The sequence below is a fragment of the Varanus komodoensis genome, unplaced genomic scaffold, assembly GCF_004798865.1.
Source record: "Varanus komodoensis strain SLA01 unplaced genomic scaffold, ASM479886v1 scaffold4, whole genome shotgun sequence".
Taxonomy (NCBI): domain Eukaryota; kingdom Metazoa; phylum Chordata; class Lepidosauria; order Squamata; family Varanidae; genus Varanus; species Varanus komodoensis.
Genome location: NW_025335941.1, coordinates 1,934,844 through 2,079,022, shown reverse-complemented (window position 1 = coordinate 2,079,022; position 144,179 = coordinate 1,934,844). Strand labels below are relative to the sequence as shown.

At 42.2% G+C, this 144,179-nt stretch overlaps 1 protein-coding gene across 2 annotated transcripts; it reads right to left on the bottom strand.

Moving 5' to 3' along the window:
• Window positions 1-71,482: 71,482 nt before the first annotated feature.
• Window positions 71,483-123,869, bottom strand: PTCHD1 (patched domain containing 1). Of its 2 annotated transcripts, XM_044442364.1 has the most exons (4): window positions 123,406-123,869; window positions 94,509-94,535; window positions 93,875-94,343; window positions 71,483-73,661 (listed from the first exon to the last, which is right to left on the bottom strand). In XM_044442364.1, the coding sequence occupies exons 1-4, from the start codon at window positions 123,832-123,834 to the stop codon at window positions 72,007-72,009; spliced, it is 2,580 nt and encodes an 859-aa protein (XP_044298299.1). In that variant the 5' UTR covers window positions 123,835-123,869; the 3' UTR covers window positions 71,483-72,006. The 2 variants fall into 2 exon arrangements, with proteins under 2 accessions (XP_044298299.1, XP_044298298.1); XM_044442363.1 differs by having other exon boundaries at window positions 93,875-94,535.
• Window positions 123,870-144,179: the final 20,310 nt, after the last annotated feature.

Below are 144,179 nucleotides of genomic sequence, written 5' to 3'. Positions count from 1 at the left end.
ATCAAAAATATAAAATCTCAAGATGTTTCCCTAACAATTACATGACACCTAAAATTAAATAATCATACAAATATTAATATACTAAGATTAAACAACTCACTCTAGCAAAAAAATGCAAAAACATTAACCAAATAGCAACAAAAATACTGTATCTTATCTGAGACTCATGTTGCCCAGAAACAACCACAAAACTCATGGATTCTGGCTACCTTCAGCAGGGGTAGACTTTGTAGCTGGAGTGAACCAAGCCAGATGGACACCAGCCAGCCAGACGCATAGAAACTCTGGATTGCATGGATTATGCAATGAAAACTTCAATTCAGTGCACAGCTGCTCTGAAAAAAAGCCAAGTTCTTCATTAAGTCTCATTACAAAAGGATCAGAAATAAAATGCCAATATTGTAATATCTTACAGTGTGTCCATACTTGGAATTCTGTTTATAGTTCCTGTCACCACAGTGCAAAACAAATATTGTGGAACTTGAAAGGATGGCCAGTGAAGACAGGAGCAAGTTCCCTATGAATAAAGGTTATAAGCTCTGGGGCTCTTGGGCTTAGAAAAATAGAAAGCAAGGGGAGACATAGAAACATAGAAACAGAGCGAGTCAGAAGGGGCCTCTGGGGCCATCTAGTCTGACCTCTGGCACTAGCTGGCTCCGCTCACGACATGCCCACCATGTGCATGTCCAGCCTATCTTTAACATGTCAGAAGTGTAGAAAATTATGTATGGTGTGAAGAAAGTGCATAAGGAGAACTTCCACTTTCAAAACCTGGGATCTTTCAATAAAATTGAATGGTGGGAGATGATAATGGTACCAGTTCTGGACACCAAGATTTAAGAAAGATGGAGAAAATCAGGAAAGGGTTCAGAGGAGGGCAACAAAAATGATCCAGGGTTTGGAAATACTGAGAGAATTGGAACCGAGAGAATTGGGCATGTTCAGCCTTGAGAGAAGACTGAGGGGGGGACACAATATCCCTCTATGAGCACCTCAAAGGCTGTTGCAAAGGGGAAGGTCAAGATCTCTTATTGCTGATAATAGAGTGCAGGACACAGAATAATCAAGTAAAGCTGAGACAAGCCAGATTCAGGCAAGATATCAGGAAAAGCTTCCTTACTGTCAGAGCAATACAACAGGGGAACCAACTGCCTAGAGAGGTGGTGGGCTCTCCCACAATTAGAGGCATTAAAAAAGAAACTGGAAAGCCATCTGAGTGGGATAGTGTAAATTGGTGTCCTGCAACATTAGGGGGTTGGACCTGTTGGCCTTCATGGTCCCTTCTAATTTTATTATTCTATGAGTCTATGGAACACATTCTAAAGAGCATCAGATGATTTGAGTGTGTAAGGCAATAAATGGGTTTGATTAAAGTTGCTATAGATTACCTTCAGTATCAGAGACAATATGCCCAAGTGCTACTTGCTGGGCAACATGGATAGGAGGCACTATAATTTATGTTCTATTAATGGGATTTCTGTAGGTACCTGTAGGTTTTTGACCACTGTGAGAATAGAATTCTGGACTATCCTCTGATAGACTTTTCTGAGACCTTGCAGCATTCACAGCTAGATAGTCAAAAGTATGAGACTGAAAAACATACTAGAAGGATATACATGAGCCATTAAGGACTAATTCAGACTCATTAAAGATATAAAAGGTAAAGGTAAAGGTTTCCCCTTGACATTAAGTCCAGTCATGCCTGACTCTAGGGGGCGGTGCTCATCTCCGTTTCCTAGCTGAGGGAGCCAGCGTTGGTCTGCAGACAGTCTCCGTGGTCATGTGGCCGGCATGACTAAACAACTAAGTGCACAGAACGCTGTTACCTGCCCACCAGTGGTACCTTTTTATCTACTTGCATTTGCATGCTTTTGAACTGCAAGGTTGGCAGGAGCTGGGACGGAGCAATGGGAACTCACCTTTCGATCTACCAGCCCAGCAGCACAGTGGTTTAAACCACTGTGCCACCTGCAGTCCCCATTAAAGATATAGAACATACTTTAAAACCAGAATCCTATGCTTATTATTTACTCAGTCATAAATCGTATTGATTTCAGAAGGACGTATTGCTCCATAAAGTATGATATAGTCAAAGCCTCTTTGAGTGGACTGGTTGCACAATCACCCTGGTTTAAAAACCCCCTAGTCACTTGTTTAAGCCATGATGCATGCTAAGCACCAATTGCCTATTTATCTAGTTGGGCACAACTTGCTTTTTTTTCCTGAACTTGGGTGGCATGAAATGTTTGAAGAGAAACAACTTGCAATTGCCCAACAGCCTAGACAAGATGGCACCTTAAATCTGAGCTGCTGATCCAGTTGAGGGAAATTTAATAAAATAACAGTACTTAAAAATATATCAAACCTGTATGAAGCTTAGCTCTCAAAGGATAATGTAATAAGGCATTCTATAATTGGAAGTAGAGAACCTAAAATAATAATTTGGTACTCGCTGTTGTGAGCACATCTCTCTTCATTTGCCTTTCCAGTAGATCTAAACAGAAGGCTTTTAAAGTACAATGCTTTATTTGAACTAGACAGGCCTTTTGTTATACAGAGTGTTCCATAAGAAGGTTTATGGCTCCAATCGTCCCTCCAGAATCCAGTCCTCTTTGTCCTGCTCTGTGCCCACAGATACTAAGTTCTTGTGTTACCTTCCAAAAGATTAGTCAATTCAGTCTGAAGGTCAAGGCTGTTTGGTTTGGGTGTCCAGAGTTTAAATAAGGCAGGGGTGCCCAAAGGAATGTCCAGGAAGCAAGCCAAAAGTCTAGGTATCCGATTAGTCTTAAATGAAGCCAAAGACACAGATAACAATTCTTGTTGTCTGCCATGAAGAGCGGGTGCTAGCTGATCTAATTTATAGCCAGCTGTAAATCAGTGCAGCTGGCTAATTCAGGTCAGCATGTTGTTTTATGGGAGGCTCCATGCTCAGCCTGCCACTTGAACTTTTACAGGATCCATGAACTCCTCCTTTTTATGGGGTGAATTCCTTCTGACTCCAGCTCCTGCCCTTGAGGAATTCCAGAGACTGTCCAAGAGGGCCTTGGCTGCTCCTCTGCTGGAAGGTAGTCAGCTCCAGCCTCAGCCCTTGCATCTTAATGTGGCTGGGGCCACTCTTCTGGCTGTCTTGATCCATAAAATCCTCCTCCAGGTAGGACATGACACTCCTCTGTTTGTTGGACTTCTTATCATGTTCAGCCCTTGCCAAGAGGAAGTCCACAGATGCTTGCAAAGCTCTCGTTGTACAACCAGCAACATTCTACTGCAGCACATGTGGCACAACCAAAGCCATGAGTCATGTGTGTGGAAGAAGGACGCCACTTGCATCGTGTTCACAGGGGTTTGATTCCTGGTGAGCATGAATGCTCAGCATACTTGATGCCAAGTCAGAGTCACAGCCATGAAACAGTGGGCCAGAGCCTGGGGAGCCAGGCCATGGGAATCTGATGGATTTCCACCCCTAGCAGTGATTCCTCACACTTCCCCAAGAAAGTTGTTCTCAAGTAGCATAAACTGAAGTCACATTCCTTCCAACACCACCCCCCTCCAAGAATCTCAGAAACTGGTGATCAGGTCCTAGAAATGGGAATAAAGCAAAATGAATCCTTTAACGAAACTGTGATATCTAATACCGATCACCACTTCTGCATGTAAAACCATGAAAACCCAAGTAGACCCCCCCCCACCCGGTGTCTAAATCTGGGTCTTAATGAGTCAGAAGAACAGCATGATCTTATAACTTTCTTACTAAATTGGCTTTCAAGTATCTTCACAATGCTAAAAATTGGACAAGGGAAATATTAAAAGGGCCCACAGGGCAAATGTGCTGGAAGAGGAAGTGGGAAGCCAGCCCAGAGACATCATAATTCAATTATTAAACACACAGTAAAAAGATATGCTCTGCAACACAACTTGGAAATTATTAATATACAGGATATTTTTTCAAAGTTTGAATCCAGAAACTCCACAAAGGAAGAATGTGCTGAAGTATTGTATAGAACAATTCACAGAGCCTGGTGTACCGTGCACATGAGGTCTTCATTTATTATTTTGGTCATACACAATGATATAATCCATGCAATTAGCAACCACAGAAAAGGTCAAAGCAGTGGACATTCTTCAACCTAGACCCAGAACAAGAAGACTCCCTGCTCAGAGAAGATAAAATTTAAGAACTTTAAATTTGGGGTGGTTCCTACAGATGGATAAAGAAAGCTACAAAGAAAAACAAAAACAAAATTGCCTTTAAAAGAAGGTTGCAAAATGAACTTTCTGATAGGTTTTACCACATTTCTAGAGAAAATAGAAAACACAACAATCCAGAGATAGTGCCCAATGGACTAGGAAAGCTTAAACATATTTAAAAAGTATTTTGGTATATTTAAGGTGTGCTCCTATGGCCTCTTGACATTTTTGGGGGTGGTGCAGAGAAGAATTGGATTATTTGGACCCAGCTCTGAGATCCTGTGATCCTGAAAATGGGACTATGAAGGCTGAATCCTACGACCCTCAGCCAGCCTGGAAAAAAACCACACTGGCTTCCTTCCCAAGAAAATGGCTGTGCTAGGAAGAAGGGGAGGCTTGCGCCAAGGACATGCTGATTTTTGTTGTAGTCCCAACCTCCTTCCCTCCTGCTCCCCAGTACATTATCTAGATGGCCAATGACTGTCTATATAAAAATCAGGGTGCAAGGTACACAGAGACTATTGCTGTTGTGCTTTGACATTTGACTTCAGAGGTTTATGTGCACTGAGGCCAGGGTGACCGGAGTGCCCCCGGAGCAGTCTTCTATAAGATTCTAGCTGAGCAAGTCTTGTGAAAGAGAACATCTTCTAATAATCATTTGAAGACCCAACAGTAGTCTTTGGAAGAAGAAGAAAATTCACACAGAGAAGTTGGAAAGCAAACCAAACAAACCATTACATAATATTAGCTACTTAGATATCTTTTTTGATGCCCAGCTTTTGTGGTGACAATACCTGAATTCAACTAAGCTGAAATAGTCTCAGTCTGTTCAATCTCTCTTGCAGTTCTCTGGAGTTTGGTTGCACCTGCAGGTGAAGTGTTTTCTGTAAAGGTAGTTTCCTAATCAACATATAGGCACATAAAGGACTCTGTTCAAATTATGGTTCAGAATCCTTTTATAAGATCTCTTCTAATTGGCCAGTAAAGCACACCTGTGACATTCTTAACAATAGAAGTAGAACTAATTTCTATAGACATGCAATCCATGTCATTCTTTCTCTGTTCTGGCTGAGCTTGGTTTGTATGAGAGATTCTGTTTTCCTAAAAAGTGTTTTCAAGAACAACCTCAGAGCCCATTTTGAGAGTGATGGTCAAACTCAGATCCATCGTATACAGTTATAGGTCTTTGTCCATCTTTTTCCTCCAAAGGAATAAAGCAGATTTTTAAAAGAAAACCTGTCTCTACTCCAAGTGGCTGGGTTTATGTACTGTTTCACAAATGCCCTTTTCCTCCTGGCAGTCTATTAAATAAAGCATCATCCCGATTGGAGAATTAGTTTGCAAATTTTAGTGTGGCCCTATTAAGAAACTGGTTTACCATTTGTGTCTCCAGTGCCTTTCTGGAAGAGAGATATAACGACAGCCCAATCTACCAAATATTTGTACCTGTAGATCTGAAGTGGCTGAGGATGTTTTTCATTATTTGCTAAAGTGTCCTTTATATAAGCTTGCAATTTCTTACTAGCATTCTTCAGTCTTTGTCAAATAGATGCCCTGGCTCAGCTATGTATGTCGCTTGCAGGTAACCATGTATTCACTACGAATCAACCACCAAAATTACCTTGGCAACAAAGAAAAAAAGATAGTTAGTATCAAAAAAGTAGGAAAGGGGAATATGCTATATTGTGGTGTTAGCTATTTATGTATGTACAATTACATTTTCCTGTTTTAGTGTTGTTTTTATATTGAGGTGGCTTATGCTGTGTTTAAATCCATTGTATTGTTGTTACTGTATTGTGGTAACCTATGGTTTTAAGCAATAAAGTTGGAAGAGAGATTCTAAAAACATCACTACTGGCTAAAATCAGTGATGAATCAAAGGCAATCATGAACAGGCACCTGTTGTGGCCCACACCCCGGGGGGGGGGGTTCCTTTACAAAATACCACTGGAGTCTGGCCTCTTTACCATTGCAAGATTTATAGCACTCATGGTTGATTGTGTGAGTTTGCAGAAGGGTAAAAGAGTTCTGGCAAAATAGTTTTGTTTAATGTAATCCAATCATTGGACAATAGGATAGTTACTGAAGTGATGCTTCTCCTTGTATCCTGACTAGCTTGAAGAAAATAATAAACATGGATGACAGACATGGAAACAGAGAAAAGGAGGCAAGGTGGGAAGCAGGCTTTAAAACCTAGCATAACACTCCTAGTTCTACAGTGAGGGTGTACCACTGAGCTTAAGGACATCATGGAAGCTGTAGGCCTTTTTTCCTGTCTAAACAGGCATAGGATGGTGCTCTAAATTGCAGAAATTTGAATTTTTACTCCTAGTAGGTGGAATGACTTTACAAGGGCTGAGACATCCTCAGTTATAGAATTTATCGGCTGTCTGTTTTGCTGTTCCATTTATTGGATTGTTAAGCTGACATTTAAAAGGCATTTTCAAACTGTGGAAGGCCTTGAAATACTAAGTCTGTTGCTCACAGCACTCAAATGAACTTCCTTAATTGAACTGGTTCACTTTCCTTGATCCTCCAGGAATAACTTTTGTTCAGAGTTTATTAACACAAGCAGAATTGAGTAAGGATATGGCACATTCAGTCCAGGAGAGATTAATAGAAAACTTGCCCTTTCTATGTTAAACATTTAAGGCTACAGTCTTATGTCCACTTACCTGGAACTTGCCTGTGCGTAAAAAGGCATGGAAATTGCGTTGTTAGCTTCATTGTTATTGTTTTGCTGTCCACAAACTGGATTGTACAGACTGCTATATATGCACTTACATGAATCTACTAGCAAACAGATCTAGCTTCTCATGGGTGGGAATTTCCCTACATCTGATGTAGTGGCGCCTTCAAGCAATTGTGCAGCTGCCAGATTCCCTTTAGTATGCGTACCAAGTTTCAGGTATCTGGTTTTCAGGGTATTGGTGGTAACAGACAGACACATCCTCTTTTATTATAGATGGTGCAGTGACTGATTACAGTTCATGTCAACCCATCTCAAAGTATACTACAGAGCTGGAAGAAGTACATAAAAAGCGAGCATATTAATGTAGGGGACAAATTACCTTTCTTCCAAGAACAGGTTTAAGCATCTGGGGCTGAAAGGCCATCTTATCCAATGTAAGCTTGCCTATTTCTTCATATCTTTGGAAGAAACTCTTCTTTCAAGACAGTCACTTTCAGAAGCATGTATTGTGCTGGCAGTGTGAGAGAGGACTTTTTGGTGGCTTCTCCATGGCTGTGGAACTCTCAGCTGTCCTTCCAGTGACAGGCAAAACCCGCTTTATTTATATGAAACTTTGGTGTACAGGCAGGTCTGTTGAGCTGGATAGTGTTTTTAGCTCCGTTACTGTTGAATATTCAGTTGTGTTTGATTTGCTTGCAATATTGTATGTGTGCAGTATTGTATGCAGTAATGTATTTGCTTGCAGTTTTTCTCAGTGATTGTAAACCATTTTGAGAGCCATTTCTTTGGTAGAAAGGTGGGATACCAGTCAAATGAATACATGTATAATTTTTTGGATTAGGTTACCCATGACAAAGGGGAAACGTAATTTAGTTATTTTATGTATTTAAAGTTTTTATAAACCATTTTTTAGTGAACAATCTCAGAATGGTGTACATCAGGGGTCTCAAACCAATTGCGGCCCGTGGGACGATATTTTGTGGCCCCCACTTGATATCAAAGTTTAGTGATAGTGCGGCCCACGTGTTTTTCTCACACGCACCTGCGTGAGTTGTTACCCTGGGCGCAATGTGCCCTCTAAGCTGCGCGCCGGGACGAGCGGGGCACGGCGGAGGGGCCCTGCGGCCTTCAAAGCTGGCGGCACCTGGCCCGGCCTCTGGGAGCGACGCGGGATGAGCGGCCCACCACTGGGTGTTTTATATTTTTTGTCACCTGTGGGCTACCATAGCTCAGGATCGTGACAGCAACGCAAATTAACAATGTTAGTCACTTGAAACGTGATTCGGGAGTGTCACCGAGTGAAGGGAAAATATATCCTGTCACCCAGTGCAAATACGTTTTTTTGTCACCCAGCCCCAGTCATGTCTTTCTCAAAACCTGTCGTGAAGAGAAAGGTTGGCGATGAGCACAGACAATTTCAGGAGAAGTGGGAGAGGGAATATTTTTTTGTTGAGCACGGGGCATCCCAACGTGTCTTATATGCACAGAGAAAGTTGCGGTGCACAAGGAGTACAACATCAGATGTCATTACTCAGCTAGACATGCTGAGGAGTATGCAAAATACCAGAGAGATGAGAGAGAGGACCGTGTTGCCAAACTTAAAACATGTCTACTGGGGCAACAAGATTTTTTCAAGAAAGCAAGCAAAGAGAGTGATGCGGCTGTCGAAGCCAGCTACGTAGTGAGTGAGATGATTGCTAAGGCAGGAAAGCCATTTAAAGATGGCGAGTTCATCAAAATGTGCATGTTACAGGCTGCAAGTATAGTCTGTCCAGAAAAAAAGGGTCAGTTTAGCAACATCAGCCTCTCAGCCAACACAGTGGCAGAGCACATTTCTGACCTGTCAGGTAACATTTACAATCAACTGCATGAGAAAGCTAAACATTTTCATGCATACTCAGTCACTCTTGATGAGAGCACAGACGTCACTGACACTGCGCAGCTCTCAATATATGTATCAAAATTGACGACAATTTTGAAGTGATGGAGGAGTTACTCACAGTGATTCCAATGCATGGCCAGACCACCGCTCAGGAGATATTCTGCCAGCTGTGTGATGCCATTGCAGATGCTGGCTTACTATGGAAGAGTTTTGCTGGAATAATAACCAATGGAGCGCCATCAATGACAGGGAGGAGAAATGGAGTCGTGGCACTTGTTCAAAGAAAATTGGAAGAAGATGCTGTGGAAGAGGCCATTGCTCTGCACTGCATTATCCATCAGCAGGCCCTTTGCAGCAAATGCCTGAAGTTTGACAATGTGATGTCTGACGTTGTGAAATGCATCAACCATATCAGATCCAGGAGCTTAAAGCACTGGCAGTTGCATGCCTTTTTAGAGGAAACAGAGTCAGCATATAAGGATGTGCTCTACTACACTGAGGTACGTTGGCTTAGCAGGGGAAACGTCTTGAAGAGGTTTTTTGAGTTGAGAGCAGAGGTGAAAACCTTCATGGAGAAAGATGGGATGGCTGTTTCTGTACTAAGTGATCCCAAATGGCTCATGGACTTAGCTTCTCTTGTTGACATCACACAGGAGCTGAATGTACTGAACAAGAAATTCCAAGGCCAGGGGCAGCTTGTCAGTGCTGCCTATGACAATGTCAGAGCATTCTCCACAAAACTTGTGTTATGGAAAGCCCAGGTTTCTCAGACAAACCTCTGCCATTTCCCAGCATGCAAGGAACTCATGGATTCTTGCACATCATTCAGCGGTGAGAAGTATGCTGATGCCATTGTATAGCTACAGGAAGAATTTGATCACGCAGATTTCAAGACACACAGAGCCACTTTTCAAATTTTTGCTGACCCCTTCTCCTTTGATGTGGAAGATGCCCCCCCCCACCCGTGCTTCAAATGGAGCTAATTGACCTGCAGTGCAATTCTGAACTCAAAGCCAAGTTCAGGGAGGTGTGTGGAAAAGCAGACAAGCTTGGACAATTTTTGAGAGAATTGCCCCTTACCTTTCCTGAGCTTTCCAGGATGTTCAAGCGGACCATGTGCCTTTTTGGGAGCACACCTATCTGTGTGAAAAGCTCTTCGAGCATCTTCAAGCCATACTGAGGGTCTCAGTTGCTTCCTCCCTCAAGCCAAATGTGGCTCAGCTGTGTAAGAAGAAGCGCTGTCAGGTCTCTGGCAGCAAGGAGTAGGAGGAAGTAAGAGAAGCCTATGTTCTGAAGAACCGTTCATGTTCTGAATCATTATTAGTAAAGATTGAGAAGATTGGATCAGTTGTTCTTTTTTTGGAATACTTGAAATCCCTTTTTTGTGGAATACTTGATGTGGCCCAGCCTCACCCAGACTCTACTTCCAACGGCCCCCAGGTAAGTTGAGTTTGAGACCCCTGGTGTACATTAATTAAAACATCAAAAATATAAAACCAAAGCATATGCATAATAGTAATTTTAAAAAATATAATAACCACATAAATCAAAATAAGGAATAATAACAACAACAACACAAAAATGATTTTTCCACAATGACCAATTATCATATAAAAACCGGTATTAAAAACAACATACTGTTCAACAGTGTAGACATATAACACTATGAATGATGTGGAAAAGCTGGACAGAGATGCTATTTTCCACCTTAGTTGAAGTATGAGCACTGAGGTCCACTGATAATGACACTGATTTATTTATTTATTTATTTTATTTATTAAAACATTTTTATGCCGCCCCATTCGCCGAAGCCTCGGGGTGGCTCACAACAATAAATAAAAGTAATTATAATATAAATGAAAGCTCCGGGTCAAGGAGCACTCCCAGGCTGCGGACCTTGTCCCTAAGAGGGAGTGCAACCCCATTCAGGACTAGGTTCAATTCACCCTCTCCGAAGCCCGATCCGCCAACCAACAGGACCTCCGTCTTGTCTGGATTGAGCTTCAGATTATTGGCCCTCATCCAGCCCATTACCTTGGCCAGGCACCGGTTCAGCACAGCCACTGCCTCACCTGGATTGGAGGAAAATGAGAGGTAGAGCTGGGTATCATCAGCGTACTGATGATTCCGCAGCCCACACCTCCTGATGACCTCTCCCAGTGGTTTCATGTAGATGTTGAACAGCAAAGGGGACAAAATGGACCCCTGCGGTACTCCATGGCATAGCTGCCATGGTGCAGAGCCATAGTCCCCCAGCACCACCTTCTGGAAGCAGCCATTGAGCAGTGCGTGAGCAGTGCTGAACCAGATACCCGGGCGGGCACACTTGGGAAAGGGCCACATCCCCCCCTTCTCCCGCCCAGGTTTCTGTAATGCAAGCCAGGTCGGCCCCCTCATCCAGAATCAAGTCATGGATGAGGGAAGATTTGTTATTGACCGACCTGGCGTCAAGCAGCAGCACTGTCAAGCCCGAGGGGCGGCTGACAGGACTCCCTGGTACCCTCTGGTTGGGGGCAAAACCAGAAGTAGGGACAGGTGTCAGCCATCTGTCCCTCCTTCTTCTACGCAGACACGTTAAGTCCCCACCGCTGTAACATCCATTGCCCAAGACCACGCCAATGGCGGCGCCCGCGCACTCCCCAGGAAACACAAGCGGCGGCATGGCCAGGGACGACTGATTGGTAGTACATTCTCAAGACGTCATAGCCACTGGCTGTATACATGTTTCCTCAGAGATGAGCTGTACTGAGCTTGGTGGGAGCGAGTCAGAAGGGGTATTCCGGGCCATCTAGTCTGACCCCCGGTTCCAGCTGGTTTTGCTCATGACATGCCCACCCTACTTGTTGGAGAGTAAGGAGCAGCGCAAAGATTGCATGTCCATGTTCTGCATATGAGTTTCAGTTCACTTCTGGAAAAAGAATATTGGATTAGACCAGGGATCTAAAACCTTTTCAGATCAGTAGGGCACAACTGGAATGTTGTGAGTGTGTCATGAATGCTCCAACAAAGCGGCTGCCAAAATGGTGGCTGTGGTGGTCACAGCCATTCAAAACACACGTTTCCCAGAAGCAAACTGGCGAAACTTTCCCAAACCTAAGAACAAAGCAGAGTTCTAGAACACAAACCACTCTTTTCAGCCCACATCAAGTAGGGTGGGGCAGCCTTTGTGGGGGGGGGGGGGGGAGCATGTTTTTATTAAAGTTAATTAAAAATGTCAGTAAAATAAAAATCAGGGGTCAGGGGGCCTGGGGGGCACCAAGAGAACTTTCTGAGGTTGCATTGGTGCCCATGGGCTTCCAGTTGGAAATTCCAGGGCTAGATGGTCTTTCCCTGGATCTGGAAGGGCTTTTAAAAAGATTTGTTGCAGAGTGAAAGCGAGTGTAAGGTGTGGCATTCCATTAATACAGCCGAGTACCCCATATATAGCTGTTTCATGTAAGGCCTTTTACAAACAGATGGAGAAGAAGATATTTGGTAGATGGATGTGGGGAAATAGTGACATTAAGGAAAATCTCACCACTTCTCAAGGGGACCATCACCCTTGTTGCAGTACCACAGCCCCAGAACACTACAGTTAACTTTAAAAATATGTCTGTGACTGCCAGTGCTCATAGTGCAAAGGGTGCCTGATGCTTTTATATTTATGCTATTACAGCAGTGTGTTACTCAAATTTCACAGGAAAATTAATTCACAACTCCCTTTCCTACACAAAACTGATGTAGTCTTCTATTAATTCCAACCAATACTTTTTACCCAAATGATCCACCCTTGTGCTGCTATTAAATTACCAGTAGATGTTTTGGCTTTGAAAAATGATAGAAAGTGTTTGCTGTGCTATCATGTCTGCACTTGTATCTCTGCATTATAAAAGCTGATAATTTGATCTGGTTACATGTGCCATTTATAAGCAGATTTGAGCAGCGTTCTCAAATGCAGAATGGTATTAATTCATCTGGAAAGATGTGTTTGGGGAAGTGAAGTCCTGAGCAGTAATATTTCCTGATTAAATCTGTTTTTAAAAAGCACAGGCAGACTTGACTTTCTAATGGGAAAGCTTTTCAGTGGAATGAATGTATTAAACTTTGCTTATGCAAGCTTTGCTGTTAGTTGTAGAATTGAACCGTGATGGAAATGTCTTTGATTAGTTCTACACATTCCAGCTGAAATACGGAAGTAAATGGATGCAGTGCCCCATAACAAAATGACGGCATGTTCACATCATAGAATTGTCCACTAAGCCAGAAACTAGATCCACAGTGAATTTTAGGTCGCAATACTTTCAGAACCGCTCTTTATTTAACACAGTTGCATCTAACTCTTCCTTCAAGAAACTCAGTACTATATACCGTACATGGGGTGAGATACAGTGGACAATACGATGCTGATGGACTAATGTCTGTCTACTAACAAGTTCATGTTGCTACATAGATCCCAAATCCGTCAGTAGCAAACAGTTCCAAAGATGCAGCGCTCACCTAACTTTGGTTACCTTTCGAAGAGGACCACAGGAAACCCAGTGGCATGCAAAATATGCTTATTTGCATATATACGGTTTGATGGAGCATGGGTGGAAGTTCAGCTTAAATACTAACACACTTAGTGTACACACACACACAGACACACACACACAGAGAGAGAGAGAGAGAGAGAATGAGAGAGAGAGAGAGAGAGAGAGAGAGAGAGAGAGAGAGAGGTGTTAGCTTTTCAGTCCCTGAAATACCATGCTTAATCTGTCTCTGTCAGAGACAGAGAAACTGTAGTCTTGTCCTCTTGTTTTCTGTCTAGTCCCCTGGTGCATTCTCCCAGCAAAGGAGCTATGAGAGAAGGAAATGTGTCCTCATTCAGAGATTCCCTAGCCTTTGGAAAGGCCAGCTGTTGACAGCCATCATCAGCCTAAAATTTCTTTAATAAATGAGATACTTGCCAGAGCCACTGAGGTAATGGGTCCCAGAGGGATCCCATAGTAGAAATGGCATGGGGCTGAAGTAGAGTTCTCCCATACCACCCTCTATTATTTCAGTTATTCCTAAATATAAAATTAGATATGACCTCAAAACAATGCACCTTGAAACTCGGACATCTCACTTAGTGTGCATATTAAGAGGCCCCTACAGGTGTGCACATCAGGGTTATTTTGTTTTTTAAACACATTAAGTAATCTAACTTAATTTAAATGTGTACATATGGGTTGATGCTTAAAGTTGCATCTTCAGCCTGGGGGAAGATTATCCCAACCAGTTTATAGCTTTGCAGTCAATACAGTTTGAAGCCAGGGGAGAATAATAAGCTGTGGAACAGAATTAAATTGCTGTCAGGCACCTTCCGCTCTGAGAAATAGGGTGGAGAGGCTCCTCCATCTAGAGGGCTCAAGGGAGCATCATAGCAGAGTGTGTACCTTGGGGTACCAGCAGGCATGGCTATCTGTGACAGCTTGCAAGCTTGCTCAAAAGCTACAACTTGTGCAAAGCGGGTTCATGTGCTAGTCCTTAATAGCTTAAGACAGAAGCATGCAATCCAGTTCATCTTTATTCATCTGACATTGACTGTGGAAGGTATGTATTTCCATTTATAAATTGCCCTGCCCCTAAGGTTGAGATATTCGACAGGTGTCCAGATTGGAAGGTTACAGCCATCCCACATGTGATTGACAGCTATTTTTTTCAAGTATGAACTTGTGAGACGGAACAGATGTCCTTCCAGAAAGAGTATGTGGAAAGCTTCCTGACTTCTAAGCATATTGAACAAACAAACAATCAAACAAACATTTCTGTTTTAATCCTGTCACACTGAGATACACAAATCACTTTTAACACACAAACCACCAATTAAGCAATTAAAAAAAAGAAATTCTTAACATAAACAAGTACCTAAGAAAGAATATGAAACAAAGCAAACTAAAATAGACAAAGCAAGCTAACAATCAGTCTTGATCCATAATTTGTTAAGCATTTGCTGCTTTTAAAAGAAACAACTTCTGTCTAGTCAAAGCTCATGCTGGATAATAATGGAAATAAGCTTTAAGAGTCACTTTGAAAGGTACATGTAGTAATTTCCCTTTTTTCTGAGCCAGTTATAATATCAAACGTGAAAACCATACCATATGCTTAGAACTATAACATTTTGCAGAAAGCTGTTAATCTGATGTACCTTTTTGCCATTTCATCACAGAACTGAAATTTAAACTCTACATAAAGAGCTTTTCTTTCCCTCTTTTCTGCTACATAAACTGTAGTAGAATAGTGGAATAATACAGTTACACAAGTAGGAAAAAAATGTTTCACATTCAGAAAAAAAAACTCAATTTCCTCCCCCTCTGGAAAAATTTCTTTAAAAATAGAAATGAAACCCAAGGGTCATATCATCATCTGAAGAATCTGTAAACAACCATGCGTAAGAAGTGACGGGTGCACAATAAATTCATGCATAGAAAAGTTCTTGTAAAAAATCTACTTATTTGATTTGCTGTTTAAATAAGATCCATGAAATAAAACGTTACTAATAAACACAGGTGTCAGAAGGAGAAATACTGATGCACTTGGTAAACTCAGAAGAACTTCCCAGCACACAGAAGGAAAGGTTCTTCTTTTTGTAGATGACATCACTGACTGTACTTCCATGCACACCACAAGGGAGCTGTTTAAACCACGTGAGCTTTTTTTTTTTTTAGTTTGCTGTTCAGCTTTTAAGATGCTTTATTACACGAAGAATTACAATTAATTTGCCACATTATGCAGTATCTGCTCAAAAAGTAAAGACGATGATCAGAATCCTTGGACAATAGAGAATGAGTCACAACTGGGAGGGCGGAAGGGGAGAGGAATCTTTAATGCACCTAGCACAAGAGGAAAGTCAGCAGAGTGGAGGATTTATTGAACTATATAACATCAGCTCGAGTTACTATTATCAAAGTAGCACAGATGGCCAGACAAAGGAGAATATACTGAAATAAATAAAAAAGAAACACTCGGTGATGTTAGAACAGATGTTACCAGGCTCCTTAAATATTTCTAGAATAAATCTGTTGAATGGCCTGCTGTCATCATCAACAGCAATGGCATGGAGGTGCCCAGATCTGCATTATTCAAAGAATGGGGAGGTTATACTTAAGGCCTGGAGTACTTACTCCTAGTGGGCTATGCAGGGAGAATTTCTAAGTGCCTGCTCTTGCTGCTGGTGCCAGCCTGCCTGGGTACGAATATCTTGTACTTGATATTTTTGCCTTCTGTCATATTCAGAATGGGACAAAAAATGGCAAGGGGAATGAAAAGTGCTTCTGGGGCAGTATATTAAAGATCTGATGCTAACACACGAAACGCCTGATGGTGTCCAATTGACCTCTTTGGTCAATAACTTCTATCAGTGAAAGGGGAAGGAGAGGTTTTCCTTCCCAGCAGGTGTTCCAAATCTGCTCTGGAGCATTGGGAGACCTCTGGAGGGTGCGAGGGAAAAGTCCTGTTGTGCAAGTCGGCATCCACTCACATGATGCTGGAGTCTGCCCCTTGATACAGGCTTCCAGGACAGAGCTTTAAGGCACCCATAGTTTGTGACCATGGAAACTTTCCTTCCTGTGGAATGAGAAGTGCCCTGAGTGAATGCGTGGCTTCCTTTGAGACCATGGTGTGGAGGGAATGGGGATTGCCCCACCCCTTTTTTGCCATCCCAATCCTGATGCTGTAGATTATTATATGAATAAAATTAATTACCTGCTTAGAAACACATAAATTTCCATACTATTTAAATTTGGCTCTCAATAGAGGGCAGTATATATAACATCCCCCCTTCTACAAATGGAAATACAAGTGACATCTATTAGCTGCTTGGAGCTTTTCTTTATGCTTCTCCAGAATAACAGTGCACATGGACTGTACCCACACTGTACAGTAGCCCCCAAAGAGGCTCCCGGAGTTCCTGGTCTGAGGTTGCCGGGGCAGGAGGTGCAGCGGAGGTTGTCTTTGCCTCCTCATCTTGGGATTGTTTTCACCTCTGCAGTGAGGGTTCTTCAAAGGAGAAGGGAAGAGGCTGTGGGGAGAGGGGGGTCTGAATAATAGGCTAAATTGGATCCTGGCCTTTCAGACCCTCTGCCTTCCAGACCCACTGAAACTCCTCTTTTCCCTCTAGGACTGATTGGAGAGGGAGCTGATATGGCTCTCTCTGTGCTTGCTGCAAAAGTGTGGAGCCCATCTCTGACTCTCCCTCAAAAGGTCAGAATAGGGATGTGTGAGGAAGCCATTTTGGGAGTGGGAATCCATCTGGCTCCCTAGGCTTGGCTCCTGGACTCCTGTTCACTTTCTTGCTGGCCTGAGTCTGAGCTCCTGGAGAATGCACCCAGGATTCTTGTCAGGAATCAAGCCCCACAGCCATGCAAGCAACATACTGCTTCTGCACCATACGCAGCCACCTTTTCCTGTGCTGCTGCAGCTAACACAGAAGTTAGTTCATAGGAATGGAGCCCCACACAACCGTTGTGAAGCAGGGCTCCTCTTCCATGTGATGTGCAGCAGCCCTTGTTTGCCCTGCACTTGACACAGTAGAAGGTTGCCAGTTGTGCATGGACCTTCTTGGACTTCCTTTCAGCTCAGCTTACTTTCTAAGACCAGCCTGAGCACAGGAAGAAGTCTTTGAATGCTAGAGGGATGGATTCCACTGTGTTTCATCCCAACCCTAGGCCAGAGTGCTGTGCCCAACCTTGGGAGGGTAATCTGAGCCATCCTGTGCCCCCTGGCTTGCTTCCTTGGAGAACACAGGATTGCTCTCCCCTCTTTTTTCCATAGTCTTCGGACAGATGGACAAAGTTTGCTCCACATACCCTCCACAGCGTTCCAGTTCCCCTTGCAGCAGCCATGTTGCATTCTCAGTCACTTTGGCAACTTCCCTTCAAGCAGAGTATGCAGCTGCTAAGGGAAAAAAGTATTTCACTGCATGGCTAGACCATGCCATGTAGGGTTTGGGATCACACCGTAAATAATATCTCAGTGGTTAAAAATGACTCAATTCACATGATGCAAGTATCTCGCGATGGCATTTAGAGCCAGCTAAAAGAAAAACACATTCCAATTGTCATTAATTAAGACAGAAAAAATATATGCAGAAATCTTTGCATTTTTGTCACCGTAAGCAAACTTTAAGGGTTATGTTGTATTAAGGCATGAATGCTGGTTATTTATTGTTTTGTATTGCATGAAGGCACTTAGGACAAATATTTAAAGTGTGCAGAAACTGTAAATTTGCTTAATAGTGTGTCATAATTGATACAAGCATGTAACAGAATAGAAAGGCGTGCTTAAGTGCGGTGCCTACAGAAATAGCCATAAAGGAACCATGATGGAGGGAAGAAGATATGGCACCAGGTGCTTAGGTGTTCAGTCTTCTTTGTACAAACAGAATGTAAATGAGGAAGAAACTGATAGATAACAAAAGAAGACACAGATTTGCATAAAATTGCATATGCTAATAGAAGCAAGATGCGTTCCCTGAATAGACATGGAACACATTCAGTGGCTCTGGTTAGTCTGTCGTCCAGATGTTGTTCCTGTTACGGTCATATTTCTTTAACTCAGCCTTGGATGGGAATAATTCTTCAAATAGAGGGCACCTTCGCATAGAGGACTGTCCTCTGGCAGCTTGTAAATGTAGGACAGTCTTCCGTAATGGAGAGGACATGGCTACCCAAAGCAGAATTAGAACAGATTGCCCAGTTCACTGCTGCAATTAAAGAGATGACCATGCAGAAACAATATACAATGATGTAACAATATATATTCAGCAGAAGTACCAAAAGGGTAATTTAGGAAAGACTCAAAGTTGAAAGCGAAGACTGAAAGCTGAGACAACATTTTGGTAGACAGGAAGCCACCTGTAAAAGTGGAATCAATCAAAGAAGAGATGCTTAAGATAGCTGAACAAATAGGCAACCCTCTGCAAAAGGACAGGCTATGAGAGCAGTTTGGCCTATCAGAGTCAACATGGAGACACAGCAGGGCATGGTGAGTCAGAGATGATAAGACTGTTTGCAGCATCAAACAGGCTTGGCTTTCTAGATCACCTTTAAGTTTTAGTTAAGCAAATATCTACAGAGCTATATCTATAAACCACTCTGTGATCAATCCCAGCGGAAAAGGATATAACTCTTCCACAGCTCCTCATTCCTCCTAGGAAGCACAACACAAGCCAACTTCCTTGAAAGGCTTTTTCATATCGCTAAGGATGTCACGTAGAGGCTGTGCTGATGCCGTTTGTTCTGAGCTCAGACTGAGAAGTTACTTGGTACAAATAAGGAATTTCCATCTAGTTGAGCTATGGCACATCCTGAGATCCTATTTTCAGCAGAAAAAGGCCACTTGTTCCCCAAAATAAACTGCTGCCAAAAGCTGTACAGGAGATCAGGGCAACCTGTGGGTGGTCTCCTGGGTGTGGGTCATCTGCAGAGAGGCATGCTGGAAGGAGCAGCAGCTGAGTCCCTGCTTCATGCAGCTCATCGTTGTCCATGTGAAGGCTTTGCATGGTCTGCCCGCAGGTCCCTTGTCTTTGCATGTTGTCTGTCATTCCAACGGCAACAACATGTGCTGTGCAAACAGGCTCAGTCAATACCAGAACTCCAGTTCGGTTGTATCACTTCTATAATCTCCCATCTGAGTGTGGAGGTAACAGCAGGATTCCCCAACACATTTCTCCTGGCTCCAAAGTGGGAGCCCTGCTGTTTTCTACCATCTCAGATTGGAGCTAACCAAGGTTCCTCCAGGGAACAGGGCTTAATCCAAGGAGGGATCCAAGAAGTATCTTGGATCAGATGGGGAAAATCCTTGAGTGGGATTAGACCAGAAGTTTGAAGAATTGGTCCTATGCTGCATAGGAAGAGTCACTCCAAGATTTATCCGAATTATTAGCTCTGTTCAGGTATCCAGTAGAATGAGACAAACACACAACAGGAGAGACTGCTACAGCCCCAGTCCTGTCCATCCTCAAATTTGTCACCTCCTGCTTGTGGAGGGCAACCATCTGGAGAGAGGAGCTCTCGGTTGCTGTGCAGGTTTCCCATGTAACCCAGAATGTTGTAAGATCACGTGCAGAGAGCCCTGAGAGATGCAAGAGGTTCTTCACTTTTAGATAGTCCCTCCATGAGTACAAGTGTGAAGACGGACGGGATGGAGCTCTCCCTCTCTTCCTATATCAAAACAGGTCCCGCTGTTCCATCCTTTCTACACTGCAGAGTGATCATGTCCAGATCATGATTCTGGGTTATTTAAATGACACTCGGGTAATAGAAGACATTGCATTTGGGATCAGTGAGGAAAGGGAGAAAAATCACAAATAGCACAATGACCAGCAAATACACTGGAACCTGATTAGGAAGTTCCCTTCACACCAGGAAAAGGAAAGCTTTGATAAATGAGAGCAGGGGTCTAAAAGCTAAAATGAAACAAAAACAAAAATGTTGGCCTTCTAATCCAGCCTCTGTATGTTTCAAACAGGTACGTTTTGAGATAGTCTATGAGGAAAAAGAAGAAAATTAACAGCATAGTTCCATATTACACAAGTGTTAGAAATGAACTCACTATTTTGACATTTCTTGTCAATTTCATTTTCCACAGTTTGTTACAATGAAGACTGTAATATCCCATGTTAAGTACAAAATTCTTCTACTTAAAAAAAACCCCCAATTCTTTAATTCACTTTCTCCCCAGTTCCTTAAAACCTGTTGACACAATTAGATACAAAGTGCAAACTACTGATAGTTTTCAATTTAACTTAATTGTGTTTAAGTTGGTGATCCTATGCACCCTTGTAAAATTACTGAATACATTGGGCTTTACTTTTGAATAAACATGCAAAGAATTGGCCTAGCCTGCAAAGTTATTCTGTATACTTATTCATGCTGGATGTATGCAAATTTTTCAGTAGGCATCCATTTGAAGCACAAAGAGTCTCTGAGCAATACACAAGATGGTGCTCTGTACTCTCTTCAAAAAGTTTTTATTTTGTCCACACATAAAGCTCATTGGCTGGCATTAGTAAAATACCATAGCGTAAAGGTGACAAGCAAAACCATAACACTAACAACAACACAAAACAAGATTATAATTAATAGGAAAAGCCTGTGGGATTCTCTGAGAAAGAGAGATTAATCTCACTGATTGAGATTGAATGGTTTTACGTGAACTAGTGTCTGTTTAATTAGCTGTTGGGTTCATTTATATAACAGATGTGGGGCAACAAGAGTTTTAACTGGCCATACAGTAGTGCTGGAACTATTTTCACCTCTGTTTCCTCCATCCTCCACAGTCTGGCAAAATGGAAAAGCAGTGTGTGCCCATGAGACTATTATTAGTCCCAAGCCCAAACCTGATAAGTGATAATACATCAAAACTTATATAAAGATTACAGTTCCAAAGAATTAAATAGTTTAAGGATGATTTTTGAAACAAGGCCTCACAGAGAGATGACCAGGGCTGCGGACACGATCGCTCCCAAGCGTCCTCTCCCACCGGGCAGAGTCCGCTCTTCCCCTTGGTATACACCTGAATTGCGGGCGATGAAACGGGTTGGGAGACAACTAGAGCGTAGGTGGAGGAAATCACAGGATGAATCTGATCGAACACACTTGAGAGCCCACTATCGGGCCTATGCTGTGGCGGTGAAGGCGGCGAAAAAGAAGTTTTTTTCCGCTTCCATTGCCTCCTCACAATGCCGTCCGGTGGAGCTTTTTCGAGTGGTACAAGGCCTGGTTCGCCCGGGTCCTAAGGAAGATCCGATGCCACCCTCAAAGGCCCGCTGTGACGACTTTGCCAGGCATTTCAGGGAGAAAATCGCTCAGATTCGTCACGAGCTGGACTCCACTAATGAATCAGAGGTCTCTGGGGAGATGCCAATGCTACCGTCTGGTCCAGAATTATTGGAGGAATTTCAATTATTGCGGCCCGATGATGTGGACAAGGTGCTTGGACGAGTAAGTTCCACCACTTGCCTATTGGATCCTTGCCCGTCTTGGTTAATAAATAACTCCAAGCACGGGATTGGGACCTGGATCTTGGAAGTGGTTAACGCTTCTCTGAGGGAGGGTCAAGTGCCTGCCCCTTTAAAGGAGGCGGTAATACGACCGGTCCTGAAGAAAGCGTCACTGGATCCAGAGATGGCCACTAACTATAGAGCAGTGGCCAACATCCCGTTTCTGGGCAAGGTGTTGGAGCGAGTGGTGGCGGGACAACTCCAAGCATTCTTGGATGAAACTGATTATCTGGATCCTTTTCAGTCCGGCTTCAGACCTGGGTACAGTACTGAATCTGCCTTGGTCACCCTGTACGATGACCTGTGCAGGGAGAAGGACGGGGGAGTGCGTCCCTGTTGGTTTTCCTGGACCTCTCAGCGGCTTTCGATACCATCGACCATGGTATCTTTCTGGATAGGCTAGTGGGATTGGGGGTTGGAGGCACTGCTTTGCAGTGGTTCCGCTCCTATCTCAACGGTCGATTCCAGAAGGTGGTGCTGGGGGACTATGTCTCTGCGCCATGGCAGCTATGCCATGGAGTACCACAGGGCTCCATTCTATCCCCTCTGCTATTTAACATCTATATGAAACTGCTGGGAGAGGTCATCAGGAGGTGTGGGCTGCGGAATCATCAATACGCTGATGATACCAGCTCTACCTCTCGTTTTCCACTAATCCAGGTGAGGCAGTGGCTGTGCTGAACCGGTGCTTGGCCGAGGTAATGGGCTGGATGAGGGCCAACAAACTGAAACTCAGTCCAGACAAGACGGAGGTCCTGTTGGTTGGCGTATCGGGCTTCGGAGAGGGTGGATTTGACCTGGTCCTGAATGGTGCAACCCTCCCTCTTAGGGACAAGGTCCGCAGCTTAGGAGTACTCCTCGACCCGGAGCTTTCTTTGGAAGCTCAGGTGACAGCGGTGGCGAGGAGCGCCTTCCTTCAGCTTCGGCTGATTAATCAGCTGCGCCCTTACATGGAGTACGACTGCCTGGCGACGGTGACACACGCGCTAGTGACTTCCGGCCTAGACTTCTGTAATGCGCTTTACGTAAGGCTTCCCCTGAAGACGGTCCGAACACTTCAATTGGTGCAAAATAGAGCTGCCAGGTTGCTGACGGGGACGGGGCGTTATGCTCACATGACTCCAGTCCTCCGTCAGCTTCACTGGCTTCCCATTGAAGCCCGGGCCCAATTCAAGGTGTTGATTATGACCTATAAAGTCCTAAACGGCTTGGGTCCTGGCTACCTGAACGAGCGCTTACGTCCGTATATGCCCGACCGCCCCTTGAGATCTGCGGGAGAGTCCCTTCTCCGGGAACCCTCCATGAAAGAAATTAGGAGAGTAAGTACTCAGAGGAGGGCTTTCTCTGCGGTGGCACCCAACCTATGGAATTCACTCTCCAAAGAGGTCCGCCTGGCTCCGTCGTTACTGGTTTTTCGGCGCCAGGTAAAGACCTTTTTATTTAAACATCATTTTAATGGTTAAAATATATGATCTGGCCAAGGCAACTTCTTCTTCCTTCTCTTTTCTCCTCCTATATTCTTTATTTACTTATTTTATACTGTTAATTTTAATTTTATATTATTGTATCTCAGTGTATTTTTTGTATTTTTGTATTTAGTGGTAATTTATTACGTTCTATTTTATTTCAATGTCTCTTATTGTGTTGTAAGCCGCCCCGAGGCTTCGGCAAGGGGCGGCATAGAAATGTTAATAATAATAATAATAATAATAATAATAATAATAATAATAATAATTTCTAAGCAATGATGCAAAGCTCTTTGTTGGCATGGGTATGCACAAAAAGTGCTTTGTGTTACACTGAGACGGTTATTTAAATCTGATTTTCCCATTTTGCAGTGTTTATATTTTTATCACCATATTTGAATTCTTAGTTGCTGCTTTTCTATGGCCTTATAAGACACAATCATTGCTTGGGGGTTCCTGGGCCATATTTGTGAGCTTGTTAAGACCAATAACGACCCTAGCATCCAGCAGAACGAACTGCTGACCCCTAACCTGGGCCATGTTTTGATAAAGGTTAGTGTAATTTCCTCTTAGCCTGGTGCTCTGAGTAGCATGTGGCAGCTGGCTCTCACTGCCAGTTTAGGTGCTTGGCATTGTGTCATTCCAGGGTAGCAAAGCTGTTGCCTGTGGAATGACAGGCAACAGCTGTCACCTGCCTCCCACCACTGCCAGGTAAGCCCAGCAGAGTCAAACAAGAGAGGTGGGAACCCACCAAGGACACTTTGCTCAAAGCTGGAGCCAGTCCTGTGTCTCTGGACCGATTAGTCTCTGGACAAGAGCCACCTGCCTGCATAGGTGCCTCTCCTTAGAATAGCCAGAGTTCCATTTCAGGAAGTTTCCTTTGTTTCTGGAAGTCCTGTTACTCCCCTGTTGACATTTTGACTCTCCTTGCTCTCATTCGGATGAGGTCACAAAACTGTTCTGCTCAGAAAGAAAAGGTCACACACTGTGCTTGCCAGGCTGCCTTATCACTCTGATCTCTCCCATGCTTGTATTGTTATGCAGGTGGTTTATCTTGGCGATCTAGAAGGGAAAAAAGGTGGCAGACTTTCAAGGTGACAGAGGCCAGAAAATACCTGATACAATTTGTTTTCTTTTTATGGTACATCCTAGTAACTGAGGTTGATAAAATAGCATGGGGCAGGGAGGGGGGAAACAGGGAAAACCAGTAGTCCGGCAGATCACATTGCCTTCCCTAGGCTTGCGCCTAAAAATATTTCCGGAGAAGTCTGCAGCAAATCTCTGTCTGCGAACATGCATCATACTGAATTCATTTACGTTTCTCTGCATTCAATAACCTTTTCTATGATCGCAAATAGGTAACGTGTGATGAGGCCATCTATTTCATAGATGGAACTGAAAACAACAGCTGTCCTCTTCTGTCCATCTTCCCACCCCCAAGGCTTGGCACTTAACAACATTTGAAAACCGGGCTTCTTCCTTCAGTATCCAAATAACAATTACTTTCTCTTTGAAACAAAGCCTGCTAGAAAAATGCAACTGGAATGGCATCATCCCTGAGAGACAAGCCTGAATTGAAATTCTGCTAGCATAGGAACTTCTACGGAGGTTGCTATAGTGCTGCGATTTGTCGCGTTGTGGTCAAAAGTCTGTTAAAAAAATTCTGCATGCAATTCTCTTTGCTCAGAAGCATTTTTTGCTTGACTAGCATTATATCTTAGTGCAAGCTTCGAAGTAATGGCTTAAAATAGGTAAAGATATTTTCCTAAATTCTGAGAGAATATCTTGTTTTTTTGGGTTTTTTTTTTTTTTGGCAAGATCAGAGTGAGGCTCGGGTATCCAGCGGATACCTGCCTTTAAAGGAAGGCAGAAACCCACTTTTTGCTACTTCTCCCTACCTACTGCAGCTCTCTATGCCATATTTCCAAAGACCTGGAGGGGCAGTTTTTTGGAGATCCAAGAAAGTTAGGTGCCCCTGCTTGAATACATGAAAATGCGTTTTGCTAGCAAAAACACCACCATTGGATACAATCTTCCTCCATGGCATATTTCTTTCTTGAATTCTTGTTATTTTCAAGAAGGGGTGGCTAATTTGTTGGTGAAAAAAATCTAACATCATGGCTACAACTTGCCATGGTGGCCAGGGATGATTGGAGTTGTGGGCCAAAATGTCTGAAGAGCCACAAGTTTCCCACCCCATGCTTAAAGCTCTCCTCCCTAAAGATTAACCAAACAGCTTCTTGAGTTGGTCAGTCATGGTTTGTGCCATTTTATTGTTTGTACAATACTCTCACAAATTGCTATTTCTGTGTCATCAAGTCTCCATAGCTCTGTAGCAAGGTAGGAAGAACTTCACAATTTTGACACTTGTGCAAGGTGGGAAGTGTAGTTTTCTTATGATGTTCAGTAATGTAATCACTGCATTTTTGCTGGTTACTGTGATATTTGGTCTTTCTAACAGAAGCTCTGCTTATAGATGTTAGGTGTACTAATAATATGCTTTATTTGTGCATACATTATATAGCAGGATTCTTTGACCTGCAAGGTGCATCACTGAGGCATCAGGTGCTCCAAACAGGTGTGGGATTGGCTAAATAATGACCCTCATGTTACAGATGTAATAATAGCACAAATTGTAATGACTTTCTAAATAATCTGGTGAAAAGGTTTTCACTAAAACCCATTGGAAAACATACTAAAGATCTGTTGGTTTGGACACTGAACAAATGGAAACTTTGACTTCCAAGCAGTACACTACAATTTTCTTGAGATATTGTTTTGCACAGGAAAATTCTATCTTATTTATGGAAATGACATTATTGATGCATAAGGGATGTCATTACTAACAGAGGATTACATCATTCTGCACCCATATCTTGTGAAAAGCACAAACCAGTTTTGCTTGATCAGAATTCTTTTTCTTTCCATCATCTTAACACATTCTTTTGTAGAGAAATGGATCATGGAATTGATGTAGCCAGCTGCCAGTTTGGCAATTGCAAACGCTGTGCAATCCACGGTGCAGTTCTTAAGAAGATAGCCAGGTTGGGTGGAACAGCTGCTCTAGGAAGGAATGCACCCTTCTTCCTCCTTTTCTGTTGTCACCTCCCTCTTTTCCTTGGACTGCCTCAATTTTTCTGCAGACAAAACTTGATACCTCACCTGCTCTGGGGACCACAGAAGCATTTTTACTGATATTTCAGTGGAATCCTTCATCCTTTCCAGGAAGTAAAAGACTAGGTTACATCCATGGTAAAGAATTCAAATACAAACACCGGCTTCCCCTTTTCCCACTTTTCCCTATTCCCCATTGCTCTCCCTCTGCTCAGCTGGTCATAGACTTCAATTCTACTGGCAAGTGAACCCCATTGAAAGCGGCACATTTTTCCTGCAGCAGTTTGTAGCATTAACAGCATCATCAGTCTCTAGCAGCAGAAAAGCTCTACCAGGAAGAATGGAACAAATGGAACTCTATCATTCAATACAAATTTGGTTGGTATTTCCCTTATTCTGTATTCTACCCCTGTACAGAAGGGAAATGGAAAAGGTCACAGATTTTTTAACGTTCAAAATTAAGTAAGAAGATGTATAAGTAAGGCTTTATTTTTTGATGGCACAGGATGAGAATAATTTTTTAAATCTGTGATATTTCTGTGTGTCTGTACCTGTGGGGGTGTTATTGCATTTCTCTTCACAAGACTGTGATACAGGCTGGATAGAGTTAGAGGCGAAGGATGTTCAGCGTCTCTGAAATATGACATCACTCAAATGACAAACTTGAGTGTCAAATATAAAAACCAAATAACTGGAGTCTTTCCTTTTGGACTGAGGATTTCTGGGTACAAGTTCCTGTTTTGCTTTGGGCTTTCTGCACAGCTTAGGAGAGAACTGCTTCCTTCCTCAGCTGCAGATCTTCATCTCTCCTGCTTGTCCTCCTTACAGGGTTGATCTCAGGAAGAATGAAAGGAAGGCCATAAAGCGCCTTGTGCGCTAGAGATGATGCTTTTTTTAATGATAATGCAAAAAAGAAAGGAGAAGAAAACAGATCCAGGGAAAGTACACCTCTGAGACAGGCAGTCCTCAGGCTGTGGGAGGTCAGTAGTCAATAGCAGCACCTTAAATTGGCCGTGAACAACTGCTGCGATACCAATTCCGTTTCTGTGTCCCTGACCAAGGAGGAGGCAAATGGAGCACTCTGTACTGCCTGACATTTCTGAACAGTCTTCAGATGCAAGCACACATAAAGTCCCCTACAGTCGTCAAGACTTGAGAGTACTCAGGCAAGAAAGTGAGTGGTGAAACTCTCCAATTTTCAGTGCAGCTAACATATTAGATCACTAGAAACATGAGGGCCAGTGTCTTGGGGAAAAAGATTGACACAAAACATGCAAATGGGCTCGCTGATGTAAGAAGAAGCTGGGATTTGTATGAGTATCCCACAGGGCTGAATGGGGAAAGAGGGAAAAGGACTCATGGATCCCTTTGTCATTAGTCTCCCACAGATTCAGTACAGTATATTTCATAATGGTGACGGAAATTGATATGCCACCATTATTGATAAGTAACCATTATTCCTCTTCTACATTATTTGTAGAAGAATAATGATGCATCATATGAACTGAACTGAACTGGGCGTATAGCCGAGGGAAGGGGGAGTTTTTAACTGTTTTTTATAATTTTATTGTATTTTAAGCTGTTTTATGGAGTCGTCCCTGGCCATGTCGCCGCTTGTGCTTCCTGGGGAGTGTGCAGGCGCCGCCATTGGGGTGGTTTTGGGCAATGGACGTAACAGCGGTGGGGGCTTAACGTGTCTGCATAGAAGAAGGAGGGACAGATGGCTGACACCTGACCCTACTTCTGGTTTTGCCCTCAGCCAGAGGGTGCCAGGTAGTCTTGCCAGCTGCCCCTCGGGCCTGACAGTGCTGTTGCTCAATGCCAGGTTGGTCAATAACAAATCTTCCCTCATCCATGACTTGATTGTGGGTGAGGGGGCCGACCTGGCCTGCATAACGGAGACCTGGGCGGGAGGGGGGGGGATGTGGCCCTCTCCCAACTGTGCCCGCCCGGGTATCTGGTTCAGCACTGTTCCCGCCCGGAGGGGAGGGGAGGGGGGGTCGCTTTGGTTTACCGAGCTTCCATCTCTCTCATGGGCCTTCCTGTCCCTTCGAGACCAGGGCTGGAGTGCCTCTACTTGATGTTGGGCGACCGAGACAGATTGGGGATTCTGTTGGTGTACCGTGCACCCTTCTGCCTAACAGTCTCCCTGCCTGAGCTGAAGGAGACCATCTCGGACCTGGTGTTGAGTACCCCCAGGATGTTGGTCCTGGGGGACTTCAATCTCCATGCCGAGACTGGTCTGACCGGGGCAGCTCAGGACTTCATGGCCTCCATGGCGGCCATAGGGCTGTCTCAACATGTCACCGGCCCGACCCATGAACGTGGACACACCCTGGACCTGGTTTTCTCGACGGGGCAGGAAGAGGGGGATCCGAGGGTGAGGAATTTACGTTTAACTCTCCTGTCATGATCAGATCACTTCCTGGTGAGGTTTGTGCTTGAGAGTGACCTCTCCCTCTGTAAGGGTGCGGACCCGATTGTGTGGGTCTGCCCCTGGAGCCGGATGGATCCGGAAGGGTTCCTGAAGGCCCTGGGGGAGTTTCTGGCTGACAAGACGGGTGCTCCTGTCGAGGCTCTGGTCGAACTGTGGAACGGGGAGATGACCAGGGCTGTGGACACGATCGCTCCTAAGCGTCCTCTCCCACTGAGCAGAGTCCGCTCTTCCCCTTGGTATACACCTGAATTGCAGGCGATGAAGCAGGCTGGGAGATGGCTAGAGCGTAGGTGGTGGAAATCATGGGATGAATCTGACCGAACACACTTGAGAGCCCACTATCGGGCCTATGCTGTGGTGGTGAGGGCAGCGAAAAAGAGATTTTTTTCCACTTCCATTGCCTCCTCACAATGCCGTCCAGCGGAGCTTTTTCGAGTGGTGCAAGGCCTGGTTCGTCCACGTCCTAAGGAAGACCTGGTTCCACGCTCAAAGGCCCGCTGTGACGACTTTGCCAGGCATTTCAGGGAGAAAATCGCTCAGATTCGTCATGAGCTGGATACCACTAGTGATTCAGAGGTTTTTGGGGAGACATCAATGCTGCCATCTGGTCCAGAATTATTGGATGAATTTCAGTTACTGCGGCCCGATGATGTGGACAAGGTGCTTGGACGAGTACGTCCCACCACTTGCCTATTGGACCCTTGCCCATCTTGGTTAATAAATAATTCCAAGCACGGGATTGGGATCTGGATCTTGGAAGTGGTTAACGCTTCTCTGAGGGAGGGTCGGGTGCCTGCCCCTTTAAAGGAGGCGGTAGTCCGACCGGTCCTGAAGAAGGCGTCACTGGATCCAGAGATGGCCACTAACTATAGAGCAGTGGCCAACATCCCGTTTCTGGGCAAGGTGTTGGAGCGGGTGGTGGCAGGACAACTCCAAGCACTCTTGGATGAAACTGATTATCTGGACCCATTTCAGTCCGGCTTCAGACCCGGGTACGATACTGAATCTGCCTTGGTCACCCTGTACAATGACCTGTGCAGGGAGAAGGACAGGGGGAGTGCGTCCCTGTTGGTTCTCCTGGACCTCTCAGCGGCTTTCGATACCATCGACCATGGTATCCTTCTGGATAGGCTTGCGGGATTGGGGTTCGGAGGCACTGCTTTGCAGTGGTTCCGCTCCTATCTCAATGGCTGGTTCCAGAAGGTGGTGCTGGGGGACTATGGCTCTGCACCATGGCAGCTATGCCATGGAGTACCGCAGGGGTCCATTTTGTCCCCTTTGCTGTTCAACATCTACATGAAACCGCTGGGAGAGGTCATCAGGAGGTGTGGGCTGCGGAATCATCAGTACGCTGATGATACGCAGCTCTACCTCCTGTTTTTCACCAATCCAGGTGAGGCAGTGGCTGTACTGAACCGGTGCCTGGCTGAGGTAATGGGCTGGATGAGGGCCAATAAACTGAAGCTCAATCCAGACAAGACAGAGATCCTGTTGGTTGGCGGATCGGGCTTCGGAGAGGGTGAATTGAACCTAGTCCTGAATGGGGTTGCACTCCCTCTTAGGGACAAGGTCCGCAGCCTAGGAGTGCTCCTTGACCCGGAGGTTTCACTGGAAGCTCAGGTGACAGCAGTGGCGAGGAGCGCTTTCCTCCAGCTTCGGCTGATTCATCAGCTGCGCCCCTACCTGGAGTACGACTGCCTGCTGACAGTGACACATGCGCTGGTGACTTCCCGTCTTGACTTCTGTAATGCGCTCTATGTGGGGCTACCCTTGAAGATGGTCCGGATACTTCAATTGGTTCAAAATAGAGCTGCCAGGCTGCTGACGGGGACTGGGCGTTATGTTCACATGACTCCAGTTCTCCGTCAGCTTCACTGGCTTCCCATTGAAGTCCGGGCCCAATTCAAGGTGTTGGTGATGACCTATAAAGCCCTAAATGGCTTGGGTCCTGGTTACCTGAAGGAGCGCTTACATCCATATATGCCCGGCCACCCCTTGAGATCTGCGGGAGAGGCCTTTCTCCAGGAACCCTCCGTGAAAGAAATTAGGAGGGTGGGTACTCGGAGGAGGGCTTTCTCTGCGGTGGTGCCTAAGTTATGGAATGTGCTCCCCAGAGAGGTCCGCCTGGTGCCGTCATTATTTGTTTTTCAGCACCAGGCGAAGACCTTTTTATTTAAGCGGCATTTTAATTGTTAATATTATTGGATTTTATCTGGCCAGGGCGGCTTATCTTGTATTGGTATTTTTGCATTTTTAACTTAATGTTTGTATTTTTTAATTTAATGTTATAATTATTTTTTTTTAACTTAACGTTGTAAGCCGCCCCGAGGCTTCGGTGAATGGGGCGGCATAAAAATGTTTTAATAAATAAATAGATAAATTAATATATTATTATTAGGCATTCAATGATACTTATATGAACTATTATAGGAAGTCTGAAAGAATGAATCACAGGGGAAAGAGATGTAATGTCTGAGTGAAGCCTCATTTAGTCATACTTTCAGTACAGTCACTGAACTCAATGGGAGAGGTACCTCATGACTGCCTTAAGAGCAGACCCATTGAAATTAATAGGACTTAATCTGATCTAATTCTGTGATTTAATTATATATGAAAATGCAGGAAGTGGCTTCATCTGTAATATGTGAAATTGCTCTGCATTCGGGACTGTCTGTGTTCTTCTTGTTGTAAACTTTGCTGCCTATACATTTTCCACACTGGAGGGAAATCTTCCCGTTTTGATCTCTTTCCCACTTGTTTCTCCCTTGTGTGCAGGAAACTGATTATCTCATTCTGAGGATAATTGACAGTGATTATTCTTAATCTAGCATCCGCTGCAGACCAATTCCAGCTTCCTTTAATACTATGCCTGGCCTTCTTTGTCACAGTTGCTTCCCAGGGAAGTAATCCACATCCCTGTTCAGAAGGCTACCATCAATATAAACAAAAGTCAATGCTCATCATGCTTTGTAGAAAAGCTGAGCAGCAGTAACTTGAACAGTAGACTGAGAAGAGAGACTGTCATTTGCTCCTGGGGTGCTATGACATTCTCCATGTGCAGAAGACAGGACTCTGAGGTTATATTTATCGTTGAGAAAGTGGGCTGGGAAGGAAACAACAGCTGACTCAGCCTGTTTTTTCTCTCTGCATCCACATCTGCTCTGTTGCCACTCAGTATTGACAGCCAAGGCTGAGGGCCAATCCCATTTACTGGAAGGTGTGCTGAGTGATATAAAGAAATGAGAGGTTTACTGGACCACTATACTATGACTTCCTCACCCTACCCTAGGTTGTTCCAGGGCCTGCCTTTCATTGACAGAAGGGCTCTGCTCACAGAAGGTGCTCCTGCTTGACTGTCTGGAATCTCCTTGTTCCATCCACCAGTTCACCTCATCTAGCAAGGTCTTCTGACGCTTTGCACAGCATGTTCAGAGGGAAGGAGGAACTGTAGTAGGGAGATGATATCAAGGAAATTGGCTTCCATCAGCTCAGCTTAATGCGCCTGGAGATAGCCCTTCTGTTTGCAAGGTGGCCATCTTCTCACTTCTTGTTCTTCTCATGGCATGGCCAGACATTCTCCTGATGGTGCTCCTGGCCAGTGTAGCTTGTACATGTGAGACTTGGGACTTTGCATGTCCTTGTATGAACATACAGTGTCATACTGAGTATGAGCTTTAGTCTGTCTGGCTCAGTACTGTGTCTACTCCGACTAGCAGAAGTATGTCAAGATGTTAGGCCAAAATTTTTCTGTACTATTTAAAATTCTTTAAATTTGGGGAACAGTGATTGATGCATGTGCTTCACATGAGAGTAATGGCCTCCATATTGTTTATTTAGCTTACTGATACCTCATATTTCTTCAGTGCATCATGCATAGATCTTTCCACCCCCAGCTCTACGCCTGGAGAAATCATTACTTCCCTAAAGTCATGTGTATATCCCCTCATAGCTATAGCTTCATGGCTGTGCAGGGATATGAATGAGGTTCTCCTTGGGCTTAGTTTAGCACTTTATTCCTTATTCCACAAAGGCCTTATGTCCTTCAGCTATCTATAAATTAAAACTAGTTATCAAGATTGCCATTTATCAATGCTGGATTTGTTACCTTCCTGGAAAAAGTAAACATGCCCCATGGAGCTTACTCACAGAAGCTGTTTTTTCAAATACACAATATGTCCTGCCTGCCTTATATGTGTACAGCTGATTGTCCAAGAACATATCCTTCCTGAGCTATATTACTCTCTTTCCCTTCTTCATCTTATTAGTTCCCAAGATATATTGAGGGGGCAGTTTCAAAGCTAGTCAAACAGCAGGCTTCACAACTTGGGATGTGGGTCTCTTAAGGAACATATTCTTCCATATGCCATTCATCATCTGAAGACCAGATCAGGATTCTTTGGCCTTCTGAGACCAGATGGGTAGCAGCAAACAGAAGAACCTTTTTGATGCTGGCAATTCAACTTACGGAATGTCCTGTTTGAGCATCACCAAGTCCCAACCCAATGGATTTAGATATAGGTTTTGTTAAAACAGAATTGTCAGAAAGAAGTTCAGCTCAAAACAAACAAACAAAACCTTCTTTCCCCATTATTAATATTGTAAAGTGGTTTCCCTTTCTTTGTGTCTTCACTTTTTCTTTAGGTTTATGAATTGCTTTGATTGTATGAGTTTAAAAAAGTTGATATTGGTATTGATATTGGTTTGCATAATTTTCATCAATTTGGTATTATTATTATTATTATGTTGTTGTTGTTGTTAGTCGCAAAGTTGTGTCCGACCCATCATGACCCCATGGACAACATTCCTCCAGGCCTTCCTGTCCCCCACCGTCCCCCGGAGTCCACTTGCGTTCACGCCGACTGCCCCAGTGAACCCATCTAGCCACCTCATTCTCTGCTGTCCTCTTCTTCTTCTGCCATATGCATATATTATGGTTGAAAACCATATGGTCACTTTATATGTCCTTTTGGAAAAAATAGTGGAATATAAGTTTTAAAATACTGAAAATAAATTTCCCTATTATATCCTCATATTTAGGCTGAGTCCAATATAGAGCCCCTGCTCCCTGGGCCTGATTAATCACGTCATTAAACAAAATCTAGGAGTGTCTGAAATTTGGTTCCTATGAACCTCTCTGTACCTCCCTCCCTCTTTCTATTTGTGTGTGTATAATCACCCATCCGTGTTAAGGTATGCATCTTCTGAATCTCCAAGGAGGAAGATGCAAGGCTAACTATTCAATGCAAGGCTAACTAAAAGTGTGTCCCCTAGAAGACAGCAGAAGCATCTGATCCTGAAGCTAAGATGCTTACAATCTAGTCAGTAGCAGAATGGGAAAATGCCTGTGAACCCTTGTCTGCAGCCCCTTAATTCCATCATAGAAAAGGTAGGGCTATAACTGACTAATTAATAAATATTGACTAAAGCACAGCTGATTGGGAAATTCTCACATTTCTAGTTTGTACTTTTATCTATGAATAGAAATGCAATGCAAGGAAACAAACTTTGCAGGCCAAGACCAGTTCCGAGAAGCTCATAGGTGTTGGGAGCGCTGCATAAGTGTTCCTGAGACCCTGATCAATCCCTAAAGGGCTTTACTTTTACAGAAATGTGCATGTAGTTTTGAAATATTTCCATTGCTTCTTCTGTATAGTTTCCAAAATTCAAACAATATCACCTATTAAGCAGGTGCTACACATCTAGACAGGAAAGTGTCATTTGGGATTTCAGTGACCCATGACTGTTTAGAAAATGAGATGAGTTTTAATCCCTGTGTAAATCATAATCTGCAACACTCAAAATAGAGCGACTGAGATAATTTCAGAGAGGAGAACAGGAAAGATCTGCAGCTCGTACAGCTTGTGTCCAAGCATTTTAAGCTGTTTCAAACAATTCAGTGAAATGCAGTCTGGAAATAATCTCTCTCTCTCACACACACAGTTTACTCGGTGTACGCGTGGGCGTCTGGAGTGGAGGCGTCTTGGGCTTGCTAATGAAACTAAGGACATGAATAATATTTGACTGCTGCTGCGTGATGCTTCTGAGAGCAGTGTTCTTTGTAGTTACTTGAGAGCGAGCAGCCAATGTGTGCAGGCAATCCGAGCACAATCCTCAACTTCATTATTCCAGAGCTCTTAATCTTAATCTCTTGCACGATTCGAAAAGAAAATATGGAATCTACATTGTTAAAAATAACCCTTAGAGAGTGATTACCTTGATTTAAGTGGAAATTGGGATTTAAAAATAACACGATCATTTTGGCAGGATCGGTTTTACTGGGTGCGATTTACCTAAGAATGAAGAATGTTGTTAATGCCATTCCTTTGCTAGCCCATAAACCTTTCAGATGAAACCTTATTTACAACTGCAGCTGCCATTTGGAGAGGGACTTTCTATTGCATCTATTTCTTAGATGAGGGAGGAAAGAAGCAAACAATTACATCTTAGGACTTAGTATATTTTATTCTTGCAGTAAGTGGAAAATGGCACATACCAAAAAAGATTACAAAGAATGGAAAAGAGAGTGAAGAGAGCTTAGGTTTAATAAAGAACAAATTGCATTAACCAGAGGAATTAATTTGACTGCAAGATAAAAGACAAATACACAAGCTGGTCTAATTAATTAAAAAGATCTCATTTCCTATAGCCAAGACATATTAAACATGGCCAGAAATGTAATAAGGAAGCAAGAAGTCAAGATGATGATGTTTGCTAGTTATAAGGAGTAATTTTTACACTTAGTTTTGTGAAGAGTCTCTGTCTCTACCCAAACTCAACCTAAGGAGTGAGGAAAAAAATTAAATATGCAGTGGCACATTGTGTGATTGTTCTCCTATCCTCCTCTTCATATGCCTGCTTCAAATTAAGGGTTTGGTGTCATGGAAACGGCTTCTTTACTTGGAGAGCTACTGCAGCACCACCAGAAGCAAACAGAGCGTGCACAAAAGAGGATGGGGTGGGGAAAGTATGGATGTTGCCTGGCCTGCCTGCCTAATATTATCCAGCAGCTTTCAAATACTTTGATAAAAGGCCAGGGGGTTGGAAATACTTGTTGCCTTTCCTTTGCAGTGCATCATAAATCATCTGAACACTGCCACTTGTCACCTACACAGACATCAGCATTTTGTAATTAAATTGCACATTCCTACATTTTAATTATCAGGGCTTTACTTATTGGTGAGTAACTTCAAAAGTTTATGAAATATGACTTCACACACAAATACTACTTAGCCATTCAAAATAGATGAGTTCTGATTAGCATATGAAACACGTATTTCAGCAGCGCTGTCTATGTTTTGGCATGTGTAGAAAATATTGTTTTAGTGATGTGTAGCTCTTGTTAAAGAAGGGGAAAAAAAGAGCTGGCAGGCATAAACCGTATTACATTTCAAGGGTTGGAAGAAGGGAACTCTTGTTGTTTTATCATTGAACTGAAATGAGAACTTGGGAACTAAGTTCACCTAGAACAACTTCCTAGGTATTGTGCCAGCTTGTATTTTTTTAATGTATGATTTAATTGTGTGGTAATTGAAGGTAACCAGGAGTAGAAGACTGTTCGCAAGGTAAAACCTAACTGTGCACGATATTTGTTAAAGCGGACTGAGCATGCCAATAGCTGATGGAGTAGTTTAATATCACATGAAGGCGATGCCAATGTGCATGTTAATGCCAATGCCATGTTCTCTGATTGCTGTTGATCTGTTCTTCCTGAGAATGAAGAGTTCCTAAGGACTTAACACCTCGTCCAGCCACCATTGCTGCCACTGGATGGAGCTCATAGCCCTGTTCTGAGATCATGTTGCTTCTGGAGGGATGCAGGGAAGAGGAAAGGGTAGTGGGAAGTGAGGATCCTAACAAAAATGGTGGTATCAGGAATGCTGAAAGGTGAGAAATACAAAGGCTGGGAAGGGGTCTCTTTGTGAGCCGAGGTTCCTCTAACCTTTTTCCATACGAAGTGTTCTTTATCGATCAAAAAGCACAAAACACCCAGAATAAATCTCTGAGGATGCACAAGTGGTTTGCTGAACCCAGTCTATTATTCACCTCCAGCAACTCTCCTTTCGAGCATTCCTGGGCCCCATCCCTTCAGGAGGAACCTTCTGAAACAGAGCATGCCCCTTGCTGCATGTCAGTCTTCTAATTGGGCCTCCTCTGCCAACGAAGCCTCATGGGGTCAAAAGCCATGCCTCCCTTGTCTGCATCTGAGAAACATCCCTGTTCTAAGTCTCCCCCTGCCAACTCTACATCTCAGTTATTCCCAGAGGCTGCCTGCTCACCTGGGGAGTCTGGCTGAAATAAGCATCTCTGCCAAGCTCAAGGAACCAAGTTTCAATTTGGATGCCAGGAAGTACTTCCTAACAGTTAAGACCCCAAGGGTATGAAATGGGCTTCCACAGGAGGTGGTTGAAGCCCCATCAGCGAGGGTATCAAGTATAGGCTAGACATGCACATGGTAGGCATGTCATGAGTGGAGCCAGCTGGAGTCAGGGGTCAGACTAGAAGGCCCGGGAGGGCCCTTCTGACTTGCTCAGTTTCTATGTTTCTCTCATCTGAGTGTCTTGGCCCACATTCCCAGCTCTTCCCCTCACCGTTCTTTTTATTGTGATTCTTCTGAAGTCCAGCCAGCAACCCTTGAGGAGTGCCCAAAGCAGCCATCTTTCTCCTTCCCAACACTCTTTATCTAACCTCAGTGGCAAATCATCACACCATGTATAATTTGAGCAGGATGGCCCTCTCACCTTGAGTATTACATGTAAGCTGGGAAAGCTGCTCCCTGTCCAAGCACCACAATAGACACTCATTACCAAGAGCCTTACAGAGGTCCTTTTCCAGCTCTCCCTTCACCCCTGGGTAGCACACCTTCAAACCAAGGCAAGTCAGGTACACTTCTAAATATAGCTTTGTGTGAAAGTTAATTCAGTGCAACATGCCAGGTTTGGTTCTTTATCTACCCCAAGAACCAGATCTTCTGCACTGCATTCCTTATATTAGCATCCCTTCTGTTTCAGAATCCCTCACCTGGGGCAGATTCCCTTGAGTACCTCTGTCCAGGGATCTTCCCACCAGCTTGGGAGTACAAAAGCAAGAGCCTCCAAAGGCCTTTGTACCTGCTAAATGAAGACTAGTACATATCTTCCAGTTCCCTCAGCTCCAGAGCTCTTCAGCTTCCCCTCTCTCCTGCCTCTTAACCCTGTTATTACATTTGATTCTCTGCAGGTGCAATTACCTGGGGATCTGGGCTGAGGAGGACTCATCCCATCTGATTATCCACAGAAGTTCAATTTTCTCCATTTCTCCCAGGTCTCTTGTGGCTCCTTCCACTCATGTATGTAGTATGGTAATTCCTGTCACAAACCCATTAGCAAGTTACTATTTATTAATAGCCGAAATCCTTCGCCCTTCATCCAGTACCTAGTTTTAGGTCAATATATGACTCTTAACTTTCTCCTGCAAGACTATTGGTATGGGTTTGGATTCTTACTTTTTGTTTCTATAACTAGGTCAGTTTTTAAAATTTAAGGATCATAAGGGAGGTTCTCTATGGTAGGGCCCAGTTGCAGAGCATTTGAACATAGTAGGGAGCTGAACCTAGCTCAGGGTTGAGGACTTTTGAGGATGATTCACAGATATACATATCTAGAAAAGGGTGTTCTCTTTTAGGATCACGCCTTCAAATAAATAGCAGAGATCAAAACCTTCAACAGGGATAACAATTAAGTGCTCACAAATAATCAAATTATTATTAATTTGAGAGGGGAATAGAATTCATGTGTAGTTTATAACCTTAAACAATCCTGAATAAAAATAGTGGTGCACTTTCATCTGTCTTCAGCTGTAACAATGTAGTCAAATAGCAAATTACAAAGTTCTACAAGGTTAATTTTTTTCTCTGCCCTTCTTTATAGAAGTCCAATCACTTTTACATTATATCTTCTCAGGCCATGCTTTCTTCCTCCCTAATTTGGCAGAGAAGTGATTAATGTGATATGGATGAATTAATGGGGCAAGAAACTTTTTCAGGTAAAGGCTTAGCAACCTTATGAAAGGCTATCTAGAGACGGGGCAAATGAATTAATTTCAGACATGCCTCATTCTAGTTGCAGCAGTTTGTTTTGGTCATTCTACGGATTCTATATTTCAGAGGCAGTTAAAGATAAGCATAGTAGATGCTACTCTTACTTAAGCTCCATGCATTTCAGGGGGCCTATTTTAACTAGGACTAACATCAGATGCAAGCCTTTGAGTGTACCCCTTCCCTGAAAGTGAGTGCCATGTCTGCATACAAAGCGATCTCCACAAGGCTCAACGGTGCTTCTGCTTTCCAATCTGCCATTACAGCTCCCAGTGGCCTAGGGCCTGGCTGCCCGAGGGGCCAGCTGCTTATCTTGGAATGAACCTGATATCAGCAGAAGATGCCCCTTTGCATCTCATTTGTGGAAGCATTTGTGTCAGGCACATGGGCAAGGATCACTTCTACAGTGCTCCCAAACCCTGGAATGCACTCTCTGTGGAGCTGTAACTGGTCTGCACTCTCTCTATGCTCAGGAAAGAAGGCGAGCTACATCTTATTAACTTGGCATTTTAAATTTATGCCATGTTTCTGGGTTTGATCCAGCAGGACTCTTATGTTGTTTATGCGTTCTCCTTGTGTTCTACCACCTGAGAAAGGGTTAAGAAATACTTTCCAGTAGAAAGTATTCGTTCTGAAATAGAATCACTGTGATGGAAAACTTTCATTTGCCCCTTGTGAAAGCACAATAAATGCGATGGCTGTGACTTTTCTAGCTCAGAAAATAGAAAAATGCTTTTTATTACAACCTCCAGTTGAAGAACCAGGACAGTGTGAATTGAAGGCTAGAAGCAATGGTGTTCTGCAGTAACTGTGGCCTGGCGGGGAGCCTGGGAATCTGCTTCCTCATGCCTAGATAGTCTTTATGAATGGCTTATAAATGCCAGGTAGGCTGCCAGTCCTCCTCTTCCTCCCACTGCCACTTATTTCACTGTGGACGCAAAGAGAAGCTGCATGGCTCCATGGAAGGGCAGAGTGTGGTGCCAGGCAAGCTTAGTTCTTTAGTGTAAACACCACTTGATGAACATCTGAACAGCTTTACTAAAGCTTCAATCCTTAGTAAATATGCTTTCTTAGAACTGTGCTTCTTTGAACACAGTGGGTCTTACAGTGAACATGTATTTTTACTCAGGTGTATAATGTACATTGTATAGGAGAGGCTGGCAGCTTGCAGTCCTGCAGACTTTTGACCCTGCAATTACTGCCAGTTGTAGCCAGCTAGCTGGTGCTGACCCATAGGATCACTTATAGTTGGACACGACTGAGCAGCTGAAGCACAACAGCTGCTGGTGATGTGAATTCTGGAGCTCCAGATGTGTTGACTTACAAGTTGTCCACCCCATCATCCAGAATTGCACTATAAGTGATTTGATGCCTGAAAGAGAATATATACTATGCAACAGAAGTCCAAGGTGATGCCAAGATGGAGTGACTGTGAGCACTAAAACTAAAACCATATGTATTTTGTCATGTTCCAGGCCTTCCAGGTTCCTGCCTGAGGGCAAGAACAGATATTGTATTAGTCTGCTTATCTGCTACATTGTTTTCATTTTTATTCTGGAATAGGTACAGTGGAGCCATATTGAGAACCTAGCATGGAAGGTGGGCAGATAGGGGCTTTTTTAATTATGAAGATCCAAATGGTGTCCCCTGCTGCTGCTGTTAGGTATAGATTCAAAGTAAACTCTGTTCTAGCCCATAGATTTAGTTTTATACAAGCAACAATGGCAGACTTTCCTTCTTGGGGGCCCTCTCTGGCCCCCAGGGTCCTGTGGTATGGTTAGGCAAAATATATACTTACTTACAAGGACTCCAGAACTGCAATTGCTCCCACCCCACCTACTGAATGCCACCGTTCAATTCTTTCAAAACTCTAAATATCTGAAGTAGCCAATTGAAGCAAGATGGTCCTGCTTCCCCCTCACATGCCCTGCTGCCCTGCCACATATTAATGTTTGCTATTATTTGGAACTCTGCACCACCCAGAGTGGCTAACAAACCTCAAGAATTATTAAAACTGGTATGACTAACCATCCAAGCAGGAATGGGTTGCTCCAAGTATCCATGTCTCTTGTCATCACATCGCTGTGTAGCTCTGCCCAACGGCATGCTTGCCTGAATGCCTGCAGCAGGGATATACAACTGTACACATGCAACCTTCCACATGACATGGAGCTCCCATGGTGGAGAATTCTGAAGGGTGTGTGGAAGATCCAAACCATGTGTTCCTGCAAAGACCCAGGCTTGGGACCTGTACTATAAGTTCTTTATGCCTTCAGCCTTTAGGAGCATGATTCATAGCAGTCCTTTCTGGCTACCAGACCAGCAAAAATAGGTCACTAGCTGTAACCTCATTACGCAGGTGTTGGCTAAACTTTGGCTTTTTCCAAATCCAGAATTTGAGGCTTTAGGAATATTTTGGTGAGTTACAGGTGGCAGGGTTAAAAAGGTGTAGAAAATACTAACCGGGAGGAAGAGGCACTGATTTGCCTCTTGTTTTTTATGCCTCGGAAGTTTTGCTTAAATGCAGAAGAAAAATGCTAAATGAATTGAATTAAATGTCTGGATAGTTATAAAGTATAGTTCCAAGTAAGGTACCAAGAACGACCATTGAAGCTGATGAAGTAGGCACAATACCCCCAACAGGACCATAGCACTATACGCTGTAGGTGTATTAATTCTGTGCCCTCCTGTGCTTTTGTTAAACTCTGGAATGAGCACACAAATCTTGACATTCAAGGACATCCTTTTAATTTGTAGTTCTCTCTGAGAGATTTGTGTTCATGAGGAGATGAATAGATTTTACTTATTTATATGCACAGTTTTACTCTTGCATTATTTTTACTCTGGGTATTGTTCTTTCTTTAATCATTCAGGGCTGGACAGAGATAAAGGACAGCAATAATGGATACAACTGAAATTGTCAGACCTGCGTGTACTACAAGCACTATGACTACTTCCCAAAATAAAATGGCTGCCCAAGGGAAAGTGTTCGTCCAAGGTCAAATGTAAATGATGGTAAGTAGGGTCAGGGAACGAACGGCCCTTCTAATGCTGTTGGACTGCAACCCTCCATCATCCTTCACCATTGTCTATCTTATCTAGAGTGGATGGCAGTTGTAATCCACCTGGAGGACCACATGTTTCAAACTGATATATGGCTGCCTTTTCTTCTGGATCTTTTGGAGTTCGACTCCCATTAGCCCCACCCAGCCAGCATGGCTTGGGAGCAAGAATCCTGGGAGCTGTAACACAATGCACTCAGAGGCCACATGGATAGGCAAGGCTGATATAAAGAAAAGTCCGAAAGCACAGTGTGTTAGTGCAGCAGCGATACAGGAATTCCTAATTATACTTTTTATCTAGGAGTAGCTGTCCATTGTAAACAGCAACTGGGCACCGAACATTGGATCAGATTTAGTCCTACTTTAGAGAAGGCCATCTAAAAATGCTGAGATTTAAGAGAGCAAATAAAGTTCAAAGGGCTACTTTAATTATGACTTTAATTGTGACTACCACCGGTAAGATTATTTGGAGAAATGCTGACATACATTTTCCTCATCTACATGGGGAATGTCATTCGCCAAGTTCCCATCTGCTACTCTGCAGTGCAACATCGGTCATTATCAAGAAAAAATGAATGCAGTGAACGATTATGCTTGTGCATGCCCATCCTCCTTTTCAGTATTTTATATACCACAGTCACATACTTTTCACAGCTGTAAACAGGAACCTGTGTGTGTGAGGTCCTCTTCCAAACGTCTGATCCCATTTCCCATCACACACTGGTAAATGTTCTCGGCCTGATATATACCATATCCATTTTCTCTGCAACAACCAGTCCTAAACGTGTTTCTGAAAGAAAGTGATGGTAGTAAACAAGCTGTAACAGATCACTTTCATGTTTTTCCTAATAATAAATGGATAAGTGCATCAGACATCAATCATTTCAACATATTCACTCAGTTGCGAATCCTATATTGAAAAATCCAAAAGGGTGAAGCATATTGTCTGATTCATGCTGTGTAACATGCTGCAAGCTATTTCAGTCTAAAAAGTCTCTCTATAGTTGATTACGGGAAGCTGGAGTGTATATGGAAGCTGTATTCATATTTGCTTATTCAGTAAATGACTGCCAAAACACACAGAAAAAATCCTGATGTTGCTCAACTACTTTAGAACTTAAATTGTTTTGTGATTTTTTTCTGTAAGAACAAGTTCTCTAATCTTTCACTTCTATCCAATAACTGATGGTTCCAAATTGGATCTCTATTTTGCCACTATTTCTGGCCTGTCCACAGTAAAAATAAAGGCTAGCCATTATTTATGTTTTAATTTTGCATTCATCCCAAGGTATAATGGTATTAATCTGGTAGCTGCAGATAGTTCTATGATTTGCTGAATCACTTCACTAACATAATTATTTGTTCTTCTAACTCACCACATGTTTATAAATTCCCTTAGATTCATCACACCACCAACAATGAGAGATCAAAGTATGACTGACAAAATTTCCTGTGAAAAGTTTTAAACACCTGTACAATGGTTGCACTTCTTAGAGTGCAGGTGGGAAAATTGTAGCTCTTCAAATGCTGCTAGGAAACAACTTTCATTGCGGTCCACTGGCCATGCTGGTTGGGCTACAAGTTCCTTTCTTTAGTCTTAGCTGTAACTGGAACATGTGCAAAAGTATTTTAAGGTTTTATGGGCAGTTCTTGAGCAGCAGGGAAAGGGTAGTTGTGCTTACTAGTGAATGATCAATTCAACGTGCTGGTTGTTTACCCTAAACAGCTTGGGACCTCGCTACTTGAAGGTCTGTTTCTTTGCATATGGGTTTGTCTGTCCTTCAAAATCAATTTTTGCACCCCTCTTGAATGTACTGTTGCTTTCAGAGATACAGTTGGTCGCAATATAAAGAGGACTTTTTCAGTGGTAGAAGCTCTGGCCTCAAGAGGCTTGGTCAGCTGTCTCTTTAGCTATGTTCCACTGCCAATTTGAAGACATCTTTTTATATTTTGTAAGTTGCTTTGAGCAACTCTGTTCTGGCAGACAAAGAAAGGTATGAATCCCTAAAATAATTGCTATTATCACAAAAATATTTTAAAATAACATCTCCAAAACCCTTTAAAGTGGCAAAATAGGGACAAACAAAAGCATTGATTTACCAGGGATAGGTACCAGAAGTGACCCAAATAATGTAGTCAAAAAGTTAAAGGTGAGCTTTAGATGCCATGAAGATATAGTTCCACAGAGATGTACCAATGGCCTCTCCTTTGTTGTTGTCCATTTAATTCATAAACCATCCAGTGCAGGAGCCAGTTCAGATTGAATACAGAAAAATAAACCTCCATGTGTTTGCGAGAAGACTCCACCATACACAGGAACCCAAGAACCCTAAGGATCTTTGATGTTGTCAGGATATCCAGATTAAAACATGGCCCTCAAAAAGTGTCTAAAAGTGCAGTCCTAGATGGAAAGAAGACCTGCGCTAACACAGGCAAGCTTGGACTTCGAGACTCCCCTCTGGGGAAAAACAAAAAGGAGATAAGCTCACCCAGTAAAAATACATATATTCCTTATATACAGTACTTTGTAGCAGTTGTCAGCCCCCTTTTGATGTTTCCACATTTTTCTGTGTTACAGCTTGAAACTGAAATAGATTTAACTGGCATTGATATATACAAGGTATTCAACACAGTGAAGGTACAAGTTATTGTGGAACAATGTTAAGGAAACAAAAACAAACTTATACTTTTGCAAGGCACTGCAATCGATGGAAGCCCTTCTGCGAAGAAAGAATGATAGATGGAGAAGCCACTCCCTGCCTTCCACAATATTATTGATCACAGAAGGTCAAATGACCTACTTTCTTTCTCTTGACGGCAAAGCCCACTTGTGCTAGATGGATCACCTTATTTCCTCAAGCATGTAGTCAAGGCTACAAATATGAATTTTCAACCACATTTATTAAAAATGTATGCCGGCAACTATTCAATAGCAGGTCTGCATCTGGTTCCCAAGCTAAGGTTATGTAGGCTACATGCATTGCGGGGAAAGAATGTCTCAGGTTCAGTTTATTTCTGTATCCAGCTACCTACTACTGGGACTAATTCCACACCAAATGTTTTATACCATTCAGTTGGATACCCACTGCAGCTTGGAGTCTTGCCTATCTCTATTGATTTTATCTTCTGCTCTATTTCAGAGGCTGTAAGAAGTAAAACCATCAAGATTTTTTGCTGCTTCTCTAATCTAAGTAGTTGGATAGCTACCAAAAAGGAATCTATATCCTCAGAGTATAATTCTGAATACTTTTAAAAAGAATAATGCATCAACCTGGATCGTATCCTTTTGCACAGCATTTGCAGCATTGAGGATTCCTGGAAACGTAGTTCTATATTTGACTTTTCAGCTGAAAGCAACTTTAAATTTAGGGGAAATGCACTTTTTGAAAAATGTTCAGTAGAGATAACAGCATGTGTAATATGTTTGTGGCTAGAAACTGGCCTAGGAATCTGGCATGCTGGCTTGGAATCTAATGTTTTCCTGTCTGTGCTCAACTGGGTATGGAATTAGATGTAAGCAACAAATGTGGCTACTGATATGTGGATTATCACCAACTATAAATTCACAGTAGGAAAAGTAAGAACCTTCCATTCAATCCCCAACTACCAAAATCTATTGAGAATCCACAGTCAATTCTTAAACTAACCACATCACTTCAGAAATGATGTTGCTACAACCCCCTCCCCATCCCAAACAAAATCAACTGCAAAAGTTTGAGAATGTCAGCTTTTCTTCAAGCGATTAAAAGTAAAGGGATTGAATATTTCTAACCCACTCTGCAAATAAACAGATCATATTTCTCTATGAAAGAAAAATAATAGCCTAAGATCTTGGGAGAGACAAACATAAGAGCATTAATTTTCAACCTTTACCAATTGCATGGCAACATTTTTGGTTGTGAATAAATATTATTTGTGATCTGATGCGGATTTTGCTTTGATTTATTTATATATTTTAGTATGATATTTCTGGAAGAAGTTGATGTAGAACTTCTGTTCTTCTTGGTCACTTGCAGCATGTTTTCTCATATTTTATCTTGTCCAAGCAGGTCTTTTTTTTTAACTGACACAGAGATTGCAGATTACGTTTTGCGTGTAGGCCTGTACTCATCATTCACACTTTTTATCACCTCACGATTAGCGTTCTGCAATATGCTCTGCATAGAGCTATCCTTTAAATCAACCCAGGAATAATATGGAAATGGCCAGTTGCCTAGCAGAAAGTGTGACTTTTTGACTACCCATGAAATGCCCATGAAACCAATCTGATAGCAATGAAAGATTAGTAGCACAATAAGATTTCTCATAAAAAGCAATTTCAGCAAAATATTCCTAATGTAAACAAATGCAGTGAGAAAAGGAAATTTGGAAGGGTGAAACCCGACTTTGGCATGATGTTAATCATCTAGTTTATCTGTCATAACTTGGCATATTAAATCTTCATTGATCTGCAGGATTCTTGCATCAAAGTATAGCAGATAGCATGTATGAGAAGGGAGACTAACTTTTATTATTTCATCAGTATGCAGAATCACTATTTGATGGGGAACTGAAATACCAAAAGTCTAGCTGGCACATTTTACTCAGGTTTTATTGTGTGACTTTGATTTGTGGTGATTTGACATTTGTAGCAAAAACTTTCTACAAACCCATGGAAATTTGTAGTATTCCAGTGAGTCTGTGTGCATGCATATTTTTATTCTAAGCTCTGACAAAATCTTTAAGAGCAGCTTCCCAAATGAAGGAAAATGGCATCCAATCTCTCATATCTACATAATAATCTTTTAAAAAGTGATCAAAGGGCCACCTGAGCTTGTCCTGAAGACTGAGAAGTACTGAAAGCAAGATGTCTTCCAGCTCAAAATTAAAGGCTGCTACAAATAAAATAATAACCATGATACATTTTGCTTGTGCTTCATTTACTGGAAGACCTCAGCAGTGACATTTTTTGTGCACTGCATAAAGACATGGCATTATGAGGTATCCAACATCACATGCAAATGCATATTTTAGTTTTCCAAAATGGAAATGGAAAATCTAATTACAAGCAGGTTGATCAATGTGATTGCTTCCAGCAAGGAGGTATCTTTTCAATTTTAAAAATTCATAACACTGTATTATATTTCTCTTTGTAATTTTTGATCTTCAGAAGCCAATTTTCTTGGATTTATAAGTGTACTTTTCACTTTATATCATCAAACTTATTACACAAATAAGGCCTTACTTTTTAAATAAACTATTCACCCAAAAAAATTTAGGGGGTTTTCCTCCTAAGAGAATATATGCTATTATCTCTCCACTCTCTGAATAGTTTAGGGACTGTAAAATATGATAAAGGGAATCTGACAATAGCACAATAATCTATTTATCCAACATACCTGAATAAATACTTTAGACCTGAATGTGCAAGCTCTTTCCTTGAACACCAGGTTGACACTTTCTGGTAAACTGTGCATGCCTTTCCATTTAATTTAATTTATTTCATTTTCCTCCCTACAACTAAATATTCACTGCTCTATGCAATCACTGCAATTTCCAAAACCAAAAGGTTTTTTTTATTTTAATGAGAAAGTATCAGAGCTGGGAATATACAAGCAATGTAATCTTAATTGCATCCTTTTGATCACTGTTTAAGGGTGGCGCTGGGAGTTTTAAGCAAGTGGTGGGGAGAAAAAGCAAAAGTAAGTTGTAGTCTTGTTTAAAAAGCCTGAAGATTGGCCCATGCTACAAGTGTAGAAATATACGGGACCAAGATCTGGAGTCGGCATGAAGATCTTTCCTTGGGGGAAAGAGCTGGGGTACTGCCATGGTCATTCTAAACAAGAATGGGACACGGAAGCACAACACAGGTGTGCATTTTTCTGCTCACTTGGAATGGACTGAATGCAGAGTAAAAACAGTTGCATTTAGTTCCTGCTGAATTCAGTAGAATTTCGGTCGTTACTAGCTTTTCATATTGATCTCAGTGGGAGCTGCATGCAGCCAACAGGAGGGAGTCCAAGCAATTTCCTTCCACTAGAGGAAGGTTTCCATCAGTGGAATGGAGGAAAAGGAAATGTTTATTGAATCTCCTTCTTGCCTGCAGCCTAATACCCAACCAAAAAAGGATTTGGAAGGTTGGATTATACAGTGAGTCTCCTTCCAACTCAATGTTTAAAACCCAGTGTTTATATTATTAAAACATAATAAATAAATAAAAATGAGCACATCATATTTTAAAGAACTGTTTGTGCTTCTGGATGAGGGCTCTGAGTGCCACCAGCGAAAGAGCACCATGAAGCTTTTCCTCTTTAAGGTATAAATTCTTTGCATGTTTAGGGAGGAAGAAGCCCTACAACTCACAGCATGAGTTTTCCACAACCCTTCCTGGATGCTGCAGATGGTGCTATTCTGAGCCCTTGGAGAGGATGGCCTTGAGAGAAACCTTCCCGTCTCTTCCATCTTGACATCTGGAGACCCCATTTCCCGGGCTCTTCCCCATCCTCCTCTGAAGGGTCTGAGCCTCCCTGGCCTTGAAATGTGTGCCAGGAACAACTGCTTCTTTCATTCCCAGCATCCAGGGAAATGCCTGTGTATCTTCACTGCATAGAGACTGACACGAGAACCAATGAAAACAGCATTCTAGCTACTGGAGAATCATTTTATTGCATGGGTGAACGGATCAGACAGCTCTGAAAATATTCACCTATGCAACTACCTATGAACTAATTCTGAAAGTGTACATTTTATTGATGTGGGAAGGGGAGCACACAAGCCTGCCTCAGCTTTCTGTATTATTCTGCGGCAGACAAACGGGGATGATGGCATTGTAGAGAAGCATGTCAGATAAGATAGCGATTTTGAGAAAAGGCAATGGTCCAACCACTGGTGGCTAGTGAGGCAGTTTTCTAGACAAAATGGCTGCCACCATTCTGTGGTGATCAAGAGGAATCCCCACCCATACTTGGAGGTGCTGGTGGATGCAAGGGGCCCTTCAAGCAATACCATGCAAACACATCGGTGATGTGTGATTAGCGGTCTCTGTTGGTGTCAGTAGATTGTGCCCACCCCGGGAGGAATATCCAGTCAGAAGCAGTGCACTTCCACCAAAGTATGGGTAGGCATTCGTCTCTTCCCTCAACCAGTGCAGTGGTGAGGGGAAGTTGGGCCTACTGAATCACCTCACTGGCTGCTACAGCATTCAACACAGAGCCCATTTTTAAGAAGACCGGTAGCTGCAACTACCAGAATGGACTACCGCTGACCCATAGCTCCCAACCTGAGTATAGGTCAGCGTTCATTTGTTGCACAACGGTTGCCGGGGCTAACCTTAGCGCAGGCCTTTCAGCCCCTGCGTACAGCAGCTGCACTGCACTGAGGCTTGCGTGACACTGGCAGGAACGTGGCCAGGACAGTGAAGTGGCAGTTGACAGTGTGAGTGGCAGGCTGGCCCTTGCATGCTGGAAGGGCAACGGGGTGGAATGTGAGGCACTTTCAGCCACTGTTTTCAAATCCCTGCCCAAGGAGGTCACTGCTCTCCAGATGACGAGCTTAGGAATGGATGGCTGCCTGCATGGTGCAGCAAGACCAGTGGCTCCAGCACAGGTGATGAGGGCAGTGTTTTGTTCACTGCACCACTTAGCAAAATGGCTTGAGCCAGCCCTGGGCAAGTGACTTCAAGGCTGTCTGCATGCATTGAGCAGGGATGGCACGGGGCAAGGCAGGGGATTCTGGCATATGAGCCAGGAACTTCCAGGTGACTCCTTCTTCTCCAGACAATGAGCGTTCCTGTGGATTGCAGCTCACATGGGACAGAGGTGCTGTCTTGTCTGCCCTTAAAGTTGCCTCCTGTAATGCCACCAGGGAGCCTACTGTATGGAGGACAGCCCTCTGTCTGAAGGCCTGTTCATGCCTGGTCTGGTTTAAAACCAAAAGACTCTAAGGAGGGAAAGCAGGAGCCTTGAAGTTGCCTGTCAAACAGGAAGCAGCCTCTGGACAGCAAACTGAGCAAGTGCATGGATCACCTGCTCAGTTTTGACAAGAAAGGCAAGATGCATTGTCTTTCTCTTCTGCCACTGTGATAGTTATACTTCTGAAGGTAAGCATGTGGATCTCATGCAAACTGATGCCGTTGTTTTGGGTGATGCATTTCCTTTTTCTTGGCCACACTTGTGGCCATTCTAAATGGTGCCCAATTCCTGAAGGCTATTCATCTTCCCATATACGAGAGCGATCTGTCTTCTTTGTAGTCAATAGATGTGGGTAGGATTACAAAGATACCTGGGCTGCTTGCCACGTCTAGGACTGCCACCTCAACTGCAGATGTGGGAAAAAGCTTTCTCTGTTTCCAGTGCTGCAGCTAAAAGAGGCCCACAGGATCCGACCATCGCTTTCTCTTTAATTTTTCATATCACAACTTTTGGCACAAGATGATCAACTAGTCTGTGTAAATAGCTATTTCCAAAAGGACCTAAATCAAACTAGTTTTTATTGTCCTCTTGGGAAAAATATGCCATGCATTTTAAAAAGCTCATAGAAATGCTTCATATTTTATTCAGGTTTAGCACTTTTCATCTAAAGATTTGGAAGCACTTCTCAAACATTAATTATAATTCTTATTTAAAATTCCCTGTGAATTAGGTCTTTTTTTGCAGTGAAAAACCTCCAAAGAACAGAACAATGCCTGATACACATGACTAAATTTATGTGCTGACAAGTGCCTGTTGTGAAATCCATCAAGTTTTCTTTTTGTCAATTTGCAGTGCAAGCCTATATGTATCTACTCAGACGTAAGCCTTATTGGGTTCAATAGGACTCACTCTGGGCATTTGTCATATTACAAACTATTGTTGCTAATTATTTCTTGTATCCAAAATTATATCCATCTTTCCTCTGATTTTCAGACAGGAGCATTTACAGAACAATTCCGCAGCCAATGTGGAATCTTCACAGTACTGAAAGCTCTGCCAAGCTTGTGCAAGGCAGAAGTGTGGGAGCAGCAAAAGCCAAGTTCCTTTCCATTGCATGCAATTGGAGAGAAATTATCAGCACCAGATTTAGGGCTGGCTTAAATTTCCACCTGTGCTGGGGGCATATTTAGGGAGAGGGAAGGCTTTGGATCCCTTCAATTCAATGCTTCCTCTGATTTGTTTGTGTCCTTATTCCCTCTGCTGATGTTATAATTACAACATCAAGGAGATATATTTATTTATTTATTTATTTTTCGATTCATATCCTGCCTTTTCCCTACAAAGGGCTCAAGGCAGCTTACATCATTCTGCTCCTCCATCTTATCCCCACAACAACAACCCTGTGAGGTAGGCTGGGCTGAGAGGCTGTGACTGGCCCAAAGTCACCCAGTTGGCTGCATGGCTGAGTGGGGACTCGAACCCAGATCGTCTGAGTCCCAGGCCCAGGCTCTTAAGCACTACGCCACCCTGGCTCTCCAGGGTGAGAAGCAGAAGTTTCCATGCTGGCCAGGTTCCATGTTGGATCTCTCCATCCAAAGGTATGCCTCTTGCTCCTTCCTTGAAGGAGAGCTCTGGCCAGTCTTCTGGCTCTTTGGACCATTGGATGCCCATGTCCTCAGGCAAAGGGTGAAGGATTGGCATTGGCAAGCACCACCCACTGCCTTTTCTCTAGGCTTGCTCTGAACATTTCTTAGCAGAGACCGTACTTTTCCTTTAAGGCTTCTTTCTCTTTTTAACAGGCAGTTCTTCAAGTTGCCACAATTATGTGCCACTCTGCTTCTTTGAGCACAAGCAGGCTATAGTCCTTCATAACTGGCTGGGGCAGGGGTTTGGACTAGGGCGGGGGGAGTCTTATGCGTCCTTCCTCTTGGGTCAGATGTTAAAAGGACATGGCTTCCTGCTACTTCCACAGAAGAGCTCCTGTTCTATCATTCACCTCTTGAAATGGGCCCCATTTCTGTTGTCCTCTCCCCCTGGAATTCCTGCATCCTTAATGCAGGGATGTGAAGCCTTTTTCAATCCAGGGGTCAAATTCAATTGTGGACAAGCTTTCAGGATGGGGGAAGCAGGCAGTAGCCCTGGGGGAAAAGTAGCAACATGTTTGTAGGTTCAGGCTGTTTCTGCCCACAACTAAGCCTTGTGACAGGGATTTCAATAGACTTGATAGGAATAAAACTGAACACAAACTGGGAAATCATCAAATGATTGGTGGCTGGGAGAAAGGAATTGGGGTCTGGAGAAGGGACAAGTCCATTTGGGTAATATCAAAGGGCCAAATTTGACTCCAAGATCTAATGTTCCTGAGCCCTTGTGTGTGTGTGTGTGGGGGGGGGGGGGGGGGGGGGGGAGAGAGAGAGAGAGAGAATATGAGAGGGAGAATTCTCTTTCCCCATGGCTATTGGCACAATAGGGTTATGGCAATGGTGTAAATTCTGTCTCAACTGGATTGAAGCTGCCTGTAGTTTTGAATGACTTTTCCAGTGATTTGAACATATTATTTATTTTAAAAATGTGCACCCAAAAAAGAGTTGCTCAAAGCAGCTTGCAATATGCAAAAATATAAAAGTAATAAGCAACCATTAAATGCATTTAGAACAATCTAAATGTATACTATCAAGTATCTTTCAGCTAAATAATATGTCTGTGATGCAGATAATGCTGCTAGATCAATCACCCTGTTAAGACTCTGCTATTACTATAATGGTAGCCCATAAACTGAAGTTCAGAAATAGTCTCATCCCAAGCCCGAGAGTTCAGCTTATTCTTTAGTTTTTCAGACACACACATGCATGCTCACACATGTACACACATGCACACACTCTCTCATTGCTTGCCAGCTACATACGTTCCTAAATCAGGCATCCTGTGTCAGCCCTGTACATCCGTAAGGGAGCTTGAAACTGAACCGCATCACCAACCCTTTGTCTGTTGTCTTTTCCAACAATCCATTGGCTGTTGGCCTCTTTCCTAAATTGGAAACCTCCATTGGCTATTTTCTTCTTCCCTAAATAGGAGCTCTCCTCTCCCAAGAGGCTAAATTGACCTACACTCCCAATCCCTGGAAGCTACTGCTAGTTCCCCCTTCCCTCCCTTCCTGCAGTGATCACAAAGATCTATGGATATAAACATATGAGTATAAACAATCTCTCTACCTTAGTTTCCAGGTAAACATACTCAATAACAGAAAAATAAAAACACAACCAAAAGCATTACGGAGGGAGAAAGTCAAGCAGTGGTACGGGGGCTTTCCACTGCATTGCACATATTTGACTGCCTGCCCGCGGGACCAAAGTTAGGAGTGTGTGCTCAGTCCATTGAGCTCCTGGTTCTCATGGAACAAGTTTCTTTTCCCTTGAAGTCAAGGTGGATAACCTGTAGGAGCAAGGACAGATAGAGAGGTTGAAGGACAAGATCTCCAGGGATCTAAGAGCAGTGTTTCAATCCGTGGGTGACAGCTTATTTGCTTTCATGGAAAAAATGGGTCTCAGGAGAAGAGAAGGATGTCCTTCAGAATAAAGGGAAATGATTCCTTCGAATGGGCCTATTTCTTGGAAGAAGAGCAAATACACACTCATGCCAGAGGGCTTTTGGTAATGGAAGACTCGATCACTGGACACACAGACAGCTGCATTTGCGAGGAGCATGCCGAAGACATGGTGAATTGCCTGTTTGACGTGAGGAAGTGTATTCAGGAGGTTCTGGAAACCAAATTTAGCTTGCTAGGGAAAAGGCTGATATCCAGGCCTGCAGTGAGGCTTTTGCTGAAATGCTGCTTGTTCTACATGCAGGACCAGTAAGACAGGTGACACCCAGGAGTGTCAATGTTGGTTGAGATGGTGCAGGGAATAGGGGTTCAAATTTGTACAACACTGGAGAACATTTTGGGACAAGCTGGGCCTATGCAAGAGGAATGGCTCCACTTGAAATAGAATCAGATGGCTGGCACTAAACATAACAAGACGGGAAACAGTTTTAAACTGAATCCTGGGGGAAAACTGAATCAGAGGTGGGAAACATCTGGTTTTGGTTAAATTATTCTTGGGAGATGAAGTTGAAGAATTATGTGATTGCTCAAAAGTAAAAGGGGAAGAAATAGGACAAATGCATATTGTAAAATATGAGAGCTGATCAATGAAGTCTGAGTGTCATAGAAGATGTGTATGCCAGAGACATTTAGAGAGAGACACTATGTATAAGGGTTTCTAGGCAAATGCTAAAGCCTCCAGGCCAAAACAGGGGAGTTGTAGTACCTGACTTTGAAAAAGAACCTTGATATAGTGGGCATTACAAAAATCTGGAAGAATGGAGATAACTCTCCTGCTGATTTAGGAAGCTGTCTGGATATTTGTAGTTACATTTGTAAGATTGCCAAGTTTGAGGCTAAATTAATTACGCTGAATGGACACTGATATTATACCAAATGAATATGAGAATCTGGTTGGAAGAATTATAATTAATATGTAATATGTTTTCTGAAATCATAAAAAAGCAGATTAATTTAGAGTAATAATTACAATTGAGGATACTGGATCTGCTTTGTAGTTAGTTTACAAAGAGAAAGAAGATAAACTCATCAGATGAATTATTCAGAATGAGTTATTTGTTCAACTCTGGTGGAATTTATTACACATGCATACATTTGTTTATAGGGAAGACATAAAAAATAACCGTATAACTGTGATTCTTCCAGGCAAAGAACAAATTTCCTTCTCATTTCTATGACTTTTTTTTCTTTTAGAGAAATTCTTCAGTTCTAATGTCTAAGTATTATGTTATCCTGGTCTCAAGAAGCAATTCATGCAGAACTCTGCATACTTAAAAATGTTGGGTTCAACCATGTTATGTGTGCATTGTACATGTGTTGGATCATGGCCCCAGTTAATTTTCTAAATGTAAACCTTTCAAAAATAGTAAAGTTAGCAGTGGGAAATTGATCTGATTGCAGAAGTCAGGCAAAGCTCAGCTACAGGTTTAGTTGTATAGACAATTGACAATAACAGGATTACGGTTATTTTATTTTGATCAATGATCCAAAGTGGGAAGAAAGTAGGATGCACTAGATGGTGTCCTCTGGATGGATTGAACTACAACTTCCATACTACCTTTGCTTATGCCAGTTGGGGATGATGGGATGCAACGCATCTGGAAGGCACTGGGTTGTCTACTACTTCCGAATTGGCACCACTTATCTTAATGCCAAACAATGCTGGGAATATGCCTGAAGAGCAGGAGAGGAACTAGCTAGACATGAAGAAATTCTTGCAGAGATTTTTACAAGGTCTATGCGAGGGCAGGCTACAGCAATGGAGGTACTGAAGGGCTAGAAAGTGAAGAGGGTGTTGCTATAGACTTTTTTTTTTTTTTGGTATCGTCTGCCTCTGGTGCCTGCCCACTGCATTTCTCCTTGAGCAGAATTCATGAACTGATATTACTGAGTGGTGCATGATAGGAATGAAAGGGTGATTTGAAACAAGGAAACAGGAAGAGTAAAAATGTAACAAAGAAAATTCCTTAGCCATAGGAGGTGTGGGCTGGGATCAGATAACAGGAGGGAATTTCTCATGTAGACAAGATAGCAGGACCCTTGCTCAATGACCTCATGACTATTAACAAACACACCCTGCATAGGAAATAAGCTCATTATAATTCACCTGGGAGGGACTAAATGGGAGGGAAGAACAGGTACTGGAGTGGCACAGAATAGGCGGACAGAAAAAGATTGTAACCTCCCAGTACCCTGGCCAATGAGGGAAAAAGAGGAGGGACGTAGCGGCCGGGGACAGGGCATAAAAATGGGATGTGAACATGTGCTCGGCGAGCTGGTAAGGGGAAGGAAACACTCCAACTCCCTTTATTGCAATAAAGTTTCAAAAAGAACTCTCTGCTGCCTGGAGTATTTTCTCTTCCAAAGGAAAGGAAAGAGTGTTTCTAACAGTGCAGGCCCTTTCCCTCCACTATCTTTCCGAAGTTGCTTCCTGGGATGGCTGGCTGGGCTTCAGTCCTTCAAAATGTTGTTGGAAAGCAAGACAGACCAAAGCGCTTTGTGCCGAGTGCAGCACTCCCAGCTGCCTTCTCCTTCCACAGCAGCCAGGTGCTCTCTAATGGGGAGGCTCTTCTCCCTTTCCTGCCTGTCCCCAACCAAGCCAAGCAGGAAGGCATGAGAGCCTCCTTGTGCTTGTACTGAAACTGCAGAACTCCCTGTCTCTGGAGGTCTGTCTGGCTTACCTTAAAAAATAAAATAAATCAGGCACCTACAGAAACTGCTGGGATCCCTTGTTGCTGGGATATTACCCAGCTGATGGTTGCTGATGGTTGGATCTCCTGTCTTTCTCCCCCCCCCCCCCCGGTTTTTAGAATGTACATATGCTTAGTCATTAGATTTTGTTTTAAAAAGGCTGTAAGCTGAGTGGTTATCAGCATATCATGGACAGGATGTGTGGCTAAAATGTATTAGTGTGTTACCAGTATTTGGCACTATTGTTTTTGTCTTTAAACAATGTAAGGGAAGTACATGCTATTGTGTTCTAATTTAAAAATGCCAAATAATATAACATTTGAATCATGTTAGGCATGCTGTATTTCCCCACTACCCTCAAATATTTCAGGTGACGTCTTTGCGGTATACCCTGAGAAAAAAATCAAGACGGGGTCCTTTTAAAAAATCTTTGTTGACTACTAAACTAACTTTCTGAATTAGATCACCCTCTAAGGCATCAGATATATTCCAATGAACATTGATAACGTTCTGGTGGAAATAATTTGCATAGGGAAGCTCTCTGTCACTAGGCAGTAACAGGCTAAATAGATCTTTTGGCTGGAAGTGCATCCCAGGAGAACGAGAGCTCAGTGTGGACCAAGACTTTAGTCACACTTCTTTGGATACATGGAGTGGCATTACTTCTGCTTGATAAAGCAGCCATCTTAAAAGTGCCTTTCTTTAGAGTTAAGTCAGGGCCACTTCTACCATTAGGCAGAGTGAGGGGGCTGCTTTAGCGTCAGGTACTGGAGGCTGAGGAGCACTGAGCTGTTGGGGAGCAGGTCTCTGTGTGTTGCCCAGTCCGCCTCACATTTCCCAGACTAGCTTGCTGCCCTGCTGGGCAGTGGAGAGGACACAACCCCATTGCCAGTGCCGAAGTGATGAATTCAGCCTCGCCATCCTGCAAAGTGCCATTTGGTCCTTCCTATCAGGCAGCCAAATGTCCTGGCCCCGATTGATGTAAACCAAATTACTTCTGCGGCAACTCCGATGTGTGAATCGGGAAGGATGTCTTGAACTACATGGATGTGGGAGGGGGGCAAATTCCAAGTGGGAGCTCAGCCTGAATGCCCCCTACAGGGCTCTTAACGCGAGGGTTACCTGTTCAGAAGCTTGGTGTGAGGTAGGGGATTCGTTCAGTAGCAGAGCGTACACTTTGTATGCAAAAGGTCCCAGATGCAGTCCTTGGTATTTGCAGGCAAGACTGTGCCATGTGAAGGAACTGATAAGCACATTAGAATTTTCCTAATGTGAAACAGGAATCAAATTATTTAGGAGAAATCCTGGAAAGGGCCTTGTGCTTTTCTACAGGCGTCTGTTGAAATACTTAAATCTATTTAAATATTGTGAATTTGTGTCCTCCCTCATAGTAATTTGTGGGTGCATTAAACAATGTTGTCATCCTTCAGGGCCTCTGTTTTTGGCGTGTTTCCACTGCTTTTTAAAAAAAGGAATCAGGGAACCTGGTGTCATCTGTGAATGAATGCCTGGAGCAGCTTGTGTTTGTGCAATTCTGCTATACCACACCACCACCTAGTGTTGTGTACTGGAATGTATAGAAAGGCTGCGAGAGAGAGAGCAGCCTCTGGGTGAGGGGAACCAGTAAAGGAATGGAACAGGAGCCCAGAACGAACCTGGGAACAGCCCTGATAAAGTGCTGGGTCCAAAGCCTCAGGAAGAGAAGTGCTGTCTGAAACCCTGGAGTGCCTGTGTCAGTCAGTGTAGATAATGCTGACCACACTAGCCCAAAGGCAAGTGATGTCGTGTTCATCTATATCTTTGTGTTGTTTCCTCCTTTATCCTTCTGCAGCAAATGAATAAAACACAAAAAAGTGATGCAAAGACAGAGAGCAAGAGAGAGAATGAGAGGATATTATTTACATATGATCCATGAAGCAGCCCTGAAGGAGGAAAATAGAGGGTTTTGTTGCTGTTTTGCAGAGGATGAACCTCTGTGTGCTTGAAGATTTGCAGCCGTCATGGACTTCTGGGAAGTTTCGCCCTGTGCTCTGGGTGAGTGCCCACCTTCAGCCACGGCAAGCCCTGTCACTTCTAATCTCTTCCGACCTGGACAGTCTCCCCAAGCATACAGACCGCCTGACTGAAGAACTCCTTGTCACCTCTTATGGCAGCAGCAGGAAGTGACAGCAGAGAATGGGTTGACTGGGCAGGGAGCATATTTGCTGTGCTGTTTGTTCAGTTTGTATTTATATTGACTAAATCCCTCTTGTAATGCCAAAATAATTACTTGCCAAAGAATGACTAGCGGAACCATGTGCCTCTATTTCGTAGGTATTTGCGTCAGCTAACGATACTGTCTGTTTTAAGACAAATTCATGTCAGAGTTGAAAACTGAGTTCAAGCTAATATATATAAAGGATGTCATGGTCTGTGTCAGAAACCTGGTGGATGTTGATATTTACTGGTAATCCTTCAGATGTCTATCTGTGCTACAGTGAAGTACATGACATACTTTATAAAGTGAAGTCACCATTATCTGCAGGAGATACTCTTACATCCTAGGGAGGTTTCAGCAGAAGACATAAGCTGCGCAAGGGAAGACAGGAACCACTTTTTGATCTGCCATTTTTTCTGCTGCACAATAAGAATACTTGCATATTCAAATACCCTTCATTCTGAGAATGCTATGATAAGCCAGAACATGGTTATCACTTTATTTTTGTCAATGTAGAAGGTATAGGTTGGAGGCTCAGCAGCCAAGAAATGTATTAACCTCATGCAGATCTTGTCCTACAAATCAGCATGGAATGGAAGGTGCCATGCTGCTTCAGCAGCTGTTTCTTAGGTCCATCCACACAAATCCTAAAAATTCTCCCTCAAACCATTTTGTGCCTGCAGAGAGGGCTTTCATCAGCCCACAAGAAAGAAAGACACCATTAACTTTTAAGAACTAAAGACTTTTCCAAGTTTCCTATTCCATTTACTTCTGTCTTGCTGTGCTGGGAAAATATTTGATACTCGAAAAGCAGCTTAAAAGTGCTCTTTGGAAAGTATTCCTATTTTCTATTTTTAATGGTGACATTTACCGCTCTCTTCAATTGCATAGTTAATATATAATTAACCAGAATGTTCTTACACTTATGTGTTAATATGTTTCTTGAAAGTCTATGAGCATGTAAAGTGAACTCTGGACACTTGGATAGAAAGAAAGGGTTGGAATCATGTATTCATCCAGTTCTGACACTGGATCAACTACTGCCTATGCATTAATAGACCAATCAATCCTGTAAGGGAATGCGACTGATATGTTCCAACATTACTTGACCTTGCACTGAGACCATCTCCTTAGGTGCACAGATTTACAGTTGTGCCACTGGTGCTGAACCGCTTCCACTCTGGGGACTGCATTCAATGGTGGTTAGCGCTGAAGGCAAAAGGAGTGGTAGCAAAGTGGTGGCATGTTAAAGCTCCTACAGCTGGTGACTAAGCCTTGGGAGCGGCATTTCAACCATTAAGATTGGTGAACAAAGCTGACAAAAAGCTTTGTTAGGGAAACCCTGAACGACAGGTGATCAGGGAATGAGGGATGAGATTAAGGGAAGGGAGTGTGTGGCCATCTGGGAAAAACTGGAGGATCGGATTAGGATGCCAGGTGGGCTGGATTTGGTCCCCAGACATGAGTTTCTGCACCACTGACCTAGATTTTGAGGTTCAGCTATCTCCCCTACCCCATCAGTTATTTCCAAGGAGAAGCAACAGCAAAGGAATTGGTGATGGGTCAGGATGCTCTCCCTTGTTCACAAATTATGACAACCCGTATGCAGGTTGAATATGGGTTGTTGCTGAATTGTGGGCTGTCATTGTAGGTAATTGCTGCACTGTAGTTTAATTATGGATTGTTAATCCCCCCCCCCCCAAAAAAAGTGTTTTCCTCCTGGTCTGTTCATGGTTAACAACCAATATTTAAAGCATATAACTGAGTGTAAAACATGTAACTGCAGTCCACTATTAAACAACAACACATAATTGATTGCCAAGCCATACTCACCCTGTAGTCAGTGCTGTTGTTCTATAGGATCCACACTATTAGTTTAAATTTCCTTTGGGATGTCCAATGCCTTCTAGAGAATGGATATTTAGTGGCGTGGGTTTGGCTTACACTTGCATTCTTCCTGAGCATTACATTTAGAATGTATCTCTATGTTATCTAATGGCTGGTAACCATACTTTTTAAAAAAAAAACTTTGTAGCATGTTGCTTAGTTGGCTCACATACAAGATTATAAAATATAAAGCAGATACTTGGCAAGACCAAGAAACAAAAAGCTTCTTAGATACCTTTATGTCAGGGATATGTGACCATTCCAACCTTATTAGCACTTAATATGACAACCTAACTAGAATTTCTAGAAATCGGTGTATACTGTACACATCTTGAAGGCATGTCTGCTGTAGAGGTGTAATAACTCCTTTTAGGATAGCAAGGAAAATTTCAAACCTCAGTCAACTTGGATGCAATGGTTTTTTTCTGTTTCCAGGAGAAGCTAATGGGGTGAAATGTTTATTGGCTGGTCCATGCTGCAATAATGAAGACTCTTTTTCCCCATCTTTCTATCTGGATGTGCAGAGTGCTGACTAACTAGTAGCTTTGGAAGTCATGAAACCATTCTTTTCTTAAAGCATTTTCTGGATACTGAAAACCAGAATGTTTATTGGTGAGTTAGACATTTTTTTCAAAATCAAACATGCTGGGCATTTGAGGAAACAAAGGTGTCTCCTATCTCAGCAGGCATGGAAGGTTCAGAAAAAATCCAGGTAGATGTTTTAGTAGAACAGAGGAGGGAAGGTGCCACAGAAAAAGGGTCTTGCATCTGTTTTTACTCATGGATATGCATTCCAATGAGTTATCCAATAGGCATGTAACCATTTCTTGCTGCCATGCCATTCTGTCGTACACCCATGAAAAGCCATTTTATGTTTTGTCTTTGAAGTTTAAATGCAATGTCTAAATCATCTGTATTGTATAAATTGCATCCTGGGTGAAGAAGTCTGCAGTATCAAATATAAGAAACACATTTTTAAATGTGTGCTTTATTTTTTAAACCTGTATAAATAAATACAAAATGACAAAGAGGTTTATGTTTACTAAACATTGCATTTGATTGTATGACATTACACAGTGTCTGTCACAATAGGTCGACTTAAAATTGTGTCCTTTCAGCTGTTGGTGCATAATTACATAACTTTGTAGGATACAATTAGTCCTGAAGCTGCATCCAGCCACCCTTTTCAGTGAAACCCCTGAGTGCTTACAATTGCAAAAGAGTGTTAGGGGAGCCATCAAACTGGCATTCCCCAACCTGTCACCCTTCAGATGTATGGGACTATATCTCATCACCCCCATGCAGGCTGGAGATGATAGGAGCTGAAGTCTGATTCTGAAGTGGGAAAGGTTGGGGAAGGCTGCATTAAACCACAGTGGCTGAATTCTGGAAATTTTATAAGGAAAAATTAAAATGAGGAAGAGAGCTTCTCCTTAAAGACATAAAACAAATAGCAAGCCTTCAAACATACTGATTTCTTAGAATTACATTGCTTTCCCCCATGGCTGAAAACCTCACAAAACTTTCTAAAGAAATAATAGGATTCATTTTGTTTCATGACTTTACTTAGTCACCTGAGATTCCCTTCCTCCCCTCCATGCTCACTGAAATATGTTAATAGCCACAGGGTATATGTTTGATGCACATACATTACACATGTACTTTCATCACAGAGTAACATTTCAACTCTGGGTCTGCCTAACTGATAGTGTTTGGAGTTAGTTTTGTCAGATATGTGAATCCACCAAGGTGGGAGCAGGCTAGCGGGTATGTTCAGTCTGGTCTTCACCAAGCCAACTCAAGTCTATACGAACAGATCACAACTATGTCTCCAAATATTGCCCAGGTAATCCAGGTTAGGTGAATACAGATCTGAATATGCATTGCATACAAGTATCCAGTATGACTATGCTTTTCACAGAGCATGAGGAGGAGGGATACAATCAGCCACTAAATGGAGCCTATGAGTCTCCAAACACCTCAACGTTCTTATCCATGGAAGGTCAACTGCCAAGGTCCTAAAGTGTACTTTGATTAAACTTCAAAAAAGCATTAATCACTAAATCTAGCTATTTAACAGAGTTGGCTTTTCCAGTACGGGCTCCTTTTTTGCTAACACTTCAGTTGCTGGGTTCCACTGGTTGTCTCCAAAGAAAAACCCACAACCCTCAAAAATGTCTTCAACGAGCCATACCAGAGGAGGCTAGGACTAGAGTAAGTGGGTGAGCATTGCATTCAGTGAAGACAGCCTATTCACATTTGTTCAGTAACTAGTTCAAGGATACCGTTATTCATTATAGGCAGCAACTGTCAGGCAATCATTGTTTGGTCTGCAAATGTTGTAACTAGCTCTTGTTGTCAACCTACACGGCTTAAATTTCCTAGCTCAAAGAGTCCTTGGCCGGGTTGTACGCAGGACCTCTGTTCTGTTTTGAAAGTTCTTCCCACCTCAAATTCCAATGTTATGGCTGCCCACATCGTATGAAGGGCTCCTTAAAAGAATTCTGAATTAAAACATAGCTCTTTCTGTATCTCAGTATAGCCCATACTCTGACAAAGAATAAACTGATCCCTGATGGAAATGGAGAAGCACTAATTAGACAATTACCAGGATTGCACATGCTCTGTATCGCTGAAATATTTGTTTGTCAATATTCTTCTGATTTTCTTATTTGCAATTGATTTCTGTGCTATTGACCACTCACAGGAAGTCATCTGAAAGGCCTCCCACAAAGAAGGCCAGGAGTGCAGGTAGTGTTGTTTTTTGGAATGCCCACTGTGACCAACTTTCATGTCTTTAGGTGCAAGAGCCTGTGATGGAAACTTTAGAGAAATCTTCAATATATTCATTCGCATATGACCTGAAAGCACATAAAAACTTCCCTTTAGGAATCACTGCTCTAGTTTATTAAAAAAAGTGGGCAAAAGATTGGAAGCAAAATCTTAACAGGCACCCTAAAAGCAGTTGAGTTTTCCAGAAGGAAAGGCAGGGTGTGTGGTGTGGTGTGAGGATTCAGACCTGTTCATGCATGTAGTATTAAAGATATTGGTGCTTCTGGTGGACACCTGATTGCACAGAGGCAAGATTTAACCCACGTGTATTCCTGGTGCAGTGAATGGGGTCGTGGTGGTGGTGGAGTCACGCTCATGCCTCCTCCGGGGCAAGTGACTGGAGCAACCAGGTCTCAGCTCTGTGACTGGTTTTCAGTACCCAGGTGAAGCTTAGAACATTTGACGTAAACCACAGAGGAATACCTAAGTGTGTTTGACCTTATCTTACCAGAGGGCAACTGTGGCCCCTCCCTGCACAGTTCTGAAGTGGAAACCAAGGCAGAGAAATAGACTTGAGGCCTGGTGCCCTCCTTTTTAAATGCTCAGGAAGCAAAATGGGGAGATCAGAGAAAATGAACAGACGTTTGCATGTGACTGAAATGAAAACACTTTCCTGCCTATGCTAGACTAGAATATTACATTTGGCAAAGTACAGAGGAAGCCAAAGTTTTAAAATAGCCAGCTCTCATTTCCTTCTGAAGGACAAGAGAAAGCTATAAACTAGATTTACTGGTCGGATGAATACTACATTGAGTTCTTCTTTGTCAAGTTTGCACTGTATCACTGTTATTCTTGAGGGTCTAATTCTTCCCACTCAAGTGCTGCCACTTGCCAGATTCCATCCCCAATATTTCTTTGAAAATGGAGTTCAGGTTTATGATACACCTTCCCCTCAACAAGTTTGTTTAAATCAAACTGACGCATTGCTCTGCAGAGGAAGAATCATATGCCAGGAGCTCAGTTCTCAGATTGCTTCAGGACTGCTGGCTGAGCATGGCTTCAGAAGTTGCTTCATTCACACTCCTTCAGGATGAACACTGAATGGTTGGCCAGCATGTGAGTCTTTCCCCACTGGGCTTTGGAGTGCAATGCAAAGGAATGCACGCAGAGTCGATGTGGATAAAACCACTGGCCCAATCAGAGAGTAGTGAAAAGTAAAACTTGAGTGCTAGATTTTATCCTTCACAAATTTCTCTGCAGGCTAACACACTTCTATACATTGACTTTGCATGAAGGCTTCTCTCACAGTGCAGGCGCTGCAAGAACTGAGCAGCTGGATAGAGGGGCTGCCATGGTTTTTGTGGCAAGGGTAACTCTACTGGGATCCTACAGCTTGTGCACATAGCTTCCCCTTGCCCAAGCAGAGGGTCACTTCTCACAAATGCACATGCACAGAAAGCCGACTCATTGCAGGTTCTTTATGCTTTTCCAAGACTGCACACAGGACAAGTGTAAATATAACTTTTGCTTCATCCTCAGTCATGCTTCCTTCCAAGCCTTCAAGTGGGCTTTGCATGTGATTAGTTTGGTTGGCTTCATGTCAGTTCATTCTGAAAATAGCTATCTTCTCATAGCTTGCCTGCTACAGAAAAGTTACCTGATCCAATATCTCAGTCTCAGATGTGCACTGTTTAAAATGTAATATTTGCATTTTCTTTTACTGCTGCCTCATTGAAACAGTGGAACAGGGGCTGGCATAATTGGGAAAATACTGAAGTCTCCAGGTTCTGGGAGGGCCTGCTGCTGAACCACCATAATACAGCTGTAGTCACTACCTCCTGGCCTCCTTCTTGGCAACTGAAGCCTTATTTCAACTTTCTAGAATGGTGAAGGGAATGTGCGAAAGCTGGGATGCCCCCAAGGAGCTGGCAGTTAGAGGAAAGAGGGTGGGGGCAGAAGGGGGGGGAAGGGGTGTCTTGCAAACCCTGGGGAGGCTTGAGGGAGCCCAGGCGGGCTAGACATAGTCCCAAGGTTTGAGCCAATGGGCCAAATGTGGCCTACAGGGATGGGGAAACAGCACCTGTTGTTTCCTGCTGCCAGCATGGGTCCTCCTGGAGAACACGTCACACTCGTGCCACTGATGGCATAGAATTGTAGCATAGTAGAGTTGGAAGGGGCCATGAAGGCCATCAAGTCCAACCCCCTGCTGCTGCAGGACACGTTACACCATCCCATCCCATCCCATCCCATCCCATCTCTGCTCTGCTCTTTTCGTTTGATCAGCTGCAGCAGCCACTGCTTGCTGCCACCAATTGCTCACCATGGGAAGCAAAGAAGTGCCAGAATGGGCAGGATGAGTGAATGCAGAAAAGAGAAGATGGCTGCTTCAAGCAGCAGCTGAGAAGGAGGGAGAAGGACCAAGAGAACAGCTGTTGTGTCTCCACATTGTCACTACCACTTGGGCAGGGAAGTGATCAGAAATGGCAAGAAACAGTGGCCACTGCTGCTTGCCCTCTTTCCCTGGGTAGCAAAAACAAGTATCGCTAGTGACAGTTGCTGATGTGCCATCAAGTGAGCAACTGGCAATGTTGGAGGCAAACAACAGTCCTGAAAGAGGCAGATACACACTCCAGTCACCATGGCCTCTGGTAGCATCACCACCGTGGCATCCTGCCCAGAGTCCCCCATGAGCTGAACTGGCCATGCAGAGACAAAGCATAAATATATCAGCATCTACCATTTTGACTGGAAGGGGGAGAAAGATGTAGGGGAATTCCTGCACTTATCTGAAATCAGAGATACTCCAGTGGGAAGGTGGTTGGAGGCCAAGCCTCCTTCTTCCCCCAGAGGAATCCAAAGGAAGTGCCCCATCCCTATCTAACCAATAATAGTTTTTCATCCTGTACAAAAACCAGCTGAAAAGAACTGAAGTGCTGAAGATCTCTTTCAACCAACACGTGCTGCTTCCTTCATTTCATAAGTTCCTTTACAGATGAATAAAAAGTTAAGTATGACTGAGTGTCTAATACAGTTAGTAAAAACACCTTGGCTGAGGTTGCTCCCATAATTTCCAATGCAATGGTTATATACAGTCATAAGAGATGAGATGAACTTGTGTTGAACATGGTTCTTTAAAAGTAATGGAAAAACTGATGACCTACATCAACAGAATAGAAAGTGATGAGCAATGGTAGAGATGGGAAGCCTTTCTGCTCCAAGTCCTACTGGCAAGCATATGGAAATTATCCTATAATGCCTCCCCTTAAAAAATAAATAAAAATAAATAAATAAGAACCACACACTATCAATTTTCTTCTCTCAGTTTATCTGGCAGCTACTTTGTGCTTTCATGCTCTATAGCCTCTAAATGATACCTTTTCTTTTTGTAAGCACCTTCAAAATTTTGCTGGTGCTTCCTGCTTGCCGGTTCATTACCCCTGCAGCTTAGTTTAGTTTTCTTCTCTCCTCTGAATTAACAATGGTTGTATGAAATGCTGTTTATGTGGCTTATGTATTTCAGTCAATAATGTAATTCACGAGTTTAACCTTTAGTTTCTGCTTGAGATATCTGTAATGCAGCTGCAGTCTTCTCAACAGCATTGCTATGTAGGTTTGCAAAGGGCTGAGCAGCATGAAGCTTGGTGCAGAAGCTGATTGGTGACCTCTTCTGAGCCTTGCTGTGGTGGGAGATGCTGCAAGTGGCAGTCCCACTTTGAAAGGCTTTGAAACCACATTCTGGGAATTTGGAGAGCTTCTTGGAAGCTCCTAGTCCTACCAGGCTGGAGCTCAATGTGGCTCAGTGTAGGGATGTGTGAGGAAGCTGTTTTGGGGTGTGGGAATCCATCAAATTCCACAGGCTTGACCCCTTGGACCCCAGATTACTTTCTTGGGGCTGAGAGTCTGAGTTCCTAGGAAGTGCACCAAGTGCTTGCATGGTGCTCACCAGGAATTGAGTCCCGTGTGACTGCAGTGTAAGCAGCATCTCTCTTCTGCACACGAGATTTGCAGCCTTTGTTTGTGCTGCACGTGACATGGAAAAGGTTGCCAGTTCGCAACTGGGGTTATATGAACGTTTGTGGACTTGGTTCACCTTCATGCCAGGACAGGAGGAAGAACAAGAGGAAACCTATGGACTGAAGACAGCCAGATACCAAGTAAGATCATTGCAACCCTAGTTCAGTGCCTGGCTCATTTGGTACCACAGCCTGGGTGGGGATAAGAAACACTTCTGCAGCGATCCAGAACTTCTGCTTGGTGCAGTTTCTCTTAAGTGCATGGATAGGTAAGAGAGCAAGAATTGTGGGAGTTCAAATTCCACACCATGCCCAAGGACCAATATCAAAAGCAGGTCATTTTGCTGCCTGAGTTGGTGCAGCAAATGTTGTCACCCTCCCATTCCAGGTGCATCACGCCCAAAGCTAGGCTACTTATTCTGCCACACGAGGGAGAACATCCCTCAATTACCTCTCTCTGTTCCCGACAGAAAAATCATGACGACAGATCATGACGACAACAAACAGTGTTGTCAAGCTGCCCCTACTCAGCACTTTCCCTGTTCCTCTGAAATTTTTGGCTACTGGGGACTTACCTCTGTCACAGCCTCAAAAGGTTTTGAAAACAGCCAGGCTATTGTGAGATTTTGCCCAAGGCAACTTCCCACATACCATCATTGCTTGGACTGCCAGCTAATTCTTGACAGGGGTGATGGGACAGCCCTGTCCATTGAAACATAGAAACTGAGTGAATCAGAAGGGGTCTCCTGGGCCATCTAGTCTGACCCCCGTCTCCAGCAGACAATGTGCAGGGGAGGCAACATGGCACACTCCAGTCACATTCTCCAGCCTCGCTCTCTACAGATTTCACTCTCCAGCATCTGCCCTTGAAGTGTCCATTTCATTCTGCCCTGGCAAGGCCTTTCAATTTCAGAGGGCATTTGGTGGCGTTAAATAGTTTTCAGAAGTGTAATGGATGCATCAGAGGCAAAAAGGTATTAATCTGGTTTTATGAACATCTGGCTTTAGGATGTCCTCATTTTTATTCATTTTATTGGTGACTACACGTGGAGAAACTATTTGGATAAAAATATAAGATCATCCCTATTGTAAACTGGATAAAGTGTATACTGATACAATCAAAGTAATGCATCCATTCTCTTACTTTCAAACATCTTTCAGCCCAAAGGTCAAAGGTCAAATTCAATTTTGGAGAAACTTGGGTGCAGAGGCACATTCCAAGACAAAAGGCAAAAATCATTGGGCCAAAATACCAAAAAATACCAGCATATTTTAGCTTAAAGCCCTGATGGCTAGTAACTAAACCTTGGCAGACACATCACAACCCTCTACCATGGTGAAGGAATTAAAAAAACCCTGCACCAAAGCTTGGAAATGACAGGCAGAGTGGACCCCAGGCAGACTCGATTGGCCTACAGGCCTCCATCGACCTAAAATCATCAGCCTGCATTCTTGGCAGTCACTTTCCTATGCAACAGAAATAATCGGTAAGGCCTTCAAGCCTTGATAGGTGTACTGTGGACTGTCTAAGCATCTACCAACACTTGAGAAAATAGCTTTGTAGACAGCAAGGGAATTTGCCACTTCCAGGATTTCAGCTTTGTCACAGCCTTCAGATTTAATATATTGTTTAATAGAGTGCTCAGTTTTCTTTTCTGTTATTTGAAGATGGGGTTTCCCAGCAAATGCTTGCAGGCTTTTCCAAATTTCTCCAGATAAAACCAAACACTCCTGAAACTAATGTTGCATCTGTTTCCTTAATGAGACCAAATCATTGGAGTGGGAGTAACCCATTGGTGAAGGAATAAATACAGGCTGAGTTGAGGAACAGAATGTAGTACTTAAGCCTATCTCTGAATACTTCTGCATTTAATACTGTCATATGGAGCCTCTCATGCCATAATTTGGCACCTTGCACTGTAACAATAATCCATTTTAGCTGTCTTTCAAGGTTTTACAAGCTAGCTTCATTGAGTAAGGTGGCTGGCATTTAGGGGAAAAAATCCAGTTTTCTTTGCCAGAAAGATTTCTTCAGATTTTTAAGCTCTAGTGTTCATCTAATTTGCACTGTTTCCAATAAAGTACTGGGCATAAATTTTGGATATGGATCATTTACAGTGAAATTGTTCCATTTGCCACAGTTTTTCTTTCTTCATTTTCCCCTAGACTCAGATGGCTTATAAGCTGAGAATGAGCTCACACAGAGCCACTGTTAGGAATAATATCTCCAGGAGGACTTGTGTGGGCAGAGTAAATTATCTTTTCTGTTTTTGTTTTTACTCCAGAGTAAAAAAGCTCCTCTGATAACTGAGGTGTTTTTGGTTTGTTTGTTGATTTGCTAAAAGACTTAATATAGGGTGCAATCTTACGCAGGTTCAGACAGGAAAATGACTTACGCTGGCTGGGACGTATTTGCAGCTGTGGGCCATTTTTCGGTCTCATCTGGCATTGGAGTGCACTCTTACGTGACCATTTCTAGCTGCTACTGTATATTCACCAGAGCTGTTGTGTTCATAGAAGCTTGGCAAACCTGGGTGATACAATTTGGGGGATTTGTGTGTGTGTGATTTCCATTTTGGGGTGGATAGAGGTTTGGCAAGGATACAAGTGTTTCCTGCTGGAATACTTCTCATGCTGACAAGAAGGGCAAAACATTTTGGATGAAAATAAAACATCTGAACTTTCCCCATGCATACAGCTAAGCAACAGGCAAACAACAAAGAGAAAACACTTCATCAAAGAGGAGCAACAAGAATGGCTAGGATGCATATTTGAAGACAAAAGAGACTCAGGCAAAGCGCTGATCCATTGCAGCACATCTTCAATATGCTTATCCTCATAAGAACAAAAGGAGCTTGTGGCACCTTAAGGGCCAACACATTTATGATACCATGAGCCTTCGTGGACTTCAGTCACAATGCACAGGGTGGGTGCTGTCCTTCTGCAAGTCTTGTATAGCTGCACTTACGGAATTTAGCTTCACTGTGTGTTCAAATCCCAGACTACTGGGAAGAAGCCAGTTGGCCTAGGGTGCCATTCTACACAAGACCCAAGACAAGACAAAACAAAGCAAAACACTACGCTGGGGGGGGGGGGGCATGCTGGGAGTTGTGGGCTTGTTTTTCAGTCTACATTTCTATAGGATTGTGCCCTTAGTTTCTCAGCTGTGACGTTACTATCCGAATCCCGTTTGTTGTGGTGGCAGATAGGGACTGGCCTAAGGGATCCAGCGCCAGCATAAAAAGAACGGTGAGCCTTGCCCTGGCCTTGGAGCACAATTCCTTCTTGGTGCTAGATCAGGAGTGTAGGGTGAAGCATAAGGCATGCCCCACACTGAGTCAGGCCCTTGGTCCATCTAGCCCGGTATGCCAACCCTTTCCGGCTGCTCCTCTCCAGGGCTTCAGGCAGCCCTGCCTGGGGATGATGGGGATTCATCTGGGGCTCTTTTGCACATCCTCTGTCGCTGAGCTGTAGCCCCACATGCAGCCAATGTGTCGCTGTGAGGGGATTGTAGCTGGTGACAAAGGGCACAAAGGGCCTTTAAGCCTATATAGGAGTGAGAAGAAGAAAAGAAGACAGAACTTCTTAAGAAAAAGTCAGATTGGAAGGGCTGGCAGGCCAGTGCAATTGAACTACTTGGTGGGAACTCAGGGGAGGGAATTATAGCAAAAGTCACTTATTTAGTCACAGAGGTGAAAGCAAACATCTGGTTGCTAACTTCTCCATTAAAGCCCATAATAATTTCTTATCCTTTGTAAGATGTGTGAGTATAGTTAGGAAATCTTGTGTTGCTCCATATCATAAACAGTGACTCTGCTTTGACCAATCAAGGAAATGCACCAAACAGACTGCAGCCTTTAAAAACGGGGATTCCACTGCAAACAGTCACTATGTAATCATTTTAGTTATCAATCTGTAAAATTGGTTTCCAATGGCATCTTTTCTAAGAGCAAGGATGCATCCCACTCATTTAATGCACATGGTATAGAGGGGAGATTATAGTAGTGCACATTACCAAATGAGATCAGTGGCCTACATTACACGAAATGTATAGCTGATCCTCTTTGTGTGCATCACTAGTGAATTGCCTGGAATGAAAGCTTTCATTTTAAAAGTGCCCCAGTGTTCACACTTGCTTGATGAAATTTAGGCATCTCAGGTTTGTTTCATGGATTTTGGTGGTGAAATGTTTCATAGATCCCGTGTCAAATCTGCCACTCGATCCCAAGAGAGTGCTATAAAATCTAGCACTGGAAAAACAAGTCTCTTAAATGAATGAACACACTGAGAAAGTGGAGCTTTATCAGAGAAGAATTGTGTCCATATATGTCTCATTAATTTTCTGGGTTTTTTTAACGAAATGCTACAAAATCATACAATATTAAAATATACTAGGGATTAGATATTTTAAAATATGCATTAATTAAGAAAAGGTGTCTGATGGACTGAGACCCTATACTGGCTGCTGTATTTATCCTTGTGTGATCTGATCTTCTTGGCCTTTGTTGTTTTATTTTACAAACTTGCATATACCATTCAGAAAAAGAAAGAGAGAAAGCAAGCAAGAAGCAAGCAATTGAGTTAGATGTGATGGCTAAGATCCATAATAGCTGACTCACTGACTTGAATTATTGCTGTATTGAAAGATTTCCATAGCCTCTTTGTCAAAAATGTACACTTACTGCTCCTTCAGCTTGGCAGTTGACCTTTCAATGTGCTGGCGGACTGCCACGAAGGCATCATCATCGGCAGGGTGGACATGGCAATATGCTATTCAGTAACCCACCTCTGGTATCTCAGGTAGCAACCCAAATCGACACTAGTTTTGTATTGGGTGAATGTACATTTCAATGTACTTTTTATGCAAAAGCCAATCAACATACCATTATATTTCCCCCCTTCACACACTGCTTTGGATGCTCCTGGTTTTAATTTGAAAACAGACATCCAAACCCCAATGTTATAATCAATATGATTTTCATCTCTTGGCAATATCTTAGGGTTTTTTTTTCTTTAAAAAAAGCAAAACAAACCAACTAGTCAGACTGTTGTAATTTGGTCAACCACTCGGGTACTATCCATATCCACCATTTCAACGCATTCTATTTCCTCCCGGTTCTCAGGAGTTTTCTTCTCTTTCCTCTTTTTCTTGGATGGTGGCAGAAAAGTCAGTATCACAGGTAAAATGGCAAAGCAATGAAAGAAGGTGACTAATGCTATCAAAAACAAGCACCTGAACAGTGTACGGGTCAGATTTGAAGGCACAGCTGCGAGAGGAATCAGACCAACAATGTAGCAGAGGTAGCTCTGTAAAATAGCTACCCCGTGCACTTCCAGGGCATTTTTTACCCATTTAGTCCTTGTGAAATCTTTGCCCAGGACAAATGTTGACAAGAGGGGCGCACAGTTGTCAACTGTATAATTAATCCCATAAATTAAGCACAACACAGAAATACAGTCCAGCTCTACTTTCCACAAGGTCATAAAACCTATGACTCCAAATTCGACAGAGGCAACGGTGAGCGTGAGCCAAACATTGATGAGAGAGTCTGCCACCAGAAATGCCGAGAAGAAGAGCAAGAATAAAGCACTAATGCAGGAGTTCTGCAAAGGCGCTCCCACGTATGAGGCATAACGATCCATGTATACGAATGATGGGTTGAAAACAATGAATTTCACCTTTGACTTGAGAGAGAGCTTCCTTAAGGTTTCCAGGAGATGATAAAGCTCTTCTCTCTTGGTTTCCATTGTCTTAGCCACCAAGAACATTCGGGAGGCCACAACGTCAACTTCATTGTTGTACTTCTTGGAGAAAATTATATCCTCTGAAAAATGGGCAAACTGGGGGGCTTTCAAGAAGGAGTTCCTCAGCATATCTGTAAAATTCTTTTTGGGTAATCCAGTTGATATGTTGAGTTTTCGAAGGTAATTTAAGTAGCTCTCAAACCAAGATATCCTCACAAACCCCTTGGTGTACTCTAACATGTCATCTTGAACGGTCATGTTCCAGTACTCTATCGATTCATAGATATAAAACCCAATGACAGGGCTGTAATTACTAAAGTACTTCTGCTGAGCAGCTGTATACTCCATGGTTCGGGTCGCAGTTGCTACAATGTTACTAAGGTCTGACTCTTCGTTGACCTGCAGGTAGCCCATTAAGGCAAAGGAAATATAAATAAGGTAAAAGAGAACTACAAAAGGCTTGACATAAGTGTTGGTTATCCAGTCACAGTAGTAACGCTTGAGGAAGCACACCAAAAGGTGGCTTTCGTAACTGTTTGTCTCCTCTGACTCTGTTGTGTCCTCGCTGAATTTGGCTGTCAGAAGAAACCTATACCAGGCAGGCTTCTCTTGCAGTGCCTCTGGCTTTGGTACCTTTCTGCAGAAGATACTATGCTGGTAGTTGTTTTCTATGTAGCCAGTAAACACGAGGCTGGAACCATAAAAGGAGAGTACATAGAGGTAGTTGAAGAAAATTGCAATACAGGAATTACAGCAGAAGATCCTGGCTGCTTCAATGTTAGTGAAGGGGCTGGCACCTATCCCAAAAGTGACCAGATACATGGCAGTGGTGAGAGAAAAGGAGAGCATGGAGTCTGCAAACACAGCTGCAGTTCTCTCTTTCACGTGCTGGTCTTCTCTTGTTTTCCTCCAGGAGGACAGCATCTCAAAAGTTCCATATAAGCCATGACCTGGAATAAAGAGGAAAGCAATGGCCAGTGTCAGATAGGAAGGGCAAATGAGGATGGCTGAACACACATCCATTCCTTGGTGTTACGTTAAGGAGCAATTGTTCCGCTGCAGGGAGCCCCCACCCCCAATTCCGAGTTCTTTTCAGGGATAAAAATACCAAAAACGGTGCTGGTAGAGAGCTGTGCCAGGAAGAAAGGCCAAGTTCATTGCCAAGATTTATGCTAACAAGTGCAGTTATCGAGATTAAAACTGCATTATGTATTTTTCATGCCAAGTTTTCACCTTGTGAAGATTTAAGAGGTACCAGTGTTAAGAGAACTTTAACTATATGTTGTGGATAGTGAAGTAAAACAATGAACTTACCTAGGAAGACTATTTTTTATATAAAATACAATAGAGGTTAACAAGCAGAGATAATCATTTCCCCCTTTTTCTTTCTTTTCCAGAAGCTAAGAAACTCAAATATTGTTGTCAGACTAAGTTACGCAATCAATACAATCAAAACATGTTTAATTAAAAAAGTAATATTTTCAGGGAAAGCTTTCTGCATGCAGTCAGAATTCATATACAGCTCTTTTTACAGTGCTGCAATGAATGGATAATCATGGCATATAGAAATCTAAGAATTTGTGAGTGACTGTGAGATTTCAAAGCAAGTTCCTAGTCCTTATAATTGCATAAATGCTTGAAAATATATTAGTTATAGGATCAAAGAATATTAGTTCAAAGAATATTCTATTTGTTAAATTTGTTTGGTTGGCCATGAGGAGTAGATACTAGTTTTAAAAACCACATACAAAGCCAAATAAGATACTCAGAATTCTGCACTCAGTAACTACTAAGGTACAAACAAGACGGGTACAATATTGGTTTAAATAACATCAAAGGGATCTTAGATTCTTGATTTTGCAATAAAATTCTGCACCCTGTCAGTAGCTAACATGATAGACAGGAACATGCTTAAGTGTAGTCGTTACATTTTTGCCAATGATAAGGCTCTGTAGGATGGACATGTTCACCAGTAATGTGACTGAGGATCAAATTTCATATTACATTAACACATTTGTTCTGCCTGCCTGCCTTTCTTTCTTTTTAAACAAATACCAAATGAGTGCATGTGTGTGAAATCAAGTTTGCGACCACAGTTTGCAGGTGGTTTCCAGCCATGTGTTTTCCCAGTAAAAATTAACTCCTCACTTCCAAGCTGCTGTTTGTTTCAGGAGAGAAGCTATTGATGCCCATCAGAACATCCTGGATGTAGCAGCTTGAGGAGATTTATGTTGGGATCCCAGTACAGTTGGCAAAGGATGCGACCCCAAGGAAGATTTGGATCTGAACCTCAACATGCTGAATAACTCCTCTGGATCCACAGTATCCTGTATCAATAAAAGCCTATTTTACTACAAATTATTCTAATTGTTAAAGAAGTGTGTGTGGGCAGGTGCCAAAAAGGTGCCCATTTGCACTATGCTGCTGGCTCCGTTATCTCTGCAGCAGTGAACAAGAGCATTTTCTTTTGTTAACATTTTGAAAGCAAGCCATATCATAGAGGTCCAGTCAGTATGTACTGCAAGCTTGCTCTCTGTCCAGTCATTCCCACCCTCACTTTGCCAGGTTTCTATAGCGAAACAGATTAACCACAGCCCATGCATTCATGTTGCTTTGTTATAATTCATATGTGACACCTACAGCCATGCAGCAGTGATGCTTACATAATGGTCCCACTCCGATGTCGTTTAGTTCAGGTGCAGTATAGCACAATACAGAGAATATACAATGGGGATGTATGAATGGAATGCCCCAAATAATAGGATGAGCGTTCTGTGCTAAATTCTGTTGATATCCTGTTAATATTAGAAATCAGAACAACTGAATAATGTTTCATATGTCTCTGTCTATTACTTTAAGCATTAAAAAATCTTGGTTATCTTTATAAACCACTGAGATGTAGTAGTTAGAGGGTTGGACTGGAACTGAGAAGATCATGGTTCTAATCCCCATTTGGCCATGAAGTTCAGTGACTCTCAGCCTAGCCTACTTCACAGGGTTAATGTGAACCTAAAATGGAGATGAGGAGGACTGTATAAACTGCCTTGGGTTCTGTGCAAGAGGAAAAAAGGCAGGATATAAATGTGATAGCTCACCATCCTCATCACAGGGCTCAGATTCCTAGAGAGCCTTTCTCAGAAATTTTGCAACTTCTTAGTTCACTTTGCCCCTTTCAACATCTAAACATGATCTTTATAGTTTTCACTTTGATTTCGAAACCTGAGATATTCCTAAATGGATGGCGTTTGGCCTATAACAATGTAATTATGTTGTTAGAGATGTTGTCTGAGATCTTGTGAGATTTTTTAATTTAGTCATGTTGTTACATCTTCTTTGACAGCTACTGCAAAAGCTTTCAGTGACAAATGTGAACAATAAACTGAAAAGACATCTTTGTTTCATATTTTATTGCAATTAAAAGCAACCCCCAAACCTATTATTGATCAAAATTTTAGTGACTTATAAATCATACCTATCCATAAATTAAAAATTGACTCTTAACTGTTAGATTTCAGCAGCTCTTGTAACCTCTTCCAATAAATCAACTCTGTCAAATGCTTTTTCAGCATCAATGTAATATGAGAATTGATTATGTCTGTCTGTCCATTCATCTATCCCCAGTATAAAGTTACTGCTTTTCAAGACAAAGCCCTCCCAAAGGAGTACTAATAAAAATTATAAAATGTAAAGATAAGAAGGGCTGTAATTGTAATTATAAAACTAAGAACAGCTATTTAAAACAATTTCAAACTCTTATATGCACATTTATTTCAAGCAACGTATTTCAGGCCCAATTAAAGGCCTGAAATTAAATGCTAATAACTTACAGGGCCATAGGCATATTCCTTTTCAGAGAGTTTCAAAAACTTCTGGTCACCACCAAAAAGGCTCTGCTTTTTCTGCCTACCAATTTACCACAACAATTTCTAGTGGACCTTCAAGCAAGGCCTCAGAGATGGATCCTAGGGCCTTGCCAGGTTTGCATGGTTGTGAGTAGTCATTCAATTAATTTGGTTCCAAAACCATTTGCAACTTTAAAGGTCCAAACCACCACTTTATATTGGGCAGGAAAACTGGGCAGTACAAAATGCTCACTATAGGTGCTATATGTTCTGAACACCTGGCCCTAACAAGCATGCTTGACTGCATTCTATACCAGTTGAAGTTCCCAAACTGGTTTCAAATGCAGCCCCACATACCCTATGTTTGAACCATCTAATCTGGATCTAACCAGGGAATGTGCAATTGAAGGAGTTCATCTTTCTTTAGCTAGGGTCACAACTAGTAAATCCGTCTATGCTGCTCTCCTAGTCACAGGGCAACTGCACCCCCTCTAGAAAGTACTACATCTAGAAGGATCTTGAAACTACAGGCTTGTTCTTTAAAGGGAAGAGCCACTCCATCCAAATATTTTCAAATATTTCCATCCAGATCAGCAGATGTCCCAACTCCACAGTACCTGACTTATGCATCAATATCTAGACCCTCCAAACTGGGTTTAGATATTGATTCAGGATTTCCATAGCCTTCTGGGGAATAGTAGATGGAATAGATAGATGACACTTTAGTCTTGGCCACTATTCATTCTGTGGACCTGATAGGAATTGTGCTCCAACAACATCTAGAAGGTTATGGATTTTTCTCACCAGCTTTGTGTCAAATTTCTGGATCCCCGCCCTCCCAACAATTTCAAGTAGCTATTAAAGAGTACTAGGGACAAGATGTAACTGCAAGGCATCTCAAAGGTCAAAAGTTAAAACGAGGCCTCCCAGTACTACCAGGGACCAATGCGCTTCCAAATCCCATCCAACAAGATGGCTGAGAAATAGATAAGTCTCACTGAGTTCAATGTGATGTACTCTTAAGTAAGTGTGCAAAATAATCTTGGCTCTAATGTAAAACCAGAGCTCTATTAGATTATATTTTTGTAGAATCAAGAACCAGTTGATGCAAAAAAGACAAAAGACATTGTTGAATTTCAGATTTTAAATTTAGGGAAACATCTTTGAATTGCATCCTCTGTAGGATGCACTTAGTCAGTGTAACAGTTAATACACTGCTTGGTAATATTTTCAGCCAAGCAATGTTCTTACACTTTAATCAGAAAAATTAAATACTCCTTAAAACATAAAAATAGTATGCTTCTTAGTTGTTTCCACAAGCTAAAAATCATAAAACCTCCTACTCTTTTGTTATACAACTATCACCTTCAATGTCTGCTGTGAATGGCTTGATTTGCAATAGATCTTTGGATTAAAAAATACTTACATTGTTTGTCCAAGAGCTGTCTTAATCTAATAATCACATAAATAAAACAGGAACATCCAACGCAAAAACAAAAATTGGAATGAGCCTCAGGATGAAAGGAAAAAGGATGAAAAGCAGCCTTATACAATCAAAAATCTCAATAAAATGAATGCTGTTCAGGAGTCAGATTCTTAATCCTTTAGGAAAGTCCTTCCTGAATAGCATGTCCCAGAAAACATCTGTTTAACATTTTAAGAATTTTACAAAGAGTTGTGATGGCTTGGACCAAAATGCTTCTTTATATAAGACACAGTGTTTGTTTGTTTGTTTGTTTGTTTATTACTAGATATATATCCCACCTTTTTCAAAGAAGTCAAAGCAGTTTCTACCATTCTCCTCCTCCTGCCCTTCATCTTATCCCCACAACAACCACCCTGTGAGGTAGGCTGGACTGAGAGTCTGCGACTGGCCCAAAGTCACCCAGTTGGCTCTGTGGCTGGGCTGGACTTGAACCTGTATCATTTGAGCCCCAGACCTGCACTCTTAACCCCTGTGCCACACTGGCGTATCTGCATCCGTTTCAGATGTAATACTTACACGAGCAAGGCTCATGTACGTTTTGAGTGGAGCAGGGCCATTAACCTTTGTAGACTTTCCTATCAAACAGCAATAGGCATGTACATAACACTTGCGTCCTATTGGTGATGAGATACTTGCTATTTATCTTCATTTCCCAAAATGTTTTACAGTTGGTTCTGCTGGGCAGGTCAAGACTGTCAGTGAGATAACTAGCACAGTGCCCCCATTCATGCTAATTGGGAGCACTGACACTCCCCAGACGTAAAATTGTGCAAAAAAAGTACAACCAGTGACTGACATGCCATTGTTAATTATGTTTTAAATAGTTATGCTGTCTTCTCAGTAGGGAGAACTATTGAGTTCACTTTCACTGCCTTTGTAAAGGCTGTCCGACCTTTAAAAAGAAAAGGAAAGGAGGGAAAAAAAACAAAAAACAGATTGCTTGCCAAAGTGGGAACTGAGAGGTTTAATCCTTTTACAGTTCCCTTAAGTGCTGCAGACAAGACTGACTGGAAATTCTATGTATCATACACACGATTCTGGCTTCTAAGGAACAAATTATTCTAAAACTGAATTACCTTTTCATAATCACATATTATGAATTTGTGGTGCTTGAAGCTTAAGTCATAGGTCACTAAAATTTTGCATTTTAAAGGACAGTCTGATAGTAAGGGCCAGCACTAAAACATTAAAATGTCTATTAAGGTGGCAGGCTATAATTGTTGGAATACAATACAATTAAGATCTCACTTTAAATGATGCAAGGCCTGGTACTTTTTATCTGTATAAACTTGTGGATTGCAACCATCACATTTGTTGTATTACATTGCGTTAACTTCAAAATAAGAAATGTCATTGAGGAAACCTTTGGGGGATATATCTTTGATTTTAATATACACACAGGAAACCTCAGGAAATTCTGTGACAAATGGCTTTTTATATCACTCCTTCCAGTAAATCTATCACTGGGAGGGCAGAATCAGGTTTAGAGGCTGTTTCCAGCTCCGCTAATAAAAGAAGCCGCTCAGTTCCTTCCTCCCACCAGTAGTCGCTTCAGAGGCAACAGGAGAAGGAAGTGTCAGGATCAGAGGCAATGTAGCCTTTGTTCCTTCTCTACACCAGTAGCTTTAGGTGCAAAGGGAGGGACAGTGACTCCTTCACCACCAAGCTGACTGTGGGTGGGAATAGAAGCTGTGTTCAGAGACAGTGCTCCATATGAAGATAAACTACTTATTTAGTAGCACCATGCGTGAAGGAGAATGTTCTGGTACATTGGGTGCTGACATGGGGATAGAATGTGCTGTAAAATGGTTGTTGGTTTGGGCTCAGAATAGCCCACAATAATATGGAAGGTGTATGCTTTGCCTGAAAAGAGGAAATGCATCAGCAAAAACAGAGGGCACTGGACAGTCATCTGAGTGGGATGGTGTAACGTAGTGCCCTGCTATAGTAAGGGGCTGGACTGGATGGCCCTTCCAGATCTATTATTATATGATTCTATATTTGCACGACATTTGCATGTGTTAATTTATATGTATAGGTGCAAATTTACAAATACTTATAGTTTAAATAGATTAATTAAATGCACTCGGGAGGAAAAGGAAAACCTTATTTGCAAAATGCATGTTGTTTCTAATCCTGTTTCTGGCTGGCTCTGGTAAATCTTGTTTGACTAGCACAGGGGTCTCAAACTCGTGGCCCGCAGGCCAATTGCCGGGACGGGTGGGGCACGGGGGAGGGGCCCCGCGGCCTTCAAAGCGCCTCTGGGAGCGACGCGGGATGAGCGGCCCACCACCACCACGGTGGTGGAATACTCGATGCGGCCCAGCCTCACCCAGACTCAACTTCCAGCGGCCCCCAGGTAAGTCGAGTTTGAGACCCCTGGACTAGCATATTCAGCAGATAAATGTAGGCAGACCCACCCTGATGCACATTGGGATCCTGGCCCTGATTAGGATTCAACATCCTATCCGATATTAATTTCATTTGTTTCCATTCTGTATTGCCCAACAACCAAAGCTCTTAGGATGGTTCACAAAAATTATAACCCAAAATACAATGTAACAGAAGCATGATATAAAATACATATAATATCCCTGATTGTTCCATGGAACTTAATAGTTCTTCCATGTTCTAGACAGTTTCTGCAATGTTTCATTTGGAAAAAGAGAGAACATATGATCTGCTGATAAAAGACATGATAACTGAAGATGGAGAGAAAGAGAACTGTAAAAGAGCTGGATATTCTGAGAAGGACTTGTGTTACCAGCTCATATGTTCAAGAAAGAAGAGTACTAGTGGCAGAGGTAGCAAAGGAAATGAGATTAAGATATTGAAAATTAGACATATCTGACTCCTGTTATTACTGGCATCAGTGGTTTTCCCCTTCTCATGCCTGAATCAGTAATTCAGATCTGGCTAACCATCAATGAGACACAGCAGTAGAAATCAGGAAAGATGAGCCTATTTCTACCTTTAGGAATTATACATTTTATAGAGACCAAGTCCATGTCCCCACTGCTCCCAACAAGCAGATACAGGTTTTTCCTGATCTCTCCCCTCCTCAGTGCTGAATGCTATATGAGGACCAAAGGCTGACCAAAGCCTGGCACCATTCCCAAACTCTTAGCCCGCATATGATCTCTGGCTATGCAGAGCGGCAAGTAGTAAAAGCAAAATCACAATGGGGAGACTGATCTCCAAGTGTGGGCATATGGTGGAAGAGACCAGTGGGCCCACACTAGACATCGTGTAATACTCTCTCCAGAAAGCCTTTATGGTGACCTTGAGGGAGCAGCTCAGAAGCAGCGGAAGCTCATTCACTACTCTGGCAATCCACTGAAGAAGGGTGGAATAGGAAGTTCTGCATGGCACGCCTTGCCTGAAGCTTGGTTTCCTCCTCAGTTGCTCGTGCACAATGGTGAGAGGTACTCTCACTGGAGGAACAAAGGCAGGCCTTTCCCCAAAGCCCATCAAGAAAAGACACACACTTTTCTTTTTAAGTTTGGAAGGGCAAGAAAAATGGTATGAAATACAGCTTTGGGATGATTCACAAGCACCAACAAATTTCAACATATTACTATTCCATATTAAGTGTGGTTAAAAGGGTATCATCTTGTCTGCAGAATGGAGAGGAGGTTATCTGGAGAGGTCCCCTGCATTTCTTGAGGTCCTTAAATCTGCTGCAGACGTCTCCCATCTGTGTGCAGGTAAACTAGTTAGATTCTACCCATGTGTATCTTCCAAGAAACACAATTCATGTAGCTCTGTCTGCAGTAGCAGAACATTGTTTCTGCAGCCTCCAGTGGACCACAGGCTCCTCTTATGGTGCTCAGCAAGGTCTCTGCCCCTTTTGACTTTTATTTTCTCAAAAACTATTATCTTCCAGTGCTATCTTTATTAGGGTCCATGTTTTGGAGCTCAGGCTCCATCCCTGCCTTGTAATTAGTTTCTTGGGAAAGTAACTTTTCTATGACTCTTGCCAGTTTGCTTTTGGGGACATAGGTCCTTGTGACCATCCAGACCCACCCTGAAAGCCAATTTATCAATGAGCAAGTCCTGCTGGCAGCCATTGTGTGAGAGCACAAGAGGCACTCTTTCAAAATTCCAAATAGGCCTACAACCCAAAAAGGCTGGGGTATGGTATTATTCAGCATAAGCTAGCTTTGACCTATTGCTCATATGAAAACCACTGCATCAATAGTTCATTTATGAGAGCTATTATTGCTCTGGAAGTTTCACCGGCATGTTCTCGCCCAAGGCTATCAAAATACTTACTGCTCCTAAATCTTTTAAGTATTACTGGAATGTTCATTTACACTCGCACAAACTTTTGTGGCCCTTGCTCTCCTTTCATTCAACTACTATTCTCAACATTATTTGTATAAACAGGGAATGCATAATTTCCTCCTCTCTCACCATGCAGACAAGCTGGAAAAAGTTCAGAGCAGGGCAACAAAGATGATCAGAAGACTGGAAACAAAGCCCTGTGAGAAGAGATTGAAGGAGCTGGCCATGTTTAGCTTCGGGAAGAGAAGATTGAGGAGAGATATGACAGCTCTTTTCAAATACTTGAAAGGCTGTTGCACAGAAGACGACCAGGATCTCTTCTCGATTATCCCAGAGTATAGTTCATGGAATAATGGGCTTAAGTTGCAGGAAGTCATATTAGACAGGCAGGCAGGCAGGCAGGCAGGCAGAGACAGACAGAGGGATATCAGCCCCCCTTCCCCCCAATCCTGACTGTTAGACTAGTACGGCAATGGAAGCAATTACCTCAGAAGGCTGTAGGCTGTCAGGGATGCTTTAACTTGGAATCTTGCACTGAGCAGGGGGTTGGACTTGATGGCCTTATAGGCCCCTTCCTGCTCTACTGTTCTATGATTCTATGATGTATAGTGCATTATAGCCCAGCTCCCATCGCACTATAAAATGCATATATTGCACATCTTTGACATGAAAACGCAGGTGAACTGACAGCAAAAGAAGAGCAGTGGGGAAAAAGAGAGGCATCTAATCTTCTCGGGTCCATCTTGGGACTTCTCATCATGGATGTCTTCCCTTTTCAAATATCTAGCTGTGAGAATGGGCATCAAATGGCAAATGCAGTTCAATGTCTCTAACTGCGAAGTAATGCATGCTGGAGCAAGAACTCCCAGCTTCAGGTACAGGCCAATGTGAGCTGAGCTCGCAGTGGCAGGGAAAGGGATCCTGGGGGTAGTGGTGGAGAAATGTCTATCTAGTGCACGGCTGCTGTGAAAAAGGCAAACTTCATGTTAGGCATTATTAGGAAAGGAATGGAAATTAAAATTACAAAGATTGTATTCCCCATATACAAATCTTCGATGCAACCACAAATGGAATGCAGTACATAGTTCTGATCACCATACCCAAATAAGGACACTCTTGAGTTGGAAAAAGTGTAGAAGTGGGCAACTAAAATGATAAAGAGGTTGGGACAATTCCCCTATGAAGGATTGTTTAGCTTAAAAAAGGCAAGTAAGAGAAGACATGACAGAGGTGTTTGAAATTATGAACGGAAAAGAGAAAAGTGAAGCTGATTGGCGAGAGAGATTTAGGACAGATTAAAGGACATAGTTCTTCACACAGCACATAGCTTAACTATGAAATCCCCTGCCACAGGAAGCAGTGATGGTCACCAGTCTGGATGGCTTTCAAAGGGATGGCTACTAGCCCTGCTGGCTGTGTGCCAGCCCCGTCATCAGCGGTAGCATGCTGGCATGCACCAGCTGCTGAGCAGCTTGGGCAACTGGAGGTCTTGCATCCAGCTGCATGAGAGATCCTGTGGGCAGCTGGTTTGCCACCATGTGAATGCAGTACTGGACTGGCTGGACCACTGGTCTGATCCAACATGCCTTTTTAATGTTCTGAGGTTCTAATAGTTCCCAGTCTGCATGTAATGAGAAATCGGCTAAAGTGAGATGTGATGCTGATGTATTCCTCTTACGTAGCAATGGGAGTCCTTGAGCCCAGCAACTTCTACAGGCACATTCTGGTTTATGCAGGTAACACTGTGTTATGGCTCATCATTAGTGCAAAGTCCCTCTCAGGCTTTACTGCTGTAATAAAGTGACAACAAGGGCAAAAATGGACTTTCTGTGATATGACAGGGAAGGATTGAGATGGCTTTGGATCTATTGAAACAAGCGCCTCTCATTCTCTGGACATGCCCCCCAAATATACACATAAGAGGAGGGGAAGAAAAGCCAGCCATGGGGCTACTTTTCCCTGTCAGCGAAACCAATGGGAGGAAAAAATGGAAAAGGAGAACTGAAACAAAAAGCTAAAGGTCCTCCTTCTCCCACCTCCTCCACTAGTGGTGCAAACCTGGTAGGCCTTAGGAAAAGGTGCCTTCTCAGCCTGACTCTTCCTCTTCCTGACCTCCACAGGAGTGGCTCTATATTCAATCAGAGTTACTTAGGGCAGTTTCATCAAACACATATTAAAGTTATTGTTCCTATAGATTTGTGTACTCTGGCACCCGCTTACTTTTATTTTCTTAAATTAGAGGGTATTAGCAATTGGCGGCATGCCCAAAACCTCTCCATGTTGGAGAGGGGAATGGAACAAAGCCAAAATGTGTGGAGGCCAGGAGAGAAGGTTTGGGTGGAGAAAGAGAGCTGGAAAGAAACATGATTTACAGTGCAGGAAATGCTCTTCTCTGGGCTTCTACTCAACCCTACTTGTAACTTATGCCAGAGAGCTCCTTCAGGCAGCTTCTGCTGATACTGATCCATATATCTGATTTCAGATAGGAAGGAAGTTGAGCTTTCTGCACTGGCTGCTCTCCCTTCCCCGACCTTTTCCACAGCCAGTCCTATCTTCCCTCCTAATTTAATGAAGCTAAGCCATTGGGACTGAAATATATATGCTGTTACATTACTGAAGGTGTAAGTAAGAAGACTGGGATAGGAAGGGTACTAGAGCAGAGGTGGATGCATCCATGAAAGTGGCTCATAAAATGACTCTGGTACTGAGAGATACTGACAAATGGGTAGGGAACATGGCATGTGGAAAAGAATAGTGGGTTGCTAGGCAACATGAATGGAGCTTAGGAAGGAAGAGGCATTTTGAAAGCCTGCCAAAAGGCTTCATTTGTCCTTGCCCTCAGGTGCTTCTTCTTGTGCACGATCAAAGCAGAAGCAGTGTGTGCGTGGGTACCGTAGCAGAAGCACGGTGAAGACTGCTCTGGTACCTTAGGAAAGCTATGGCAAAGGCTGCTTTCCTATTTAGAATGTAACAACCCAAGTGATTATATTAGTATTTCTACTGCAGAAAATGTCACACAGAAATCTATGATCTTCTTCAGCATCTAAGTTGGAAGAAAAACGTTTATTCCTCCAAAGCACTGACAGAAGTAGAGGTGTCTTACTGAAATTCACAGATGTCAGAACTTGCACACTGCTTAAGTGTGGGGTCTTTCTTTGAGACATCTCTTGATGTCTAGGGCTATGTTGCCCCTCATGATGGTTGTTTTTTTTTAAAAGGACTGCTGTTTAATCAATGGGGAAGTTCAGATGTTGCAAAGTGAAGAGGATTCCACATTTCTTCTTTCTCTCTCATCCTATGCACACAGCTGCATTTATACGAGAACAAAAGGTAACTCAGCTAAGCTATCCAAACATTATAAATGTTCACCTCAACAAATATGCACAATTTAGGTGTCACAATACAAATATGTATATAAACAATGGCAACCCAAGGGAAAGGAAGCCATCAACCATCCAGTGGGACAGTCAAATATATCTGAAATTCTCAGAAGCTATGCTACATATCATTCTAAACACGCACTCAAAAATATATTCATGATGTTTTTGACTACTCTTGTTGGCTAGCAAGCTACACTTCTGAATGAACTATTACAAACACGACAACAGCAACCCAAACACTAAATCTGCACTGGGAAAACTGCTTTGGTATTGCAGTCATAATCTACTGCTGGGAAGAAGCTCCAGGTGTCTTGAAGGTAGCAAATCCATTCATATCTTGAAACATACAACTTTACTTCCTTACTTATCAATGTAAATTTGGGAAGTAGTCTCCAATGGTCCAAGGCAAACATGGCATTACTGTAGTTACCTATTTTATGATCTATTTGTTGTCCTTTGCATTGTTGGTATTTTTAGATAACTTCTATTTTCCCAAAGCCTTAAGAATGAAAATTAGAAATGTAAAAACATTTTAGTCAGCAAACACATTCATCCCATATACAATTCCCAATAGTCTTGCTTGTATTGAATTAGTTTACAGCAGAAATAAGATTTTAATTGACCCAGGGCTTATGCAGACAATTCTGCAAAGGAAATATCCCCCCTACCTTTATATAATTTTACAGTTTCCCTGCAAGCCCTTCCTAGTGTTATATCCAGTCCCCAAGGGATGAAGATTGAGAGATTGTCTCGTTCTGGCTCTTGTCAATTGCATCGGTCTATGCACAAATTTCTAAGGTGTGGCATTGACAGGATCTCCAAGCAGTGCTGGAGAAGGGACTGTGTAGCCATGACAGCTGCTCCATAGTTAAATTGTTGTTTTTTTGTGCTCTGCCATTGTAAAGTCTGAAACTTCTATTCATCATATACAAAGAAGACTATAAAAAGTAGGTACGGAGAATTAATTGGTGAGGGGTAGAATTTCATCAACTTCCAATGAAATGTGATGAAGAACTGCTAAGTTACAATAGTTTGAATATTTTGCTTCGATGAATTAAGGACCATGTTTGCTACCTTCTCCCCATCCCTTAGATGTCTCCTTTGAGAAGTTGAGATACTGTTAAAAAGTGCACTGTGGGGATAACTTATTTGCAGTGGTTAGCTTTGTATTTCTGAAGTTGCAAATTGTCCACTTTAATCAGAGGCATGAATATGTACCTATCCATGGGGCAGACTGAAGGTGACTGCTTCTCAAAAGTAACATGGCCACAGAACAATCCCCAACAATAAAGGCCTTAGCTCAGTGGCCTCCTTCAGCCTGAGGGCTGAATTTTGCCTTGGGGAAGCTCTTGGGGGCTACATTTCAGTGAGAGGCAGTCCCAAGAATACCAGCATTTTAAATGTGAAGCTCTTACTGCCAGTAACTTGGTCTCAGGAGACATAGCACCACCATTCCCAGTGGGGAAAACTCTCCATGGAGGCCTGGGAGCCACAGGTGGCCAGGGGAAAAGGGCTGGGAGGAAGAAGTTGTGGCCCTGGGAGCCCCAGAGGGCCTGAGGCCATGCATCTCCAGTCTAAAGATCAAAAGTAGTGTGGCATGGTGGTTGTGGTGGTTTCTGCATTGCATTTAAATCCTGTCTTTTTTACCCTTGGAAGGCAGCTTGCACAGCTCTCTTCTACTCCATTTTTATTCTCACATGAGGTAGGTTAGGCTGAGAGGCAGTGAGTGGCCCAAAGTCACCTAGTGAGCTTCATGGCTGAGTAGGGTCTAGTACTTAGGGCTGGAGGGGGCAAGGGAAGTTGAGATAAAGGGCCAGCATGAATGCTAAATTTGTGCTGAAGAGGGGACAGTATGGCAGAGCATACGGCAAAAGGGCGGCAGGAGTAGAGCAAAAGTAAAGCAAAAATACCGAGCTGGAAAGGGATGAGGGTTCCTGGAGTGCTTGTCAAGAATAAGCACTTTAGGACTCCCTCCTGACCTGGTGTTCTCCAAATGTTTTGAACTATAATAAACATTTTCCCTGCCAGCATTGATTGCCAGTGGTAAAGGCTAATTGGGGTTATAGTCCCCCCCCCCCCCGTGTGCGCGCACATGTGCATAAGGGAAGTTGGGTGGGGATGGTGACAACCTATTAGACAAGTCCTATTAGACAAGATCATGGAAAAGGAAGCATGCAAGAAAATAAAAAGATTAGAGAAAAGAAATAATAAACATAGGAAAAACTAGAAAGTAAGAGCAAACTACTCCAGAGAAAAATGAAACGAAACTGTGAATCCCACACATTTTGGGGTGGTGGTGGTAGTGGAAGGAAGAAAGGATCCACAGAATCTTCCTTTAAAATTTAAATCACTTGTGACAAAATGCTTCAGCTGACTGAATTGTATATTTGAACAAGGAGAGGAATAGATGTAAATGCACGGACACTAACTGCCCTTTGCAGGGGAGCATGTCATGTATTTTTTTAATTTTAAACTATTTTTAGGTTGTTTGGTCATTAATATCTTCAAAAGGACTAACAACCACTGGTTCATTAAGAAAATCTACTGTTTGTTTCAAATACTAAGGGCAATGGCTTGGATTCCAATTAGTGATTTAATGCTTTCAATAGCCATGTAATATCATGCCAAATACTGGTGGCAAGCTGTACTTATTTATTTTATGACATGTAATACTTGGATGATCTCTTTGGCAAAGCAGCTGCTTGTTTTAAGTAAAGCCAAACTCTCAGACGCACTGGCTGGGAGGGAGTTTGTTCTCTCTGGAATCGTTTTTTCATTGGTTTAAGAGGGGCTTCACACATTATAGTAGTCTTCTGCAACTCATGTCTTCCTGGTGTTTTCCCTAGCATTTCTATTGTTGACACACCAGCTGGGGCTGATGGGAGTGGAAGTCTAAAACATCTGACACTTACATTGCAACAAAGTCCAAAAAGAACCCAGATCACACTCACTCCACCAGTACAAATGTAGTCCTTGCTTCGATGCATTTCTTTCACTGGACATTCCAGGAATTATTATGGTCTGGGAGTAATTATGATCAGCAATGAAGGTGCAAGAGCAAATGGTAGACCCAATATCACTGGATGCATTTGTATGGACTGTGTACATGATGCATCATGTACATAAACACTAGACTTGCTTTCTGGAAGAAAGGAGCAAAGAGCTGGTTTGCAGATCTTTTTGGAATGCAGGGAACCTTCTCTATAGAAGGGCATCTAAAGAGACAGAACTGGTGTGTATGCAAGAAATTTGATGAAATAGTCCTGTTACAAATTGTCTTTTTATAAGAGCCGTAATTGTCTCAAGGAGATGAATAACATCGGAAAAGATGAAAAACATGGGATTCTAACAAGTTTCAATAATCTGCATTGAACCATATTCTCAGTTCCTCTGATTACTGCAAGTGCCCACTTACCATTTTATCACCCCATTTATCACCCCATTTTGCTACTATCTCCACATCACCCATCTTGCTGTGTTGCATCTTTCTTTTCATACCCACTTTTAAAAATATGCCTGGGTTTGAATGGAGGATGCAAATAAAGAAGCTTCGTATCAGAACCAGATCCAAAGCACAGTATTTTAAAATAAAAACAGTAAGAGCCCTGTGACACTGTACTGTGTACCAGAAGGCCGGCAGGAATGAGAACTGGCCTATCAACAAGGAAGAATTGGCCCATCAATCATGCTAGACCCCAATGTTCATCCAACCAAGGTAGAAGAAATATTTGCATGCTGTTTGCAAGCCCCGTTACCGTTTGTAGTATTTATCTTTATTATATGACAAGCATCAGCTCCCTTCACTAGAAACATTGACTTTTTGAATCAAAGTGGTTGAGGAGCAGAAATATGCAGACTATTTCCACCCCATAATCATAGGAACGCTGGCTTGCCCCACCCTGATGTCTATGCACTAGCCACAGCTGTCCCCGGTGAGGAAGTCTTTGAGGATATCAACACAAGCCTCCACAAGGTTCCAGATCACAGCGACATCTTTGTGCTTGCAGCTGCCTGTGTGAGGGCTTCCTTGCTGCAGAGGCTCATTCTGAATGCACAGATGCCCCGGGTGTGGGAAGCAAGCGTATGTCACAGTGGGGGCGCACCAGCTGGTGCAGTCCTGCTCTGTGCTGGCATGAGTGCTTTTTGTGAAGTGATCTAGTTCCAATTATTGTGCCATACTGGAGAAAATGGCATGACTACTGTGCACATAAGAGGCCAGTTCATCCAAGGGGAGGCCTTTACACAGGGACAAGGTGAAAGGGGAACAAGTAGGGCAGGGTCTGCATTGCTGAAAGAGCAGGAAGGAAAGTTGGTGGTTTATTTATTTAAAACATTTGTATGCCGCCTATTGTGCCATAGCACCTCTGGGCAGCTCACAATCATAAGATTGAAAACCACAATTAAACTAATAACAATTAAAAATATAATACTAATGAAATACTGATAAAAATACAACTTGAAGGTTTAGTGGTTTAGTGATGAGGAAAAACAGGATGGTTTTAAAGTCAGGGCTGAGAGGGTCAAGATAGTTTGAGGTTTCCTATTGACTTAAATAAAGCAGCCAGCTCTTTTGTCTCGAGTAAATGTGTAATTTCTTGATACTAGTACTGAATGTTACATTTTGGTAGAGAGATAAAGCCATCTCCCAGGCTGAACTCATACTCATTAAATTCTTTAGAAGCCTTCTATGCACTGGTCCTTCACTCTGCAGTCTAGCTTTTGTCAGTTTTTATTAAGCCATGCAAACCATTGGAAGGATTCAAATGAACAGGGGCAATTTTGGCCTGACAATTATTTAGAGTTAAATTGCTTGCTTGAAACTCATTCCTGGATGAACAAAAATGTCCATGTATCTGCTGTCAAACAATGGCAAGCCCAGTATTTGCAAAATTTGCCATAGTTCATTTTAACCTATGCAAAACTGAGGCTTGCTTTATTCAATTAAAAATGTAAAAAGTTGTGCTTGGGCAGCAGGTGTCTTGATTCCACAAGCCAGGAGTCATTTCAAAAATTATTCCATGCTACATATTGTATGAGTGGACTTGTGATTTTAAATCCTTCAGTGGATGTTTCCATTATTGTGACACAGACTGGGGAAGATGACATATTTTGCACAAGCTACTTAGTAGACATGGCATAAAAGCCTAGTATCCTGGCAACACGTTCCTGTAATATGTCGGCCTTAGACTGCATGGTATTTATCTTACATTTGGAATGTAATTTTGAAATGAAATAAACCAGTTCTACTTCGGATACTGACTTCCTTATTTTCAACAAGGCAACTGGTGTCCAAACAGGGCTGCTGTGAAAGACAAACCTAAAACTACTTTTTAGTTAAAGACACAAGGGGAACATGCATATTAGCAGACTTAATATTCACAATATACATATCTTAGCAGACTTAATATTCACTGTGAATGTGTTTTTTAAATCAAGAAACCACAAGAGATGTATAACAAGGCTACAAGATGTGATGAAACAGTATGAGCTCACTTATACTCAAACATAACGAAGTACTATAAATTAAATTTCAACTATGAAGCCTATCAGATTGGTTCATAGTAAATGCCACAAATGCAGAATACTGTCAACAAGGAGAGGCACCTGAAGTCTGCTGCCCTGCCTTCTTCCCACATCCACAGCATTTATGAATGAAGGCAAACTAAACCATGGGGTTTCAAAAAGTATAATTCTAAGAGCTTCATTTGTGACCACCTAATTTGAGGTCATCTAATCTAAACACCTTCCCTGTCTAGAAATCTTATACTAGAAATTCTGTACACTGTTAGAATATCCTATATCCTGTCCTAACCACTGTTCTTCAAAAGGTTTTAATGTGGGTTTTATCCTATTGGAATTATTTGGATGCTGTGCTTCATTTCATTTTATGCTGCTTTTACTGTAAGACTGTCCCAGGACTCTAGTGGTTGGACAGTATCTAAAAGCAACAAACAAACAAACAAATCAAATGCCTCTTAGTTGTTTCATTTAGATTCCCTGGTTAGAACAGCTATTGTACTCCTTCCCAATGCCCAGAGAGTTCTCCATTATTTGAATTTCTTAATTCATCAACATTTATACCTGCCGGTGTGCCTCTCCTGACTTGAAGCTACCTGGATATTATGGTCAACTTCTGAGGTGATATGGGCATGGCTCAGCAGGTGGCAACAAGAGGAAGGTTCTGCTCAGTGGTAGTCTCTCAGTCATGAAATGCTCCCTGCACTGAGTGCCAATACTGGTATCTTTTCAGTGCCAGGTTAAGACTGTCTTACACTCCAAAATATTTGATGACATATGATGTAGCATTTAAGCCAATTGTTTTTATCAGGTTTGGTGCTTTACTGTAACTCCTTTAGTGTTCAAAATGTTTCAAATTTTGTATGTTAGAGGTTTTATTATCTTGTATCTTTATTATCTTGTATGTAATTTTTGTGAATCACCCAGAGAGCTTTGGCAAATGGAATGGAATAAGCAGAATTAGTGGTGTAATTTAGTTTCATGCTAGAGAGTGGAAGACTTTTATTACTCCAAGTGGCATTGTCAATACAGGAAACTCAAGCCAGAGAATCTTTCCATTAATGGAAAGATTCCATCATGGTTAAATGTACTCCCTTTATGTATGGAAGAGGTACTTCAGAAAGAAACTTATAGAAGTAAACCAATGCTATTGAAAGCAAGAACTTCTATCAGCCTTCCTCATATTCTGGGCACTTTCCAGAATATGATTGACTAGGACTTGCATCATCCTCAGAAACAGACCAAATGGACATGATGGGGGAGATGATGGGAGCTCTGGTCCCACGCCTCTAGACCAGCACAGGTTGCTGAAGGCTGGTTTATACCATGCATTTTAAACCAGATGTGTTTGCAGAATGCATCTGACACACAAAAATGCACTTTTGAACCACGACCAATTTACTCTCTCCCTATTTTCATGGCTTTCATCCCCAATGTGTCATGGTACTTTATACAGTAGAAATCAAAAAAGAACAGATTATCCCACACCTCACCCCCCTAAGATTTTAAATAAGGCATAAAAATAGTCCTTTAGCTTCTCAAAGTTGAATTCATTTGCAAAATCTAAGGAACAAGGATGTAAGAGCTTTCATTTTTTCTCTACCTGAAAGCAAACATATCCAGATCAGCAGAGCATCCTTCTTTTATGTGATGCATGAAATAAATCCATGATTACCAATTGAAAATCAAACCAAGACTACTTATTATTGCTCCCTGGACACATTCTGATTAAAATAAAAACCCATGATACAAAGCAGCATATACTCAGCACAGAGTATAAGGATAGTATGTTGTATGAACCACATACATTAAAAATAAATCCATGTCACTACTTTTATGCACCACGGCAACAGATACTTTAAATTTCAGTAAGAGGAGCTGCATAAGATTTTGTTATAAAAGCGACATAGTACCAAAGCCAGTAACATTTCTGCAGAGGTGTATGCATTTGATTTTCCTCCATCATTTTTTCTTGCATAATGCCCCTTTTCTTGCATAACACCAACAGTTATCTTAGTCATGGACAAGCTATGGAAGAGCTTAGGAGCTATTCCCTGCAAGGTATAAAACAGGGATGGGGAAATCTCTTTCAGCACTATGCCAAATTTAATTTTGGAAAAACTTTTAGGGTCTACATTCCAGTGGTTGTGGGCTAGGAGCAAAATGCCATCATATTTTTCTTAGTGACAGTAACTAAGCCTTGAGTGAACTTTCATTTCAACCTTTCAGAATGGGGAGAATGAACTACAGCCAGAAATCCACCAAAAGCCCACAGGTTGGCTAGGGGAAAGGGGAAGAGACAGAACCTCCTGTGGAATCAAGAGAGCTGGACTGGGAACCTAGGAAAGCCAGAGTTGGTCAGCAGGTTTAAGGTCTCTGTTATAAACAGTAAAGATTCCAGGTATCACGTGTATCTTATCGACTGATATTCAGTTTGCAGTAGAAATGGCTGAGCGAGAGCTGATTTATTGACTTGAAGGAAGTCAGGCCCTAAATCACTGATTGACTATTTTGCTTAAACAAATTTAGGCTTTTCCAAAGGGCCTCGGCCCTTGCAGTGCCCACTCCTTTGCCTTGGGTCTGTGTAATGCTACAGATAGAGGAGATATTTCAGACAGACCCCCAGCAATAACAGAAGAAGAGGTAGTTACCTAACACGATGAACAGTATTCCCAGGAAGGTAGAATTGTATTTCCCACCAGTCAGATTAATGATTCCAGCTGCAGTGAGAGTGGCCAAACTCACAGTTAGCAAGCCAAGGAGGCCAAGCCAGGGTTTGCTGCGGACACAGTCTTGCATGGAACAGCAGAGCATGGCCAAGGTTATCACAAGGGCCAGGCTTGTGGTGAGATAACGTTCGGACACCCTACTCGTCTTCTGGAAGTCTTCTTGAAGAGATGAAGAAGTGAAGGGGTACATCGTGACATTCTGGTTGGATTTCTGGAAAAGTTCAATAGTGTCACAAAAGTTGGATTCCCACTTTTCCGCCACCATGTCATTCAGGGAGTTGATTGCCTGCAAGTAGTAGGTGAGCTGAATGGCTTCGGCGGACTTCACCCGGTCCTTGCTGTGCACGGTGACACCGCCAAGCTGGTGCCCATTGTACACTGCCCTGCCATCCTTTAAGTGTGTGATTGGATATGTGATAGAAAAATTAGTTTGGTTAGACAAGCGGGCAGCCTTCAGTTCCTTCAGGACATGCACAATGTCATCCACTATGCAAGACTTGTCATTATTTAGGATGCAGATATGGGCAAAAGTGTAGTTGAAACCAGGTCTTTGCACTTGGATCCTGGTCACAGCAGAGTGCAACTATAAAGGAGAGAAAAATCACATTTTATTTATTGTTTATATTATAGCAAAAAAAAAAAAAAAAAAAAAGAGCAGTACATTCATCTGCATAAACTGGTCCTTGTTTACCCAAGCAAATAGGTTTTAGGGAGTACAGTAGCAATCTTAAGTATTTGCAGAAAACAGGAAAATATTGTGTTTGTCACCAACAAAATTTCCCAAACTTCAGTTAGGTTGCAGCATATAGAAAGACTATCAGTCTCACCCAGTGGTTCTTTATCTCTCACTCACCCCAAATATACTCCCCCTAACCCATGTTAGCTGTTCTTTGGTTCGAATTATCCATCTACTATAAGCAATAGGTAATGCAACAGATGAAGTGTGCATCAGCACCTTGTAGTAACCAGCTAAAGAATAACTTCTCACCTGATCACTTCAGTATAACAAAACATATCGTTGACTGAGACTCCAGGAGCACACGTTTGGTCTCCAGACCTGAGGTTCAACACCCTGGCACTCTTTGGAAGTTGTAGAGCAAGGGTAAGCAGCAAGTGCCTTTTAGTAATTTTGGACTCCCACTCCCGTAAGCCACAACCATCCTGATCATAATGTGTTTTCGCTACTTAGCATCAAGAGAAGAGGTGATGAAGACTGAGACTCTACAGAAGAACCTACGGCAGCTGAGTGGTCATTTCCAGTTCCATAGTATCATACATTGTATTACATTGTAAGCTGTCCCAAGGCATTCTGTGGGGTACAGGATAGAAAACTTTTAATAAAAATAAATAAATAAATATTGCATCCAGCTATTATGGTTGATGAGACTGTCAGTTTAAATTATTTGGTTGCTAGTACTACTGCTCATTTTGCCAGAAGCTGCCCTGATCTTTGGAGGTGGTGGGATAGAAGCTCTTGAAATAAAACAGGGGCCAAGAAACTTTGGAGTCCTGGAAGCTAGAGCAATTTGGAGGAAGAAAACTGAGAATGCAGGGAACTTCAAGCCCAGAGAACTGGCTATGGGCATGTGGAAGAAACTCATTTTGTTCAAGCATTTACACACCCACCAAACCAAAAAAACATGGTGAAGTGTGAAAAATGCCAGAAGTCTGTTTCAATTGGCGCAGACCTTCATAGATGTTCATAGTTGTTCTTTATAAATTTCAAAATTAGTGCTGATATTTTAGTAGTAGCTTTCTTTTAGAGAAAGAAATTGGGCAGTCATATTTTCTAGGCCATATAATTGTTTAAATAATGCAGTATGGGATTAATTTGGCTAATTTTGTCTGTAGTCACTCTTACATCTAGTGTGTGTGATGATGTTGAGACACTTCAGTAGAGGTCAATGTTATAAAGTTCAACTCAGTCAGATTTACCAATAGCTCCAAATATTGTGATCTCTATGATAGGTTTTATTTTTTTTTCCAGGGAACTGGAAGCAGTTTGAAGATGGAACCATTGCCTTTGCTAAATACAGGTGTCATAGCTGTGAAAGGTTTTCTGTGTTGTTTCTTCTGTTTCTGGATAATGTTGACAACAAACAAAGGAGGTTGATTTTAAGTCCAGATAGATAAAGCATTTTTAACTGCATTGTTGATGGTTTCTATTTTCAGTTCTTAAATTTGCTCCTGAATTCACAACAGCCTAAAAATTAAGATATGCTTATGTATTTTTGTGTGCAGCTGTTTTCTAGCATTACTACATCTCTAAAATTGAATATCATTGCAATTATTGTTTGAATAAGACGGATAAAGCATTTATACTTTCAAATTTCACAAATATACCAAACAGTACAATTGTATGTGCTTAGTAACAGAAAAATACAGTTTATCTTTTCAAAGTGCTAACTCAAGACTAGAGTCAAGAAAATACTTGCTGCAGATATTTCCAATTCAGCCAATTTTCCATTTGTAACAGTGCTCCACACCTACTTAACAAATCTTTTATGGCTTCCACATTTGTGGAAATTTTACATTTTTAAATTGAGATCACAAAGAAGTTGGATAGTTTGGTTTTGCCGGGAGGTACAAAGCCAATTTACAACAGATGGAAATTATAAATAGAACCTTACTCCCTCTTGAGTTGAAGAGCACATTCCTGTTTAACTGGCCTGATAAGCCCTGTAGCCACTTGGGGCTTTATTTCTCAGTTGACCTTACCGTATTATACAAACTTAATTATGCCTTCTTGAAGGAAGTGATTACAAGGGACCTACCTGAATAGGTTAAGCTTGACTTTTCCTGGTCAGCAAGAACTACTGTATTCCACATATACATTTCCCCTTGCACACAGTTGTTTCAGATCTCACCAGGCTGCAGCCCTATGTGCCCTTACCCAGACTAAGTTTAACTGAACTAAACATGGCTTGAAATGTGACCTGTTCAGCATTTTCCTGGATCTGGGCATAAGCCCAAATGGGGAAATTTTTCAACTTTCAGGGGAAAAAAAAGGGTGATGGTTTGGGAATTAGGGCACTGCTGCTGTGGTATCTTAATAGTCATTGAAAACATTACAATGAGTCTAGCTGGTCTTAAATGCGGCCTCAAATTTATTTGAGGGTCTTCCTTCTGAGTAAACATGCACAAGATTTCAGGGTTGAAGAGCTTAGTTAATATAGCTGCAGCTATGCTCAGAAGCAAGTCTCACTAAGTTCAATTGTGCTTATTCTATGTAAGGTATGTAAACACAATTACTGATAATGGGGAAAAAAGACTCGACACAATGTAATTTACTTGTGAAAAAACCTGCATACTGCTGCAGTGTAACGTATTTTATTGCTACTGTTCTGTCTATTTAAGATGTATGTAATTTTATTTTATTGCTTTTATTAGAAGCTCCCTTGGACAGAATGAAAATGCGGCGTATAGATATATAAACATTATGCATTAAAATATACAAATGTCCATAAACCTGAACATATGGGTTGTAAATGGGTTGATAGAAGGTGTGATGCTTTGGGTGTTGCATGTAATAGTTTGTGTGGTGGCTGGTAAGAGAAGGCTGTGCCCAATATTTCTGTTACAAAAGCTCTCCTTCTAACTGCTAATCTTCAGCCAAGCAATCTCATCTATTAGCCTTTAAACATTTCCTTCAGGGGAAAAAAGAGTAAGAGGGGAGAAGTTGCAGCAGAAAAGCAGCCAGTAGAGCAAGGATTAACTTTCCCCCCTTACTGCTCCTCCATTGAAAATTTTGCCCCCACCCCCAGCTACTTTTCCCAAAGAGGAAATGTAATTTCATACAATTGCACATGCTAAGCAGAAAAACTCTGAGAAGCTTTTGGATAAAAATCGGACAATTCACAAAGGCCAGGTATATCAGAAAGAGGTCAGCCATGATAACTAAATGAAACCTCCAAGTCCAAGGCTGCATAACTTAGACTGAACAGCGTGTGCTGGAGGAGGAAAAAGGGAGACCACAATTGCTTTTAAGTTGCCGGAGATACCTGGTCAGCCGCTGTGGCAATTAGAATGCTGGGACAGAGGGGCTTTTTGTCTTGTCCGTAAGAGATTTTGTTCCGACCTTGCATTAAAGAGGCAACATGGCCTTGGAAGAACATGGCCATGCAGGAAAGTGGTTTTATATGAGCAGTTCTTTACTGCTTTTGTTGGCCTAGGTCATCTTTCTCTCTTTGGCCACAGACCCTTGCTCCCACATGACACTAGGGCAGTAAATGAAAAATTCTACTCTAAGCAATTGCTTCCATTTCCCCCTGCCATCTCTCCACTTCTGTTACTCTAGGCTCTAGTTGCGAGTGAGTCAAGTGACAACTTGTAAGGAAGCCTACAACTCCCACTGTCCCTAAACATTGCCTGCACTGGCTGGGACAATGGGAATTGCAGTCCGAACCCTTTAGAAAGCACCGGGCTGCCTACACCTGCAGCCTGCATTGCAAGTCATCTTCAGATTTGGAGCAGCTGGACCATCTGGATTGGACATAGACCTCCAGTTCTCAAACTGTCCTGGAAAAATGGGTTCAGTGAGATTCCAGATGTACAGAAATGGCTGTCCTTCTTTCTGACACTGTCTGCAGCTGTATGATCCAGGCTATTATGGCAATGCAGTAGAATCCCTGTTGCTAACACCTGCTGACTCATTATGATTAGCAAGGCCCTGCAGATTTGAGACCCAGAGGGCGATTTCTGCACTCCCCCAAGTGCTTCCCATTGTGAACAGCTGCAAAACTGCATTCAATTTTCACTCATTATTTCAGTCTTAATAATTCATTTTTCAAGGAATTTATTTCAATGTCTTCTTCTTTGTCTGATATAAAACATGAAAGGTGCTATAAATGTGAATTACTACAGTACATGCTAATTCATTTGGACACAGTATATTAAAAGAATTCCCCGGGAAACTTTTTAGTTTAATGACAGTGAAAGATGCTTAATTGGGACAGCAGTAGGGTACACTTAATCGACATGGAATTGTTGAATGTGAACACAGGAATTGATAATGGTGCAGTGGAACAGCTTGGCCTGATCAAGATGTTTTATTATTCTAAAGAATTGTCACAAAAGACTATTTAAAACAAAACAAAATTTGGAAAGGGCAGATTAAATGGATGATAATATAATCTGCATGAGAACCTCGTAACTGAGATGCAAAACTGGGTGGCTGACACTGCTTAGTCATTGCTCATAATTTAGGAGCTTGCTCAGTATAAATAATTTTAGACACAAGAACACTGCATTCCCCTCTAAAGCACTGCAGCAGTGAGGACCGTACAACATTACCATTGCCAGGGTGTCACAAACCTTCCTCCCTTTCCTCAAACGAAACACAGGTATTTCCCCCCTTAAAGGTGCCTTGACTTCCTTCCTTCCTAAAGTGTTTAAGGACCAAAACAGTTCATGTTGAAAGAAGGTAGGGAAATTGCTATAATTGTCTTATTTTCACAAAGGGAAATGCTATGGTGGACTACAGAAAGCCCATGTGATAAAAACCAATAAACCAAGCCAGCAGTTGGCCTGGTGCTTCCAAGGGAAGGACTGCAGCTCTCTGGCAGAGCACCTGCACATGGAGAAGGCACATGGAGAAGGCCTCCGGTCTGAGCTGCAGCACCTCCAGCTTAGAACTGGGTAGGAACCTCTCCTGAAACCCTGGAGAGCTGCTGCTGCTGCTGGCCCGCGTTGACAATACTGGCCCAGATGGACTCATGACCTGACAGTTTCCTGTGTCTCACCTTTGCCCCTTAGTGACTAAAAGGACATGTATTATCCCAGCTAGGAAAAGCAGCATATGGGCTGGCGTTTTTATATTTCAATCTTGTCCTGTCACAATCAGAAGTGGCAGAAAGTTATCAATAGAGAGTGGGGAGCATTTCCTGGGCTCTTTATTTTCATCCACTGTCCAATGTTGTTACTAACCACTATTTTAGTCATTTCTTTGCTTTGTTCATTGGATAGCACGTTAGGTAGCATCCATTTTAATAAACTTTAAAAATAAGCCTTTAAAACTGATACATCCTGTACTTTTAGAGAGGCTTAGATATGCATGCAGAAAGAAAATAATTTTGGCAGTCCTTTCTTTGAATTTCAGACATAGATTTGATCTGGAAATATGGCTCAACTGATAGTTAAAGACGGTTAGGTAACCATTATGTGAAATAATCAACACAGCAGGATTTTATTCCAGTGACAATTTTTAGACTAAATGTTTGGGAGTGGGTGGAAACAGAAGTAGAGATTTTGGCTTCAGAAAATTAAGCAGGAGGGTATCTTACATAAAATTCTGAACAAATAAATGCATGTGTTAATGCATGATTGCAATTTTTCTCTCCCTCTCTCCTAATTATGTAGCAATTTGACATAGCTAGCTGCCCAGAAGTAATGAGAACTATCTTAGTCCCCGCCCTTGCTAAAGTTGTATGGGAAGCTGCCCTTTTATAATTACCTCTATCTCTCTATTTAACATCAGGTTGGTATGCAATAACTTTGCACTTATTAGGGTTACTAGGGTTGTACTTATTTGCAATTTAAGGGTAGATGAAAAGTCTGATCTGGCATGTATTGTTGAGACTTGAGTGAGTGAGCTAGGCAAGGCTGACCTGACCCAGCTCTATCTGCCTGGGTATTTGGTGCACCATCAACTAGGCTGGATGGGCAGGTGGAAGGGCAGTCACTGTGCTTTCCAACATTCCCCTCTTGCTCACCAGGAGCCACTCTACCTTGGATCAGACCATGAAGGACTGTGTTTGGTGTTGGACCATACAAATAGATTGAGGATGCTACTGGTGTATGCCCCCCACCCCCCGCTGCCCAGATTTCCTGACTGAGCTGTCCTTGAGGGTGGTGTTGGAGGAACCCAGGATGGTGCTTCTGGGTAACCTTAATTTTCAGGTTCAGGCTGTCTCCAGAGCTCAGGGCTGCATGGCCTTCATGCCAATCACAGGCTGTCCCATTTGTCATCTGCCCAACACATGAAATGGGCAATACTCTCAATTTGGTCTTTGCTTTGAGCTGATTGCTGTGAGATGAATAGATTGTAAACTGTGTGAGGGAAGTTTCCAAGTCACCTCACTGTCCTGATCAGACCATTTCCTGGGGAGAGTTGAACTCGTGATGTTATTTTCCTCCAGCGGGAGACTAATGAAATGCAATGGATTTCTGAAAGCTCTTGGGGATTTTCCAGTAGAGGCAACTGGTGATCCAACTGAGGTCCTAGTGTCATTGTGGAGTGAGATGCAGAAGGTCATTGACTTGATCAGGCCTGAGTGCCCCCTCTCAAGACTATTCCACTTGCAAGCAATGAAATAGGCTGTATATCTTCTATTTTTGAAGCACTATTAATATGGTGTTTTATCTTTTTGGTGTTCACTGCTCCAGAATCCATTTAGATGTGCAGCAGTAAATATATGTTGTAAATAAAAATAAATAAATAAAACCCCAGGTGTCTTTTGTGGCAGAGACTATATGTGGAAGTGTTCACACAGCACCACTTTAATTGGGCTTCTTTCAAAGTTCCATGAAAGTAGTTGCTGGTTTCTTAGCACAACGTGAGGGACAAAAATGGTCATGTTCCCATTGGTAAGAAAATACAAGATAGTCACAACAATAGCTGCCTGCAGGCAGAGAATGCTGTTGATACAGCAGAGGATTTCAACGGAAAAATAGATGGGATTGCTGGAAACAAGTCATGCTTTGTGTTGGTTGGCATGGAGTCAGGTAGGTCTGTTTCAGCGTGTGAACAAAAGACAGCATGGTTGAAGACTAAGGAATGTGTGGGGTAAAAAAATGGCTTGGAATGGCTTGTGGAGAGGAAAAAATCTATCCTGGTTGCAGACCCGAGGCCAATACCATTTGCCCCAGCTCAGACAATTTGCACCCAACATTTGCATCTGTACAAATGAACATCCCATTTCTTCTAATTTAGCTTTCACCTACAAGAGTGGTGGCTCTAATAGGCAATGGTGATTGCAAGTGCACTTCAGGATAATTAACTGGCAGAGATTTACATAGGTTTGGGAGGAGAAAACACATAATTTTTACAAGGCTTTACCATGCAGCCTTGCTGAGAATATGAATATTTTAATAAACTTCTAACTTGCCTCCTTTTAGTACAGAATTCTCAGCTGATTATAAAGCGGTCCTGGACAAGTTCTCTAACTGTGGCGCCAGCACCAGCTCTCCACCTGGTCAAATGGCTTTAGGGCGCCGCCCACCCCACCTTCCCTGCTCTTGCACCCTTAAACTGTTGTCAGAGACATCAGGCTGGGACAGGGAGTGCCCTGTGGCAGGCAGGGGAAGCCTTGCAGCCCAGGGTCTCTGGAGAGTGGGCTCTGGTGGGTTAATTTGGCAGAGTTGTTGTATCTGGCCATCCTTTTAATAGCAGGATTCCTAGCTGGAGGCAATGTAGGAAATTAAAACCATGGATCAATCAAGCAACCTGGCATAGCTCAGAGCGCTGGGCCAGGGGAAAACCTAACTGCCCCCCACCTCTAGGTATCAGCCATGGGCCCTGGTTCTGCTGAAAAGTCACAAATATTGTTAGATAATGTGCAAAACCACACACACAACTCTGTCTGCACTTGTGGCATACAGAGACCCTGACAGAAACACAGAGAGATGTACTCTCCCTATTTAAACAAACTCCTCTTTCCTATTCTTCTGAGACAATCTCTTGCCACATACAGTGAGCTTAGTGGCTCTTCACAAGCCTGCTTGTATTAATACAGCATTCTTTCCTCCCCCATTTTCCTACAGTGTGCTCAGGCTAAAGCAGCAGGTCTAAAGACTGCTGGGTTTTATTTCTTTAGTTATGGTGTTGCTAGTCTTTCTTTCTGAAGACAACCATCGTGGTTTACCCAAAACAAAACAAAGCAGAAGATTAAAGGATCAAGTGAAAATAAAATAAGGGTGCAAGCCTATGATCTCCCAATGGGTCACAGGGTTCTTCAGGGTCACAGTACTGAGGTCCTCCAATCCCAGTGCTGGGAATCCAGGCCAAGCCCTGCCCCCATTGCTGCCAGTGCAGAAAGAACCAAGTTGACTGGGAGTGAAAATGTGCCTCAGGAAGGGAAAAAGAGGGATGTTGGGGCATGGTGGGTTGGAAGCTGGGGCCATTTGCACACAGCAATTCCTGTCTTCCCCTTCCCCTTCCTGGTGCTTCACCTAGGCTGGCCATTTGGAGGCTTCTGTGCACGCAGAAAAGTCTAAAAGCCAAGTTAAAAAACATCAATTTCAAAGGCCAGATTAAAAATATGTCCTGACCTCCTTCCTAAATGCAGAGAGGGCAGGGAAAAGTCACAACTCTACAGGGAGCATGTTCCTGAGTTTGGGAGCAGCACAAGTGAAAGCACTTCTGCCCACTCCTGTTGAAATGGGCCTTTGGAGCCGAGGGTGTCTTCAAAGAAGCTCTCCTCTTCTCCTCCAGTAACTGAGCATGTTCATATTGAGAGAGCCCAGCTGTGAGCTGTTTAGAGCTTTAAATTTTAAAACCAACACCTTGAATTCAGTCCAGAAAATGATTGGCAACCTGTGTAGATCTTTCAGTATTGGAATTATGCGGCTGCAATACTGTGCACTGAATGGCAGGCTAGCTGCTACGTTTTGCACCAACCAAACCTTCTCGGCACTCTTAGATCACAGCTCCATGCCATATATGTTGCAATAGTCTAATCAAGAGATAACCGAGGCATGGACAAATGTTGCTAGATCAGACTGACTCAGGACATTCTCAGCTGCCACAGTAAGCACAGTCATGCAAAGCTGCTCCTCACCACTGCAGCCACCTGAGAATCCAGAGGATCCAGCGGCACCGCCAAGCCAATGAAGCTGATCTTTCTTTTGTGGTGGGGTGGAGGCTGTTGCTCCGGACTTCATCCCTTTGTTCCTGTACTCTGAGAAAATGAAGGTCACCTGGCTTCGATGCCAGCCTGTCTCTGTGGTCAGCAAAATGGGCAGAATGAAAGGAAGGTGAGAAGGTGAAGGGCTCTAAAACACTTCTTCAATCAAACCAATGAGTTGTTGCCTAGTGTCCTGACCTTTGCATGAAGGCTCTTATATCAACTTCTCACTTAAGTATCTTTCATACTTTCCTTCAATTTTCAGGTAGGGCACTGGATGCTACTTTTTTCCTTCTCTTCTATACATTTAACTTGCTTCAGCTCTTCCAGGAATCAACTTTTCACTGGGAATGGATGAACAAGCAAAGTGTAGAAGCATTAGGATCTCCAAATTTTGTCTTACACCAGATTCTTTTTCAGGTTTGTGTTTGCTGCTCACTTTATGCAAACCATAAACTTGCAGGAACCAGGCAGTGATTAAACAAGAGATTTGTGCAAATCTCTCCTAATTTGTCTAAATTTCCTCCATATAGTAAAGTGAGGCTGATATGATTTACTGAGGAAATTTGTGCAAATTGGGAAATGTGTGCAAATAGAACTAGGAACCAGGAATGAGATGAAAGGGACCATGCATTTGATAATTTCCAAATATTTTCAGCCCACAAATACTTCCCCTCATGGTTTACCATGAAGCTTCTACACATGTTTTGTGAGCAAAAAGGAAATTCTCAAAATTCTTCTTTCTCACCTACAATGTTAACAACATAGGCTCAGTTTTTCCCAAGATATCTTCTGGTTGGTCACTATGTAGTTTCTGCTCTAAGTGACAGGGGATGCTGGGTAGAAGTGCTCCAAACCATGCTGGGAGGCAGTGTTGGGGCATTCTGGTAAATTAAATGGATGGCTAGATTTACACTGGTGCCGCTGCTTGGTATCTGGGGATATAGGACAGACACCAACAGTGGCCCCTTGGTATGGATTCTGGTCCTGACACTAGAAAATGTTGCCTAGGGAATCCCTTAAAAAATTGCTGCAAACTCAGGATTCTGTTTTTAAAAATTGCCAACTCAGCCTGACATTTCTGTATCTTTGAAGAAAACACAAGTACATTGTGGATGGTTTAACAAAAAGATGTTTAAAGCATTGTAAGGCTGATTTTATTCATGCTAATTTATGCACTGAAGAAAAGAAGTGGAGATTTAGAGTCACATTAATGAGAACATACTGAGAAGGCTCTGATTGTATGATGTCGAAGTCACTTCTCCATTGTGAGATCCTACATATTGCAGTAAGAGACTGAATACAGCAGCCATATGGGTGAGGACAATTCGTGTGGGTCTTTCCTATTTGTTAATTGTCTGGTTCCATCCTAAATTCCAACATTTACTGCAGCTGCATGGGATCTTGTTCTGGGAGTGGCTATTTTTCCACTAGCAGTGTACATAAGTGGAACTTGAACCAAAAGGCCAATAAGGACATTAATTATCTTTTACGTTTTCCTCTTTTCACAACTTTATTCCACACTTATGCCAGCCTAGATGAAGTTGTTTTTCTGGAAATCCCTTTATTCCCCTCCCTCAATGGTTTTCATTCCAGGATTAAGAAAAAGAGAATTCTACATGACATCATTCCTTTTGTTGCAAAATGTTTTGGAATTGCCAGTGTTTAGGGCTATAGTTTACATAATCTGTTAACATTTCTTTAGGGCACAATCCTATACATGTATAGGCAGAAAAAAATCCTACAACTCCCAGCATTCTCCAGCCATATTTCTGTCTAAACATGTAGAGAAGTGTCCTTTTAATCACATTGGTTTTAGTCAACCTCATTTTCATATGGGGAAAAACAATATTTGTGAAACATTCCTTCTTCTTAAATAATAGAGACATATTTTAAGATGGCACTTGCTGTCTGCAATTTTTAGAAGTATAAAAACACTGAACATTTGATTTGGGACACTCTTCAGTGAATTAATAGGTTTTATTGATTAATTCATAGTTTGAAATTGATTAACTAATCAAATTTTGAATCCTTACCAATTGTGAAATAGTCTTTTCAAAGACTGCAAATGTGCATTTTAATAGAAATTGAATAATCCTATGAAATATGATTCCATAGCAAACTAAAGCATAATATGTGTTCAAGTGCTAAACACTGTTGGTAGCTACTTAACCTGGTCAGAAGTTTGACACATTTATACATGAGGTTAACATGAAGTCAATTCAATGTAACTATACCATGTCTAATGCTTTCAAATGGTTCCTGGTGACCGACAAATAAATGTATGTAATTATAAGGAACAGTATTTTTTCCTACTTTTGATTGCCAGTTTTTTTTAAAGAAATGAACAGATGTTCGTAACAGAGATCAATAAGTTACGTTTTCCCAGCTATTACATGGTGTGCTGACACTAGCTTTACCTGTTTAAGCTGGAGCTCTTACCTATAAAAAGGTGCTTCATTAACCTTGTTTTTTTCTGTTCATGAGTCCTCCCTGCCCCCACCATCCACACAAATTATTGTTTCCTGACAATACATTTTCATATGCATGTCTCCATAGCACAGCAACAGAAATAGCACCACTTAAAGATAGATTTAAATATGATGAGTGGTATATTATATAACACCATATTTACATTTATATCCCACTTTTTTCTTTTATGGGATCCTTATCTTGCTCTCCATTTATTTTCATATCATGTTAGGCTGAGAAGCTGTGACTAGCCCAAAGTCAAGCGGTGAGCTCTGTGATGACTAGAACCTGGATTTCCTGAGTTCCACTCCAGCAAGTTAAGTGTTACAAATACTCTAACTCCAATGCCATGTTATATATGTGAAAAAAACAAATGCTGGTTATAAACCACTCCAGTTGGGCAGTACCTAAATATAGGCTACAAGGATATATGTTCCCAGGATATAATGTTTACATTATGTATTAATTGCTTACACCTAAAATGGTGTTATGGAGTTCATTCACACAAAATGAATTTATACCAGCTCACCTACCATTAGAGGATATGAGATAAAGTTGATCAACTTGTTACAGCACAAATTACCTTTGGCTCTTCTACCCTAGCATAACTAAGTGTGCATCCAAACAGACCTGGACATCTGGACTTAGTCTGGGCCTTTTTTGTCTCACAGTTTGAAGTCTACTTCTTTAACTCCTGCACAAAGTGCATTTGACAGACATCCTCGCCAACAAACCCAGTCATAGATACATATATTGAATAAGTGTAGTTCTCCCTATTTCAATATAAAGAAGCAAACAGCAGACAGTTTCAAAAACCTTGGAAAACTGCTTCCGAGAGGATATGAGTGGTGAATTGATGATGTCACCAGTTCCCAGCCAATCAGCACTGTGCATAACCTCCTTGACACAGAAGTTCATAGAATTGGTATCTTAATTTGTGAGAGGAAAAGGTAGGTCTAAACAAACTATGCAGCAAATTCACCACTTAACTGATGTGCATTGGTATGCACCCTGAGTATCACTTTGCAGCTAGCCATGTTCATTATTTTTGATGACTCAGTTTTTCCTGGGGTGCCTATCCAAAACTGCACAGGTGAAGCTAAAGACAAACAGGGAGCAGGAGATAGTCTGAAGCACAAACCAGGGGGAGAAAGTTACACCTATTAACCAGATCTTATAAAATATAAAGGGAAAAGGATCTCCCCACATTAAGGAATGTTGGAGTACAATGCACAAGCAGGTATCATTTGTGAAATTGGCAGGCATTTTTAAAAACATGAACAAAGCTAAACAAAAGAAACAGTTTATGTATTAAAATGTATCAGGTCCCTTTTAAGTAAACTAACTGCCTTCCACCCATGGAGCATTCCTTTGCACAGTTATATAATCCCTGAAATCCAGTAAACCTGTCTGTATAATATGGTGGTAAGATCAAACCCACCCCACAAAATCCCCCTCACCTGAATAGGACTAAGCTGTGCGACAGAAAAAGAACTAGGCACAACTAGGATGTTGCCAAGCCAAATCTGAAGCAAAAGCAGATTGAAACTAATCTGGAAACTAATCCAGTGCCGATTCAGAGCAACAGAAAAGATGCCTGTAGATTTTCATGAGCATTGGATGCCCTCTAACTTGGAAGCCCTTCTTTGTGATTCCAAACCCCTCTGGCACCTGTTGATGGAAAGGCAACATTCATTTTAAAAATAAACACACACATGCGTGGAGAGAGGAAGGTTTGTGGCCAGGGAAAAGCTTTCTGCTTAATTCTTTTCTTTAAATTGCCATCACATGCCTCAGGAGGACCAGTGACCATTCCTAGGGGCATCCCTTTCTGGGCAGCTGCCAAGGCCCACACTTTCACAGCTGGCTCACTGCTGACCCCCAGATCCCTCTTGGGCTGCGTGTTCATTGTGCCAATGTCACTTGCTCATCCACTTTGCTCCTCTGACTGATGACACCAAGGAAGAGGGGCAAGCAGATGGAACTGAAGTGCCACTGCATTCTTCCTTGTCCATCCCTTTCATCTGGAGCGAGCAGCAACTGGGCACCAGCAGGGAGGATGAGAGGGTCACTGGGGGCCCACCAAAATCTGGAGCCAACCTGGCACTGCACGAGCAGTCCTTGCAGCTAAAACAAATCTCCCAGCTTAATCTTGGCCCCAACTCCAAAAGTAATATTCTGCAATTAGGGGTTTAACTGGTACTAATACTAGGATGATATAAAACGATCGCAGCCTAATTTGGGCACTGGTAAAGAATGGGAGGGATTTGGGATGTTTCATATGGGAGGGATTCAGGATGTTTCGTCCATCCACAGCTTATCTGTCCTCAGCCATTCTCTGTCTGTCTGTCTTTCTCTGATCATTGTATCCGATATTTTGCGGGGAAATGTGGTCTGTCATTCCTCTATATTATGCTGTGTTACCAGACATGTGGCAATAAATAGCTCACCATATAAAATTAGTCTGATGGATATATTTTGTTCCAGCAGAGTGAGTAATCTGACAAAAATAGAAAAACATTGCCAATATGACAGCCTGACACTTGTGACACTACCGTGGAACTATAAATTCTGCCCTGTGTTGTTTACATATTGACCTTGAGGCCAAGGACACAGAGCAACCTGTGGCTAGACAAAATAAAAAGGGCTGCTGCAGTTAGGTAGGGTTAGAAACTGTCACAACGGGAAACATTTTTCTTTACAAAGCCAGAGGCCCTGGAACCATGTCATTATATGAGAGTCATTACTGGAGAACTTCAGGTTCACTCATTAAAGAGAAAAATGACCTCCTTGGAGCTTTGAAGTGGCAAATGTCACACATGTCTGTCGCACATGCCCCAGAAGAAAGAAAATTAAGAAGCTGTTCAAAAACAAATCTATTTTGGGGATTCTGCCCTAGTGATTTTTGAACACCTGAGTTCAAGAGACCAGTTAACTTCTTAGTGGTTTTAATCTTATTTGTGTCTGACTGAAAGGATTATGAATGAATTACTTAGCATCTTTTTATAGGGCAACTGGAGCAGTGGAACCCAATGGAGAACAAATCCAGTGATGATTCTAATAGTGACTTAGCATAAATCTTATCCTAATATGTACAACTGGGACCTGCAATAAAACGTTGCAGCCACTCTCCACACTGTAAGAAAATTTTCCCTGCTCGCCAGTCGGTCTAGAAACAGACCCATGTAGACCTCTTAAGCTGGTGGAGAAGTGTCAGGAAAGGGAAGGTAAAAAAGATACTTCTTTTCTCTCTTCCACCCTCTCAACTCTCCTGCTTTTCTAGTATACAGTGCAAGAGGGTCAGATTTGCGTTTGAATGCCAGCCAGGAGTGGCATTAGGGTCCACATGGCTGGAGAAAGCCCTGAATCTCTGGGAAGCTATCTCCCCCACGCCTTGCCTTTTTGAGCCTCGGTGCTTGCTGAAATAGAGGTGCAGAGTCCCTGACAATCTCTGTTATATCTGATTTTAAATAAATGTCCTCATCTCCCATGTTTGAACACCTCTTTTAACTAATAGCAGCATGCTTAGGAGACAAGGTCCTTTAAAGACATGTACACACAGAGACTTATAGTATATGTAAGTCTATGTTTTTGGAAATATTTGTGTCCTATGGGCCTGGGCCTCAGATCTTTCTGCAGCTAGCACCACTCCTCATGCTGGCTCAGAATCTGCGTATTAGACATATGGGGAGCGGGAAAAGGGAAAGGTCTCCTTTTTCCATCCTGTTCTTCTCGAAACATCCCTATCTCCTTGACACATTCTCTGTGTACTGAAGGAAGAAGAGTTTTTACTGCATGCATCCCTTACCAGAAGCAGTAAAGGATCTGAGCAGCCCATATCCTTTCTTCCCCATTCTTGCCATTTCTTTTCCCCACCCTCTATTGCCACCTCAACATTTTGTGCATTTTAAAGCTCACAGGTCCTTACCCAAAAGTTTAACTTCCTTCTGCTTTAAATTCCAAAAGTATATAATTCTACATAGCCAAAGGATATGATTCTACATATCTGAGGTATACAACTCTACATACTCGGAGTATGTAGAAACTACCATCTTGTTTTGGGGTGCCTCCATTTGTTTTCAAACTGATTGGCATCCAGTGACCCAAATTTCTGTGAAAATTCAAAATCTGGTGAACCTCGACATTCATATGTAAAAGCTGATAAGCACAGATAACTTGAGTAAATTTCTGAAAACTTGGAGGTACGCTAGAAAGTATGAATTGTGCCTATGCATGATTCATTCATTCATTCATTTAATTTCTACTCTACCCAACAGCTGAAGCTCACTGGGCAGTTCGCAATAACATATTTAAAAACAATATAAAATATACCAATTGTTATCATACACTTTTGTATGGCCGAGCACTGTGAAAATATCTCTTTTTGACTATAAGGGATTGTTAGTAGTCTGCTGTAATGTTGGCACAAATTTTGGACATTTCTTGTAGTACAAACAAAATGGCTCACAGGCTAAACATAGGCAATGCAGGGCTTTGTAGATTCTGCCATTCATTACCTGTACAGCACAAAAATTGGCCCTAGGTATAGAGTATAGCATATTGAAATATCAGCTTTTATAGCAGGCAAGTTAATAGTCCTTGCTGAAGACGTGTGCGAAATGTTTGGTGAATTCTCAGACACTGGTAAAGGGTGCACAGGATACTCATGAGGCAGTAAATCTGTACTCTCCTTAGCTTATTGACCTTCACAATGACCAGCAGAAGAAGAATAAACTGTGTGAGACAAATATGTATACACACTGATACTCTCTCACACAAACATGGTCAAATTACACATGTACATGAACTCATCCTTAGCTAAGCAATTAGTTAAATAAGTAGAATGGACATGCCGCCTTCTTCCAATGTTGTCCCGTCTCCATTTCATCCTCATGGAAACCTTGCAGGGAAGGCAAGCAGGCTGAAAGCTCATGCCGGGTTACCCAGTGAGCTTCAGGGTAAAAGGGAATTCTGACCCTGGGTCTCCCTGGTCCTAGCCTTCAAGTTGACCTCCACCGCAGCACAGCCAGCTGGGGAGCTCTCTTGATCAAAGATGCACCATGCACTGCCAGGATTGCTATCATTTTATCCTTTCGACTGCACTAGCTTAGCGCTTGTTTCTGGGACCGATTCAAAATGCCAGCATTAACCTGTAAGGTACTAAACAGTTTGGGCCCAGTTTCCTGAAGGACTGTCTCCTCCCATATATTGCTACCTAGACCTTAAGATCTTTGCCAAGAGCGCTTTTCCAGGTGCTTTCCCCAAATGAGGCTTTGGCATCCTAGATGCGGAATGCCCCCTCCAGAGATGCCTGGTGGATGGATGCATTGTGGTCTTTGAGTGCCATGCAAAGACCTTTTTGTTTTCCTTGACTTTTTAATTTTAAGTGGAAATATTTTAGTGCTTTTCAAATATTACAGTTTTGATACTCTTTATTATGGGCTTTTATTCTGGTACTGTTTTTATCAGTTTTAGAGATGTAGCTTATGTTTTTAATTTTTACTGGAAATTGTCCAGAGGATTTTTATTTGTTTGTTAATTGGTAATTTTTAAATGAAGTAAATATGACATACATAATAACAAATATTCCAGATGCTTCTTAGCAATCTTCATTATCAACACACACATGTGAATACATGTACATGAATGTTAGTGCACACACACGAACTGAAGGTTTATCATTCCATAGGATTTCAGAAAAACTTTCTTAGGTTGTTGAAATCTCCTTTGGTGAAATGCAATTTATTCACCTCTACTATGTGTGAAAGAAGACGTGCATCTCTATTCCAGAGACATTCGGAATACATGAAGGTTGATACACAATGATTTCAGTGGATCAGAAACCGTTCCTTTTGCTAACTGTGCTCAACATTCAGAAGGGTGTTTTACCATAAATACCCTATGCTTTTGAAGCTAGATCATGTATATATTATGGAAAGCACAGAGAAAACCATTTTCATAACCCACCACCAAATTAACAGCATTAAAATCTTTTCTCAAGGTGTTTTGTTTATAGCAAAACTGGACATGGTATTACCAAGGTGTCTTACTTTATCCTCTGCCCCACTAGCCTTCTACTGAGTACTGGAAAACATGTGGCAAAGAATTAGGAAGTGAGCCCCCAAATACATATTTGAGCTAAACATGGGCACATGATCTGAGAACGTTGGAGACTACAGGTTGAAGGAAATGGGGCTGATTGTATTGTTAGGCAGAGTGAAGTGCATGCAGAAGTGAAGTGCATGCAGAAAAGGTCAGCAGATTGTTGTTTATCCTATTTATTATTTCCGTATGTTTATAGCCAGGGATGGGGAGCAGTGCTATCCCCCAGGAGCAAAAATAACTTCAGTGGTTTCATTCTCTATTTATTTATCAATTTATTGAGGACACACTTGTAAACACACTTAAATAGGCAACATATAGGTCTAAGCATACACAGGTTTGTGCTTTTATTTATTTTTAACACTTATATACTGTGTTATACTAAACACAGTCATCTGGGTGGTTTACAAAATGTAACATGAAATGAACTGAAAATCTAAAGCCCTTAACAGGTTTCTTGAAGGCCAGCCTCCTTCCATCCTAGGCTTTTCATAGGCTTCTGCCATATAAAGTGTGGTGGGTGACTACGAGAGAAAGTGCCTTTTCAGTGTTGGCACCTCCAATTATTTGAAGAGGCCTTCCTACAAATCCCTCTCCCTCAGGAGGTTAAGGGAGAGGCCGAAAGGAAGAGGACATTTTTGTGTTGGCACTCAGTTATGAACACTCTCCTGCTGGAGATTTGTCAGGTGCCTACCTTGTTGAGTTTTAGTCGCCTAATGAAAACCTTTCTTTTTCGGTGCACCTATAGCACTACTTAGACCATCTATATTAATTGCACAAGTTTTGACATATTATTTTTGTTCTATTTTTCTATAACTGTGTATATTGTGATTTTATCCTGTTTTATATATTATGATATTTAATTGATTCTTTCCCTATGTGCCTAGCCTCTCCTGAAGATCTGGGGCGGAGGTCCTTCTTCAGGAACCTTCCTTGTCCTTTCAGTACTTGGTGAAGACCTTTTTTATTCTCCCTGGTGTTTAAAGATTGTTTTAAATTTTAATTTTGATGCTTAATTTTCTGATGCAGGTAATATTTTAATGTTGCTGATTTTATTTACTTTATTCATTATTCATTTAACTGTACTGCTGTACAGTTTAACCGGTTGGGTGTTTAGGCTTGTAGTGTTTATTACTTTAAAGACCCACAGTTAAGACCAGAAGTTTGAATTGGGTCTGGAAATGGATTGGCAGCCAGTGTACACAAAAAACCACTCGTGATCACATCAGCCAGCCTTCCTGAACTGTTTTGGAGAAGCCATTTTCAAGGTGGTGCCACATATAACATATTGCAGTGATCCAAACAAGAGCATGACTGACTGCACCAGGCTATCTTTATTGAAAGAGAGTTAAAATTGGTCTATCAGTTTAAGCTGTGCAATGATTTAGAATGGATTTAGAAGCACTTGCAAATGGTGGGGCTGATCCTTTTGGGCAGGGAAGGGAAAAGTGTGGCTCTCCTGATGTTGTTGGATTGCAGCTCCCATCATTGACTGTGTTGGCTGGAGCTGATAGGGGCTGCAGTCCAACAATGTCCAGAGGGTCACCCATCCCTTATTCTTGCTATACGGGGGAGCAGCCCCACTCAGAAGGCTGAAAGCCATTCAGCTGGCAGAACAATTTAGCACTTTCTCTTGCCTAGGCTGAGTCTCATTTTATTGGCCCTCGTCCAGATTACATGAAAAAGGAGTGCCATTGACATACTGGCATCTCAGTCCAAATCACTGGATGGCTATGCCCAATGAGTTCATTTAGATGTTAAATCTAATGGGAAATAAGATTGGAACCTGATCCCATAACACCAAACAGTGGCTGTGCTGTACATGACACTGTGATCTGAAACTGCCCATTCACGTGGACGCCAAACCCTTGTGTTGTCCTCCCACCCCGTAGCAACTCTGACAGCCCATGCAGAAGGATACCAGGGTGATGGTATCAGAGGTCAAAGAGAGTTCTAAGATAACCAGCAGGGTTGCACTCCTGTGGCCCCTCTCTTGTCAAAATTCACCCCTCAGGTTGACCAAGACAGTTCCCATTTTAAAACCAGGATTAAAGCCCTATTCAAATGAATCTAAAAGATCTGTTTCAGACAACAGTGTCTGAAATTGGTTACAAACCACTCCTTCAACAACTTGCTTAAGAGCACTGTTTTTGGTGGAAAAAGTGGGATATAGTGCAAAGGATTGCCATGTACCCAGATGCAGATGTGGGCAGGTGTGTGTTGTTTTCTGCTCCATGTCAGGAAGCATAATGTTTTTGACTGGCCATGGAAGTATCAGAATTTGAGAGGCTGTAACCAGTTTCAAATTAATGACTTGAAGGTTATCAGGAGAAAAATAAGTCTGAACATTTACTTTATTGTAAATTGTCCCAAGAGCTTCAGCTATGAGAGGTAAAGAAATGAAATTAATAGTAGTAGTATTAATAATAATAGCACATCTCCATCAAGTTGTGGACAAAAGTAGGATATTTCAGGAAATCAGGCATAGTGCAGCAGTAATACTTTTCTACTCACAGAGCAGATCTGGCTTTACTCTTCCCTGACCCTTAAGAAACTTCAGAAAGAGTAAGGTTTGCTTATTGGCCTAAACAACTAGGAAACCTGCTCTTGCTTATGGAACAAAAGGGTCAGGAAGCTGCCTTTACCTTGCTGTCTGTCTGTCTTTACCTTCCCTTGACCCCAGCTACTCGGTAAGTGATCGGTCTGACAGGACCTGTCGGGACCCATTTCCCCACCTGCTTGTGGTAGGGAACTTTGTGTGCCTTGGTGCTGGTCTTATGGCAGCTTCATCATATATCTAAGGTCTGCTGCAATTATAGTACATAAATCTTTTCAACTTCCCATCAAGTGATTTAATAAGTTATTACAATTATTTCTTGAGCATCAGTACATACTCCATGAGATGATGTCTCATTCGTTGTGCTGGTTGCTACTTGTTGCAATGTCCCAAATACTGTTTTAATGAAACCTGTGTCCATAGATTATTCTCTTTGGCAAAAAAATTCCTTTTATAATGTTGTTCTGTTTATAGCTAATTTCATAATCTAGCAGTTTACCTAATACCTTAATTTTCGGAATCTGAGTTTGTACTAAATAAAGAATAACTCTGACATTGTAGATGACAGAATGAAGACTGACCTGCACAGGAAGGAGTGCAACCCAATTCAAAACAGGGATCTACTAGCTCCTGGATCACTCAGAGTGCATACCATGAATGTCTTTTTTTCCTGGGCTATGCTTCAGTTTATTCATTATCCCCCAGCATATATCTTCCAGAAAAAAGAACAATGCTTATTTGCACACTTAAACAGGATTGTTTACCTATGACAGGGACTTTGGACAGGAAGCAGAGCTGCTGCTCCTGCAGTGGGAAAATTTCATGGTACTTCTGCAGGGTCTTGAGTTCAGAGCTGATGGTCCTTAAAGGGTAGATGAGAGAACCAGTGAGCCTGTGTGCATTTGTGAACTACTTGAAAATAATGTTTCTGTATGGTTCCCTGCCATTCAATCAGAAACCCCTGTTATTCAATTTGGTTATCCTGCTAGTTCATAATTAAGCTGCTTTCACCATTATTTGGCATGATCTCTGAATTGGCAAACTTTAGTTATGCCCATTGCTCCATGACTGGAAGGTGGCACACCTACAGACAGAGGCGCTGAGAAATGAAATGAGAAATGGAAAGTGCAATATGTGAATGTAGCCTAAGGCAAGGGGTTTCCAAGATGGCACCACCAACAGTGCCTGTTGTTTAGCCTGTCATCTTCTACTTCCTGAACCTGCCGAAGGTCAGCTACTGGTGGGCAGGCAGAGAAGGAAGGAAGGAAGGAAGGAAGGAAGGAAGGAAGGAAGGAAGGAAGGAAGGAAGGACCCTGCCCAGTCTTTTGATTACACGAGCCTTTCTCCTTTGCTCGCCACAATCCCAGTCTCTTGCTTGCTATTCTTTCCCTGCCAAGCCCCTTTCCTCACTGTTTCTTCCTTTCCTCATGCCAAGCTGCCTTCTTTCTCTCCCATTCTAGCCTTGCTTTTACTCTCTCCTCTGTTCCTTGCCTTATTTCCTCCCTCAGCCTGTAACCTTGCTATTTCCCCACCACCATCACCACCTCTGTAGCTCACTATTCCTCCCCATCTTAGGCTTGCTCTTTCTCTACCCCTTTGCCTTGTTGTTTTCCCCTCTCTCCCAGCCTCTAGCTTCAATAATGATCTCCCCACCCCTTTATTTGAGCTTCCAGCCATCTTTGCCATGCTATGGCTTCCTCCCTCCCAGTCGCTATACTATTTATTTGTCTCCCAGCCACGCATCTTTGACTAGCTGGGCTGCCACTGTAGGCATTATGTGACTGGCCACATCCTCCAGGAGAGCCATTTTGTGGTGGTATGCACAGCAGTTTCTCAAATTCCCAAATGTACCCTCAAGTCCAAAAATATTGGGGATGCCTCACCTAAGGGACTGACCCTCAGTCAAAATGAATCATAGTGGACAAAACCAGTGAGTCTGATTTTGTGATCTGACTTTGCAATTCTGTAAAAGTGCGTAAGTGCACAGGTAAAAAATAACAGGTTTGCTACTTGGTCTGCAGTCCCATTTTGCAGACTGTGAAGAAACTAACCAATATTGAAATGCTCAGAGCTTCTCTATAACAAGTGAGGCTGCTGTTAGAACCTTATTTTTACCTTTGATCTAAAGCTGCAAAATCCTGCTTTTTCTTCTTTCCTGATAAATGGTGGTATGTGGATGCAGAGTTTCCTGGACAGGGGCAAAACCTGCAATATGCCTTGGGCACAGAAGGCCTTGAGGTTTGCAATGTCTCCTAGGGATAACTGGAGAAGAAAGTGGCTTATTCACCCAAAGGGTGCTGGCTGGCTTGCTTAAAAAAAGGGGACTGATGGGAGAAAATTATCCTTGCCCTTTGTACATCTGAGAACAAGATCCAAAGCAAAAGCTCACAACTCGACACAACCCAGCCAGTTTTTCCCCTGGTCTATTGGCAATTCTCCTTTGATCTAAAGGGCTGTGTCTACAGAGTCAATTAAAAGGCAAATCCCCTTACAGAGAGGGCTGCAGAATTTCGGTAGTGCCACAGCCTCCCAGTGTTCACGATCTCAGGAAAGTATGTCCAGGACACTAGAGAAAATATCTGCTAGTTCAGTATGTTACTAGATTAAAGATGTCTTGGCATTAAATTATAGTCTTCATTATACTGTAATTCAGGATCGACGTTTCTTCTCCCTAGTATTTTCCTCTGCAGTGTGGGTTGTATCCAATATTTGTCCCACTTAGAGAAAACCCATTGAAATGAATGGGACTTACACCAGGCTGACATTGGATGCAATCCCATGTTACAACTTTATGCATATACCGTCTTAAGCCACACCTAAAGCTGACCGATAGACATCAACGGTACTCAAGGTATTTGTTATATTTCAGCAGCTCTGGCTTTAATGGGTCTCCTCTATGTATGACTAAATCTGACTTCAACCCACTGCAGGCATTCTTCTGTCTAGTATGTTTAACCACCTAAGATCAAGTTTAGGATTCGATGAATCAGTTTACTATGAAAATCAATGTTATGCCAGGAACATTATTTAAAATAGTCTCACACAAACTTGAAAGGATCTGGCTTGGTTCAATTGAGTCATTAGAGACTTTACTGAACCAAATGAGGAGGACAGCTTCTGTCAGGGCTGAATCTGAACCAAGCTAAGTTGGCTTTAACTTGACTTTCATGGTTAACATCTGTTAACTTTCTGATCAAGAGGTGAATACATCTTGCATGTGAAATCAGAATGTAGGGTGATTATACCCAGGCATATTCAAAATAAGTTTTGCGGACATTTATTGAAATGTATCTATTTATATGTTATTGTAAAGTTTTCACTAACTAATTGAAAGATTTTAATTGATTTATATAGTGAGTAGATAAAAAGTAAATTATTATATAAACCAAAATCTTTGGTTTAAATATAAACCATAATCTTTGGTTTAAATATAAACCATCATTATAAAAACCAAAAAAATTATATAAACCAAAATAAATCTAGGTGATTTATTTTAGGGGTTAAAGGGAAAGCAAGATAATGATTCAGTCAGGAAAGCTCTTAATTGTTCTGCAAAGGCAAACTTTAGTATCTTATTCTTCATTATCTTTTGATATGAACCCTAATTATATTGGGTAGCTGTTTGCATTCTCTTCTCTGCCTTGCATTCTGAAGCAGTGACATCCTAGCAAGGCAATGCACCACATTCCTGCAGATAATATGTGCAACCATGATTTCCCATGCTGTGTGCGCTTCAGACTGTTTCCAAGCATGAAACTGCATGCTTCTTAGTGCCATTTGGTGAAACCCATTTAGTTGTAAACATGGGAGAAACTGGCATATATAGTATGTATGACCTGCCTCTTTAAGAGATATCTCTAGGTCATAATATCAGCTTCTCTTCTTCCTTAGATATGTGGGTGGATATGTGGGCGATCTAGTTAGAATGAAACTCCACAGAACTAAACAAAGAAATACCATGCCATTGTCTTTGATATTATCAGTTTAAATAGAGAAACATTCTAATATGCAGACTTCAATTTTGGCTGCATCCCCCTCATGAATTTAACCAGTCTCCAACCAAATAGGAAACATGCAAAACATAATTCCAAGAGACTGCTATGAATTTAGGCAATGCAATAGCCACTTCTTCCAATAAAAAGACATTTATATGTCTTGTTGATCTGGAAAGATCATGGAAATATTGTTAAGCAGTTTCAGAAGCAAGAGAAGTGTTAATGAGGCTGAAGAAATACTATGCCTCTTCAAATCCCCTCAGAGAATTTAGAGGTTCACTTATTACAAAGAATCCCCCTTTAGGCTATGAAAAAAGGCACAATCCCTTCTACAACATGCAACAGGCTAGTAGCTTCTGCATTTTTTTAGTTTTATTAGCTTTCCTTACCCATAAGTACTTGAAGAAAATCTACTTTATTGCACTGTTAGAGTTTTAAACTCACCTTTCCATTGGGAAGCTACTGTACCAAAGTCCAGTGATATTCCTATTTTCATGTTAAGATTGTATCAACTTACTCATCAAAAAACTATTTCTCATCTCACTATTAGATAAGCCACCCATCAGGAAAAAAGATAGCTTGTTATACCTTTCCCATTATTTTGGCTGTGAACAAAGAAAGCCTGTTGCAAAGCAGTTGCTGTAGTAGTTACCCAAATATAATTGCAAGTAGAAATTTGAAGCATAGCTATAGGTTTTTATTAAAATTTGAAAGATGAACTCAACCAAGAGACAAAAATAATGAAGTGCAGTAAGATTTCTTTGCTGCTAAATCTTCCAGTGAATAGAGAGGATTTGTTTAGGTAAATTTAGAAAACCCTTTAAAAATCAGCTATGTCCAAATCAGGTATGTCCAAACTATGTGCCAGCTTTTTTAATTCCAGATTTATTTTGAATGTTAGCAGTATGTTTTCCCAAAACATTTCAAAGTGTACTCTAAGATTTACTTAGTGTGAAATGGGTAGCAGATGTGATACTAAGATCTTGGGTCCCACCATGAGGTGGTGAAGCCTTCAGTTGCTGATTTAGTCTTCCTACCTTTATATCCATTCTTTCCCCTGTCCACATCTCTCATCTATTATGATCCACTAGTGCAAAAATGGTTCTGCCCCTGTGTTCCAAGGAACAGTGCTGAAACCATACAATCAACAATCCAAATAAATAACTGTCTGAAGATACAACTGCTTTGCATCTAAACAATGGGGAAGGGGGATTTTTCCTTCTAGCATAATTATAGCAATGGAGAAGATTTCCAGTTATGACACCCTCCAGACTTGGGTAGATGGGACCAGCTCCATCTCTTAAGATAGTGACATGACAGACATCATCAGCTAATAAATTGCACCAGTGGTGCCATGGCCATCTTTTGGAAAATGAAGGCAAAATTGAATGAGAAAAATTGGGGGAAAGAACAATTCAAGATAGACACGCTATACAGATCTAGTAAGGGCAACAAACAAACAAGCAAACAAAAAGGCTGGGTTCAGACAAGATGATAATCCATGTTCAAGAGCTGAGCAACCATGGATTGTTGCTGAAAAATAGGTTTTGGATAATGTCATCTGAATCCAACTGTGCTAACAAACCATGGTTTGTTAACTGTAAACAACTCCCAGTCTACAACCAACAACAAACCATGGGTTCTCTTTATGGGCTGCTTGTGATTAACAAATCATGCTTTGTGAGCATGGCTGGGTTCAGACAACAAGTCTCAGCAATCACTCGCATTCAGTCTTGACTGGGTTATTGTGCTATCCGAACCCCAATATATTCAATGCATTTTTAGTCATTAGTTTCCCCATAGGTATTTTTGTGTATAGCACAGGCAATGAAATATTACTTTCGTGTTTCATTTGTTATTGTTACTCATATATTGCTATCATGTTGGACAAAAGAACACTGCCCGAATCCATAACACTGTAAAAATACCTTTATTCATACAAGTCAAATCTCAAAAATATTGTGCAAGTTTTTGAGTCCTCCAAAATTCTTCATTAGGCAAGATGATGAACAACACACACACAAACTTAAAAAAGTGAGTGTGGAGAGAAGAGGAAAACCTGGCTGATATTCATGCCATGCAGTCTGTATTTGGTTACTGTGTCTGCAGCCCCTCCCTCCTTCTTTCTATCTTAAAACTGTAATAGAATGCAGACTCCATTGGATGAACATCAGTTGCTTTCTTCCTCCCCCACACAATTTGCTGTTCGCCTTCTTGCCTGGCGAAGAATTCTGGACAGCTCAACAGCTTGCATAGCATGTTGTGACCTCCAGTTTGGTTTAACAGAGTCCATTATGGTGGTATGGACTTTGGAAATTTTCTGCTGAAATGTTTCTAATAAAGCAATGACATGGAATATAATTAAGAATCCAGGACTGCAGGGCAATCCTCTGCATGTTTACTTGGAAGTAAGTCCTACTTCCTAATAAGTGGCTTTGGGATTGTAACCTTAGTTTCTGTGTTCCTTCATCTGCTGCCTCCGTTTCCTGCATAATTCAGGACCACAGAACCAGAAGATACCAAGAACTGTGTTTTTTGTTTCTACTGGCCTAAACACAACCTCCAGCATCTTTAAAAGGATTTACCATACATTCACCTAGCCACAGCAATACTCCCAACAAGCACCCATTGAACCAGAAGCTGTTGTATCAGGAATCGATGACTACTATACAGCAACAGAGGACACTTGATATATCTAAGTGACTTCAAGCTAACTGCATGAAGTCCATGGTGTCAAAATGACATTGGAGTGCAGCTTACCATCATCTAATTAAAGAAATAATAACTACTCTATAGCTAAATTCAGACTATAACAATTGAACTGTATTGAATGTTGATACAATTCTCAGACACTTTGATAGAAGTATCAATGGTCTTTTGTGGTAATACATCATTGTTTCCATAAAAAAACTGGAAAAAGATTCAGAAGCGTTCGTGCCTCATTACTATTGCCCTAACATTTCTAGAACTAGCACACCAGGAGAAAATCCATTCAAATCCCATGCATGCTTCTAAGGGAATTTATTTCAGGAAGAATGAAAGGACTTGCATCTTTGGGGCTTTCCCATTTGCCAGAATTTTTTTTTTTTTTCCATGGGAAGGCATCTGCTTGCTGAAATTTTTCATGAGAAGGCATCTGGTTGTTGATATTTCTGTGTCAGTATACCAGTATTTACATATAAATAATTAAATATTAGATAACCAAAAGCTGTTTTTTTCTAAGCAGCCCAGCATGCTTTGCATGTTCTTTTGGTAGAACCTGAAGAACTCACATGTTCACATGTTCTTTTGGTGGAACCTGCAAGACTTTCTATGAATAAGTGTTTTTTTACTTGAAGACAGACAGAAGCTAAAGGTCAAACATTTATGATTACTTTGCAGTGTGGTCTGAATGCTCATCAACATTTTTTCTGAAAGTCAGTGTCTGCAATTTCCAAAGGAAGGAATGTAAACATCCTAAAGAGTGGATGTTCATAGCCACACCTCTAAAACATTGCTTCATGTTTCAGAAATTTGTTTCCCTTCACTTCCTCAACTTGATCCTATCTATCTGCATCTCTTTTTCATTTGAAATTCAGACCCAGAATTATGGCATTACATATTGTACAGTAGAGATGAAAACAATTTCTGATAAATTATGACAGAATATTAGGTTAAGTGGTTTTATAGTACCTACTGACACAGAAGGGAAAATCTAATGTCATTCCATGTATATGTTTCACAGTGACAGCATTAAAAAAAACCTTCATCTTTAATTTGAAATATCTATGTGTTAAAATAAGTGTATGGCAGTTTTTAAAATGGCATGGCTAGAATGCATATAAATGCATGAATTAAACTCTTGTCTTTGATTTCCAGTCAACTTGCAGAAGCCATTATTTTAAAGTTTTTAAAAATGTTTTTTGCTTTTGCTAATCTTTTCTATAGAAGACAAGTCTGGCAAGATCCAGAAGTGTTACTTTGACAAATCCCCCCATACATTTTGAAGTTTAGGTGCAACTGCAAATCAGCAAACTAATTGTCATTGACTCAACTTGCCCAGGAGAAACAATGGGGGAGGGGGAGAAGGGGTGTGTGTGTGTGTGTGTGTGTGTGCAGACAGAATGTTTTTAAAGTGTCATCCTCATTCACAAAATCCCCCTCTTTCACTGCTAGGGTTCCACCTCCCAAGATGAGAGGGAATCTCTGTTCTCCTCTGCAAACAGTAGTCAACCCAACTGTTGCGGGGATCTGGCTTGGCAGCTAAGGGCAGAGAACAGCGACGGAGACAGAACGAGAGAGGGCAGTTTTAATCGGTAATACAGAAAGATGCAGCTAAACCTATTCACCGTTCGAAACAACATAAGGCATGGAGGAACGGGATGCAGGCAGTGGCGTGCAGGGGGGTGGTGTGTGTGTGTTTGTGTGTGTGTGTGTGTGTGCGCGCGGTGGGGGGAGGCGATTCCTCTAGAATGGAGCGGAGCGTCTCCTCTCGCTGGCACTTACCTTTAAAATCAGCTCGGTGTGGTGCTGGTCCAGCATGTTCGCCTTCACGAAGGAGGTGATAATGACCCTGCCGTACCTCCCAGGGGTCTGCAGGTCAGAATAGAGCCGGTGCTTGGAACGGTTGACGGGGAAGAGGCTGTTGACGAGGTTCCTCTCGATCTTGGCCAGGCTGTGTTTGGGGGCCAGCAGGTGCTCGACGCTCTCCTCGATCTGGTACCTGCTGAAGCTGGCCCCCAGCAAGATGGAGATGAGCACGGGGGCGGAGGCGAAGAAGACCGGGTGGCTGGCGATGAAGTGGCCGAGTCTGGCGAAAGACGTTCTCAGCCCCCTGTGCAAGACCTGCCGCAACATTCTAGTGCAGAGGCAGCTCAGGAGGGCGAGGCGCGCACGACGGAATCTGAAGCTCTCCCAGAGCCGGGGCAAAACCATCGGGGAGCCCGGGCAGGCGGGAGCTTCCCCTCCGGGCTGAGACTGACCAGGCAGCCTGCGATCCCGCCACCCTCCCCCTGGTGCGCGGTGGGTGCTAGAGCTCCTCGCCTCCCTCCCGGCTGACGAGGGGAGTTTCCCAGCGCCTCATTGTCTGACTTTAAACAGCAACAAAGACGCTCGAGGGAAAGGGAGAGGACGAGCGAAAACCCACCCCGAGCACAGCAGGAAAAAAGGGAAGGAAATAGCGAGATCGTATTGGTGGCAACACCTATTTCTTTCTTTGTTTCTTTTTAGGCTGGCTGCTCTTTCTGCCAATCGGGCGGGGTTTCCTTTTTTGTGCGGGGGGAGAGTTATTATTATTATTCTTGTCCAGAAGATGTATTGGGGGGTGGGGATTGAAGTGGGGATTAGACACACTTGCTGACTAATCTCCGCTGAGCGCCCATTCCCCGGCGTGGAGCAAAGAGGATTGGGGCGGGGGGGAAGAGGGAGAGCATCAGATCACGAAGAAAATGAAATAAATGGCACGCACGAGCCGAGAAACCTGATCCTTCCTGGGGGTGGGGTGTTGGGATTTTTGCTGTTGTCCTGGTTCGGTTGTAGATCCACAGGAGATCCTGGGGCTACGGCTGATTACACACCTGCAGAACTGAATGAATGGATTTCCTCCCCCATCCGCGCCTCTGAACGATGACAGGAAAGAGGCTCGCCTCTTCCTCAGCCCCAGTGGGAGAAATCCACCGTTTCAAAGCACACGCCGCCGCCGGAGTTCAGGGGCAGTTTTCTTCCCGGCTTTTTCATGACAGTTGTTGAGCTTTCCAAATGACTAGCCAATGCCCAGGTGGTTCAGAACCGGCGCCGAAGCGCAGCAGCGCTTTCGTGCCTCATCTTCCTCTCCCGCGTCTCGCCGGGTACAAGAATCCGGTGGGTCTCAGTCAAGACGATCAGCAAGGAGACCGACCTCCCCACCCCACGGGGAGTGCTCGCCGAGCGGGCAACTTAGCTGGGAAGTCCTGGTTGCCGGCTGCAAATTACCAGTGACTAATCATCTTAATAACTAGGAAAGGGATTCCTCCCTTCTGCGTTCCTACCTTAGGAATCCCCCCTCTTTTTTTTTTTTTTTTGTTAGAGACCGGATCCCACACCTGGGATTTATGACGACGACGATGGTTTTCTCATGCCAAAACGACCCGATCCTACTTCAGGTCAGATCCATCGCAGCGCCACCAGCGCGCGCCATCCAAGCGACGGCGCTGCCCATCCGTGCCGGAAGGTTGCCCAGGAAAAAGGGGGAGCCCAGCACCGCGCCGGTACCTGGCGCATGGCAAAGTTTCCAGCCTCACCTTTTAAGGAGTCCCCGAGGAGGCGCATTTGGGAGGAAATGAGAGCTGTGCTGATCCTCACGCGGGCGAAAGCGGCGCCCCTGGATTCCCTCCACGGGAAGAGCGCAGAGATACAATTTTGTGTATTTCATTGGTGTCAACAGCTCTTGCCTCTCTTGGTCAACGCATAGCGAGGAGCCGCGGGGAGAAATGCCGACAGCCAGAAACGTCTAGGCGGTTCGTCCAGTCTGTTCCCCCGTCCCCGTCTCCCTCCCGCTCGCCTCGCTCTCGCTCGCCCTGGCTCTGTCTGCCTGCCTGCCGGCCGCTTGGCGGGTGCTCGCTCCCCGCTCCCTTCCCTTCCTCACGGACCCTGCCTGCCTCGATGGCTCGCCGTAGGACGCCGCTTCAGTGCTCCAGAGAAGAAACGGCTCCGTCTCGCAAGCCTAAATGGGCATGTGCGCGAGTGCCTCGCACATGCCCATTGAGAACGTGAAGCCGCAAGGAGAGCGGTGCCCTTAACCCTTTGCCCGCAGCGTGCCTAAAGCTCCCCCCCGCCGCCGCCGCCACCCACCCACCTCGAAAGCCGCGGCGGGGAAGGGGACCAGGGCCGGCCGCGTGCGCGAGCGGGGGCGCGGCGCAGGCACTGCGGGGGCGCGAGCGCGCGAATGCGCGGAGGGCGCGGGGAAGGGTCCGGCGCCCGCCGAGCTCCTGGGGGGCCGCGGGGGCGGGGGCGACCGCGCCGAGGGCAAGGGCAGCGGCAGGCTGTGCAGGGGCTGCCCTCGGAAGGACGGCAGCCCTAGCAAACGCGCTCTGCCCGCGGCCTCGCTGTCCGCAGCCTCGACCCCGGCGCGCAGGGTCACGTCCAGGTGAAGCGGCGCGCTGGGCAGCCTGCCTTTGGGCAGGGCCGGCGGCTCTGCCACGTCTTGCCCCCGCGCCGAGGGAAAGGGGCGAGCGCCCGCTCCTCGGGGAACGTGGGCCCGGTGGCGCTTTGCCCAGCGCTCCAAAAGAAAGGGCTGTCACCGCCGTCTGCCTCGGGGGGGGGGGTGCGGGCGGGGAGGCGAGCAGGGAGGACCGTCCAGTCGCCACCGGCACCGCAAGGCTCCTTAGGGAGGCGAGGCAGATGTGCAAGCGGGCGGTGGGTCACCCCTGCTCGCGGCGGAGCTCTCCCCCGGGGCTGCGGGGCAGTCGAGGTTGGTGGGCAGGGAGGTGAGCAATCAGCATCACTTAGAGTAAATCATCTGGTGCTCTTTACAGATCTAAAGTCACTTTGTTGCTTTAGGACAGAATTTCCCAACCTGGTGCAGTCTGCATGTTTTGGATTGCAGCGTCCATCCGTCTCTAGCAGCATGGACAGCTGTCAAGAATGCTGGGTTTTTTAGTCCATAACTTCTTGGAGGGTACCCAACTGGGCAAGGATGCTTCAGGAGCATAAATTACAATATACATGCACATACTCTTTGCTTGTAAAATTATCATTACCATTTGAAACTTTTTGAAAACTCAGACTATAATTTTAGATTTAACATCCCAAACATGTTGTTTTATGAAGAAATCAAGTTATACACAACACATTTTAGGTTACTAAGTTATGTCTGACCAGAGGGAACTTGAGTTAGCAATTCAGAAAACAGCTGAATGATCCTAGAAGTCAGAAGAAGCAGGAAGAACTGGAGGCAGAGGAAAACTGGGTGCAGCATCTGTTCTTGTTTTTAAAGATGTTTTGGTAAATTTGTAAACCTGTTCTGGTTTTTGGTGTGGCATTTAGGGAAATCTGATCTCAAAGAAAAGCTATTGAAAATTTATTTGACTCAGAAAGAATAATAAGAAAGCATATTTAATTTAAGAAATTTTAAGCAATCTTAACCTGCTATTCACTTGTGTTACTAATTGCTATTAATGAACATTTTGTGTTGTTCATGTTGAAAGCTTGTCTCTAGTGGCAGTATTAATCCTATGCCTTCACCATAGGATACAGGCTATTGAGTTTCTTTTGGGGGTTGTTGTTATGTGTTGTCAAGTTGTCTCTGTTATGGCAACTCCTGAATGAAAGCCCTCCAGAAAGTCCTGTCCATGCTCAGAAAATCCTGCTCAGCTCTTCTAAGTTCAAGGTTGTGGCATCCTTTATGGATTCAACCCATCTCATATTTGCTCTTCTTTTTCTTCTTCTGCCTTCAACTTTCCATAAAATGATTGTCTTCTCCAGTGAGTCTTGCCTTCTCATGTTATGTCTCAAATATGGCAGTCTGAGTTTGGTCATTTTTGCTTCTAGGGAAAACTCTGGTTTGATTTGATCTAGAACCCACTTGCTTATGTTTCTGTTTGTCCAGAAAGACGGTATTCACCAGGCTCTGCTCCAGCACCATTTTTTGAATGCATCAGTTTTCTTCCTGTCAGCTTTCTTCATTGTCCAGCCTTCTCACCCACACATTGTGATTGGGAATGCAGCAGTACGGATGATCTTGGTCTTGGTCTCCAGTGAAATATCCTTACACTTACTAATCTTTCCTAGTTCCTTCATTGTTGTCCTTCCAAGTCTCAGTCTTCTTTGAATTTCTTGACTGCTGTCCCTCTTTGAATTAATGATTGAGCAGAGGTATGGGAAATCTTTCACAATTTCAATTTCTTCATTGTTAACTGTACAGTCCTGTGATCATGATTTCTGCTTTCTTAATATGCAGCTGCAGTCCTCCTTCGCACTTCTTTCACTTTTATCAGGAGTCATTTCAAGTCATTGTTGCTTTCAGCCAGTAGTATGGTATCCTCTGCATCTCTTAAATTAGTGATATTTCTTCCACCACTTTTCGCTCCTTCCTCTGGTTCTCATCCAGCTTTTCTTATATATTCTGTGGAACAGAACAGTTTGGAGATAAAATACATTCTTGTCTGACACAAACTATTCTGTTTCTTCATATTCTGTCCTAACAGTAGCTTCTTATCCATGATACATGTTACACTTCAGGATGGTTAAGTGTGGAAGCGCACCCATTTCTTTCAGGACCATCCATAGCTTCTCATGATCCAAACAGTCAAAGGCTTTGTTGTGGTCTATAAAGAACAGACTGATCTTTCCCCAAAGTTCTTTGGTTCATCCCAGTAGACAATCTATATTTACCATAAGATCTCTAGAGCTGCATTTTTTTTTTTTTTTTGGAAGCCAGCTAGAACATCAGGCATTTCTCTCCTCATACAGGGTGGTATTCTTTGTTGCAACCATATAAGCATTACTTTGTTTACATGGGTAATTAATACAATGGTGTGCATTAACATCGTGGTACTCTTTCGCATCTCCTTTCCTGGGGATTGGAATGTATATTGAATATTTCCAGTCTGTGGCCCATTGCTTTGCTTTGCTTATTTATTTATTTATCAATTTATATCCTGCCTTTTTCCTACAAAGGGTTCAAGGCAACTTACATCTTCTCCTCCATCTTATCCCCACAACAACAACCCTGTGAGGTAGGTTGGGCTGAGAGTCTGTGACTGGCCCAAAGTCACCCAGTTGGCTCCATGGCTGAGCGGGGACTAGAATCCAGATCGTCTAAGTCCCAGTCCCATTCTCTTAACCACTACACCACACTGGCTCTCAGTATTGACAATACTGGCACATTATTGTTAGGATTTGGACTTATAAATTTTCTGCAGCTTGGAATAGTTCTGTTAGCATCTTATGTGCCTTCAGAGCAGCTTTTACTTTGCTTTCTAATATTTCAGACTCTTCTTCAAAGGATTCCTCTTTGAAGGTCTATCATTCCCTAATCTCTTCTGTATATTGTTTCTGCCTTTTTAGGTAGAGAGAGTTTATTTTAGTGGCAATAGTTAGAAGGTTTGATATCCATAAGTAGTGAAGTCTAATTGAGAACTTTATTTAAAAAACATGGTATTGAATTCTACAGACTCAAGCCTCAATTAATTTTTCAAAAGGTTGGTGGGATAATCCACATGCTGTTCTGTCACATCTAATGGCAGTGGGGGGATAACTTCCAATATTTGTGTCCCATGTAGGTTTAAGATAAATACATTATTTTACTACTATAACAGATAACCAAAAGCCCAGAAACATTGAATGACTCATATTTTCCTCCATATTATGATATGATGACTATAGTCACATACTGGAAAACTGAACATGACTGTGAGCATCCCTAAATGTCTATCATTAAAAGATACATTAGATCAATAATTTTAATAAGAAATGAAAGAAATAACTATGCTGGAAATTCTACAGAGAGGATTAAAAAAATTTCCCTGTGGCTTCATTATTTCCAAATATTTTACATCTCTAGCCTTTTTCTATAAAAGTCTTACTATATAGTTTTTAGAAATCATTTTGGGCTGGCTAATAATATATGAACACTTTGTTTTAAATATTTTATTCAGCATTCTAAAATAAACCATTTTGTTATCTAAAGCTGTCCCATTCTTCCACTTTTGGGGAAAGAAACTGTAAATGGTCTTTGCAGGTAAAAATGGTATCCCTCCTCAGCATCTAGGTCCCAAAATCTCTCTGCTGCACTGCCCAGAGAGAAGGTGAATGCATGGGAAGAGACAGTATTTCTTTCTGGACAGTGCCATGGTACCTTTGCTATACTACTGAGTAAGAAGATGAGAAGCAGTAGTAACTTTTCCTATAAGAAGCATCTGCTGAATCCATGGGATTGCACTCTTCTGATGGAGCCTCCCTCCAGTTTGCTTTCATGGGCCACCCAGAGAAATGCTGTATAGGCACAGGCAAGCATCATGTTCTCCTGCTCACCTGCATTTTACTTCTTGGCAAGGTGGTAGAGCAAGTCCTTCCTGTCACACCACCCAGAGTGAGATAGCAAGCAAGCAACTCATGTCGTCAGCAGCTCTTCCTTGTACCAATCACCACATGCACTACTTATGATTGTTGCTTTATGTGCAGGAACTAAAAATTGCACAAAACCAAACATGATTAAAAGGGGAATCCTGTAGATCAAACACAAGTGCATAGGATAATTTCCTAAGGATACTTTTTCCAAAGTTGTGCAACTGTCTCCTCATAAAGTGTGAAATTGCACATTTTTTAAAAAAACACAATATCGAACTGCTTTTTCTTCAAAATTTGCCCACTTTTTGAACCTAATCACATGTAGGGGATTTGCAAGCATTTTTAGAGAAAATCTTCCACTTGTGCTTGTGAGTGTACTTGAGGTTGCCTAGCATTCAGGTTTTGCCTTCTGGAGATACTTTTACATCCCTGGTTTCAGTTGGCAAACTTGGGATTCTAGTAAAAAGATAAGGAGAGAGAAACTCATGCACACTTGAAACCTGCTCACACCTGATATGTAATCTGGAAAAATATACCAGATAACATGTAGTCATGGCAAGCTGTTGTTCACACATATTCAACACAGAGTAGTTGAAGACACCCAAGAATATGAGGTTATTTTGAGACATTGTGTTTTATTTTCAGCGAATACTAAGTTCCAGAATTACCTTCTTGGAAACATGCATATGAGTGGTCCAGTCCTGGCACTTCTTCCAGCATTAGCCTTAATTTCTGCATGTGCGCTTTCTGGGGGGTAATATACCAAACAAGATTCCATGTTAATAGTTGTATCTTAAACTACAATTCTAAGTATATTCCTTTGAAGTAAATCTTGTTGAACTAACTATACTGTGATCAGTTATTGATTTCATTAGGCCTACAGTAAAGTGGGCTTTAAAGAGACTGAGGATGACTAGGCTTTCTATTCTACACTTAAGAAAATATAAAAACCTTTTAATGCAATATTTTTCAAAGTGATTAACAGTGCAATTTTATGCATGTTGACTCAGAAATAAGTCTCTCTGAGTTTAGAGGGAATTACTCCCTTAGAAGTGGGTTTAGGATTGATTGATTGATATTTATATTTTATATATTTCCATTTATTACATATCTTTCTCCAGACTGCTTATTTAATAGAGATACAAAATATGAATTGATATTTTAACTTTATTGATACTATAAACTCTAATTATGAGTGACTAAGCTAAAAGTGTTAAAGAGTTGGCTAAACTTAGATTCTCAGTCTGTGGAACAAAATCATTAATATTGAAATTTGTGAAAAGAAATAGTTGAATTTCACTTTGATAAATATAAAACAAGAATACAGTCTAAAATATAGGAACTTAAACTCAGATACCTATATATAATGTCAGTGTCATACACAGTTGAATAAAATAGGAATAGATTAAAATCTGAGACCTTATAATATTTGTCATATGCATCTAATTTGTTAATTCATACATTGGAAAGTTGATTTAAGATTTTTCTTCTACTACTTAAAATATTTGTCTGAATACAATGAGGATAAATAAATTCATGAAGTATGAACAACAAAAATGTCTCTTGCCTTCTTTGTATTTTGTTAGAAAATTAAAAAAAGACTCTTGCGTTGGAATTTGTCTTTTATCATTATTCCTGTTTATTAATACATAAACACAGTTTTATGAGTTATGTTCAGAAATTCATTTCTGAATGGGCAGGTTACCTTCATAGATTCTGGAATACTGAATGAATTTCTGAACATAACACATAAATGTGTGTTATGTGCAAATATATATATCATTGGTCAAATGTATGATTCATTATACTGGATCTCTGAAAGTGACCAATAACTGTTCCAATCCCAGCAAATATACACAACAGAACTGAAAGAATCACATGGACAGCATGGGTGGTACATTCTACGTAGACAAGTCTGTACTCCCTTCGAAGTGAGTGTGTTTAGCTTAAATTTCATGATAAATTCTAATGTTGATGGTTTCTTTATGGTAAGAGCACTACTTCACTCTCTCCTTGCAGATGACAATGTCCAGAGCAGATAACATTAATTAAAAACAAAACAACCAACAAATGATAAATCAGATAAAAACATCAACAAACTAATATCCAGTAGAGAGACAGAATGAATTAAAATTCTAAAAACAATCCAGAAGGAATCTAAGAAGCAGAAAACTCATACTGGTTGGAATGGAAAAGTTTTCTAGTGACAGTAGAACAGCTGCAAAGAAGGAGATAACCTTTTGATCCAGGATATTTCATGATCCAGGATGTTTCATAACAGAAACTGTCTGTCTGCTTTCACTTTTATTTACTTAATTAAATGTATATTCCATTTTTCTACTAAAATTAGTACTCAAGGTGGCTGGCAAATATGAATAAAAACAAAAGTATAATTAAACCATCAAGTAAAACTGATTTCAATAAAAACCTCTAGCAAAACACTTTAAGAAGGAAAAAACCCAGTAACTGCTAGTACCTCAGAAGGCAACCACACACAAAAGAACTTCATTAGATGATTGTAGAAGATAGGAAGACACAAGGAAGTGAAGAGTGGTCTTTTAGGATATTTAATCCCAAGCCATTTAGGATTCTAATGATAACTCAGCTTGGAAACAGATCAGCAAGCAATGCAGTTAATATGAGGGAAGTGATATTAACAGTAGCCGTAACTTTTGCAGGAGCATTCTGCATGAACAAGTTTCCAGATGGCCTAATTGCTACTTGCATATCTTGAGTTTGTTAGGAGTCCAACGGTCCACCTTCTCTCTCAGTGGTATTTGGTGCACTTATGTAGGAGCAAGAGAGCCTGCAGACACTGTCTGACCAGTACACCTGCCCACCTCTCCCAGGGTACATATTCTGTGACTGTTCTTTGGCACAATAGATCATAGCAACATCACAAGAAGCACATGAACCTGTGTGTGTATTCTCACGTACACTATCCCATGCATGAAAAGTGATTGTAATACATTTTTCAAAATGTTGACACTATTTTCCTATTTTATTTCCCATTATCCCTTGTTTAGGATGCTTAATTTCATCATTTTGGGGGCATGGCAACCAGAATTTGGAACAGCACCCATGATAGGGGTCTTTAGCTCATCGCTGCTTACTTTTTGACAGGCTGAGAAGTTAGTTTCAGGGAACATTTAGGGAGATATTGTTCTTAGTTAAGGTTTAAAATGTAAATTATTGTTCTATATATCTATCTATATAGATAAATAATTGTATTTATTTACAATTATTGAATAGCTTTTGGGAGTATAAAAAGTTTGATTAACTGCATAGAAAAGTGGAATAAAAATATTGGAAATGAATACATTTTGTGACCACAGCCTTAAATGGCTGTTACTTTCACCTTTGCTTTCTATTTTTCTGTGTTGATCAGAAGTGCAAAGTATAAACTTGCAGAGCCATTTAGCTGTTTTCCAATCTTATGTAACAGAATGTTGTTCTTTATGGACAAGGCTACATTTTCCTTGGCTTGTGGAAACATTTGTTTATCAATGTAACTGGATGTTGACATTTCAGTTACAAATTTCACAGTCTTGTCAATGTCAATAATGGGCTGATCCAAAGGCTCCCCTTTTCTGACAAAGATACTTCTGCTCAGAAAAGTCAACCTTTTCTCCAGCCGAATATACCTATCAGTTTTTGTTGTTCAGTATCATGCTGGCTAGTCCACTGTAGCCACTGTTCGTATAGCCAACTAGGCACATGTACACATGTACTCACATATGGCTCATTCATGTGACGTCTGTAAGTATGGATTGTGCAGTCTGTGAGCTGAAAGAACACATAGGCTTTGAGGGACACTCTATCACTGAGCCCCACATGATCAAATCCTCTGTGCAGAGACAGCCGGTGTGGTGTGGTAGGGAGAGTGTTGGGCTGCAGACCTGGGAGACCTTGGTTCCGGTCCCCACTCAGCCACGAGGCTCACTGGGTGCTTTGGGCTAGTCACAGACACTCAGCCTAACATACGTTCTAGGAAAAAAAAATGGAGCGGAAAACAACTATGCTTCCTCAATTCGTTGCAAGAGGAAAACAAGTGGGATATAAATACATTGTAAGGATAGCAGCTGCAGCAGCAGCAGCAGCAATAGTTGAACTATGGAATTTGCTGCCACAAAATTGCATGGCCACCAATATGGATGACTTTAAAAGGCGGTTGAATATATTCATGGAGGAAAAGACTATCCCTGGCTACTAGTCCTGATGGTTATATGCTGCCTCCAAGGCAATCATAGGCAATGTGCCTGTCAATACACCAATCAATACCAGTTTCTAGAAAACACAACCAGCAGGGTGCTGTTCCCATGCTGGCATTTCCCACAGGCAGCTTGTCAGCCAATGTACGAGCATCAGGCTGGAATAGATGAGCCCTTGCTGGTATGCAGCAGGGTTTTTCTCATTTTCTTGTGCACATGCTTAAAACAAGATGAAAAACCTTTATTTGGACCAGATGGGAATATTGCTTTATGTGCAGGACAGCCACATGGTCACCTCTCCATGTGCTGATTGACAAGCCGGCATTGCTAAGAAGTTGCATGGATCTCTTATTAGTACGACTGGGACTAAAATACTTGACTCAGTCATTTTCTCTGAAAAAGGTACAGTGTGCTAATGCAGCTTATAACTAGGGTTCTTTAAGATATGCTCCAAAATGTAGCAGAAAGTAGCATATTGCCCTTTAAATGTAAGCACCTAGTATGCAAAAAAGTCCCTGAGCATAATCCAAGTGGGGGTTACTCCCAAGTTCATAGAATAGTAGCTTTCATAGGCCTGAATTTTGTACTGTCTATAAAACATATTTTTAGAAGGAAAATGTCAAGAAGGAAGGGTAGGCAGGAAAATGGGAAACCCTCCCACCACCAGAATAGGAAAAAGAAATGGTTTGTTCAGAGAATGGGACATGAGACAGGTAGGGAAAAGAACTGTGAGAAGGCAGCAGGTCTTTTCCATAATTGTTCCTATGGACAAGGCGAATCCATCTGTCAAGCCTTCCCAAGGGTTCTTCCAACAATAAGACACTGGGAGCCAGTGCTGTAAACAAATGAAACCGTCATTATTACCAGGTATGCTAATAAAGATTTCTCTCACCAAATTAAAATACAACATATTGAATGTCAGATGCAGTGCCCATGAAAGCCATTCACAAAAGATCCACTGATCTGAGTGGCACAGCTTTTGCCCTGTGCATGAGAAAAAATTGTTTTTTCATTAAACCATTTCTTACACCCATTCAACAGAGGCCTAATAGCCAATCAGTTTCTGTATTCCCAGAGTCCAGTGTTCAGCATTAGATCATCTCAGTTTACCCATTTTCATAATTAATTCATAGTTAATTCTCATTATCCACAGTATCAATATGCTAATTTATCTCTGCAAATTTCCTATTAACATTCATGGACTTGGATATGGATGAGTAAGATGTAGAAAGAGGCAGTCACAGTAGTCAAGAGTATGTCTTTCCAACACTCCCCCTCTTTTTAAGAAAAATAACTGGCAGGTTTATTGTCTTAGGATGCTTTTGTTACTGTATACAATTTATAGGTTAAATTAATATTGTACTTTAAATAATAACAGCATGAGGTTGCTGAATATGCATTTGTTAATGATCACAACACATTTAACTATATTGTTCTAGGACAATTGACTATGCTTTTAGGAATGAGAGCAGCTACTGGCTTGATTCACAGTTAAGTATATTTCGTCTGCTACATGAGTCAGGGAGATGCCTGGAATTTAACCTTAGAGAGTGAAACAAGTGTTGTACCATGGAGACAAGGTCCAGCTCCACGCATTCCTATTTGCAAATAGGGGGCTGTATCATTCAGCTAGTTCTGAGCATGTCGCTAAAATGCAAAGTCTTACTTTAAGATGTGGATACATGTTCTGTGTGCATTGCAGGATGGACTGTAGCTTATTGCCTATGTGGAAGTAAAGCTGCAGGTCTCTTCTTCTGAATTGCATGGAATCCCTTCCTTACCCACAGATGAGTTTCTACATGCAAAAGGCAGAGCAATGGATATGCTTTTCTTTCTCTGCATGTGGAGGAATCTTGTAGGGAGTGTTGCATGTGGAATGGGTACTCCATGCTTCCCTCTGCCCCATTCATGGCATTCCTCACAGCCCATCCCTGCACTCTCCTTGCTTTTGGGCTGAGAGTCTGTTTTCCTGATCTAGCCCCCCTCCCCAATGTAGAAGCCTTGAAAATGGCCCCCTTCCTTCTTCCATATCATGGCTGGGACTTTGATGGGGTCCTCCCATATGCCCTGTTCAATTTTCTCCTTTACTTGTGCTTTTGCTTTTTTTTTTTTAACTAGATACATGAAAGGCATGGATTTCACATATCATCTAATTTTACTCTATTATATCTTGCCTATGAGCTTTCAAGGCTATTCAAGGAGACAGAATGCTAAATAGATCCAGCAAGCAAACTTTTAGTTTTTATGAAAGGTGGGCTTCCAGTCTGTGAAATCTTTTGCTTTGCTTTAGGAATTTCTTGGAAATATCTTTGGACTTGGACATGACCATGACTGTAAGCCTACACACACTTACCTGGAAGTAATTCATGTATAACTTGGTTGGGCTTTCTTCTGAGTAGATCTGCATCAGATTGTATGGTTAATTAATAGCAAGACGATTAATCAACTGAAATGATAAAAATGGCAGGAGGAGAAAATTTATAAAATATATATTCCTTTTACTTATTCATTGCAGAACAGCACACAATGTTTTACAAAACACATAATGACATCTCCTGTTCCCAGAGACCTTACAAACCTAATTAAGGACATGCAGAGACTATAGCACTGTGAGATGGAAGGATTGAAAAGAAAGAGATTGACAATATGAAACATGGTAAGGAAGTGGTAAATAATGCAGAAGAAGGGAATTTGAAAAGGAGGATTAAGGAAAAGGAAAATAGCAACAAACTGAAACAGAAGACCTTGAAAGAAGGTGCTCCAGATGCTAAAATAATATTTTGCTTGACTATGAAATAACATATGAGAGGCAGATTTTTGTGACATGCATTCAAATAACGGGAAAGGTGGTGTCTAATGCAAGATGTCTATTTTGAAAATTGCCATTCTTGGAGATATAGTAGCTATTCCATGGGAATGCCTTGAAGCAACTGAGAAATAAGCACTTGCCAGTATGCTCAGAGGAACCTGAATGTTTGCAGAAGAATCAAAGACAATTTTGTTTGAAAAGGTAGTGTGTGTGTGTGTGTGTGTAAAGCAGCATAATTAGAATGGGACACGCTCAGAGGGACACTAAAAATAGAAAATCCAAGCAATGGAGGAAAGGAATGGAGCTTTTTAAAAGAGGGCATGGCTGGTTGATAAACCAAACAGAAGGTTTCCACACTTTATATAACGGGCCATTTGCTCTTATATAACACAAATCAAGTATCCATATTTTTATTTGTCAGATGCTGGAAGGAATGTACTTCAATAGCAAGCTGTTATATTTGATTTGTCATTTATATGGGATAAGCAAGTATGTTTCTGGAGTATTGGAACTTGGTCACAAGAGATAAATGTGAAACTGTCATGTAGAGAGCCAATATACCTCTGATTACCAGATGGTGGAAGAAGACGACAGGGGATATTTCCTTCATCATGCTCCACTGCATGTGGATTTCCTAGAGAAATTTGTTTGGCCAGGATGGGGGCAGGGTCCCATGTGAAAGGAAGGCCCCAAATACATAAGGGCTGGCTTACTACAATTTGAAGTAAGTGAAGATGGGCACATGACCATCCCAACTCTCTGCCTCTGTTCATGATTATTTTCTTCCATCTATTTAGAGTTTGAGAAGAAGCTGCCTCTTAAGGCTTTCCATTTTAAGTACTTTTTTGTTTGGCAACCAAATTGTTTCAGCTTCAGGTAAGTTTCCATTTCATTTCCCCATCAGCATCTTCAAACCTCTGTCCATACCAGAACAAAGACCACTGTGCACATCATGCCTCGTGTCCAGGGCCCAATCACCCCATTTTGCACATGTGAGCAGAAGCTTGGAACCCTGCACCTGTTTCCAAATAGCTACACCCAATCAGGGAGTGAGGTCCTTTGTGCTCCCCTCATCTGGACTCAGGTCCTATCTTCTTTCTTCCCCTACAGCTATTATTCCCACTTCCAGGACCCACAATTTTCAACAGCCTGAGCTTCCCCTGGTGTATAACTTGTTGGGTTATACCACTTCTTTGCACTCCTTATTTGGCAAATGTTAACTTCCCCCATCTCCACCTTTTTCTATTGTGGACTATTGAAGTAATACATTGGTCCCTATGTTAGTGGGTTGTTATACTAACCAAGCCATTTTTCTCTTTTGCAATCTGTGGGTAAATAAAAACTTATATTAAATGCTTATACTGGTTCTTTGGACAATCTTCACCTCCTCCTTTAAAACAGCTATTCTCCATTTTCCCACTTGGTTGAAACACAATGCACAGATTTTCTCTGTGTGTGTTACCCCTCCAAGAGAAGGTCTTTTGTTCCTTCAAGCATCTTGATACACATACAAGTGCAAATACATATATGTGTATGAATAAAAATGTGCAATAGAAGCACCTCAGAGAGAAACATGCTGCTGGATGTGCGTGCTGTTGAAATCTCAGACCTCATGAGAAGGGCGGATTCTGCACCTTGGTGGTGGTGCTGGGGAATTGTTGAAGCATTCTCTTCCCTATTTTCAACTTTATCAGCTGCATTTCTAAGAAAGTAGGGAAAAAACCCCAGAGCTGAATTCTTCACATACTGAAGTGGGCGCCTGCTCTTCTCCAAACAATACATGCTGTCTGGCTTTCTCTGCTGCTGGCTAGTGAACATTGACTTCTCAGACAAAGGGTCTATGACTACCTCCTATTTTGTAACCTTGGCCCACTTTTAAGCGGAGCCATGTACTCCAGTCTGAGAAACCTTTTGTGAATATCGGTTGAGTGCTACTTAGAGCTGGATTCCAGCTCTATTTCAGCTGATAGACTGGTTTGCACATCACTAAGCTTTGGAAAAAGCCCTTGGCAAATTGCACCTTCCAAATGGAGCTGTCTGAGGGAGGAACATGTTCCCAATGTCCATTTGTCTAATATGCAGTCCTTTGTGTGTGTTCCTACATACAGATCTGGCCTTTTCCTTCACACTCAAATCCATGATTTAGGTATGGACAAACGTATCATTTTTCACTTCCTTCAGGCTCCCATTTTATATTCTTAAATTTGGTTATACTTGAACACAGACTTTTAAAAAAAGTTTGTGTTAACATGCACACTTCTCATTTTACATGTATTTTAAATGCATTTCAGGCTTAATGTACACCTTTTTGCAAATAATATTCCTAATATATTGCATTTTAATGCAATTTCCTTGAGAGAGAGAGAGAGAAAGAGAGAGAATGAAGTTATTTGACTGGAGAATTCCATTGCAAAGTTTGGAGATGTGCAAAGTATGTTTCTCATACTGGTTTAAAAGAATGAGATTTGACAAGTCTTTCTTAAAATATGAGCTACATGGGTATCTTCCCTGGTAATAGTCATAGACTGGGACTAAATAAAGGACCCAGTCCTATGGAGGTAAGCATAAGCCGCTGAATTAATATGCTCACATTCATCCACTGCAGAGCAGAAGAAGAGCAAAGGCAGTCTCCACCTCCCCACTCTTCCTGCATGCATTTTCACAAGGCAGCTGTGTTGGCTATCTAACAAAGGTGTTTCAGAGGGGCAGGGAAAGCAATTGGAGTTGCTTCAAGATAGCTTGCATTTTGGCCTCTCCAGGTTTTTCCCTTCTCAGCTCACCAGAACACCCACTTTTCTTCTCCCTCAAGGTTGCTTTCCTGACTTTGGAGGGCAGCCATGACGCGAGGGCAAGGAGGGTTGGGATTCCAGTTCCCTGCTTGGAGGTTGGAGCACTGTCTCCATACTTGGAGCTGGGAATTCAACCTCTCTTATGGCATCAAAAAAATGTCTAGGGGCCATAGGATTTTTCCCCAAATACAACAGGAGCTCCATAGTTAGCAACTCTGATCACTAACATTTTGTTAGCTGCCTTAGTCTACGCTTTGCAAGGAAAGGAAGGAATAGTTATTTTTAACAAAGAGAGGAAGAGCTGAGCAAGGATTTGACCCTGGCTCCTTCACAGTCTAGCATAAATTCATGAACTACATAAAAGGTGGGAAAAACTCATGCTTGATTTCTTTTAACTTCAATTTGTTTCACACTTTAAGAATTTCTCTAATCTTAAGATTGGTTCAAGCCAAAAGTGGGATTTTTAAAAAAAATTTGCATAAAATTTATAAAATTTCATAAAATTCATTTTAATCCATTTTAATACATGTATGGATCATTGCCCATCTTTGCATATAAAAACAAGCAGGGTGGGAACTGCTGGCTGAGCCACAGAATTAATTAATGTCTCCTTACCAGAGGGAAATGTCCTATGCAATCTGCTAGAGATGAGACTGCTCCTGAAGAAATTCTCTGTAGACCTAGAAGATCTCAACAAATTTGGGCTGATGGCAAATGTTCAGTTCCAGGACAAAGTCCTCAGGTGGGTGGTGGCCAACCAGCTCCAGGCTCTCTGGAATGACCTGATTATCTGGATAGATTACATTTAGTGTTCAGGCCAGCTTTTGCCATGGAAACAGCTTTGGTTATCAAGTATGATGATTTATGTTGGGAATGATGCAGGGAGAACATTGATTACTTTTGGTGGCTTTTGGTACCGTGAGCCATGGGTATTGTTCTGGAGCAGCTGTCTGAGATGTGAACTGGGGATACTGCATTGCAGAGGTTCTGATTCTACCTGGCTGGTTAGCTTCAGAAAGTGGCTTTGGGAGAATATTGCTCAGCTCCATAGATTTTCCAGCATGAAGTCCACTTGATAAGCTTTGTTTTCCACGCTTCTCCATGTTCCTCAGAAACTGCACCATGGGGCCATCCAGAATTTTGGAATATGTTAGTATCAGTAACCTGATGATACACAGCTCCACTTCTTTCATCTCTATCAGATAAGGCTATTGATATGCTGACTCAATTCTGGGCTGCAACAACAAGCAAACTGTAGCTCAGTCCAAACAAGACTGTGATGCTGTTAGTGGATGTTTCTTCTGATTAGATGGAGGATGCCCAATCTGTTTCAGTTGGCATTACACTTACCTTGAAGGAGCAGACCCAATTTTTTTTGGGGGGGGGTCCTTAATTTTGACAGTTAAGGCTCAGGTGGCCTTATGGAACAGACTGCCTAAGACCAACTTTGCCTAGTAGTCTAGCTATGACGCTATCTGATCAGGAAAAGCCTGGTTTTGGTAATCTGTGCTCTGGTAATCTCCAAATTAGTTACCTGCAGGATATTCTATATGAGGCTGCCCTTGAAAACTCTTCAGGTTTTGCAACTTAGAGAAAATGTGGCAGCCAGACTAATAACTGAGCTATAAAAACAGTTCTGCCTGCTTACGTTGGCTGCCTCTATGCTTCTGAGTCCAATTCAAGGTGCTGGTTTTAACCTATAAAGCCTCATGCATTTGAAGGCTACAATACCCTTTAGAGCCTCTTTTTCAACGTAGGTCTAGCCAGACACTATGTTTGACCTCTGAGGCCACCCTCTAAGTGTCACCTCTGAGGAAGGGTCAGCTGCTGGTAACAAGAGGACCTTCTCAGTGGTTTTCTTTCAGTTATGGAATTATTTTTCCACTGAGGTCAGCCTGGTACCAGTGCTATTATCCTTTTGGCACCAGATTCAGACTGCTTTCTGTGCCAAGGCATTTAATGGCATATTGGGGCATGTTATTTCAGGTGTTTCTATGGGTCTAACTTGTTTCCGTGGCTTACATTGTTTAAATTTAGTTTTTACTTTTCTGTAATGAAATTTTATTTTATTACATTAGCAATACTGTATTTTATTGTATTCTGTGAATTGTTATAAATCACCCTGAGAGCTTTGGCTATGTGGTGGTAGAGAAATGAAATAAATAACAAATAAGAAAACAACAATTTATGTATGGAATGTTGCCCAACACATTTTTGTAAGCAATTCCTTTAATATAATGCATTTTGGAATGTTATTTTCCTGAATATATGCATTTTGTATCATAAAAAATGGGAAAACTTCATTGCACATTTTGGAGAATTGCAGAGGGTAACTGAGGCTTAGCTCACATAGCTAAGTTTGCATTAAAGTGCAAATGGAACCGTTTATCCCTTTAAATGCATATGAAGTAGTGCATATACATGCACTTACTTATGTCATATTGTAAACCAGAGATTTTGCAATGATACAAACAGAGCATATGCAAAGTCAGACAGAGTGGCTATTCTTGCAGTCCTTCTGCTGCTCTGGCCAGGCCTGCATGAAGGTTTATAGATGTAGTTCCAGACCGGTGCCTTTAAAAGGCAACTGAGATGCTGATGGCCGAACAAGAGCTATAAAGTTAACATCTGTGGATGATGAATGTGGAGAATTCGCAGCTTTTAATCTTATTCAGCATACAATTAACACACAAGAATGGCACGAGGCCTGTTGTACCTCTTGCTGAAGCAAATACTGCCTTGAGAGGCAGGCCATCACTGGGTTGTCCCAGTACTTATTGTCTCATGTGTAATACTTCCTGCAGTGCATGAGTATTACACATATATGTAAACAAGAATGCCTGCATGGGACTGTGGAATGGATTTTAAAAAGCAAATTTTAAAAGAGCTGTGCTTGATGTAGTAGGCTTTTAATGTCTTTGAAAGGGGATAATTATGCCGATTTCTACTTGTTTTATGTACATTGCATCTCTATTGTAATCCTTCCCAACCTGGAGCCCTCCTATAGGAATTGCAGTCCAACTCTTCTGGAGGGCACCAGGCTAGAGGATGGTACTTTCTTGTTTTGTGGTGGAAGCACCACAAAATAGGTCTTGCCAGATTACTTTGCACCACCTTTAATTGTCCCAAACTGTCTGCAGCCCTCCCTCTGAAACAAAGCATGGCAAGGCAATGTAATCAAATATCCTTCCTGGATTACTAACTAGAGATTTCCCATTGCTGTGGAGAACTCCATGCTCCAGCCCAGTTTCATTCACAGCTGTCCTTGCTAGAATGATTTAGAAGAAATAATTCACAGATATCGCAAGCTTCATATTGGCCTTTACTGCAAAGTTGGATAATTTGTCTAAAATGGGGAACCTCAGCAAAAGAACGAATGTGGTGCATGCACTTTGCATAAGGTTTTGTTGCTTCCACATCCTTGCTGATAGAGTGCACTGCTTTAATGATGTTTGAATCTTTGGCTATCCCTTCAATGGGCATTTCAAATGTAGAAAGCATTTCCAGCCTTTCTTGTAGAGGGTCATTCTGAACACGGGAAGTCAAACCTTCACATGGAGATACATCTTCCAACTTCTGTTCATGTGTATGGTTGGTGGGTATGGGGAAAATACATCTTTTGCAAGTTTTGGTGTACTGCCTTTTACTACTTCACTTGTTCTATTATTGGGGTGTGTGTTCCTGGCAGATTTCTGGGCTGCAACAGATATATTACAAAACTCTTTCTCCATGTTCAAAATCACCTTCTGAGATCATGTTACAAATGATTGAATTTAGAAACATAATACTTGTAAAGTTATCTTTCCATTTACCTTCCAGTATTGGGACCTTTCAGGCACAATGGTATCATATTTCATCTTCATGGCTGATGTCATAATGGCTACAGTAGTGTGTGTGTGTGTGTGTGTGTGTGTGTGTGTGAGAGAGAGAGAGAGAGAGAGAGAGAGAGAGAGAGAGAGAGAGCGAGCGCATGTGTGCGTGTGTGTGAGAGAGAGCACACACTCAGGTTCCCAGAAGAAGATAGTGCTGTTATTGTTTTTATCTAATGTATTCTGGCACTTAGGATGGTGTATGCTGGTTTTTGGAAAGTTAGGATGGGCGCCCGCATGTTCTGCCTGTTGGATCCCATGGGCAGCCAGTTGGCCACTGCAGGAATGGAATGCTGGACCAGATGGACCCTTGGTCTGATCCACTTAAGCTACTATTGGAGGGGAACCTGGACAACATTTTCTACCTGGCTTTTTCCCTCCCATCCTTCCTTAGCTGGCTGTTCCTGTTACAAGTCTGTTGGGGCACAATGCTATTCCCAGCTCTGACCTTGCTCTACTGTGTTAAGCTGTGGGCATTTCCTCACTTTGAGTGACTGGACACCCACAGGGATTTTCTTCTGCAAATATGCACAGCAGGGGTAGGCAATGTGGTGCC

Bases quoted from the DNA above. Each gene is read 5' to 3' on its own strand.
- PTCHD1 (XM_044442363.1), bottom strand. From the start codon at position 123,834: ATGGTTTTGCCCCGGCTCTGGGAGAGCTTCAGATTCCGTCGTGCGCGC. The intron at 94,536-123,405 runs GTAAGTGCCAGC...TCTCCTTTATAG, and splicing joins ACACCGAGCTGATTTTAAAG to TTGCACTCTGCTGTGACCAG. The intron at 73,662-93,874 runs GTAACTACCTCT...TCTTTATTCCAG, and splicing joins AATACTGTTCATCGTGTTAG to GTCATGGCTTATATGGAACT.